The 121,896-nt window shown below is 41.5% G+C and overlaps 1 protein-coding gene across 3 annotated transcripts; it reads right to left on the reverse strand.

Moving 5' to 3' along the window:
• Positions 1-62,549: 62,549 nt before the first annotated feature.
• LOC120986537 (NXPE family member 3-like) lies at positions 62,550-121,288 on the reverse strand. 3 transcript variants are annotated; one of them, XM_040415166.1, is made up of 7 exons: positions 121,000-121,288; positions 104,318-104,827; positions 79,965-80,185; positions 75,561-75,631; positions 73,990-74,205; positions 72,893-72,957; positions 63,072-63,183 (listed from the first exon to the last, which is right to left on the reverse strand). In XM_040415166.1, the coding sequence occupies exons 1-6, from the start codon at positions 121,054-121,056 to the stop codon at positions 72,902-72,904; spliced, it is 1,131 nt and encodes a 376-aa protein (XP_040271100.1). In that variant the 5' UTR covers positions 121,057-121,288; the 3' UTR covers positions 63,072-63,183; positions 72,893-72,901. The 3 variants fall into 3 exon arrangements, with proteins under 3 accessions (XP_040271098.1, XP_040271099.1, XP_040271100.1); XM_040415164.1 differs by lacking the exon at positions 72,893-72,957 and having other exon boundaries at positions 62,550-63,183; positions 121,000-121,287; XM_040415165.1 differs by lacking the exon at positions 72,893-72,957 and having other exon boundaries at positions 62,550-63,183; positions 104,318-104,816; positions 121,000-121,079.
• Positions 121,289-121,896: the final 608 nt, after the last annotated feature.

The raw sequence follows: 121,896 nt of genomic DNA on the forward strand, positions 1-121,896 counted from the left end.
CAGATTTGGTTGAATAGAGATGTGAGGCCTGTTTTTTTTTGCGCTGTGTGACAGGTATAGGTTTAATCACAGAATCAGACTTCTATCTGCACGCTAGCGTGTGTCTTAGGTTTTTCTGAATGACACTATCAGTACCTTCAATGTAAGATATCCTTTTTGGGATAGATTTCAAGTAGGCCTTAAATACCAGAAACTAGTTATTTTGAGAATGGCAATTTTGGGAATAGTTTTTCAACCCAGAACAAAAAGTGTGCTTTTACGGTCACTGCAAATAACTTGACCAGCTAAAACAGTACAGATTTGGTTGAATAGAGATGTGAGGCCTGTTTTTTTTTTGCGCTGTGTGACAGGTATAGGTTTAATCACAGAATCAGACTTCTATCTGCACACTAGCGTGTGTCTTAGGTTTTTCTGAATGACACTATCAGTACCTTCAATGTAAGATATCCTTTTTGGGATAGATTTCAAGTAGGCCTCAAATACCAGAAACTAGTTATTTTGAGAATGGCAAATTTGGGAATAGTTTTTCAATCCAGAAAATAAAAAGTGCTTTTACGGTCACTACAAATAACTTGACCAGCTAAAACAGTACAGATTTGGTTGAATAGAGATGTGAGTCCTGTTTTTTTTTGCGCTGTGTGACAGGTATAGGTTTAATCACAGAATCAGACTTCTATCTGCACGCTAGCGTGTTTCTTAGGTTTTTCTGAATGACACTATCAGTACCTTTAATGTAAGATATCCTTTTTGGGATAGATTTCAAGTAGGCCTCAAATACCAGAAACTAGTTATTTTGAGAATGGCAAATTTGGGAATAGTTTTTCAATCCAGAAAATAAAAAGTGCTTTTACGGTCACTACAAATAACTTGACCAGCTAAAACAGTACAGATTTGGTTGAATAGAGATGTGAGGCCTGTTTTTTTTTGCGCTGTGTGACAGGTATAGGTTTAATCACAGAATCAGACTTCTATCTGCACGCTAGCGTGTGTCTTAGGTTTTTCTGAATGACACTATCAGTACCTTCAATGTAAGATATTCTTTTTGGGATAGATTTCAAGTAGGCCTTAAATACCAGAAACTAGTTATTTTGAGAATGGCAAATTTGGGAATAGTTTTTCAATCCAGAAAATAAAAAGTGCTTTTACGGTCACTACAAATAACTTGACCAGCTAAAACAGTACAGATTTGGTTGAATAGAGATGTGAGGCCTGTTTTTTTTTGCGCTGTGTGACAGGTATAGGTTTAATCACAGAATCAGACTTCTATCTGCACGCTAGCATGTGTCTTAGGTTTTTCTGAATGACACTATCAGTACCTTCAATGTAAGATATCCTTTTTGGGATAGATTTCAAGTAGGCCTCAAATACCAGAAACTAGTTATTTTGAGAATGGCAAATTTGGGAATAGTTTTTCAACCCAGAACAAAAAGTGTGCTTTTACGGTCACTACAAATAACTTGACCAGCTAAAACAGTACAGATTTGGTTGAATAGAGATGTGAGGCCTGTTTTTTTTGCGCTGTGTGACAGGTATAGGTTTAATCACAGAATCAGACTTCTATCTGCACGCTAGCGTGTGTCTTAGGTTTTTCTGAATGACACTATCAGCACCTTCAATGTAAGATATCCTTTTTGGGATAGATTTCAAGTAGGCCTCATATACCAGAAACTAGTTATTTTGAGAATGGCAAATTTGGGAATAGTTTTTCAACCCAGAACAAAAAGTGTGCTTTTACGGTCACTACAAATAACTTGACCAGCTAAAACAGTACAGATTTGGTTGAATAGAAATGTCAGGTCTATTTTTTAGGCGCTGGGTGACAGGCTCAACTTGCCCCTGATGTAGTATATGGCCAAAAAATAACCACACTGTTGATGGTTAAATGCACTTGGGTGACACAGGCTCATCCTGCACCAGATGTAGTATATGGCCAAAAAATAATCAGACTGTTGATGGTTAAATGCACTTCGGTGACACAGGCTCAGCCTGCAGCTGATGTAGTATATGGCCAAAAAATACCAGACTGTTGATGGTTAAATGCACTTCGGTGACACAGGCTCAGCCTGCAGCTGATGTAGGATATAGCACAAAATAACCACACTATTGATGGTTAAATACACTTTGTGATAGCTTGTGCTGGCGCACCACAAGTCACAAAATGGCCGCCGATCACCCCAGAAAAAAAGTGATCTAAAAACGCTCTGGGCAGCCTCAACAAAGTGAGCAAGTCAATATTAGCACTTCAATGATCCACAGCTGCAGATCGATCACAGAATGAAGTCTTTTGGAGGAGTTAATCTGCCTAATCTCGCCCTAACGTCGCAGCTGCAACCTCTCCCTATGCTTGAATCAGCAGAGTGACGTGCAGCGCTACGTGACCCAAGCTTATATAGAGGCTGGGTCACATGCTGCACTGGCCAATCACAGCCATGCCAATAGTAGGCAAGGCTGTGATGGCCTCTTGGGGCAAGTAGTATGACGCTTGTTGATTGGCTGCTTTGCAGCCTTTCAAAAAGCGCCAAGAAAGCGCCGAACACCGAACCCGAACACGGACTTTTACGAAAATGTTCGGGTTTGGGTCCGTGTCACGGACACCCCAAAATTCGGTACGAACCCGAACTATACAGTTCGGGTTCGCTCATCCCTACTAACTACCAAAGTGTCCGTCAGCAACTGCGGCGGACATATGCACTAGTGGCTCCTACTTCACCGAGGCCAGGATCCTCGGTGACACATATCTTCCATCTATTATAGTCCCTTGTGCCTTTCTACTATATATATATATATATATATATATATATATATATACACACACACCCCACCCACTAAATTAACCTCATAAACCACAAATTAAATGCTATATGAAAGGTAAGATTGTATTAAAAATGTGGCTGGGCAGACAGTATAACGATGACAGCCAAAAAAATTTATATACCCAACATAATACCATCAAATAACCCCTGTTACGTCATCCTACCTTTTAACTTAGGCCAGTTTTACCCATCTGTAACACTGGTTTTGGCATGTTATATAACACCAAAATGAGGTAAATCCACCGTGTGGATAATCAGAATCCCATGCAGATCCCTCCATATAGGAATTTTTTTTACATTTACCTTTGTTATGATTTATGAGTTGTTTGTCTAAATTCTTAACATTCTGTGATTACAGGGGTTCCAGTTCCTTCTGTGAGACACAGAAAATCTAAAAAGAAGGTTGTCGCAATGGGTGAGGAGGAAGAGTTGGAGGAGCAGGCAGAGGAGGAGCAGCCTGGACCCGATCCAGGACCATCGCAGCCAGGGGATTCCTCTCCCCCACCTCCAGAAGAGGGGGACAAGGAGGTCTACACCCCCACCAGGAAGGTAAATATGTGCACACAGCTATATAATTAAATATCCATACAATGTTTATAAGAAAAAGGGCCTAAAATGTTTTAAATTAGCGAAAAGTAGAGAAATAGAAAAAAAAAATCAAATTAAAAAAACTCTGCAATCTACATTAAAACCATAAAGTACCCAACTAATTCACATTAAACATTACATAACTATAACAAAGTAATTCTGTACTCTCATTAAGAAATACCAAATAAGAGTTGTGGCGGCTTAAAACCCTTTTAATGGCCAAAAAATAATAATTACTATGTCACATAGTGAGCTTCCAAGAACTCAACAGTCCCTTCATCTGTCATATATACAATAAGAAGGGAGACATGGCGGAATGAATGGGAAATTTGAAATATAGGATACAAACATATCAAAGACCATCATAATAAGTCCGTTATTATCTTGCAGATAAGGGGCTGAGTACGTATTATTGTCTTTAAATTGATGGCATCTCCGATACCTGGTGCCACGACTATGTCTATAGAAAACTATTTAGATCTTGTAGTGCGTCCAAAATCCCTTTTAAAAAAGTTTTGTTTTCAATTTGCATTCAAAAAATCTTATAGCTCTTTTGTATTAGAAGTTATATTTTAAGATGAGAACTTTCATGTGTTATTCATATTGACCATGGGCAACAGTGTCAAGTATTTATTTCATATAAGTTATGAAATCATAAAAATTATGATTTCATATTTTTCTGAAATATGAAAATTGAAAAATGAAAAATTTAATTGGCGGACATATAAACGTCAGTTCTTTTATTGATGAGATCGAAAGTCAATTCGTGCAGCTAATGAAACAGGGTGCAATTAATTATATAAAATATAATTTATTAAAAATACATACAGTAAAAATGGCTTACAAATTAATACAAGGACAATATCCAAATTGACCACAAGATGGTGCTCCACCGCTTACGCCAGGCTCGCTTAATTTACTACACCAAATACAATACAATGCTACTCCTTTTTTTTTTAAATCAAATTATTATCGATTAGTGTACTGGTTATCAAAACATTATAATGCAACAAAAAAACTAAAAAAACAATAGAAATGAATCTGTGGAAAGTTCCTTATGCTCAATCAAAGAATATGGCAGTAAGAGACATCTTATAAATGCGCCCGTTGGCCTAACTACGGATAATAAAATCCGATCAGAGATCCCACTTTTTCTTAGGACTGGAAGTGGTGAAAATGTTCTGTGATCTGTGACGTCCTGTGGTACCTTCCTGACGTGTGAAGTGATGATCCCTTTATCCCCAAAACTGGATCAGATATTCTAATCCTTATCTATGTCCATCCCCCCTTGGATTAGGGATTTCCAATTAGATAAGGTGGGTGTGACGTATGTTAATCATGGGGATGATGTTATTTAATTGGCATTCCTTAGAAACTTCTGCCCATCTACCACTTGATGGCACTGTTGTTTCATATATGAAATTTAAATGTTCAGGAATGCCAAATGCACACATATCTAACCTATTCACATGACTTTCTTAACCTTTTTCCAATAAATCAACCAAGGAGGTACTCTTTCTGACACTTTGCTCAGACCGACTGGCGGTATTAGAAATTTCCCTAATCCTTGAATTTATGGGTCAGATAAGAATACAATAGTCCTTAGAAAGTTTTATCCAGTTTGTGTATCTTAGCCATCCAAATGACTAATTAATTGCCGTCTAAGATAACTGAGCTCTTCTCTAAAAGAAGATCCTCTTAGTAGAAAACTAGCTTATATGCTTCTACAGAATATACTCTTATTGATACATATGTGGCATAATATATATATATATATATATATATAATCAATGAAAAAGACCGGCACTGATTCTACATTGGGACGCCATCCCATAGACTCGTGCACCGTGACCATATACAGCAGTGCCGACCTGTGATTATTATATTATATATATATATATATATATGGATATAATGATACAATATCAATAACTGGATATGAATAAGCAAACATTATATATATCATTGGATAAAATATATTAAATTACATGCAATCACACGTGAATATACACTCACCTAAAGAATTATTAGGAACACCATACTAATACGGTTTTGGACCCCCTTTTGCCTTCAGAACTGCCGTAATTCTACAGGGCATTGAATCAACAAGGTGCTGATAGCATTCTTAAGAAATGTTGGCCCATATTGATAGGATAGCATCTTGCAGTTGATGGAGATTTGAGGGATGCACATCCAGCGCACGAAGCTCCCGTTCCACCACATCCCAAAGATGCTCTATTAGGTTGAGATCTGGTGACTGTGGGGGCCATTTTAGTACAGTGAACTCATTGTCATGTTCAAGAAACCAATTTGAAATGATTCGAGCTTTGTGACATGGTGCATTATCCTGCTGGAAGTAGCCATCAGAGGATGGATACATGTTCTCATTCTGTTTACGCCAAATTCGGACTCCAGAAATCGAGACTCATCAGACCAGGCAACATTTTTCCAGTCTTCAACAGTCCAATTTTGGTGAGCTCGTGCAAATTGTAGCCTCTTTTTCCTATTTGTAGTGGAGATGAGTGGTACCCGGTGGGGTCTTCTGCTATTGTAGCCCATCCGCCTCAAGGTTGTGCGTGTTGTGGCTTCACAAATGCTTTGCTGCATACCTCGGTTGTAACGAGTGGTTATTTCAGTCAACGTTGCTCTTCTATCAGCTTGAATCAGTAGGCCCATTCTCCTCTGACCTCTAGCATCCACAAGGCATTTTTGCCCACAGGACTGCCGCATACTGGATGTTTTTCCCTTTTCACACCATTCTTTGTAAACCCTAGAAATGGTTGTGCGTGAAAATCCCAGTAACTGAGCAGATTGTGAAATACTCAGACCGGCCCGTCTGGCACCAACAACCATGCCACGCTCAAAATTGCTTAAATCACCTTTCTTTCCCATTCTGACATTCAGTTTGGAGTTCAGGAGATTGTCTTGACCAGGACCACCCCCCTAAATGCAATGAAACAACTGCCATGTGATTGGTTGACTAGATAATTGCATTAATGAGAAATAGAACAGGTGTTCCTAATAATTCTTTAGGTGAGTGTATACTTTACACTGGTGATTATATGGAATAACGCTGCATACCAGTATCTTAAGCAATAACCTCTCTTGACCCCGGTATTTAACCTCTTCAGGACACATGACTTACCGGTACGTCATGATGTCCTGGTACTTAAGGACACATGACGTACCGGTACGTCATGTGTTGTTCCGATCACTGCCGCCCGGCCGGCTGTGATCGGAACAAGGTGCCTGCTCAAATCATTGAGCAGGCACCTCGGCTAAATGCGCGGGGGGGTCCCGTGACCACCCCATGTCGGCGATCGCAACAAACCGCAGGTCAATTCAGACCTGCGGTTTGTTGCGCTTTCAGCAGTTTCTGATCCCTGCGGTCCCTGACCGCGGGGATCAGAAACTTTATATGCCTAAAATATAGTTTTATTCAACCCCCCTGCACCCCCGAATGATTTTATGGCGGCGGGAGGTGCAGGGGAGGGTTGCGGGCGGTGCGGCAGGCGGGATCGCGATTCCCGGCTTGCCTCCCCTTGAATAATAGTTGGTGTACAGTGGGTATACCAGGGTGTCAGCACATTGCTGACACCCTGGTATAAACGGCTGACATCTGTGATGCGATGTCAGCCGTTTAACCCTTTCCATACCGCAGTCCATACGGACCGCTGTATGGAAAAGGTTAACAGCTCAGGGAGCTCCCTCCCTCTCCCATCGGGGGGCTGCTGTGCCTTTGCAGCCCCCCGATGGAGAGAGCCCCCAGACAGCCCCCCTCCTTACCCTTCCCTGTCTGCGCAGTTCTGGCCACTACTGAGCAGACGGAGAAGGTTCCCATGGCAACAGGACGCCTTCTCAGGCATCCTGCTGTCCATGGTGCTGAACAGATCTGTGCTAAAGGCATAGATCTGTTCAGACAAAGTGTAAGTAAAATACAGTACAGTACACTATATATTGTACTGTACTGTATTATACAGACATGAGACCCACTGGATCTTCAAGAACCAAGTGGGTCTGGGTCCAAAAAAAGTGAAAAAAAGTGAAAAAAAAAGTAAAAGTCATAAAACACATTTAACACTGATTAAAAATGAAAAAAAAAAAAATTCCCTACACATGTTTGGTATCGCCGCGTCCGTAATAACCTGATCTATAAAACGGTCATGTTACTTTGCCCAAAAGGTGAACGCCATAAAAATAAAAAATAAAAAACTATGATGAAATTGAAATTTTGTCCACCTTACTTGCCAAAAAAGGTAATAAAAGTGATCAAAAAAGTCGCGTGTACGCCAAAATTGTAACAATCAAACCGTCATCTCATCCCACAAAAATCATACCCTACCCAAGATAATCGCCCGAAAACTGAAAAACTATGGCTCTTAGACTATGGAAACACTAAAACATGATTTTTTTTGTTTCAAAAATGAAATCATTGTGTAAAACTTACATAAATAAAAAAAAAGTATACATATTAGGTATCTCCGCATCCGTATCGACCAGCTCTATAAAAATATCACATTACCTAACCCCTCAGGTGACCACCGTAAAAAAATAAAAATAAAAACGGTGTAAAAAAAGCTATTTTTTGCCATCTTATGTCACAAAACGTGTAATAGCAAGCGATCAAAAAGTCATATGCACCCCAAAATAGTGCCAATCAAACCATCATCTTATCCCGCAAAAAATGAGACACTACTTAAGATAATCGCCCTAAAACTGAAAAAACTATGGCTCTTAGACTATGGAGACACTAAAACTTTTTTTTGTTTTAAAAATGAAATCATTGTGTAAAACTTACATAAATAAAAAAAAATTGTATACATATTAGGTATCGCCGCGTCTGTGACAACCTGCTCTATAAAAGTACCACATGATCTAACCTGTCAGATGAATGTTGTAAATAACAAAAAAAACAAACGGTGCCATAAAAGCTATTTCTTGTTACCTTGCCGCACAAAAAGTGTGATATAGAGCAACCAAAAATCATATGTACCCTAAACTAGTACCAACAAAATTGCCGCCCTATCCGTAGTTTCTAAAATGGGGTCACTTTTTTGGAGTTTCTACTCTAGGGGTGCATCAGGGGGGCTTCAAATGGGACATGGTGTCAAAAAAACAGTCCAGCAAAATCTGCCTTCCAAAAACCGTAAGGCATTCCTTTCCTTCTGCGCTCTGCCATGTGCCCGTACAGTAGTTTACAGCCACATATGGGGTGTTTCTGTAAACGGCAGAGTCAGGGCAATAAAGATACAGTCTTGATGGCTGTTAACCCTTGCTTTGTTAGTGGAAAAAATGGGTTAAAATGGAAAATTAGGCAAAAAAATGAAATTCTCTAATTTCATCCCCATTTGCCAATAACTTTTGTGCAACACCTAAAGGGTTAACGAAGTTTGTAAAATCAGTTTTGAATACCTTGAGGGGTGTAGTTTATAGAATGGGGTCATTTTTGGGTGGTTTCTATTATGTAAGCCTCGCAAAGTGACTTCAGAGCTGTAGTGGTCCCTAAAAATTGGGTTTTTGTAAATTTCTGAAAAAATTCAAGATTTGCTTCTAAACTTCTAAGCCTTGTAACATCCCCAAAAAATAAAATATCATTCCCAAAATAATTCAAACATGAAGTAGACATATGGGGAATGTAAAGTCATCACAATTTTTAGGGGTATTACTATGTATTACAGAAGTAGAGAAACTGAAACTTTGAAATTTGCAAATTTTCCAAAATTTTTGGTAAATTAGGTATTTTTTTTATGCAAAAAAAATAATTTTTTTGACTTCATTTTACCAGTGTCATGAAGTACAATATGAGATGAAAAACAATCTCAGAAATGGCCTGGATAAGTCAAAGCGTTTTATGGTTCAATAAGATTTTATTATCTTTTATAATCATAAAGGAAACATCACAAATTGCAGTATAGAAACCACACATACTATTACAGTGCGTCATAAAATCGCAAACAGCAGTATAGTGTCAGATAGTGCATAGCTACATCAAGGACATGGTATAAGCATGTAACTTTACTGCAAACAACCAACTGTCATAGTCAGAGGAATCAAAACCCAAGAGGGCTTAATAAGGCCTCAAACATATGCTATATAGGCCAATAATTCTAGACAAACAGTGACAGAAAAGGGGGGAGACAAGACGACACACACGAGGAGGGGAGGGGAGGGGAGAAAATCATAGGACATAGCAAGTGAGTAGCTAGGCACTCTTATGGAGGGGAATCAGGGAGAACCCCAAAAGCCACCCAAACCAAGAACGAGGAAGAGGCTCTAAACCTGGACCATGGCTCCCAACCCTTAAGAAACGCCGGAATCTTGTTATGTCAGAGGCACACATCTCCTCTCTGTGAATCAGCACATCCAGTGCGGAGGCCCAGGTAATCCTTCTCAAACTCTCGGTCGACTTCCAATTGCGCGGTATAATTTGTCTCATGGCCAACATAAAAAGCTGCAATGAACCCTTTTTAATATGCGAGATCCGTCCCGGGAAAATAGATAGAAGAGCGATGGAAGGGGAGGATGCTATGGTGGCCCGGAATAGAAAATTATAAAGCTTGAAGACATCTACCCACAGCGGGTTAAGCTTCGGGCATTCCCACCATATATGAGTCATGGTCCCCCTAGCACCTAGGCACCGCCAACATAGCTCAGAAACTGAGGGATAGAAACAATGCAATTTCTCCGGTGTCCGATACCATCTGGTAAGTATTTTATAATTGAGTTCTTGCAAATTACACGATATAGAAATCTTATGAGAAAGAAGCATGGAACGCCTCCATTGATCCCCAGTAAAGGTCTCACCCAATTCCGTCTCCCAATCCAACATAAACTTGAGTTTGGGGTAGGAATCTCCAGATTGGCTGTCCCCAATCACCTCGGTGTTCAGCATGGCATAAAGTAGAGAAATAGCATGGCCAGGGGCCGCCTGAGCAACACATAATTTTTCAAACTCCGTTAGAGATGTGCGGGACTGCAAACCAGGCATCCCGTAGTAACTCGTATGTTATTTTCTCACCTCGATGACCAGCTGTTGGGGCATCATGTGCATGTTGTAACATCAGACCTCGGTATGCTGCAGGTACTACCCATTGCGTGATACCATTCTTAGAGGTTCTTATCAGCAGTCCATCCTGTAATGAGAATTGGGACGTACCTTTTGTGTGGATCCTCAATGTGTGGATCCTCAATGTGCTTATAAAAAAGACCAATAATTGGATCCCCCTTTTGGCTCGCAATGAGATCCTCACCAGGGGAATCTTGGCTCCACTGTGCCACATTGGCTTCAGCTCCCTTTTGGGCCTGACTCCTTGTCATAGCATCCACTTGGATAGTTCCCATGAGGTCATCAACGTCAAAGACTTCTCCGTCAATGGCTGCTTGCTTGGCAAGGGAGTCCGCTAGGTCATTCCCCTCTTTATCCATGCCTGGATATTTTGAATGACCTCTTACCTTTTTCCAATAAATGGTAAGACTGTGGGCGGTAACCTTCTCATCAATTTTAGAAAACATCTTACCATGCTTTACTGGCTTGTTATTACTTCTCACCATGTCGGATCTTTTCCATCCGGGAAAGTACTCCACAAAGCTGTTACGGATATAATCAGAATCTGTGATGATTACAAACTCCTTAACATCATATTCGATAGCCATTTGTACGGCTTTGTACACAGCAGTAAGTTCTGCAACCTGGCTGCTTTTGGAACCAATTTTGTATCCAACGGATACATCTAAGAATGTATTATTCCACACGACTCCAATACCTGCAACCAATATACGATCCGATCCTTCATCAGCATGGAAGGAACAGCCGTCTACGTACACACATGGCAATACTCCTCTTCATAAGATTTATATGGGGATGATGATTGTTCCTCCAGGAAATCATTTTCCGTTGACTTACTTTTATGATCCGTATTGGTACAGTCATGGAGTTCTGCTAATCCTTGAGCAACTGGGTTTTTATTATTTTGTTTGTACCTGATTTTCAATGGCCATCTCATTAACCCCTTAGGGACACAGCCTTATTTCACCTTAAGGACCAGGCCATTTTTTGCAAATCTGACCAGTGTCACTTTAAGTGGTGATAACTTTAAAACACTTTGACTTATCCAGGCCATTCTGAGATTATTTTTGCATAAAAAAAATAGCTATTTTACCAAAAAATTGAAAAATTAGCAAATTTCAAAGTTTCAGTTTCTCTACTTCTGTAATACATAGTAATACCTCCAAAAATTGTGATGACTTAACATTCCCCATATGTCTACTTCATGTTTGAATTATTTTGGGAATGATATTTTATTTTTTGGGGATGTTACAAGGCTTAGAAGTTTAGAAGCAAATCTTGAAATTTTTCAGAAATTTACAAAAACCCAATTTTTAGGGACCACTACATGTCTGAAGTCACTTTGCGAGGCTTACATAATAGAAACCGCCCAAAAATGACCCCATTCTATAAACTACACACCTCAAGGTATTCAAAACTGATTTTACAAACTTCGTTAACCCTTTAGGTGTTGCACAAGAGTTATTGGCAAATGGGGATGAAATTTGAGAATATTATTTTTTTGCCTAATTTTCCATTTTAACCCATTTTTTCCACTAACAAAGCAAGGGTTAACAGCCAAACAAGACTGTATCTTTATTGCCTTGACTCTGCCGTTTACAGAAACACCCCATATGTGGCCGTACACTACTGTACGGCCACACAGCGGGGCGTAGAGTGAAAGGTGCGCCGTATGGTTTTTGGAAGCCAGATTTTGCTGGACTGTTTTTTTTGACACCATGTCCCATTTGAAGCCCCCTGATGCACCCCTAGAGTAGAAACTCCATAAAAGTGACCCCATCTAAGAAACTACACCCCTCAAGGTATTCAAAACTGATTTTACAAACTTTGTTAACCCTTTAGGTGTTGCACAAGATTTAATGGAAAATAGAGATACAATTTCAAAATTTCACTTTTTTGGCAGATTTTCCATTTTAATATTTTTTTTCCAGTTACAAAGCAAGGGTTAACAGCAAACCAAACTCATTATTTATGGCCCTGATTCTGTAGTTTACAGAAACACCCCATATGTGGTCGTAAACTGCTGTACGGGCACACGGCAGGGCGCAGAAGGAAAGGAATGCCATACGGTTTTTGGAAGGCAGATTTTGCTGGACTGGTTTTTTGACACCATGTCCCATTTGAAGCCCCCCTGATGCACCCCTAGAGTAGAAACTCCAAAAAAGTGACCCCATTTTATAAAGTACAGAATAGGGTGGCAGTATTGTTGGTACTAGTTTAGGGTACATATGATTTTTGGTTGCTTTATATTACACTTTTTTGGTGGCAAGGTAACAAGAAATAGCTTTTTTGGCACGTTTTTTTTTTTTTTTTACAACATTCATCTGACAGGTTAGATCATGTGGTAATTTTATAGAACAGGTTGTCACAGACGCGGCGATACCCAATATGTATACATTTTTTTTATTTATGTAAGTTTTATACAATAACTTCATTTTTAAAACCAAAAAAATGTTTTAGTCTCTCCATAGTCTAAGAGCCATAGTTTTTTCAGTTTTTGGGCGATTATCTTGAGTAGGGTCTCATTTTTTGCGGGATGAGATGATGGTTTGATTAGCACTATTTTGGGGTGCATATGACTTTTTGATCGATTGCTATTACACTTTTTGTGACGTAAAATAGCAAAAAATGGCTTTTTTACACCTTTTTTTATTTTTTTTTTACGGTGGTCACCTGAGGGGTTAGGTCATGTGATATTTTTATAGAGCCGGTCGATACGGATGCAGCGATACCTAATATGTATACTTTATTTTTATTTATGTAAGTTTTACACAATGATTTCATTTTTGAAACAAAAAAAAATCATGTTTTAGTGTTTCCATAGTGTAAGAGCCATAGTTTTTTCAGTTTTTGGGCGATTATCTTGAGTAGGGTCTCATTTTTTGCAGGATGAGATGACGGTTTGATTGGTACTATTTTGGCGTACATGCGACTTTTTTGATCACTTTTATTAACTTTTTTGGGAAGTAAGGTGGGCAAAATTTCAATTTTCTCATAGTTTTTATTTTTTTATTTTTATGGCGTTCACCATGCGGTGAAAGTAACATGACCATTTTATAGATCAGGTCGTTACGGACGCGGAGATACCTAATATGTGTAGTGTATTTAATTTTTTTAGTTTTTATTCAGTGATAAATGTTTTTTTTTGTTTTTTTATCTTAACTTTTTTCACTTTTTTTTTTACATTCTTTTGACCCAGACCCACTTGGTTCTTGAAGATCCAGTGGGTCTGATGTCTGTATAATACAGTACAGAACCCTATATAGGGTTCTGTAATGTATTTTACTTACACTGAACAGATCTATGCTTTTAGCATAGATCTGTTCAGCACCATGGACAGCAGGACGCCTGAGCAGGCGTCCGGTTCCATGGGAACCTTCCCCGTCTGCCACAACTTCGCAGATGGGGAAGGGTTAGTACGGGGCTTCGGGGGGCTGTCGGGGGGCTCTCTCCCTCTCCATCGGGGGGCTTCAAAGGCACAGCAGCCCCCCGATGGGAGAGGGAGGGAGCCCCTTGACCCTGACAGTTAACCTTTTCCATACTGCAGTCCGTACGGACCGCGGTATGGAAAGGGTTAAGCGGCTGACATCTGCACAGATGTCAGCCGTTTATACCAGGGTGTCAGCAATGTGCTGGCACCCCGGTATAACCCACTAGAAGCCCACGAATTTTCAAGGGGAGGCGGGCGGGGGATCGCGATCCCGCCTGCCGCACCGCCTGCCTCCCGCAACGCCCCCACCGCCTGCGACACCCCCCCTGCACCACCCGCCGACATCAAATGGTGCAGGGGGGTGCAAAATCTTGATTTTAGGCACTCTAAAGTTTCTGATCCCCGCGGATCAGAAACTGCAAAAAGCGCAGCAAACCGCAGGTCTAAATTGACCTGCGGTTTGCTGCGATCGCCGACACGGGGGGGTCACATGACCCGCCCTGGCGTTGTGACAGGATGCCGGCTGAATGATTTCAGCCGGCATCCTGTTCAGATTAACCCCTGGGGCGCCGGAATGCCTATTTAAAGTTAGGACGTACCGGTACTTCCTGTGTCCTTAAGGACTCGGGAAATAGGGCGTACCGGTACGTCCTGTGTCCTTAAGGGGTTAAGGACATTGTCCAGGCGGTTATCCTGCTGTTTGACAAGTTTCCATCTCTTATACGATCACTCTGCAAATATTGCAGTGGCTGGTGTGCGGTCTCCACAATGATCCTTTCGCATTGGATAAAACTCCTAAAATATTGCAAAGCCCACATAGTTGACAATAATGCTTTCTCACAATCATTGAATTTTACCTCAACCGGTGACAAGGACTTGCTGGCATAGGCGATGATCTTGTTTCGGTTTTCCTGTTTTTGGAAAAGAACTGCACTTATGCTTTTATCAGTGAAACCTGTTTCCACGAAGAAAGGCTTTCCGCCTTCTGGATAAGCAAGGCATGGAGCCTGGATAAGTTTGGCCTTGAGCTCGGTTACAGCTTGCTCATGACGCTCACTCCATTCCCATTTTACTCCTTTCTTTAGTAACTGCAAAAGAGGTTTTGTAATTTCGGCATAATTATCTATGAACTTACGTGAGTAGTTCATCATGCCCAGGAATGATCTCAACTCCTTGAGATTTGTAGGAGATTTTGTCTTGGTCACTGCTTCCACCTTCCTTTTCTGTGGGTTAATTCCATCCGCAGTGACTTCATGACCTAGGAAATTAACCTTGGTCCGGCACCATTGAGCCTTCTGCAAAGAAAGTTTTACACCTGCTTTCCTTATCTGGGTTAGTACATGCCTCAACTCCTGAATATGTTCCTCAAAAGTTGTACTTTTGATCAGGATGTCATCCACATAGGATAAGGTACCTCGTTCAGCGGCATCAGGCATCGTCTTATGCATGAACACTGCAAACTCATGGCCCGCATTTATGTACCCGAAGGGCAGTCGGGTCCACGCATACTGTCGTTTGCCAAAGGTAAAGGCCAGTTTGTACTGAACCCTTTCATCCACCTTAATCGTCCAATATCCTTGTGCACAGTCAAGGGCAGGGAAGATTTTGGATCCTTGAATTTGTGCAAAACATTGGTCAATATATGGCACGGGCCATCCGGACATATGAACACGTTTGTTCAACTGTCTTGGGTCCAAGCAGAGACGAAATTGACGTTAGGTTTGAGGACTCCAAGTATCGGATGATTGAATGAACTGTGTACTGGACGGATGATACCCCTCTTCTCCAAGTTCTTGACAATTTCCGATAGTGACTCGTAAGCCGCCAGCGGAAGTCGGTATTGTTTGACAAAAACAGGGGGTGCATCGGGATCTGTCTGGATTCTTGTAACGTGTAGATCTGTTTCCCCACAGTCATAAGAATCCTTGGCGAACATCTCCTGGAACTGTGTGAAGAGCTCCTTTAGCCGTTGACGCTTCGACTCGTCGGAGCATGCGTCAGCCATGGAGACTTGTTCTTCCACCCGCTCCTGAAATTCTGGGAAAATCTCAGGCTGACTTAACTAGTAAGCTTCTTCAAGCTCACTAGTTAAATCGTTCTGGGTGTAGCGTACCTTATCCTTTCCTTGCTGGTATGATTCATACTCTTTTTCATCGATCTCATGGTTGAAAACCAATGATGACTCTTCGATGTGGCATGTACCTTCTTCAGAGCTGAAGGATAAACAGAGTGGATGTTAAATAACCCCTTAGGGGTTGAGGAAAAATGTTGTTCCACTGTTTGTTCCTCTGTCAGGTATTTATCAGGAATTATTCCAATAACATCATTTTGGAATCCAAATGTGTAGTATTCCGAATCCATAGCTAAACCAATTACGGTGTCCTTTTGTAGGGATATGCTATGGGGAACCATGTTATGAATTACCATATGTAATGGATCCTGATGGATATTTATCAGGGGAGTAGGCTTTACCTTTAGGCCGAGTTGCTGTATTCTGTTGGATAAACAGATCAACACGTCTGCGTTCTTCAGCTTCTGTCCCTTCTTTAATGGGGAGAAGATATGGTTTGCATCCTTGAGGAATTTCAACTTTCTCAGCAACCATGATACTTAAGGCATAGGGCATCTATTGTCCCCATCGTAAGGCTTGTTTTACATCCTGGAATCCCTCTGGGTTTTCCGGCAATCTGGACCATAAGGTGTTATTCACCAGGTCAATCTGTACAGCAAATCGGTGCAGAAGGTCATTACCTATATACATTTGATACCGTGGTTCATTTATCACGATGAAAACGTGCTCCGTAGTTTTACTTCCTATGGAGATAGACAAAAGACATCTTGCAACCACATTATGACTCTGTGAATCTCCATCCAGATCATGAACCCATTGTTCCTCTGGAGAGAAACTTATAATAATTTTAGGATTGGGGACCTGTTTTAAGAGTCCTAAGCTTATGTAGCTGGCTTCTGATTTCAGATCCAATTTAGCTATATTGTTCACCTGTATGGGAATCAATAAATTGTCATTGACCTTTTCAATCCGTACCATGGATTGAGTATGCCTGGTCAGGTCCACGACTTCATGATTCCCCCTTTCAAGAGAAATGGTTAATATATCATCATCCAGAGTTACCGTTTTGATTTTGTCCCTCTGGATGGTAATGATGTGAGCGGCACCATTGACATCTTCCTCGGGCTTACCATTCTTCAGGATTGTGACCTCCGGTATTTGATTGTTCCTGAAATGCACTTCAATAGAGCTAGGTTTCTCTTCAATCATATGACAATTGCGTTGTGCTTGTGTGTTGCAAGAGTATTTATAGGCAATGGGTGCCTTCACCTGAGTCCATACTGCTTCATTAATGAAATCAACTATGGGACTCAATCTTTTTAATAAATCGATTCCTATGATCATCCGATCATATGGAAGATCCACAATCAATGTGGGATGTATAATTGTCTTCTTGCCAATCTTAAATGTCAACCAGGATGTTCCTTTTACCTGTAAGGCATCTCCACCTACACTTATCAAAGAGCCATCAAACGACCTTAATCGTGGCTTCTTTAATGTTAAATCCAAAACCTGTTGTCAATAAGTGTAAGATAAAATGGTGGCTTGTGATCCAGTGTCTATTAAGCCTTTGATTGGTCCGATAAGTTCATTTTGGAGATACGAATCCACAAAATATCGTCCTTCAATCTGAAATAAATCACACAAGAAATTAGAATGTTTGCTCATATGATTCCTCTGGAGGGTTTGACCTCTCTGCAGCTTCGTGACCTCTGCATTCCTGTGTCTCACAGGAGAAGTTGGAGAAGCAGCGTCAGCCCCCACCCTTGGGGAAAACTGGATTATATCACAGTTTACAGCTGGTTCATGACTAGAGGCTGGAACTATGGGATCACACAGTGGAACAAACGCATGGTTGCAGGGATCGATATGATTAGACTGCAAGACAAATAACATATTAGACACCTCCTCCCTTGTCCCAATCTCAGGGTCAGGGGTACTGCAAGGAGAAATGGTATTAGTAATCACATCAAATTCTTTCACATCCATCTTAATAGCCTTGCAGTGGCCTGGGTTCTGACCCGGCCCAATCTGCTTTATGATGTTGAGCTGGGACCTGGAGTTGCCCCTAAAAAAGGTTCAGGCCGTTTTCCTGGGGATACCTGGGACAACTTTCTCACAATGTCACTTAACTGGGCTACTTGTTCTGCCAGTTGATCAAACCTGTTTGGTTTGCGCATATTTTGGTTTTGTGGGGCGCCCTGATTATTGGTGGGTGACCTACTCCTAGGTGAATTTGAGGGTTCCTGCCCATCTTCCCTCTGTTGTCTGGGCCTGTTATTCCAGCATCTGTAACCCTGGGGATCCCTATAGTAATAGGGCCTATATCTCTGGGGACCCTTATTGTAATATGGACGGTAGTTAGACCTCCCATTACCTGAATTATTCCCCTCTGATCCATTAGTATTTTGGGGTTTGGTCTGTTTGGGCGGTCCTACCTGTTGTTGCTGGGCTTGTTGAGCAGGTCCTGTAGACTGAGGGAACCTTCGTGGCTGGCTTTCAAATCCCAAGCTAGGGTTTACTTTAGCTTCAGCTACCTTTTGCTCTGGGGATTTTTTAAACCTTTTCTCATCTGTTGCATGGCACTCACTGATATTATATTGCATGGTGGCAGCCGTCACCAACCTATCCAAGGGAGCATCAATATCCAGATCTCTGGCTAAGTTTAATTTGATCTGGGTTGGCATAGCATCATAGAATAACCGTTTGAATTCTTCAGATTCCCAATTTGGGGATCTATATACCAACCCATAGGCCTTTTTGAGGACAGAGAGGAATTCACGGAGACTCTGATTAGGTCTACACGTAAGGTTATATATATCCAGTTTTGCAGCAGTGGTGGTTCGGTATGGTCCGAATTCCAATTTAACCTCATGCAAAACACTTGGCCAATCTTGTACTCCTCTCTCCTTAACCGCCTCCGGACCGCCTAACGCAGGATTGCGTTCCGGTGGCTGTCGATTCATTCCGCGTAGACGCGCCGGCGCGTCATCTCGCGAGACTTCCTGTGAACGCGCGCACACAGGAGCGCGCGTTCACAGGAACTGCAGGTAAACAAGCTCATCTACAGCCTGCCAGCGGCAATCATTCTCTGGCAGGCTGTAGATCCGATTTTTTTAACCCCTGAATGGTATATTAGACGCTGTTTTGTTAACAGCGTCTAATATACCTGCTACCTGGTCCTCTGGTGGTCCCTTTTGCTTGGATCGACCACCAGAGGACACAGGCAGCTCTGTAAAGTAGCACCAAACACCACTACACTACACCCCCCGTCACTTATTAACCCCTTATTAACCCCTGATCACCCCATATTAGACTCCCTGATCACCCCCCTGTCATTGATCACCCCCCTGTCATTGATCACCCCCCTGTAAGGCTCCATTCAGACGTCCGTATGTGTTTTGCGGATCCACGGATCGGATCCGCGGATCCGCAAAACACATACGGACGTCTGAATGGAGCCTTACAGGGGGGTGATCAATGACAGGGGGGTGATCACCCCATATAGACTCCCTGATCACCCCCCTGTCATTGATCACCCCACTGTAAGGCTCCAGTCAGACATCCGTATGTGTTTTATGGATCCAGGGATCCGCGGATCCGCAAAACACATACGGACGTCTGAATGGAGCCTTACAGGGGGGTAATCACCCCATATAGACTCTCTGATCACCCCCCTGTCATTGATCACCCCCCTGTCATTGATCACCCCCCTGTAAGGCTCCATTCAGACGCCCGTATGTGTTTTGCGGATCCACGGATCCACAAAACTCGGACACCGCGGATCCGCAAAACACGGACACCAGCAATGTGCTTTCCGCATTTTGCAGGTCCGCACATTGCCAGAACTATATAGAAAATGTCTTTTCTTGTCCGCAATTGCGGACAAGAATAGGACATGTTCTATAGGCTATACAAAAAACGCAGTGTTCGCCCGATCAGGCCTGATCTTGTGCGCACACTTGCGTTCAGTTCGCCCCACCGCAGTGACAGAAATTATTTTTTTCTGATCACTGCAAAAACACCGTAAAATCGCTGCGGCGCTATAAAAAGATCACTTTTGAGGGGCATGGCGAGTTCATAGAAGATTTTTTTTTTGTCACAAGTTAGCGGAAATTGATTTTTTTTTATAGTTTTTTTAGTTTTTTCTTACAAAGTCTCATATTCCACTAACTTGTGACAAAAAATAAAATCTCACATGAACTCACCATACCCCTCACGGAATCCAAATGCGTCAAATTTTTTTGACATTTATATTCCAGACTTCTTCTCACGCTTTAGGGCCCCTAAAATGCCAGGGCAGTATAAATACCCCACATGTGACCCCATTTTGGAAAGAAGACACCCCAAGGTATTTCGAGAGGGGCATGGCGAGTTCATGTAAAATTTTATTTTTTGTCACCGGACAAATGCCTAAAAATGCCCTCCTAAAAGGTACTCATTGGAATTTGGGCCCCTTTGCGCACCTAGGCTGCGAAAAAGTGTCGCACATGTAGTATCGCCGTACTCAGGAGAAGTAGGGAAATGTGTTTTGGGGTGTATTTTTACATATACCCATGCTGGGTGAGATAAATATCTCTCTAAAATGACAACTTTGTATAAGAAAATGGGAAAAGTTGACTTTTACAGAGATATTTCTCTCACCCAGCATGGAAATATGTAAAAATACACCCCAAAACACATTGCCCTACTTCTTCTGAGTACGGCGATACCACATGTGTGACACTTTTTTGCAGCCTAGGTGCCCAAAGGGGCCCAAATTCTAAAGAGCACCTTTAGGACTTCACAGGGCATTTTTTAGGCATTTGGATTCCAGACTTCTTCTCACGCTTTAGGTCCCCTAAAATGCCAGGGCAGTATAACTACCCCACAAGTGACCCCATTTTGGAAAGAAGACACCCCAAGGTATTTCGTGATGGGCATAGTGAGTTCATGGAAGTTTTTATTTTTTGTCACAAGTTAGTGGAATCTGAGACTTGAATATGAGAAAATGAATCTGTGGAAAGTCCCTTATGCTCAATCAAAGAATATGGCAGTAAGAGACATCTTATAAATGCGCCCGTTGGCCTAACTACGGATAATAAAATCCGATCAGAGATCCCACTCTGATAGAAATATTACAAGAATTCTAATGATGTGCACGTTCATTAAAATTTCCCATAAAATTACTGTTTTAACACTATTGACCCACTAATAATGGGGTCTCAACTATATGCTCATCGGAGCGATTTATAATTACTGCAAATGAAATAAATTATACATTACCCCAGGCTTTGGGATAAAGAGCTTTTAGAAGGGACCCAGCTTTCCAAGATTTAGATCTGTCAGTTTCTTTTTGCGAGTCTCAGGTGTGTCCCTGGAAGAATTCCTTAGGGTGTAGGGAGCTTTTTCTTAGGACTGGAAGTGGTGAAGATGTTCTGTGATCTGTGACGTCCTGTGGTACCTTCCTGACGTGTGAAGTGATGATCCCTTTATCCCCAAAACTGGATCAGATATTCTAATCCTTATCTATGTCCATCCCCCCTTGGATTAGGGATTTCCAATTAGATAAGGTTGGTGTGACGTATGTTAATCATGGGGATGATGTTATTTAATTGGCATTCCTTAGAAACTTCTGCCCATCTACCACTTGATGGCACTGTTGTTTCATATATGAAATTTAAATGTTCAGGAATGCCAAATGCACACATATCTAACCTATTCATATGACTTTCTTAAACTTTTTCCAATAAATCAACCAAGGAAGTACTCTTTCTGACACTTTGCTCAGACCGACTAGCGGTATTAGAAGTTTCCCTAATCCTTGAATTTATGGGGCAGATAAGAATACAATAGTCCTTAGAAAGTTTTATCCAGTTTGTGTATCTTAGCCATCCAAATGACTAATTAATTGCCATCTAAGATAACTGAGCTCTTCTCTAAAAGAAGATCCTCTTAGTAGAAAACCAGCTTATATGCTTCTACAGAATATACTCTTATTGATACTAACAAATACATACAAGGCCGTCCATAACCTGTCCCCTCCCTACATCTCTGAGCTGCTTTCCCGATACACCCCCACACGCACTCTCCGATCCTCACAAGACCTCCTTCTCTCCTCTCCTCTTCAGAAAACCCACCTCTTCATACAAGCCTACAACCCGTGACCCTGCTGCCTCTATACCACCATGACCAACTTAACCCGCACCTACTGTGTCCTTCTCCCATACCATGTAGATTGTAAGCCCTCACGGGCAGGGCCCTCTCTCCTTCTGTACCAGTCTGTAACTCGTCTTGTTCCTGCTTAGTGCACTTGTCTGTATTATGTATGTGCACCCCTTATCATATGTACAGCGCTATGGAATGAATGGCGCTTTAATAATAAATAATAATAATAATAATATGTGGCATAATATATATATATATAAATGGATATAATGATACATTATCAATAACCGGATATGAATATACAAACATTATATATATCATTGAATAAAATATATAAAATTACATGTAATCACACGTGAATATATACTTTACACTGGTGATTATATGGAATAACGCTGCATACCAGTATCTTAAGCAATAACCTCTCTTGACCAAGGTATTTAAGACAGTTTATGTGAGACCCATTATATTCTTTAAGATACCACATCTGTTGGCAATAACTTTTAAAACAATATACATTGCATGCCAGTGACTTTCCGTACCAGTTAAACTTATCCTGTCCTTTTCTGGCTTATTCCAACAGAGAGCTCGGCCTCTTAAAGGTAATGTGAATCTCCATTTTGGTTCTAATATTGTCAGACCTTAATATGCAGATATAAATATGCCTGACAACAGAAATGCTTAGCAACACGAAAGTGTAGATTCTTCTTTCATCTCAAAGAAACCAACTAAATACTATTATACTGTAATGAACTTGCATTAATTAACCCACTAAATAACATTATACTATATTGAAATACTAAATAACCAACTATATAATTTTCAAAACTGTAATAAAAAAAAAAATTGTTCTGTAAATGGACAGTACTGTAACAAAAACTCCACACAAACCACTGCCTTCATCATAATTGAAAGTCATTGTAATTTTTTTTTTTATCCTAACAGTTGTTCGAAAAATGAAAAGAAGGCTCCTTGAGCATCAGAAAGCTGAAGCCAATGAAATGCTGGCTATAAAAGCCCAACAAAATAAAATCCGGCTACTTCAAGCCAGGTTACAGCCGCATCAGCGTCAGCCGGATACTGAATTCAGGAAGCTGGAGGAGCATAGAAAGATCCGGAATAAGGAGTTGCTGGACATCCAGAAAGAACTCCAAAGTTTGCCTTAGAGGCTTTTTTTTTCTGCATATTTTACATACTTTCTATTTGTAAATAAATATTTTATTACGTTTAATCGTTTGCTTTCGTATGTTTGATATTGTTATTTAATACATAAACTAGCTGTGGACCCGGCGTTGCTCGGGTATTTATTTATTGAAAATTTATATTAAATAACAGTGACTTTAGCAATGGCTGCCCCTTTAACAGTGAGTTTCACGGTGACCAGCCCTTTAACTGTGAACTCCACAGCGCCCGTCAGTTGGCAGTTAGGATTTAAGTGAAAGGCTGGAGGCAGGCTTGTATTGGCAAATGCAGGTGATATTTTGGGAATATCTCAGGAACGGTACGTCCTAGAGAGCTGAGACCCCCGCAAGATTTCTTTCCAGGTAGCAAGGGATGTGTATACCAAATTTCATTGAATTTGATGGTTGCGTTTTTGAGTTTTTGAGGAACATACACAAATACATACATACACACACACATACATCCTTTTTTATATATAGATTTAAATTTATCAGATTGCAGGAAGGCCCCTTGAATCCTAGTGCAAAGTCATACGGATCAGGACAGACAGCAGCAGCAGGTTAAGGTAACAGTGGAGGGTACGGTCTACACTAAACTCAATATGATCAGGACAGACAGAAATTATGCTAACACAGAACAATATGAAAGAATGCAGTTAGACATTAGAACAGAACCAAAAAATAATTTATTAACAAACATGCCTCTATGGCAACTTTTTAAGTTGGTTATAAACCATAAACATGTCCCTCGTTTGTTTGAGGTGCTGTGCCTTCATCTTAGCCATCAGCCTCTGCATTTCTCGCATGCTGGCAACATGTTCACGCTGAATAATAAAAAAAAAAAAAATTCAAACACAGCAGTACTGTTAGGATTAGAAAATTAAATTTAATTACTTGCAATTCAGATTACGTGGTATAGATATAGAATTATATTGCTATGTGCACATATTTACCCTCTTGGCGGGGGTTGGTTACGACATCCTCCTCATTCTTATCATCTGGAGTGGTGGGGGGTTCTTGTGGTGGCTGGGAGGGTCCACCGTCTTCCACCTCCACCTCTTCTCCCACATCAGGTGTGTCTGTCACCTGAGGCTGCAGCTCCTGGGAGGGTCCTGGCTCATCATCTTTATATGTAGCCATCATATGGCCATCAGGTGGTGGAGGGGCCGCTACATCATCTGAGGGTCCTGCCTGCTCTTCTGAATCCTCATCTGTGGTGGAGACCTCCATCACCACCACATTCAGCACAGGTTTTCTCAGTCCTCTCCTCTTTATAGATGGAACGGGAACCCCTGTAATCACAGAATGTTAAGAATTTTGACAAAGAACTCCAAAATCATAACAAAGTTAAAGATCCAGAAATTCATATACTATATGGAGGGATCTGCATGGGATTATGATAAACCACAAAGTGTATTTGCCTCTTTTTGGCGTTCTATAACATTCAAAAACCAGTGTTCTAGATGGCTAAAACTAGCCAAATTTACAAGGTAGGATGAGGCAACATGGGATTTGTTAGGAAGGTGTCCTTTACGGTATTGTGGCTGGGTTATTGACTTTTAGTGAAAACAAGCAACTGTTGGGAAATTAGATAAGGGGTTATTGGATGGTGTTATGTTCGGTATACCATTGCGCACAGAAGACGCAATGGTATCGCAAGGAGAAAATTTCTGTTCCGGTCCAGCTTTTGAGGATTACTGACGGGACTATAAAAGGATGTGATGGATTAGCGGGGGTAGAGCCACTGAGGAAGGGGAGAGAAGTCCCCGAAACGCGTCTGGCGCTATACCCCTGCATTTGTACCAAACTGGATATACCGCGGATTACCTAAGAAATAACAAAGATTGGAGCGCTCCAAAATCTCTTTTCCTCTTGAGTACTGTTCTATCTATGAAGCGGGACTGAAAGGCTACTCTCGCGATTTCCCAAAGGCAATCTCGTTAGACGCACTGGCGAGCGAGGACGCCGAGGGAAAGAGAAATAGCCGCACGGTGTGGTGAGTAGAAATTTGCTGGACGGGACTTCCAGCTGCCAGTCTTGACTTCCTACCGGTAAGATATTTAATCCCGCACTACCCACCACCCACATCGAACTGTCAGCGATACATTTGGCAAATCTTTATCTCTGATAACGGTGACTGTTCTCTGCCGGACTGAACTGCTACACGTCCAGTGTGTATAGTCTATGGAATGTTTTTCCCCTCCAGACGTACATTCAGGGATTTAGTGTGATCTTTCAAGCAGATATTATCAGGATTAAAAGGAAGTTCTTTGCATGATAATTATAAGACCCCTCCGCTACAGTGATTCAAGGGACTTTATGCATAGGGCCCTGTATTCTACTGCGACTACATTGCGTTTTTTATTGCGTTTTATATTGTGATTGATTGTCATTTTATCTGCTGCTTCCACTTCATTTCATCCACAGGCATACATTTTTCCGGAACTGTGGATGGTTAGAGTTGGCCTAAGCAGACTTATTGAGTATTTTTATAGTGTTGTTATTTAATCTTTTGCTGCAATATTAAATTGTGTTTATATGACCCACATATTGAGTGCCAGTCTTATATATATATATATATTTCCTACTTTCCATTTTTTACTGATTGTGTGATCAGTTAAGACTAGAGCATCTTTTTCATTCTGAGAAGGTGGTGAGCTATCCACGTTAACCATTTTATTTAGTAATATAATATTTTGTGTCTGCCGGCGTTACACTGTCTGCCAAGCCGCATTTTGAAGATCTGCTGCCAGCACGCCCTCCCTCCCTGTTGATTTAGTTTTCACGGTCACTTGATTATTAGACGGAGGGCTAAAGTGGCTTTTGGTCTGTACTGTATATATTGTGTGTGTGTGTGTGTATGGTATATAGAATGACCCCCAGCGGGATTCCCCCTATCACCAACACGCAGGATCTTTCATTTTCTTTATCAGACCTCCTGATCAAACAATCATCCACTGCCCAGTCCAGCTTCAGGTGGGTCTGCATCAGCTGGTTTATCAGCTGCTCCATGGCACTAGATGGACTTTGCACAGACATCATAGTGACCACCACCCAAAACATTTTTTAACAGGTCAGTCTCTTTCACTTGGGTTTCTGGCCCTTTAAATCACCTCAATAAGCATCCAGAATAGCAAGAGCAGCAGCAGAGGTCGTCTCTACCTCACCTATATAGCCCCGTTCACATATAGGGTACTGTGACAGATCCATCTGTATAGACCTATATTGCTGGTTCGTCGGTTTGCCTTCATTTCGCTGGATTGCCTGTCCGTATGCCCCTGTTCGTGTGTTTCCCCGAATACCGATTGGAACTACTATTCGGACGGCCACCCAGGAGAAGAGTGTGCTGCTAGTTAACCCAAATGGCCTCATTGTTCACAAAGGACTTAAACTAACTTGAACTCCTGGTCTAATGCGTGCCATTTTGGGATGTTAAATGTCTGTGTATTGAAAAGGGTTGTGACATTGTATGTTTAAATGGTGATGTCTGTTCTGTTGTCCCCACATGTGTATTGTGGTTACCCTCTGTCTTGAGAGATAATGGGATTACTCCTCGGGTCTCCAGGGCAGAGAGGAGGAGACCATGATGCATTGTGGGGGATGTATTGTCTCTGTAGTGCTGCATGTCTGTCCTGTGTCAGTCTCCATTCTGGTCCCCTAGGGGCGTGTCCACCAGATGGAGACCTGCATAAATACGGGTGGGTAGCCCTCAATAAAATTGATTCCTGTTTGACTTTCAAGACGGAGCTTGGTCTCGTTTGTGGAGGGAGTTATTATTGGGACAGCGCTTTCGTATATTGCTAGCTGTGGAAGGAGTTCGACTGAATTGCTGATCGGGAGTTGCCACTTCGTATGCTCCATTCGGGAGTTTGACGATCGGCTGGATTAAAAACTGCATTTCTGGAGAAAGGGGCTTATTCACTAAACGGCGGCTTCATCTACCTGGCGGTGAGTGTCGTAACAATTGGTGGCAAGCAACAGGATGAATCCCACCGCCCAGAAGGGCAGCTACAAATCCCAGGGTGGAAATGCAGTATGAGGAATTAAGGCGTGCTACCCTTAAAGATATATTGGAACGCAGAGGACGATCAGCGAGTAATCTCAAGAAGAGAGAGATTATTTCTATATTATTGGAGATGGATGCAGCACAGGGAACGGAGAGAGCTAATGTGCCTGGCATACTGGATTTAACACCCGAGGAGGTACAATTTAACCGGGCAGTCCAGATAAGGCTGGCACACTTTGGCCCCAACCCTGCAGCAGATATTGTGGTCCAGGTGCAAGCAGCAGTAGCAGCACAACAGGCGCTCCAGGGAAGAGGAGCTACAGCAGCAGAGGTACCCCATAATAATAATGGAAGGAGAAAGGTACCTTTTGCTGCATTTAGACATTTTGTGGAAACGGAGGGAGAGATTGACGGGTTCCTGGCCGATTTTGAAAGGCAGTGTGCCTTACACCAGGTACCCACAGAGGAATGGGTCACTATCCTCTCTGGGAAATTATCCGGCCGGGCCAGTGAGGCTTTTCGGGCCATCCCAGAGGAGGAACTTACAAGTTACCGGGCAGTAAAAGATGCCCTTTTGGCCAGATACGCTGTCACCCCTGAGGCGTACCGGCGGCGATTCCGGGACACTAACAAGCAGGCTGGCGATTCTTATGTGGAGTGGGCATGCAGGGTACACCGCACCGCAGCCCACTGGATGGCAGGGTGTCAAGCGGTAACTGGGGAAGAGGTGCTGCAAGTATATTTGTTGGAGCACTGCTTTGATCGGTTACCTGCAGGAGTCAGAGAGTGGGTTAGGGACCGCAAACCCGCTACCTTACCTGAAGCTGCTCGTCTGGCCGATGAATACACAGATGCACGAAGGCTAGACCAGACAGCAGCCAAGGTCCCTACCCGAGTGGAGTACAAACCGGCAGCACCTCCAACCACTACTGTGTATCACCCCCCAGCGCAACGCACCCCCACAATACCACCAGCGAACAATTATGTTCAGCCAGCTCGGTTCAACGCCCGGGATTACTCTCAGCCTATCCGGTGCTATGGGTGCAAACAGTTGGGGCACAAGAGACCGGAGTGCCCATTGAACAATACCAACCAAGCGCAGTCGTGGAGAAAACCAGCCGGCGGACATCAGCAGCCACCCCAGTCTTCTGCTCACTGTCTTGAGCAGGAGGAATTTTGGGGTATACTACATGAGGCGGATCCAGTACAAGCAGCCCAGCAGGATAACCGGCAGCAACACAGGCAGACCGTTAGACTAAATGGCAAAGTGGTCACTGGTCTGAGAGACACCGGAGCCACTATGACCCTGCTCCTAAAGAACCTTGTTTCGGAACACCAACACACTGGAAATACTGTGGCAGTGAGGGTAGCAGGAGGCGCTGTGTTCCGTCTACCTGTTGCCCGGGTTCATTTGGATTGGGGAGTGGGCTCTGGACATGTGATTGTGGGGGTTATGAAAGACTTGCCTGCTGATGTCTTGCTCGGGAATGACCTGGCCCCTTTGGTTTCTGCTTATGCTCCAATGGGACCTGCTGATGTCAACCCAGTGACTACCCGGGCCCAGACCCGTGCTGCTGGAACCAGCCCACCTGCTGCTGAGACCCAGGTAAGACCCGATTCCCCGACTGATACCCTAGGACAGACCTTTGCTAGCTGGGATTCCCCAGAGGAGTTTGGGAGGGAAACTCAGGCAGATCCGACTCTCCAGAAGTATAGAGACAGAGCAGATACTGGAGAGGTAGGAGTAGATGGGGAGCGGTATGAATGGGTGGGGGACAGGTTATATAGGATCCCTAAACCGTCCCAGAAAAGTGTTGCCCATCCGCCGAATCGACAGCTGGTGGTGCCCGCAAAATACCGGCAGGAGATTCTGCGGATAGGGCATGATGTTCCATTAGCCGGACATCTAGGGTCCCGCCGCACAGCCTATAGGATCATGCAGAACTTCTTTTGGCCAAATTTTAATCAGGCTGTGCGGATATATTGTAGTACGTGTGACACTTGTCAACGGGTAGGAAAGCGGGGGGACCACCCAAGAGCTAGGCTTATGTCTATGCCTATCATTGGGGAGCCCTTTGCCCGCATAGCCATTGACATTGTGGGTCCACTGGCCAGGGCTAGTCCATCCGGTAAGAAGTATATTCTCACCGTGGTGGACTATGCCACTCGCTATCCAGAGGCAGTAGCGCTGTCTAATATAGAGGCAGAGACAGTTGCTGATGCCCTGGTTAGAATTTTTACTAGGGTCGGGTTCCCTAAGGAGATTCTCTCTGACCAGGGAACCCAATTTACCGCTGTGCTCACCCAGCAACTGTGGAGGGTGTGCGGCATTAAACCGATATTTAGTTCCCCGTACCATCCACAGACTAACGGCCTCTGCGAGCGATTTAACGGCACCCTCAAACAGATGTTGAGGACCTTTTCTGACACTTGCAGAGACTGGGAGCGATTCCTGCCTCAACTGTTGTTTTCTTACAGAGAGGTGCCCCAGGAATCTACTGGGTTCTCCCCCTTTGAGTTGCTCTATGGGAGGAGGGTCCGCGGACCCCTAGATCTCATTAGAGGCCACTGGGAGGGGGAGACAGAGCAGGAAGGGACCCCCATAGTACCGTATGTCCTGGAAATCCGGGACCGCATGGAGAAACTGTCCCTGATGGTAAGAGAGAATCTCCAGGTGGCCCAGGGGAGACAGAAGAGGTGGTACGATCGGGGTGCCCGGCAGCGAGTCTTCCAGGTTGGGCAGAAAGTGCTAGTGCTCAAACCTGTGAAGGCGAACAAGATGCAAGCATCTTGGCAGGGCCCGTATAAGGTGGTAGCTCAGGTGTGTGATACTACCTACCTCATAGCCAGCTGTTCAGATGAAAGGATCCAGCGATCCTTTCATGTGAACATGCTAAAGGAGTATCAGGAGAGACCGGAGGATGTCGCTGCAGTATGTGCCCCTGCTGCAGACGATACAGAGAGTTTACCCTTACCCGATTTCTTAGAGAGGGACTCCCAGACTGACCTTACTAGTCTTGTACAGCTAGGGGATAGATTAAGCCCCACAGAGAAGGGACAGGCAAGACAGCTTCTGTGGGAGAAGCAGGCGACGTTCTCCCAAGAGCCTGGCTACACTACCCTAACTGTACATAAGGTAGAGACCCTTGGACAGAACCCCCTGCGACAGCCCCCTTACCGTATCCCTGAAGCAGTCCGAGAAGGAATGCGGAAGGAGATACAGGAGATGACCCAGCTTGGGGTCATGGAACACTCCGATAGTCCTTGGGCTTCGCCTGTAGTCCTGGTGCCTAAGAAAGATGGGACCACGGCGGTTCTGTGTAGACTACAGGCGGCTCAACGAGCGGACCACCACTGACGCCTACCCGATGCCCCGGGTAGACGAATTATTAGATCGTATTGCCAGGGGACGCTATCTGACTACCATAGACCTGTGTAAAGGCTATTGGCAGATTCCCCTGGCCGAGGATGCTATCCCCAAGTCGGCCTTCGTCACCCTATTTGGCTTGTACCAATTTAAGGTCATGCCATTTGGGATGAAGAATGCCCCGGCTACCTTTCAGCGTATGGTGGATAGACTTCTCGATGGATTCCAGGAATTTGCGTGTGCATACCTGGATGACATTGCGATCTACAGTGGGTCCTGGGAGGAACACCTAGTACATGTAGGGGTAGTTTTGGACGAAATTCGGGCTGCTGGCCTGACATTGAAGCCAGAGAAGTGCCATCTAGGCATGGCTGAAGTGCAATACCTGGGTCACAGAGTGGGGTGTGGGAGCCAGAGACCGGAGCCGGCTAAGATAGAGGCAGTAGCTAACTGGCCCACACCTATCACTAAGACCCAGGTGTTAGCCTTCCTAGGGACAGCAGGGTATTACAGACGCTTTGTCCCAGACTACAGCACTATTGCTAAGCCCCTGACTGACCTGACTAAGAAAAATCTCCCTAAGCAGGTCCTGTGGTCTCCGGCTTGTGAAGCTGCGTTTCAAGCACTCAAACAGGCTCTTGTAAATGCCCCTGTCCTGGCTGCCCCAGTCCCTAACAAACGTTTTCTCGTCCATACAGATGCTTCCATGTATGGACTGGGGGCTGTGCTGAGCCAGGTCGGGGAAGATGGAGGAGAGCACCCTGTCGCATATCTCAGTAGAAAGCTGTTACCCCGAGAAGTGAGTTATGCGGCAGTGGAGAAGGAATGCTTGGCCCTGGTATGGGCATTGAAAAAGTTAAGCCCTTATTTGTATGGACAGGAATTTTCCCTTGTGACGGACCACAATCCCCTTGTCTGGCTTAACCGGGTCTCAGGAGACAATGGTAGACTGCTGCGGTGGAGTTTAGCTTTACAACCGTATAACTTCACCATCAGCTACCGACCCGGTAAGCAGAATGGGAATGCAGATGGATTGTCCCGGCAAACCGACGTTCTTGCTACCTCCTAGTCCGGTCATCCCCAAGTTGACCCGCTAAAGGGAGTGTCCCACAAGGGGGGAGCCGTTTGACAGATCCATCTGTATAGACCTATATTGCTGGTTCGTCTGTTTGCCTTCATTTCGCTGGATTGCCTGTCCGTATGCCCCTGTTCGTGTGTTTCCCCAAATACCGATTGGAACTACTGAACGGACGGCCACCCAGGAGAAGAGTGTGCTGCTAGTTAACCCAAATGGCCTCATTGTTCACACAGGACTTAAACTAACTTGAACTCCTGGTCTAATGCGTGCCATTTTGGGATGTTAAATGTCTGTGTATTGAAAAGGGTTGTGACATTGTATGTTTAAATGGTGATGTCTGTTCTGTTGTCCCCACATGTGTATTGTGGTTACCCTCTGTCTTGAGAAATAATGGGATTACTCCTCGGGTCTCCAGGGCAGAGAGGAGGAGACCATGATGCATTGTGGGATGTATTGTCTCTGTAGTGCTGCATGTCTGTCCTGTGTCAGTCTCCATTCTGGTCCCCTAGGGGCGTGTCCACCAGATGGAGACCTGCATAAATACGGGTGGGTAGCCCTCAATAAAATTGATTCCTGTTTGACTTTCAAGACGGAGCTTGGTCTCGTTTGTGGAGGGAGTTATTATTGGGACAGCGCTTTCGTATATTGCTAGCTGTGGAAGGAGTTCGACTGAATTGCTGATCGGGAGTTGCCACTTCGTATGCTCCATTCGGGAGTTTGACGATCGGCTGGATTAAAAACTGCATTTCTGGAGAAAGGGGCTTATTCACTAAACGGCGGCTTCATCTACCTGGCGGTGAGTGTCGTAAGAGGTACGATCCGGCTTCTCAGCCACACAGTCCAGCAGCCTCCAGGCTGTGACTACACCAGTACCTTTGGGGGATTATGGTCCCGAAGTCCTCCCGATTCTGACCGTGCGACCCTATTTCTGCAGGCGTCGTTGGGCCCCCAAACTTCAGGCTTTCACACAGACTCGTTGCCCCTCAGCCCTCCTGGCTGAGACCACACAGAGCCTCTACAGGCTTCCTTTTCCAAATTCTCTCTCTCATACACAGAGTATTGTTTTATCCCTTCATGATTACAACAGCAGGCCTCACCTGTGATCTCCTCAGCTAAAGGGAATACATGTACTGGAAGGGTGTGGACTGGCAGATCCCACTACCAAACCTACCCACCAGTCCACATGAAATCCAGCCTAGAACAAAATCTAGACAAAACTGTCTCAGCAAACTACACTTTGCTGAACCCACTGCAGCTTTCTGGATTTCAGTTATCTCACCCAGCTGAGGTATCTGTGTGGGATATACACGCCTCCTAGCACTGTACACATTACCACATTATACACATTATACTATATGTGTTCATTTTTACATGTGATTCTCAGGGGGTTTGGGCATAGCGCACATTGGTCAAGGGTCTGGTTTTTTTGGCAGGCGCTTGACAGAGTGCTACCTGTTGGGGCCCGGCTCCATTGTGGATAACTGCATGGTGGAGCGATCTTGGAATACAACCACCCAAAACACTATGTTGCACGGTCATACACAAAGCGGTGGCATAGGAAAGTGGATTGTCACAGCTGCATTCAGGGTCTAGTGTCTAGATACTGAGCATCTAGTGCTTTCCTCCATCGTATCTCGCCTACATGGGAAAATATGTTGAGATACGGAGGAATCCCGAGTCCACTTACATAGTTACTTTGGACGATACTCACATAATCCTATATCCTATGTTCTCCTCTTGTATAATAAATATTAAGATTTTACTACAATAACTTACAAAAGTTGGAGATACACATATATTGCAATAATCACGTGACCCCTATTGTGATCATGTAATTCCAGTTACCCCGGCTAAGTTTGCGTACCAGCATGCGTCTCGCGGACAGTATGATCATGTGATCAGGACCTGTGAGTCACATTTGCGCTCCACTTAAGGATGCGGAATGCACTTCATGATGTGGGAGGAAAATTGATACGCACTCTGCACATGCGCAGTGAGCTCGTCACCACGCTGAAGATACTCTGGCACGATAGGGTCCATGCCGGTTAGTGTTCACATGGTCATTTTTTATTTGATTGTTTTTAATTCTGTACCTGAGCACACATCATTGTTACCACTACTTATGAGACTACATGGTATTATGAGATATATACTATTGGTTTTTTATTTATTTGAATGGAAATCACGTAATATACAAATGATAGGCAGATTTATGAAATATTCTGAAATGACTTTTTATGTCTAATCATGTTATTTACACATTGTTGTTAATTATGTTAACTGAGAATCTACCCGGAAGGGCCTATTTACAGTGAGGAACAGAAGTATTTGAAAACTCTGCGATTTTGCAAGTTCTCCCACTTAGAAAACATGGAGGGGTCTGAAATTCACATTGTAGGTGCTTTCCCACTCTGAGAGACAGAATAAAAAATTTTTTAAAAAAAAGGAAATCACATTTTATGATTTTTAAAGAATGTATTTCTCTTGCACTGCTGAAGCAGGTTTGCACACGCTGCAACAGGGATTTTGGCCCACTCCACACAGATCTCCTCTAGATCTGTCATGTTTCGGGGCTGTCGCTGAGCAACACAGAGTTTCAGCTCCCTCCAAAGATGTTCTATTGGATTTAGGTCTGGAGACTGGCTAGGCCACTCCAGAACCTTGATATGCTTCTTACGGAGCCACTCTTTGGTTATCCTGGCTGTGTGCTGTGTGCTTTGGGTCGTTGTCATGTTGGAAGACCCAGCCACGACACATCTTCAATGCTCTGACTGAGGGAAGGAAGTTGTTGCTCAAAATCTCACAATAAATGGCCCCATTCATCCTCTCCTTAATACAGTGCAGTCGTTCTGTCCCCTTTGCAGAAAAGCACCCCCCAAGCATGATGTTACCACCCCCAAGCTTCACAGTAGGGATAGTGTTCTTGGGATGCAACTCATCCTTTTTTTTCCTGCAAACACGACGAGTTAAGTTTAGACCAAAAAGTTCAACTTTGGTCTCATCTGACCACATGACTTTCTTCCATACCTCCTCTGGATCATCCAGATGGTAATTGGCAAACTTCAGACGGGCCTGGTCATGTGATGACTTGAGCAGGGGAACCTTCCGTGCAATGCATTATTTAAAAACCATGACGGCGTAGTGTTCTACCGACAGTGACCTTTGAAACTGTGGTCCCAGCTATCTTCATGTCATTGACCAGCAACTCCCTTGTAATTCTGGGCTGATTCCTTACCTTTCCTATCATCAGTAATACCCTACGAGGTGAGATCTTGCATGGAGCTCCAGTCCGAGGGAGATTGACAGTTGTCTTTAGCATCTTCCAACAGTTGATCTATTTTCACCAAGCTGCTTGGCAATTTCCCTGTAGCCCTTTCCAGCCTTGTGGAGGTCCACAATTTTGTCTCTTCTCTCGTGTCTTTTGACAGCTCTTTGGTCTTGCCCATGGTAGTAGTTGGCGTCTGACTGACTGTGGGGTGGACAGGGGTCTTTAAAGAGCTCAGACAGGTGCTACTAAGTTAAATTAATGAGTGGAGTGGAGGTAGACTTTTTAAAGGCACAGTAACAGGTCTTTGAAAGCCAGAATTCTTGCTGTTTCTCAGGTGTCCAAATACTTATGTTCAGCAGTGCAAGACAAATGAATTCTTTAAAAATCATACAATATGATTTCCTGAATTTAAAAAAAAAATTCTGTCTCTCAGAGTGGAAATGCACCTACAATGTGAATTTCAGACCCCTCCATGATTTCTAAGTGGCAGAACTTTTGATGTTGGATCACCTCCGCAGCCGCTGGCACCCCACCGCATTTGCATATGCCAGACATATATCTCTATATGGTAACGGTTATAGCTTGGTGGTATAGTGGTCTACCATGCATGCAGAGATCCTAGGTTCAAGTCCCAGGAGAGACTTGTGTTTTCTTTTTATATTTTTTTTTTCTTTTTTCTTTAAAAGCACATTAAAAGGCTATACGATAATAAATATATAATCATATTATAATAATAATAAGTAGTAAGAGGGTATATGTTTCGGCAAACTGCAAAGCGACAGGTACCACGCCCTCTTTTATACAAATACCCCCTCCCCTTTTACAAACCGGATTCCAAAAAAGTTGGGACACTATACAAATCGTGAATAAAAACTGAATGCAATGATGTGGAGGTGCCAACTTCTAATATTTTATTCAGAATAGAACATAAATCACGGAACAAAAGTTTAAACTGAGAAAATGTACCATTTTAAGGGGAAAATATGTTGAATCAGAATTTCATGGTGTCAACAAATCCCCAAAAAGTTGGGACAAGGCCATTTTCACCATTGTGTGGCATCTCCCCTTCTTCTTACAACACTCAACAGATGTCTGGGGACCGAGGAGACCAGTTTCTCAAGTTTAGAAATAGGAATGCTCTCCCATTCTTGTCTAATACAGGCCTCTAACTGTTCAATCGTCTTGGGCCTTCTTTGTTGCACCTTCCTCTTTATGATGCGCCAAATGTTCTCTATAGGTGAAAGATCTGGACTGCAGACTGGCCATTTCAGTACCCGGATCCTTCTCCTACGCAGCCATGATGTTGTGATTGATGCAGAATATGGTCTGGCATTATCTTGATGAAAAATGCAGGGTCTTCCCTGAAAGAGATGATGTCTGGATGGGAGCATATGTTGTTCTAGAACCTGAATATATTTTTCTGCATTGATGGTGCCTTTCCAGACATGCAAGCTGCCCATGCCACACGCACTCATGCAACCCCATACCATCAGAGATGCAGGCTTCTGAACTGATCGTTGATAACAACTTGAGTTGTCCTTGTCCTCTTTGGTCCGGATGACATGGCGTCCCAGATTTTCAAAAAGAACTTCGAATCGTGACTCGTCAGACCACAGAACAGTCTTCCATTTTGCCACATTCCATTTTAAATGATCCCTGGCCCAGTGAAAACGCCTGAGCTTGTGGATCTTGCTTAGAAATGGCTTCTTCTTTGCACTGTAGAGTTTCAGCTGGCAACGGCGGATGGCACGGTGGATTGTGTTCACTGACAATGGTTTCTGGAAGTATTCCTGAGCCCATTCTGTGATTTCCTTTACAGTAGCATTCCTGTTTGTGGTGCAGTGTCGTTTAAGGGCCCGGAGATCACGGGCATCCAGTATGGTTTTACGGCCTTGACCCTTACGCACAGAGATTGTTCCAGATTCTCTGAATCTTCGGATGATGTTATGCACAGTTGATCATGATAGATGCAAAGTCTTTGCAATTTTTCGCTGGGTAACACCTTTCTGATATTGCTCCACTATCTTTCTGCGCAACATTGTGGGAATTGGTGATCCTCTACCCATCTTGGCTTCTGAGAGACACTGCCACTCTGAGAAGCTCTTTTTATACCCAATCATGTTGCCAATTGATCTAATTAGTGTTAATTGGTCTTCCAGCTCTTCGTTATGCTCAAATTTACTTTTTCCAGCCTCTTATTGCTACTTGTCCCAACTTTTTTGGGATTTGTTGACACCGTGAAAATTGGAATCAACGTATTTTTCCTTTAAAATTATACATTTACTCGGATTAAACGTTTGATCTGTCATCTACGTTCTATTACAAATAAAATATTGACATTTGCCATCTCCACATCATTGCATTCAGTTTTTATTCACAATTTGTTTAGTGTCCCAACTTTTTTGGAATCCGGTTTGTATATTGCTTGATATTAAATTTATATTGCTTGATATTAAGTTTATATTGCTTGATATTAAATTTATAGTGTTTGATATTAAATGTATAGTGCTTGATATTAGCCTCCCAGACATCCTTCTCAGATTATTGCTAATGCCCGGCAGTTTACAAATGAAGACAAAAGCCTACTGTAAGCAGGATGTTGAGGTTTGAGAGCTTCCTTACAGCTTACTACAGATTTTGTCATCTAACCCTCGATAAACCTGATATTTGTAAACAAACGGGTTAGTTCATCATACATCCTTCTATCTATTTTTCAATTATCTTTCTATCTATAGTCTATCTATCCATCTATCTGTTATCTATCTAGCAATCCATTTTATCCAGACAACTGTCTATCTATCTATCTATCTATCTATCCATCTATCCATCTATCTGGTATCTATCCATTTATCTATCTATCCAACTATCTATCTATCCAGCTATCTGTTACCTATCTATGTATCTATACATCCATACACCCTGTACAGAATTATTAGGCAAATGAGTATTTTGACCACATCATCCACTTTATGCATGTTGTCTTACTCCAAGCTGTATAGGCTCGAAAGCCTACTACCAATTAAGCATATTAGGTGATGTGCATCTCTGTAATGAGAAGGGGTGTGGTCTAATGACATCAACACCATATATTAGGTGTGCATAATTATTAGGCAACTTCCTTTCCTTTGGCAAAATGGGTCAAAAGAAGGACTTGACAGGCTCAGAAAAGTCAAAAATAGTGAGATATCTTGCAGAGGGATGCAGCACTCTTAAAATTGCAAAGCTTCTGAAGCGTGATCATCGAACAATCAAGCGTTTCATTCAAAATAGTCAACAAGGTCGCAAGAAGCGTGTGGAAAAACCAAGGCGCAAAATAACTGCCCATGAACTGAGAAAAGTCAAGCGTGCAGCTGCCAAGATGCCACTTGCCACCAGTTTGGCCATATTTCAGAGCTGCAACATCACTGGAGTGCCCAAAAGCACAAGGTGTGCAATACTCAGAGACATGGCCAAGGTAAGAAAGGCTGAAAGACGACCACCACTGAACAAGACACACAAGCTGAAACGTCAAGACTGGGCCAAGAAATATCTCAAGACTGATTTTTCTAAGGTTTTATGGACTGATGAAATGAGAGTGAGTCTTGATGGGCCAGATGGATGGGCCCGTCGCTGGATTGGTAAAGGGCAGAGAGCTCCAGTCCGACTCAGACGCCAGCAAGGTGGAGGTGGAGTACTGGTTTGGGCTGGTATCATCAAAGATGAGCTTGTGGGGCCTTTTCGGGTTGAGGATGGAGTCAAGCTCAACTCCCAGTCCTACTGCCAGTTTCTGGAAGACACCTTCTTCAAGCAGTGGTACAGGAAGAAGTCTGCATCCTTCAAGAAAAACATGATTTTCATGCAGGACAATGCTCCATCACACGCGTCCAAGTACTCCACAGCGTGGCTGGCAAGAAAGGGTATAAAAGAAGAAAATCTAATGACATGGCCTCCTTGTTCACCTGATCTGAACCCCATTGAGAACCTGTGGTCCATCATCAAATGTGAGATTTACAAGGAGGGAAAACAGTACACCTCTCTGAACAGTGTCTGGGAGGCTGTGGTTGCTGCTGCACGCAATGTTGATGGTGAACAGATCAAAACACTGACAGAATCCATGGATGGCAGTCTTTTGAGTGTCCTTGCAAAGAAAGGTGGCTATATTGGTCACTGATTTGTTTTTGTTTTGTTTTTGAATGTCAGAAATGTATTTTTGTCAATGTTGAGATGTTATATTGGTTTCACTGGTAAAAATAAATAATTGAAATGGGTATATATTTGTTTTTTGTTAAGTTGCCTAATAATTATGCACAGTAATAGTCACCTGCACACACAGATATCCCCCTAAAATAGCTAAAACTAAAAACAAACTAAAAACTACTTCCAAAAATATTCAGCTTTGATATTAATGAGTTTTTTGGGTTCATTGAGAACATGGTTGTTGTTCAATAATAAAATTAATCCTCAAAAATACAACTTGCCTAATAATTCTGCACTCCCTGTATACCCCATCTATCTAAATTCTATCTATCCTTCTATCTATCTATTATCTATCTATCTACATATCTATAGTCTATCTATCCATCTATCTGTTTTCTATCTATCTACTTATCTATGGTCTATCTTTCCATCTATCTATCTAGCTATCTATCTTTCCATTTATCTATCTATCTATACAGTCATATACCCCATCTATCTAAATTCTATTTATCAATTTATCTACCTATCTATCCTTCTATCTATCAATTATCTATCTTTCTATCTACCTATCTATAGTCTATCTTTCCATCTATCTGTTATCTATCTATCCATTTATCTATCTATGTTTCTATACATCCATATACCCCATCTATCTAAATTCTATCAATGTATCTATCTATTTATCTATCTATATTTCTATCTACATATCTATGTATCAATTACCTATCTATCTATCTATCTATCTATCTATTCTGTCTATCTACAGACATGTCAGGACATGTCCTAATATAAAGTCTATACATATATCTATCCATCTATCTGTTATCTATCTATGTATCTATACAGCCATATACCCCATCTATCTAAAGTCTATCTATCAATTTATCTATCTATCCTTCCATCTATCATCTATCTATCTATCTATCTATCTTTCTATCTATCTACCTATCAATAGTCTATCTTTCCATCTATCTGTTATCTATCTATCTATTTATCTATTTATCTATCTATCCATTTATCTATCTATCAATCCATTTTATCCAGACAACTGTCTATCTATCTATCTATCTATCCGGCTATCTGTTATCTATCCATTTATCTATCCAACTATCTATCTATCCAGCTATCTGTTATCTATCTATGCATCCATATACCCTATCTATCTAAATTATATCTATCCTTCTATCTATCTACCTATCTATAGTCTATCTATCCATCTACCTGTTTTCTATCTATCAATTATCTATCTATCTTTCTATCTACTTATCTATAGTCTATCTTTCCAGCTATCTATATTTATAGTGCTTGATATTAAAATTTATATTGCTTGATATTAAATTTATAGTGCTTGATATTAAAATTTTATATTGCTTGATATTACATTTATATTGCTTGATATTAAATTTACAGTCAGGTCCATAAATATTGGGACATCGACACAATTCTAACATTTTTCGCTCTATACACCACCACAATGGATTTGAAATGAAACGAACAAGATGTGCTTTACCTGCAGACTGTCAGATTTAATTTGAGGGTATTTACATTGAAATCAGGTGAACGGTGTAGGAATTACAACAGTTTGCATATGTGCCTCTGACTTGTTAAGGGACCAAAATTAATGGGACAATTGGCTTCTCAGCTGTTCCATGGCCAGGTATGTGTTATTCCATCATTATCCTAATTACAATGAGCAGATAAAAGGTCCAGAGTTCATTTCAAGTGTGCTATTTGCATTTGGAATCTGTTGCTGTCAACTCTCAAGATGAGATCCAAAGAGCTGTCACTATCAGTGAAGCAAGCCATCATTAGGCGGAAAAAACAAAACAAACCCATCAGAGAGATAGCAAAAATATTAGTCGTGGCCAAAACAACTGTTTGGAACACTCTTAAAAAGAAGGAACGCATCGGTGAGCTCAGCAACACCAAAAGACCCTGAAAACCACGGAAAACAACTGTGGTGGATGACCAAAGAATTCTTTCCCTGGTGAAGAAAACACCCTTCACAACAGTTGGCCAGCTCAAGAACACTCTCCAGGAGGTAGGTGTATGTGCGGCAATGTCAACAATCAAGAGAAGACTTCACCAGAGTGAATACAGAGGGTTCACCACAAGATATAAACTATTCGTGAGCCTCAAAAACAGGAAGGCCAGATTAGAGTTTGCCAAACGACATCTAAAAAAGCCTTCACAGTTCTGGAACAACATCCTATGGACAGATGAGACCAAGATCAACTTGTACCAGAGTGATGGGAAGAGAAGAGTATGGAGAAGGAAAGGAACTGCTCATGATCCTAAGCATACCACCTCATCAGTGAGCATGGTGGTGGTAGTGTCATGGCGTGGGCATGTATAGCTGCCAATGGAACTGGTTCTCTTGTATTTATTGATGATGTGACTGCTGACAAAAGCAGCAGGATGAATTCGGAAGTGTTTCGGGCAATATTATCTGCTCATATTCAGCCAAATGCTTCAGAACGCATTGGACGGCACTTCACAGTGCAGATCGACAATGACCCAAAGCATACTGCAAAAGCAACCAAAGAGTTTTTTAAGGAAAAGCAGTGGAATGTTATGCAATGGCCAAGTCAATCCCTGGACCTGAATCCGATTGAGCAAGCATTTCACTTGCTGAAGACAAAACTGAAGGGAAAATGCCCCGAGAACAAGCAGGAACTGAAGACAGTTGCAGTAGAGGCCTGGCAGAGCATCACCAGGAATGCTACCCAGCGTCTGGTGATGTCTATGCATTCCAGACTTCAGGCTGTAATTGACTGCAAAGGATTTACAACCAAGTATTAAAAAGGGAAAGTTTGATTTATGATTATTATTCTGTCCCATTACTTTTGGTCCCTTATGAAGTGGGAGGCACATATGCAAACTGTTGTAATTCCTACACCGTTCACCTGATTTGGATGTAAATACCCTCTAATTAAAGCTGACAGTCTGCAGTGAAAGCACATCTTGTTTGTTTCATTTCAAATCAATTGTGGTGGTGTATAGAGCCAAAAATGTTAGAATTGTGTCGATGTCCCAATATTTATGGACCTGACTGTATATCCTGTTGTGCACTGTCACAGATGTCCTAAGACATATCCTACACAACCAACCCCCAACACTCTGTGTCAATACACACCTTAGTATTTCTCTGTGCCAACCATCCCCACCACTCTGTGGCAATACACACCGCAATGTTGCAAAGTTGTATTCATTTAAAATGTTTACACAATACAAATTTTCAAAAATGTTGTACAACATGCTGTAAAAATGTCAAAATGATCAATTTATCCGTATATCTATCTATCCCAATCTAACCTTTCAATAGATATCAATCTATCTAACAATTTATCCATTTATCTATCTCTCTATCTATTTCTAACCATCTAGCTACTATAACATGGCTATCTATCAAACCTATCTATTTACATTTCTATCTATCAAACATATATTTATCTTTCTATCTAACTGGCTGTCTTTCTATCTTTCTTTCTATCTATTATCTATCTTTCTATCTATCTATCCATTTTATCTAACAATTTATCCATTTATCTATCTTTCTATCAATCTTTCTATCTATCCATCTATCTAACAATTTATCCATTTTTTTGTCTAGCTACCACATATCTATTTATCTAATTATCTACCAATCTATTTTATCTATCTATTTATCTAGCTGCTAATCTATCCATTTATCTAAAAATGTATCCATTTATCTATCTATCTTTCTATCTATCTATTTCTAACCATCTAGCTACTATAACATGGCTATCTATCAAACATCTGTCTATTTATCTTTCTATCTATCAAACATCTATTTATCTTTCTATCTAACTGGCTTTCTTTCTATCTTTCTTTAGATCTATTACAAACCGGATTCCAAAAAAGTTGGGACACTAAACAAATTGTGAATAAAAACTGAATGCAATGATGTGGAGATGGCAAATGTCAATATTTTATTTGTAATAGAACGTAGATGACAGATCAAACGTTTAATCCGAGTAAATGTATCATTTTAGAGGAAAAATACGTTGATTCAAAATTTCACGGTGTCAACAAATCCCCAAAAAGTTGGGACAAGTAGCAATAAGACCCTGGAAAAAGTAAATTTGAGCATAACGAAGAGCTGGAAGACCAATTAACACTAATTAGGTCAATTGGCAACATGATTGGGTATAAAAAGAGCTTCTCATAGTGGCAGTGTCTCTCAGAAGCCAAGATGGGTAGAGGATCACCAATTCCCACAATGTTGCGCAGAAAGATAGTGGAGCAATATCAGAAAGGTGTTACCCAGCGAAAAATTGCAAAGACTTTGCATCTATCATCATCAACTGTGCATAACATCATCCGAAGATTCAGAGAATCTGGAACAATCTCTGTGCGTAAGGGTCAAGGCCGTAAAACCATACTGGATGCCCGTGATCTCCGGGCCCTTAAACGACACTGCACCACAAACAGGAATGCTACTGTAAAGGAAATCACAGAATGGGCTCAGGAATACTTCCAGAAACCATTGTCAGTGAACACAATCCACTGTGCCATCCGCCGTTGCCAGCTGAAACTCTACAGTGCAAAGAAGAAGCCATTTCTAAGCAAGATCCACAAGCTCAGGCATTTTCACTGGGCCAGGGATCATTTAAAATGGAGTGTGGCAAAATGGAAGACTGTTCTGTGGTCAGACGAGTCACGATTCAAAGTTCTTTTTGGAAATCTGGGACGCCATGTCATCCGGACCAAAGAGGACAAGGACAACCCAAGTTGTTATCAACGCTCAGTTCAGAAGCCTGCATCTCTGATGGTATGGGGTTGCATGAGTGCGTGTGGCATGGGCAGCTTGCATGTCTGGAAAGGAACCATCAATGCAGAAAAATATATTCAGGTTCTAGAACAACATATGCTCCCATCCAGACGTCATCTCTTTCAGGGAAGACCCTGCATTATTCAACAAGATAATGCCAGACCACATTCTGCATCAATCACAACATCATGGCTGCGTAGGAGAAGGATCCGGGTACTGAAATGGCCAGTCTGCAGTCCAGATCTTTCACCTATAGAGAACATTTGGCGCATCATAAAGAGGAAGGTGCAACAAAGAAGGCCCAAGACGATTGAACAGTTAGAGGCCTGTATTAGACAAGAACGGGAGAGCATTCCTATTTCTAAACTTGAGAAACTGGTCTCCTCGGTCCCCAGACGTCTGTTGAGTGTTGTAAGAAGAAGGGGAGATGCCACACAGTGGTGAAAATGGCCTTGTCCCAACTTTCTTGGGATTTGTTGACACCATGAAATTCTGATTCAACATATTTTTCCCTTAAAATGGTACATTTTCTCAGTTTAAACTTTTGTTCCGTGATTTATGTTCTATTCTGAATAAAATATTAGAAGTTGGCACCTCCACATCATTGCATTCAGTTTTTATTCACGATTTGTATAGCGTCCCAACTTTTTTGGAATCCGGTTTGTATCTATCTTTCTATCCATTTATCTAACAATTTATCCATTTATCTGTCTTTCTATCTTTCTATCTATCTATCTATCTTTCTATCATTTTTTTCTATCTATCCAGCTATCTAACAATTTATCCATTTATCTATCTATGATCAATTTATCCGTATATCAGACAAACCCCACCACTCTGTCAATACACAATTCAAAATTTCAGGTGTTGTACAATATGCTGTAAAAATGTCAAAATGATCAATTTATCCATATAGCTATCTATCTATCTTTCTATCCTTCTATCAATCTATCTATTTATCTTTCTATCAAACATCTATTTATCTTTCTATCTAACCGTCTATCTTTCCACTATCTTTCTATCTATCACATATCTATTTATCTATCAATTTATCTATCTATTTATCTATCTATCTACATATCTAGCTATCTACCTATTTGCCTATTTATCTAACAATTTATCTAGACATCTATCTATCTATCTATCAATTTATCTATGAACAATCTATCTACCAATCTATCTATTTTATCTATCTATACATTCTATCTATCTGTATTTCTATCTATCTTTCTATTATCTATCTTTCCATTATCTCTCTATCTATAACATATCTATTTATCTATCAATTTGTCAATCAACAACCTATCTATCTATACAACTATTTATCTAACTTCCAGCAGCTATCAATTTATCTATCTATCTATTTATGCATATATCTATGTATACGTATATCTATTTCTAAAGCTTCTAATATCTATCTAAGTTTATCTATTTATCTATGTATACGCATATCTATTTATCAAGCTTCTAATATCTTTCTAACAACATATCTTTCTATCTAGCGATCTATCTATAACACGGCTATCTATTAGACATCTATTTATCTTTCAATCTAACTGTCTATCTTTCCACTATCTTTCTATCTATCACATATCTATTTATCTAATAATTTATCTATCAACAATCTATCTAAATATCTGCCAATTTATTTATCTAGCTTCTAATATCTATCTAACAGCCTATCTTTCTATCAATCTATCTATATATCGACCTATCTATTTAGCTGTCTTTCTATCTATCTTTCTATTATCTATCTTTCCATTATCTTTCTATCACATATCTATTTATCTATCAATTTATCTATCCATTTATCTTTATAAAACTTGAAAAGATGAGAAGGCAGCACACTGTATGAACAAGGGGTGCACGTCCGGCAGATATGGACCAGCACCTAGGTCCAATAAGCTAGAAGTAAAAAATAGCCAGCAGCACTCCAGGACATTACTTTGTTGTTACCTGTTTCCATGACTACGCTAGTGTAGTGAGAGCTGGGCGGAACTGAGCACTTACCGGACATGCGCACATTACATGTGAGACCACTATGGCCATTTTGGTATAGGTTATTTTTTCAATCTTGGGCTATCGCGGCTATCGCGAGACTTAGCGTTCCCGCGCATGCGTAGTGTGAGAACCGGGACGCCACTGCACACGATCCATGCAACATACAGTTCCCCACCGGATAGTGAGTTTTTTTTAATTCACTTCATTAGCACGATCACCTGCACCAATTAAGTTTTCTTTCACAGTAAACAGGATATACTTATTCATGCTCTATTATTTTTTATGCACTATGTTTGCCGGATATTGGCGCCTCAATACATGTATCACTTTCAGATTATAAGATGTATATTTATACTATAATGTATTTGATTGATGTTAATAGATTGTAGATTGACATCCCTATTTAAACCATGTTTGTGTCACATGTGCACTATGCTTGACAAAGACAGCAACAAGCTGTCGAAACGTCGCTTGACTTTGGGTCTAATAAACCACCATTTATCTTTATATCTATCTATCCAGCTATTTAAAAATTTAGCTATCTATCTATCAAACTATCTATTTATCTAGTATCTATCAGTTTTATTTGAAGTACACAGTTTTCCCGAAGCTATTAAATCCCAGCAAGTTATTAAAAGCCTATGAAGCCATTAATAAAAGCCTATGAATCGCACAAATCTCTTAGAATCTTTAAAAGATCTGGCGATCATTTTGTACAAACACCTGCAAGTTTACACGTCCACAATGTATAGTCAGCCACTATCGGTTCTTATGGAGTCGTTGAACCTTATTCAGAGCAGTGCAAAAATTTGGAATAAGAAAATACGCTTTTATTAATGGCTTCATAGGCTTTTAATAACTTGTTGGGATTTAATAGCTTTGGGAAAACTGTGAACAGGGTGGGCCATTTATATGGATACACCTTAATAAAATAGGAATGGTTGGGGATATTAACTTCCTGTTTGTGGCACATTAGTATATGTGAGGGGAGAAACTTTTCAAGATGGGTGGTGACCATGGCGGCCATTTTGAAGTCGGCCATTTTGAATCCAACTTTCGTTTTTTTAATAGGAAGAGGGTCATGTGACACATCAAGTTTCACAAGTTTCTGACCACTTATAAAATGTGTTCAATGTGCTACCCATTGTGTTGGATTGTCAATGCAACCCTCTTCTCCCACTCTTCACACACTGATAGCAACACCGCAGGAGAAATGCTATCACAGGCTTCCAGTATCCGTAGTTTCAGGTGCAGCACATCTCGTATCTTCACAGCATAGACAATTGCCTTCAGATGACCCCAAAGATAAAAGTCTAAGGGGGTCAGATCGGGGGACCTTGGGGGCCATTCAACTGGCCCACGACGACCAATGCACTTTACAGGAAACTTTTCATCTAGGAATGCTCGGACCTGACACCCATAATGTGGTGGTGCACCATCTTGCTGGAAAAACTCAGGGAACGTGCCAGCTAGATGAACAGATTCCTAGAAAGTGGATTGGTCGTCGTGGGCCAGTTGAATGGCCCCCAAGATCTCCCGATCTGACTCCCTTAGACTTTTATCTTTGGGGTCATCTGAAGGCAATTGTCTATGCTGTGAAGATACGAGATGTGCAGCACCTGAAACTACGGATACTGGAAGCCTGTGATAGCATTTCTCCTGCGGTGTTGCTATCAGTGTGTGAAGAGTGGGAGAAGAGGGTTGCATTGACAATCCAACACAATGGGTAGCACATTGAACACATTTTATAAGTGGTCAGAAACTTGTAAATAACTCATGAAAGAATAAAGTTACGTTAAAACCAAGCACACCATTGTTTTTCTTGTGAAATTCCCAATAAGTTTGATTTGTCACATGACCCTCTTCCTATTGAAAAAACAAAAGTTGGATTCAAAATGGCTGACTTCAAAATGGCCGCCATGGTCACCACCCATCTGGAAAAGTTTCCCCCCTCACATATACTAATGTGCCACAAACAGGAAGTTAATATCACCAACCATTCCCATTTTATTAAGGTGTATCCATATAAATGGCCCACCCTGTACTTCAAATAAACCTGATAGATACTAGATAAATAGATAGTTTGATAGATAGATAGCTAAATTGTTAGATAGCTGGATAGATAGAAAGTGGAAAGATAGGTAGATGTATAGACAGCTTAATAGCAAGATAGATAGATATAAAGATAAATTGATAGATAGATAGATAGATAGATAGATAGATAGATAGATAGATAGATAGATAGATATGTGATAGAAAGATAATGGAAAGATAGATAATAGAAAGATAGATAGAAAGACAGCTAAATAGATAGGTCGATATATAGATAGATTGATAGAAAGATAGGCTGTTAGATAGATATTAGAAGCTAGATAAATAAATTGGCAGATATTTAGATAGATTGTTGATAAATTGTTAGATAAATAGATATGTGATAGAAAGATAGTGGAAAGATAGACAGTTAGATAGAAAGATAAATAGATGTTTGATAGATGCGTTAATTTCTTAACGATAATTTGTTTTCCCTTAGTCCTAACAGCAGCACATGTGGGGTTTATCCGCCCCAGTGAAACTGGTAGGACAGATGGAATATTTAATGAAGTAAAGTAATCAAATAAATCCACGCCCCCATTACCTCACTATAAGAGGCCAAACCCCCCATACATCAGTGTGTCATAACAAGAAACTCTCAAAAAACAAAAACAAAGGGAGGGATATTTGTGTGCTGCTGTTAGGACTAAGGGAAAACAAATTATCGTTAAGAAATTAACGCTTCCCTTACGTCCTAACCAGCAGCACATGTGGGGACTTAGCAAGAAGTTAGCCTAAAGGGTAGGGACTTCAATGCTGAATGGAACTCAAAACAGACCGCCCAAAGGCAGTGTCTTCTGAACCCCTGAGGTTGAGTCTATAATGGCTCACAAAGGTAGAATGTGAGCTCCAGGAGGCCGCGGAACAAATCTGTTCCAGTGGAATAAGAGACCTTTTGGCCCAACTAGTAGAGACTGCTCGGGTGGAGTGAGCAGTGACAAAGGCAGGAGGAGGTCTATTCTGGGAAGCGAAAGATTCTCTGATGGCCTCTCTGATCCATCTACTTAGAGTAGGCTTAGAGACCTTTTTCCCTTTATTCCTGCCAAAGAAAAGGATAAGAAGATTCTCTGACCTTCTGAACTCCTGGGATCTCTCAATGTAGATTCTCAAACATCTGGCCACATCCAGAGTATGGAGGGAACTTTCTTCTGCAGAGGAAGAAGAGGAACATAACACAGGCAAAGACACAACTTGATTAATGTTGTGCACAGAGGGCACCTTAGGCAAAAAGGTGGGTAAAAAACGTAAAAGGACTTTGTCCGGTAAAAATAAAGTGTATGGCTCATACGCCGAAAAAGCCTTAAGCTCTGAAATGCGTTTGGCCGAAGTTACGGCCAACAAAAAGGTTACCTTCCAGGATAAAAACTTAAAGTCCACTTCCTCCAAGGGTTCAAAGGGGGGACCACTCAACTCTTTAAGCACCACTGAGAGATCCCACTGCGGTATAGGTCTTGAAATGCTAGGCTTAAGACGTACGGCTCCTTTAAGGAACCTCTTAATCAGAGGGTCTTGATGTAAAGATCTGCCAAAGGCAGCTGACAGAGCAGAGATCTGTACCTTAAGTGTAGAAGGGCTGAGGCCCTTATCTAGTCCATCCTGCATGAACTGGAGAATAGCAGATACTGGAGGATCCTGAGATGGTACTTGATGAGATGCACACCATAGAAGAAAAATGCGCTTTACCCTGGCGTAGGCCTTGACAGTCGCAGGAGCTCTGGAATGAGACATTGTTCTTAAGACCGCTGCTGATAGCCCTTCAGGCTCTAGAAGGGACTCATCAATCTCCAGGCTGTCAGATTGAGTCTGGATGGATCCAGGCAGAGCTGAATGCCCCGGGACACCAGGTTCTGCATTGGGGGAAGCTTCCAATATTGCCCTCGGCTCATCTGCATGAGCAGGGTAAACCAAGACCTCCTGGGCCAGAATGGAATCATGGCTATTACTGATGCTTGGTCCTGCCGAATCTTCATCAATACCCTGGGTATCATGGCGATGGGAGGAAAGATGTAGGCCAGCCTGAACTCCCATGGAATTGACAGAGCATCTGCTGCCAAGGGATTGTCCTCCCGATACAGGGAACAGAACGTTTCCACTTTGGCATTGAATCTTGTCGCCATGAGATCTATGTCTGGGCGACCCCACCGAAGAGTGAACTGATGAAAGATCTCCTGATTCAGAGACATTTCTCCCAGAGCTGGGACTCCTCTGCTGAGCTGGTCCGCAACCACATTCAGGGACCCCCGAATGTGGACTGCTGAGAGGTGGGAAAGATTCTGCTCTGCCCAAGACAGAATTAGACATACTTCTGAGAGTAGACTCTGAGACCTGGTGCCTCCCTGTTTGTTGATGTAGGATACCGCAGTAGAATTGTCCGAGCGAACCCTTACAGCCTTGTTTCTGATAAGGGGGAAAAAATGAAAGACAGCCATCCGGATTGCTCTGAGTTCTCTCAGATTGGATGACATCAAACGCTCTTGAGGGCTCCAGGATCCTTGAACTTGAAGTTCCTCTAGATGGGCACCCCAGCCTAGAAGGGATGCATCTGTCGTCAACAGGATCCAACAAGGTTGGATCAAGGACCTCCCATCTTTGACCTGTTTCCACCACTTCAGTGAGCGGCGAGCTTGAGATGACAGGGAGCACTTTGTCTCTAGCCCTCTGGGAGTTCGATCCCATAGACTCAGAACTTCCGCTTGAAGAGGGCGAATATGCCACAAGGCCCAAGGAACCGCATCCATGGCTGCTGACATTAGGCCTAACATCCTCATCAATACTCTGATAGTTACCCGGCGGGGAACCATGAGTTGATCTGCAGTCTTGGAAATGCGTAACTTCCTTTCCGGAGAAAGGTAGAGCATCATGTTGGCAGAATCTATTATGAACCCTAGAAACCTCCTGGTAGTGGAGGGAGAAATCTCTGACTTCTGCCAATTGATAATCCAGCCCAAGCGCTGGAGGAAGGACTGAGCCTGCAGCAGATGAAGATGAAGCGTCTCTACCGAGTGGGCTTTTAGAAGCCAATCGTCCAGATATGGAATGATCTCCAGGCCTCTCAATCTGAGGGGAGCTACTACAGCTATTACCACTTTGGTGAAGATGTAGGGCGCGGTTGTGATGCCGAAGGGAAGCGCGGCAAACTGAAAATGTTTCACCGTCCCCCTGAGACTCACTGCCACTCGTAGATACTTCCTGTGGGCCTGGCACACAGGGATGTGGAGATAGGCATCCCTTAGATCCAGTGTAACCATCAGGTCCCCTGGGCTCAGGATGCTGATTACCGATTTGATGGTTTCCATCCGGAACCGCCTTTTCTTTATGAATCGGTTGAGGTAGCGGAGATCTATGATCATGCGCCAACCTCCTGTGGCCTTGGGAACAAGGAAAACTGGCGAATAAACGCCGGATCCAATCTCTTCTGGAGGAACCTCCTCCAAGGCCCCTTTCCGCCTGTATTCCAGTATAGACTCCTCCAACACCGCTTGCTTCTCGCGCGGAAGTAATCTTGTCAAAACAAATTTTTCTGGGGGAACAGATAAAAATTCTATCCTGTACCCTGTCCTTATTATATTCAGGACCCAGGGATCTGGAACAAACTCTGTCCAGGTATTTAGAAAAAAAGTTAAACGGCCTCCGACTGGGAGGTCTGAAAGAATAGGAGTCAAATTTATGACTGGATCTGACGGAAGGGGAGGGCCGTCACTGGTCGGCTTTATTGTTTTTGTTCCCACCGGAACAATATGATCCTCCCCTCCTGGACCCACGGCCTCGCTGAGGCCTGGATTGGCCCTGAAAGGGTCTGGACCCTCTACCCTGCCTACCCCTAGGGGTTTGAGGGAGGCATTTACCTTTTTTATCGGCAAGACCCTCCATAATGCGGTCCAGTTCAGCCCCAAAAAGCCTTCCTGGCTCGTAAGGGAGGCTGCATAAATTATACTTGGAGGCATTATCTGCCATCCAAGGTTTTAGCCATAGTGGCCTCCTACCCGCTGAAGAGAGGGCCATAGCCTTAGAGGCTAATTTTAACTGCTGTGGGCCGGAGTCACACAGAAATTCCACGGCCAGTAGAATGGACTTAAACTGCACCAGGATGTCATCACGGGATATGCCAGAGTTGATATCCGACTGCACCTGTCGGAGGCGTCTTTGGAGGAAGACAGCTACCTCCGTAGAGGATATAGCCACAGATGCAGCAGCAGCAGCAGTGGAGTAAGACCTTCTCAAGGTGCATTCTACCCGCCTGTCCATCGGGTCCTGTAAGTTGGAGCCGTCATCAGCCGGGACCAGAGTCCTCTTAGACAATTTTGCAATTGCCAAATCAACTTTGGGCACAGTGCCCCACTGGTCTAATTGGGATGTCACAATCGGGTACATGGATTTAAAGCGCTTTGAGATGACCGGTGCTTTCTCAGGATGCTTCCATTCTAGCTTCATTAACCGAGACAGAGTCTCGTCCACTTTGAAGGCCCTTGGCCCCCTAGAGGTGGACTCTGAAGCTTCCCAGGGATCAACATCCTGGTCCCCCGACCGGATGGATCTAAGTAACCTCTGGGTCTTCTCTACAGGAAAGAAGTACCTTACAGCCTCTTCTTCCTCCCCGCTAGACTAGGAGGAATGGACTTCGTCCACGGTATGGTAGGCTTCCTCCTGCATAGGAGTGGGTCTCAGAGGAGATCGGACACTGGGTCTTCTGGATGACACGGAATCCCTTAGGGTGTTCATTGAGGACTCCACAAAGTCCTTTACCCAGACTACTACGTCCCGTATGGTAGGCTCCGTATCGGGAGGAAGAGGAGGAGGACGGAAAGAGGGACACCTATTAAACTCATAGGAGTCTGCTAGAGGGGTGTCACAATCCCTACACGCCAAATGCTTGCGCTTGGATGACGTCTTGCGCCCAGACCGATCCCCATCACCGGCAGAGGACATTATCTGCAAAGAGAAAGTTATAATGAATGAACAAGGTCTATTCATTAGATAAACAAAGAAGCAGCAAACCTACCAGGAACAGGAAAGCTGGTAACTAAAGTAGTTTGCCTCAGTAACCAACCCAAGGCTGCAAACAGCACAGCCTGGAAGGACTGGAGGCTTAATATATTCAAATTTGGCGCCCAAAGTGACGTCAGACGCCAGGTTTAGACAAACTTTAATCATTGCTGTTCACCGACAGACCACCAGAGGGCGCTGGCACACAAGCTACCGCAGGTGAAGAGAGGAAGCCAAACAGGAAGCTGATTACAGGAGCTCCGTGCCTAGGACAGGAGTTTGTCTCACGGCAGTAACAGCTTCCATCAGATAAGCTGCAACCCTGAAAGAAAAACACAAGGTTAGCATGTAATCTAAGAGTACGGCAGCCAAATGGCTGCCCCCGTCTGTCCTGCAGTCCCAAGGACAGAAAAAAACACACTGATGTATGGGGGGTTTGGCCTCTTATAGTGAGGTAATGGGGGCGTGGATTTATTTGATTACTTTACTTCATTAAATATTCCATCTGTCCTACCAGTTTCACTGGGGCAGATAAACCCCACATTTGCTGCTGGTTAGGACGTAAGGGAAAGCCGTGTTAAAGATAGATCGCTAGATAGAAAGATATGTCGTTAGAAAGATATTAGACGCTTGATAAATAGATATACGTATACATAGATAAATAGATAAACTTAGATAGATATTAGAAGCTTTATAGATAGATATACGTATACATAGATATATGAATAAATAAATAAATAAATAGATAGATAGATAGATAGATAGATAGATAGATAAATTGATAGCTGTTGGAAGCTAGATAAATAGTTGTATAGATAGATAGGTTGTTGATTGATAAATTGATAGATAGATAAATAGATATGTTATAGATAGAAAGATAATGGAAAGATAGATAATAGATAGAAAGATAGATAGAAAGACAGATAGATAGAATGGATACATAGATAAATTAGATAGATTGGTAGATTGTTAGATTGTTCATAGATAAATTGATAGATAGATGTCTAGATAAATTGTTAGATAAATAGGCAAATAGGTAGATAGCTAGATATGTAGATAGATAGATAAATAGATAGATAAATTGATAGATAAATAGATATGTGATAGATAGAAAGAAAGTGGAAAGATAGATTGATGGAAGGATAGAAAGATAGATAGATATACGGATAAATTGATCATTTTGACATTTTTACAGCATATTGTACAACACTTTGAAATTTTGAATTGTGTATTGACAGAGTGGTGGGGTTTGTCTGATATACGGATAAATTGATCATAGATAGATAAATGGATAAATTGTTAGATAGCTGGATAGATAGAAAAAATTGATAGAAAGATAGAAAGATAGAAAGACAGATAAATGGATAAATTGTTACATAAATGGATAGATTGATAGGAAAATAGATAGAAAGATTGGACGTTAGATAGATATTAGAAGCTATATAAATAGATAGATAAAATAGATTAGTAGATAATTAGATAAATAGATATGTGGTAGCTAGACAAAAAAATTGATAAATTGTTAGATAAATGGATAGAAAGATAGAAAGATAGATAATAGATATAAAGGAAGATAGAAAGACAGCCAGTTAGATAGAAAGATAAATAGATGTTTGATAGATAGAAAGGTAAATAGACAGATGTTTGATAGATAGCCATGTTATAGTAGCTAGATGGTTAGAAATAGAAAGATATATAGCTAAATGGATAAATTGCTGGTTAGATTGATAGATTTTGATAGCTAGATGGTTAGAAATAGCTAGAAAGATAGAAAGACAGATAGATAAATGGATACATTGTTAGATAAACTGATAGATTGATAGGAAAATAGATAGAAAGATTGGACGTTAGATAGATATTAGAAGCTAGATAAATAGATAGATAAAATAGATAGAAAGACAGATAGATAATAGATAGAAAGATGGATAGATAATAGATAGAAAGAAAGATAGATAATAGATAGATAGAAAGAAAGATAGAAAGGCAGACAGTTAGATAGATAGATAGATAGAAAGATAAATAGATGTTTGATAGAAAGGTAAATATATGTTTGATAGATAGCCATGTTATAGTAGCTAGATGGTTAGAAATAGATAGAAAGATAGATAGATAAATGGATAAATTGTTAGATAAATGGATAGATTGATAGGAAAATAGATAGAAATATTGGACGTTAGATAGATATTAGCAGCTAGATAAATAGATAGATAAAATAGATTGGTAGATAATTAGATAAATAGATATGTGGTAGCTAGACAAAAAAAATGGATAAATTGTTAGATAGATGGATAGATAGAAAGATTGATAGAAAGATAAATGGATAAATTGTTAGATAAAATGGATAGATAGATAGATAGATAGATAATAGATAGAAAGAAAGATAGAAAGACAGCCAGTTAGATAGATAGAAAGATACATTTGTTAGATAAATGGATAGATAGAAAGATAGGATAAATTGTTACATAAATGGATAGATTGATAGGAAAATAGATAGAAAGATTTGACGTTAGATAGATATTAGAAGCTATATAAATAGATAGATAAAAAAGATTGGTAGATAATTAGATAAATAGATATGTGGTAGCTAGACAAAAAAAATTGATAAATTGTTAGATAGATGGTTAGATAGAAAGATTGATAGAAAGATAGATAAATGGATAAATTGATAGATAAAATGGATAGATAGATAGATAGATAGATAGATAGATAGATAGATAATAGAAAGATAGAAAGACAGCCAGTTAGATAGAAAGATAAAAAGATGTTTGATAGATAGAAATGTAAATAGGTAGATGTTTGATAGATACCCATGTTATAGTAGCTAGATGGTTAGAAAAAGATAGAAAGATAGATAGATAAATGGATAAATTGTTAGATAGATTAATAGGTAGATAGATAGATAAAATATTTATCTATTGAAACGTTAGATTGGGATAGATAGATATACGGATAAATTGATCATTTTGACATTTTTACAGCATATTGTACAACATTTTTGAAAATTTGTATTGTGTAAACATTTTAAATGAATACAACTTTGCAACAATACTAAGGTGTGTATTCACACAGAGTGTTGGGGGTTGGTTGAGTAGGATATGTCTTAGGACATCTGTGACAGTGCACAACAGTATATACATTTAATATCAAGCAATATAAATGTAATATCAAGCAATATAAAATTTTAATATCAAGCACTATAAATTTTATATCAAGCAATATAAATTTTACTATCAAGCACTATAAATATAGATAGCTGGAAAGATAGGCTATAGATAAGTAGATAGAAAGAAAGATAGATAGATAGATAGATAGATAATTGATAGATAGAAAACAGGTAGATGGATAGATAGACTATAGATAGGTAGATAAAAAGATAGATAGATAATTGATAGATAGAAGGATAGATAGATAAATTTATAGATAGACTTTAGATAGATGGGGTATATGGCTGTATAGATACATAGATAGATAACAGATAGCTGGATAGATAGATAGTTGGATAGATAAATGGATAGATAACAGATAGCTGGATAGATAGATAGATAGATAGATAGATAGATAGATAGATAGACAGTTGTCTGGATAAAATGGATTGATAGATAGATAAATGGATAGATAGATAACAGATAGATGGAAAGATAGACTATTGATAGGTAGATAGAAAGATAGATAGATAGATAATTGATAGAAGGATAGATAGGTAGATAAATTGATAGATAGACTTTAGATAGATGAGGTATATGGCTGTATAGATACATAGATAGATAAATGGAAATATAGATAGATAACAGATAGATGGAAAGATAGACTATAGATAGGTAGATAAAAAGATAGATAGAGAATAGATAGATAGATAGATAGATAGATAGATGGATAGATAGGTAGATAAATTTATAGATACATTTTAGATAGATGGGGTATATGGTTGTTTAGCTACATAGATAGATAACAGATAGATGGATAGATATATGTATAGACTTTATATTAGGACATGTCCTGACATGTCTGTAGATAGACAGAATAGATAGATAGATGGATAATTGATACATAGATATGTAGATTGAAATATACATAGATAAATAGATAGAATTTAGATAGATGGGGTATATGGATGTATAGAAACATAGATAGATAAATGGATAGATAGATAGATAGATAGATAGATAACAGATAGATGGAAAGATAGACTATAGATAGGTAGATAGAAAGATAGATAATTGATAGATAGATAGATAGATAGATAGATAGATAGAAGGATAGATAGATTTAGATAGATGGGGTATATGGATGTATAGATACATAGATAGATAGATAGATAGATAGATAGTTGGATAGATAAATGGATAGATAACAGATAGATGGATGGATGGATAGATAGATAGATAACAGATAGATGGAAACATAGACTATAGATAGGTAGATAGAAAGATAGATAGATAATTGATAGATAGATAGATGGATAGATAGAAGGATAGATAGAATTTAGATAGATGGGGTATATAGATGTATAGATAGATAGATAGATAGATAGATAGTTGGATAGATAAATGGATAGATAACAGATAGATGGATGGATAGATAGATAGATAAATTGATAGATAGAATTTAGATAGATGGGGTATATGGTTGTTTAGCTACATAGATAGATAACAGATAGATGGATAGATATATGTATAGACTTTATATTTGGACATGTCCTGACATGTCTATAGATAGATAGATAGATAGATAGATAGGTAATTGATGCATAGATATGTAGATAGAAATATAGATAGATAAATAGATAGATAAATTTATAGAATTTAGATAGATGGGGTATATGGATGTATAGAAACATAGATAGATAGATACATGGATAGATAGATAGATAGATAGATAGATAGATAGATAGATAGATAGATAGATAACAGATAGATGGAAAGATAGACAGAATAGATAGGTAGATAGATAGATAGATAGATAGGTAGATAAATTTATAGATAGAATTTAGATAGATGGGGTATATGACTGGATAGATAGATAGCTAGATAGATGTAAAGATAGACTATAGATAAGTAGATAGAAAGATAGATAGATAATAGATAGATAGAAGGATAGATAGAATTTAGATAGATGGGGTATATGGATGTATAGATACATAGATATGTAACAGATAGATGGATAGATAGATAGTTGGATAGATAAATGGATAGATACCAGATAGATCAGCGGTTCTCAACCTAGGGGTCGCGACCCCTTTGGGGGTTGATCGGCCCTTTCCGGGGGGTCGCCTGAGGCTTCCTATTGTGGGTCTCCCGCACAACGGCAGCGGCCCCTTATCCTCGCGCACAGGAAGTGATGTCCTATCACTGCCTGTGCTTGAAGGAGCCTGACATCTGGACCTCAGCCTGTCTGCTGAGGTCCGAGTTTTTTCGTTAATGACACCGCCGCTGAGCACCACTGCCACCAATGATTTAATTGAGCCTGGCTGAGCCTGGCTAATTTTATTTTAATTATTTGGCTGAGCAAGGCTTAATTTATTTGGGGGAGACCTGAAGCCCCGCTGATTTATTTATTTGGGTGACCCTGAGCACTTCTGATTTATTTATTTGGGGGAGACCTGAAGCCCCGCTGATTTATTTATTTGGGGGACCCTGAGCACCACTGATTTATTTATTTGAGGGGTACCCTGAGCACCACTGATTTTATTTTTTTATTTTTTGGGGGGGGTACTGTGAGCACCACTGAGTTATTTATTTGAGGGGTACTGTGCGCACCACTGATTTATTTTTTAGGGGGTAGTTGTTGTTTATTATTTATTTTAAAGTTATTTATTTGGTTTATAAATATTTTGTATTTATGCTAAAGTTCTGTGGTTATGAATGAATACTTGTGTATTTGAATTAACATTTGGTGTATTGGTGTCTGTGCGTGTTTTTGGTGGGTCATCCTAACAGTAGCAAAATTAGTTATGACGTAGCAAGGAAAAAAATGTAATGGTTGGGGGTCACCACAACATGAGGAACTGTATTAAGGGGTCACGGCTTTAGAAAGGTTGAGAACCACTGAGATAGATGGATAGATAGATAGATAGATAGATAGATAGACAGAGAGTTGTCTGGATAAAATGGATTGCTAGATAGATAACAGATAGATGGATAGATAGACTATAGATAGGTAGATAGAAAGATAATTGATAAATAGATAGAAGGATGTATGATGAACTAACCCGTTTGTTTACAAATATCAGGTTTATCGAGGGTTAGATGACAAAATCTGTAGTAAGCTGTCAGGAAGCTCTCAAACCTCAACATCCTGCTTACAGTAGGCTTTTGTCTTCATTTGTAAACTGCCGTTTACAATAATCTGAGAAGGATGTCTGGGAGGCTAATATCAAGCACTATACATTTAATATCAAGCAATATAAATTTTATATCAAGTAATATAAATTTAATATCAAGCACTATAAATTTTAATATCAAACACTATAAATTTAATATCAAGCAATATATACTTAATAGCAAGCAATATAAATTTAATATCAAGCAATATAAAAGGGGCGGAGTATCTGTCACTTTGCAGTTTTACGAAACATATACCCTCTTGCTACTATAATAATAAGGCCTTACTATATAGAGAATACAGTTTTTTTGCTAAACCTTATTACTGGTTTATTCACAGACACAATATATGATTAGAAAGAAACCAGAAATATTTATTAGGTTTCTAAAAAAGCTTATTCTCATTATGATAGACCAACAGCCGGATTTATCATTACACTTACATCTTACTCCACTTTTACATATGTCCAAAGTCACTTTTGGCTAAGTCAGATTTATTAATGGTCCTTTAATACTGTGATAAAGTTTGACGCAGTTTATACTTCAGTAAGCGGCTTTACAAAAGTTGCACGTCTTTACGAAAAAGTCACATGTTCTATTAAAAAGTCGCATAAGATAAGCATGGTCCTCACTAGTGTGAAATTGTACAATTTTTAGCGAATTTTTAAATTGCTGCAATAGTAAATCTGTCTAGAGATTCATTTACATAAGAAAACACGCCCACTTTCAGAAAACTGGCGAGCATAGCGATAGCGCAAAAATTTGACTTTTTCACTCCATTATTTTGACATGAGCTAATGATAAATCTGGCCCATAGACTTTTCTTATATGACAAATATAAGAATGTTAGAAAATAAATATCTGAAGAAAAAACTTCAAAGTCTTTCCTAAGATTCAAACCTAGAATCTCTACATGCAAAACCAATAGCTTAACCTCTAAGCTATAGCATTATTTCTTAGAGACTCATGGGGTTTCTGTGCTTATAAGCTAACACTTATTACTGGTGTCTTTCTAATCTTTTACTGTGCCTGTGAATAAGGCCTCCTGCACACGACCGTAGGTGTCCCGTTGTCGTATTGGGGACCGCATTTGCGGATACGTAATACATGGGCACCGTTCCGTGTGCATTCCTCATCACGGATGCGGACCCATTCACTTTAATGGGTCTGCAAATCCGGAGATGCGGAACGGAAGAACGGGACAGAGCACTACAGAGTGCTTCCGTGGGGTTTCGACCCATACTTCTGTTCCGCAAAAACATAGAACATGTCCTATTTTTTTGCGGAAATGCCAGATTGCGGACCTATTAAAGTGAATGGGTCCGAGATCTGCTGCGGCTGCACCACGGACAGTGTTCATGCATTGGGGCCCGCATTTTGCGGGCCGCAGCACGTACACAGGGTAGACACGTTCGTTTGCAGGAGGCCTAAAGCAGTGATATGTAGATCAGCTTTCTGAACAGATCTGTGTGGTGAAGCTATAGTACATAATGATATGATATTACTAGCACACAGCTCTTGGACAGGGCTCTACTCTCAGTCTGATGTCTTTCCCTGTCAATCAGGGGAGGGGGGAGTGTGCAGAGCACAGGGGGTGCTACAAAGCAGTGCTCATGCTACAAAGCAGTGCTCAAAGGATTCAGTCCCTGCTCTTGGTGCTTGAACTTCTCGTTTGCATATGAATAAAAACGCTGATTTATCTGCAGCTGTTTATCATACAGACAAAAGAAAGATAGTTTTAGTATAGTATGTCTGGTTTAATAGGGTTGATCCTGGTGACATAGCCTCTTTAATATGATGTTAGGAGGTTAAGTGGCTCTGTATGCTTCAAGACAAGACCCAACGGCATTTACCAGTTATTTACCCTACTGGTCTTGGAAGAGGTACATTAAGCAGAGTAGACAGTGGCTGCCTGACTAACGAGCAACTTTCAGCTTTGTGACAGAACTGCCTGCCCTGTTGGAGGTCCAAGACATTTCCACTTTCCAGGTCCAAGACATCTCTACTTTACATCTCCAGTTTTTTTGAGAGACACCCGGGTACTCCAGGAGAGTTGACATTGTCAGACATACGTAGTTCCCTGCATTAGAGATTGCTCCATGCGTTGTTTAGGACAATCCCACTCAAGTATCAGGTCCAGATAGCAAGTGAAGTAGGTTTTTCTGCTATTTTTGTATGTTAAGATGGCTCTATAGAGACAACATGTAGCAAATCATGAGCAACCCAAAAATGTTCACATATGATAGATCCTTCCGAAAAATGTAGTGTACAATAAATATTAAGATGTGAACATGCAGCACATGGGGTCAACGTACATGGGATCCCCTTAAGAAGTTATAAGTGTTTGTCGTGATGCCAGTTGCATTGAAGCAAGAAGGGCACAGAGCCCCTTTTAGTGATATGGTACCCAGTGTAGGGAATGCCAGAGTGGTGTAGGGTGGCCTAAATGTCCCTAATGGTGATGCATGTGTCACGGTGCTCCTACCTGGATACGCCGGAATCCCAGGCATGGTCGTGTGAAGCAAAGCAAGGGGTAGTGGAGGAAGGGGATGATGAAATAACTTGAGTTCAGACCTTATGTTGAAGTCGATAACAGATTTACTTTCAATACATTATTCTCCAAACGATTTACAAGCATTGTCTTGGTTACCAGCAGGCTTTGGCATAAATTCTAGCAGGCAAACACACTTGGCTATGCTACATCTGTTGCTCTTTGGCTCTGCTGTGCTAACAGGATTAAATAGGAATCTTTTCTTCTGAAGGATGCTGCAACTTCTTTCTTTAGTCTGACTCTAGATTTGTCCAGGGAACTTCATTCCTGGCTTCAGAGGCTTAAGGCTTCTGCCTCTGGATCCAGCTGAGCTTAAGGTGCTCCAGCTGGCTTGGCTAGGGCTCATCCAGCAGGGATGAGGACTTGCTCCTTTCCCTTCGCAGGGGTGCTCTAGAATGCTCCTCACTAACTAAACTCCTCCCTCTCTAGAGAGAACTAGAATGAAAAGAAGGGTTCCATTCTAGGAAAAATAGCTCTGCCATTTATGCCGCCATCTGCTGGTGAACCAGACAAATTACACTTAAACAGTTACAAAACAAGAAAATGGGAATACACATTTTGTAGGCCCTGGAAATTAATACAGGGGATGTCATCTGGTTAACCATAGGAGATAGTAGAGGAGTGCGAAGGTGCTAATGCACCTCTGGGGCGTTACAAACATTTTTGAGAATCCTTTCAGGTGACCATCATGTAGGCTTGTAGAAGTGTCTCTTCTCCATTAATGTGGACATATATGAGACAACATAAGGTCCACCTGGTTCTTGATAACTGGAGGTCCTGGGTGGATATTGTCAGGAAGATAGTGGCAGGATGTCATGTCCCAGGCATCCAAAATTATGACCTCCATTCCTTTGAAGACTGCCCTTAGTAAAATGTCCAGCTGAAGAGACAACCAGTCACTGCCAAATATTGACTTATAACCCGTATTGGCAGATTTAATGATCACTGTCGTCTCAGGGCTTCGAAAAAGAAGAGATGAGATTGCCTGATGGACTCTCTCCAGCCGTTCTAAGTAAACCCTCAAAGGGTAGGAGGTAAAGTGGGCCCAAAGGGTCATCACTATCACAGTGTGGGACCCCCCACCGATACCAGCCAAGTGAGCTGCTTCGTAGTGGAGGTCAGACATCATGGTCTTGGTGGTCCTTAAAGGTAATCCATGGGCACGCCATCGCATGACCAGACCGGCGTCAGCATCTACGGCTATCAGAGGACCCGACTGGTAATTAACATGCAAGTCTATCCTCTTGAGACCTATGGAGAAAAACAAACAGCTTCATAAAAATATTCACCTTCTTGGACTTTTCAAGGTTTTTCACCGTTCATGTCAAGGTAAAAACAAACCTCTACAAAGTGATCTATATACCTTTCTAGTCAAAAGAGACCTATAGACCTCAGAACTCTGTTGGTGGATTCCACTGATTTCAGCCGGAGCATCTGACAACATTCTGTCTATGAGAGATGCTTGGCTGCTATGGATCCGTTTACTTCGTTCTATACTTTCTGCTCCCCTTCCCCTGTTGTACTGAAATGAGGTTATTTGGGGATGACCAGAGATGATGTGAGTTTGAGGTCCACCTTGCAGTTCTCTGTCATCTATATGGCCTCCTTTGTGATACAAACCTTGATAAATGACTTAAAATCTTCTAATCTACATTATTGTTGTTCCTCTTGTGCTAGGTCATCTGTATGACATTATATACATACATTATATGTATCTCTTATATATATAAAAATTAGTTTCTGTCTGTCTGGACGTCGTTCTGTCTGTCTGTCAGTTCTTTATGCGCGACCAAACAACTGGACCGATCTTCACCAAATTTGGCACACAACTACATCAGGTGTCCGGAAAGGTTTTAGAGCGGGTCTCAGCTCTCTGGGACGTACCGTTCCTGAGATATTTCCAAAATATGACCTGTATTAGCCAATACAAGCCTGCAAGTCTTTCTCTTCAAATCCCAACTGCCATACACAGGGTCAGATGTCCCTTATCAGCCAATAGAAGCTCGCAGGCCCTTAGTCTCCACATACACACAGTTTTACTCCAGGTTTCCATAACAACCCAGCCATTTTTCTTCACTGCTGTAGGTCAGCTTTAGGCTAGGACTGCAGAACGACAATAAGTCGCACGACACATAGAGCACAACTACGCTGCTACATGCATCCATCTTGGATGGATTTTTTGTGACTGACGTGTCGCAGTGGCAGTGCGACACCATAGCCTATCATTATAAAAATTGTTGAGACAAAATGTCGCACGACACATGTCGTCATGTAGCCCTAGCATTAAAGGGGCAGGGCGCTGTGGAGGTCACTGTTAAAGGGGAGAGAACTGTGGAGGTCACTGTTAAAGGGAAGGAATGCTGTAGAGGTCACTAATAAAGAGGCGGGTGCTGTGGAGGTCACTTTTAAAGGGGCGGGCACTGTGGAGGTCACAGTTAAAGGGGTGGGTACTATGGAGGTCACTGTTAAAGAGGCGGGCACTGTGGAGGTCACTGTTAAAGGGGAGGACACTGTGGAGGTCACTGTTAAAGGGGTGGGAATTGTGGAGGTCACTGTTAAAGAGGCGGGCACTGTGGACGTCACTGTTAAAGAAGCGGGCACTGTCGAGGTCACTGTTAAAGGGGCGGGCACTGTGGAGGTCACTGTTAAAGTGGCGTGCACTGTTGAGGTCACCGTTAAAATGGCGGACATTGTGGAGGTCACAGCTAAGGGGGCAGGGGCCACTAATTAAGGGGCAACTGCTGTGGAAGTCAAAGTTAAGGCAGCAGGGTACTGTGGAGGTCACTGTTAAGGCAGTGGAGTACTGTGGAGGTCACTGTTAAGGGGGCGGGCCCCTAAGGAGATTACTGTCAAGGGATTAGGGTACTGTGAAACTCACTGTTAAAGGGGAGGGCTGCTGTGAAGGTCAAAGTTAAGGGGATGGGCTGCTGTGGAGGTCCCATTTTAAAGTGGCGGGTCACTGTGGGGGAGGGGTCAGTGTTAAGGGGTGGGGAACTGTGGAGTTCACTGTATAAAGGGCGGGTGCTGTAGAGGTCACTGTTATGGGGAGACTGTCGATATCTTTTAACGACACACAGAAACATTAAATGAAATAGATGAAATATACCTGTGTGAATCCGAGTCCTTCTGCTAGTCTGTTATATATATACAAATTAGTTTCTGTCTGTCTGTCTGTTTTTTGTGCGTGACCAAATGACTGGACCGATCAAATTTGGCATACAGGTACATCACGTGTCCAGGAAGGTTTTAGAGCGGGTCTCAGTTCTCTAGGACGTACCATTCCTGAGATATTCCCCAAAAAATGACCTGCATTAGCCAATACAAGCCCCCAACTGCCATGCACGTGGTCACATGTCACATATCAGCCAATAGAAGCTCAGAGGCTCGTAGTCTCCACATACACACAGTTTTACTCCAGGTTTCCATAACAACCCAGCCATTTTTCTTCACTGCTATAAGTCAGCTTTAGGCTAAGGCTACACGACAACATGCACAGACTTAGATACACAGCACACAGTATCACACATGAAAGGATTAGATACACAGCTCCACAGACAGTATCGCACATGATAGGATTAGATACACAGCTCAGCAGACAGTATCACACATAACAGGATTAGATACACAGCTTATCAGGCAGTATCACACAGGATAGTATATTAGATACACAGCTCAGCATACAGTATCACACAGGATAGGATTAGATACACAGCTCAGCAGACAGTATCACACAGGATAGGATTAGATGCACAGCTCAGCAGACAGTATCACACAGGATAGGATTAGATACACAGCTCAGCAAGGATTAGATACACAGCTCAGCAGACAGTATCACTCAGGATAGGATTAGATGCACAGCTCAGCAGACAGTATCACACAGGATAGGATTAGATACACAGCTCAGCAAGGATTAGATACACAGCTCAGCAGACAGTATCACTCAGGATAGGATTAGATGCACAGCTCAGCAGACAGTATCACACAGGATAGGATTAGATACACAGCTCAGCAGATAGTATCTCACAGGATAGGATTAGATACACAGCTCAGCAGACAGTATCACACAGGATAGGATTAGATACACAGCTCAGCAGACAGTATCACACAGGATAGGATTAGATACACAGCTCAGCAGACAGTGGGGTGTCACCTTACATCACAAACAGTGTAATAGCAAGCGATCTAAAAGTCATACATGCCCTAAAATAGTACCAATCAAACCGTCATCTCATACCGAAAAAAATTAGCCCCTACATAAGACAGTCACCCAAAAAATGAAAAAAAAACTATGGCTTTCAGAATATGGAGACACAAAAAAATATTTTTTTACAAAAATGCTTTATTATGTAAAACTGAAACAAACAACCAAAAAAGTAGTCATATTCAGTATTGTCGCATCCATAACAACCTGCTTTATAAAATTAACACATAATCTAACCTGTCAGATGAATATTGTAAATAGCAAAAAATAAAAACGGTGCTAAAACAGCTATTTTTTGTTATCTTGCCTCACAAAAAGTGTAATATAGAGCAACCAAAAATCATATGTACCCTAAAATAGTACCAACAAAACTGCCACCTTATCCCATAGTTTCCAAAATGAGGTAAATTTTAGGAGTTTCTACTCTAGGGTCTTCAAATGTGACATGGCAGCTTAAAATTATCCCAGTGAAATCTGCTTTCCAAAAACCATATGGCGTTCCTTTCCTTCTGCGCAATACCGTGTGCCCGTACAGCAGTTTACGACCACATATGTGGTGTTTCTGTAAACTACAGAATCAGGGCAATAAATATTGAGTTTTGTTTGGTTGTTAACCCTTGCTTTGTTACTGGAAAAAAAAATTGATTAAAGTGGAAAATCTGCCAAAAAAGTTAAATTCTGAAATATTATCTCCATTTTCCATTATTTCTTGTGGAACACCTAAAGGGTTAACAAAGTTTGTAAAATCAGTTTTGAATACCTTGAGGGGTGTAGTTTCTAAAATAGGGTAATTTTTTGGTGGTTTCTATTATGTAAGCCTCACAAAGTGACTTCAGACCTTGAACTGGTCCTTAAAAAGTGGGTTTTTGAAATTTTCAGAAAATTTCAAGATTTGCTTCTAAACTTCTTAGCCTTCTAACGTCCCCAAAAAAATAAAATGTCATTCACAAAATTATCTGATCATGAAGTAGACATATGGGGAATTAAAAGTAGTAATTCGTTTTGGAGTTATTACTATCTATTATAAAAGTAGAGAAATTTAAATTTGGAAATTTTTGGTAAATTTGGTATTTTTTTATAAATGAAAATGAAATTTTTTTATTCAATTTTACCACTCTCATGAAGTACAATATGTGACGAGAAAACAGTCTCAGAATGGCCTGATAAGTAAAAACATTTTAAAGTTATTACCACATAAAGTGATGCATGTCAGATTTGCTAAAATTGGCATGGGCAGAAAGGTGAAAAATGGCTTGGTCCTGAAAGGGTTAAATAAAAAAATAGATACCCATGCAAAGCCGGGTCCTTCTGCTAGTATATATATGAATATGAATTCAAATCATCTCTCTTTCACCGCCTTTCTGTTATAGTCTTAACATATTCATACAGTATAGTGAATGATGTAAGAAAGAGTATAAAAATAGCAAATTAGTGTTTTTTTTCCACTTTGTTGCCACCACATATTTACCACTAGCGGGAGCGGACTGCAAACAAATGTATACAGCTGTCATCAGTCAATACTAGCTGTATGCATTCGAACCTATGGCATGCATGCCAGAGGGGGCACTCAGAGCCCTCTCTGTGGGCACACGGCTCTGTGTGGGCCGTGCGTAGAGTTGCCACCTGTGCACTATTACTAATGAGCACTTCCATTACTGAGCGCTCATTAGTGGAGCCTTTGCCCCTCCCCCTCTTTTGTTTGTGTTAAAAAAATAAAACCGCCTCATCCATTTGTTGCGGTGAACACTCGCTACTCACTGAATGCACACAGGAAAGGACCTGCGCTCCAGTGTGAGGACGTTTGGCAGCATTGACTGGAAGCAGCAGGACAACCAAATCGATGAGGTGAGCTTTATTTTTTTATTTTTTGCACAAGAAGAGTGGTGAAGGGGGCATTAATAATTCTGTGGCCTGTAATGGGAGCATTATTAATACTGGGGGCCACTAATGGAGGAAAAATAATACCAGGAGGGCACTAATGGGGGCATTAATTTTACTAGAGGCCATTAATGGGGGCCTCATTAATACTGTGGGCCATTAATGGGACATTATTAATACTGGAGGCCACTAATGGGGCATTATTAATACTGGGGGCCACTAATGAGGCATTATTAATGGGGCATTAATAATACCGGGGGCTACTAATGGGTCATTATTAATACTGGGGGCTACTAATGGGGCATTATTAATACTGGAGGCTACTAATGGGGCATTATTAATACTGGAGGCTACTAATGGGACATTATTAATAGTGGGAGACACTAATGAGTGCTTTATTAATACTGGAGGCCACTAATGGGGCTTTATTAACACTGAAGGCACTAATAGGGGCCTTATTAATACTAGGAGCCACTTATGGGACATTATTAATACTGAAGGCCACTATTGGGGCATTATTAATAATGAGGGCCACTAATGGGTGCCTTATTAAAAGTGGGGCCTTTATCGGGGCCTTATTAATACTTGGGGGCCACTAATAGGGCCTTACTAATACTGGGGGCCACTAATGAGGCTTTATTAACACTGGTGGGCACTAATGGGGGCCTTATTAATACTAGGAGCCACTAATAGGGTATTTTTAATAATGGGGGCTACTAATGGGTGCCTTATTAATAGTGGGCCATTAATTGGGGCCTTATTAATACTTGGGGCTTACTAATAGTGCTTTATTAATACTGGGGGGCACTAATGGGAGCCTTATTAATACTGGGAGCCACTAATGGGGCATTATTAATACTGAAGGCCACTAATGGATGGGGAAAAAAACAGAAGGCCACTAATTGGGGCATTACTAATACTGAAGGTCATTAATGGGGCATTATTAATAGTGGGGGCCACTAATGGGTGCCTTATTAGTAGTGGGGGCCATTAATGGGGGCCTTATTAATCCTAGGGGCCCACTAATGGGGCCTTATTAATACTGGGAGCCACTAAAGGGGCCTTATTAATACTGGGAGCCACTAATGGGGCATTATTAATACTGAGGGCCACTAATGGAACTTTTTTAATACTGGGGGCTCGGGGTGAGCGAATCAAGCTTCGGATCCAATATCCAAAGTCGATTCGTTCAAAAACTACGTTTTAGTGCTGTACATAGACCTGTTTCTGTGGAGCATTAAAATGTATGTGCTTCGGTGAAGGAAAATTCGCTAAGTCCAAAGTCATGCAAGACTTTAGTGAATAACATTGGGCTTTACAAACATTTTAAAACAGGAACCTGAAGTTGACTGGTAACACAGTACCGAAGCGGTCCTATCAGTGATTGACAGCCTTCCCTCTAGGAAGAGATGGTCCTATCAGTGATTGAGGGCTTCCCTCTATGAGGAGACGGTCCTATCAGTGATTGACAGACTTCCCTCTATGAGTAGATGGTCCTATCAGTGATTGACAGCCTTCCCTCTATGAGGAGACGGTCCTATCAGTGATTGACAGCCTTCCCTCAATGAGGCGGCGGTCCTATCAGTGATTGACAGCCTTCCCTCTATGAGGAGATGGTCCTATCAGTGATTGACAGCCTTCCCTCTATGAGGAGGTGGTGCTATCAGTGATTGACAGCCTTCCCTCTATGAGGAGATGGTCCTATCAGTGATTGACAGCCTTCCCTCTATGAGGCGGCGGTCCTATCAGTGATTGACAGCCTTATCTCTAGGAGGAGATGGTCCTATCAGTGATTGACAGCCTTCCCTCTATGAGGAGACGGTCCTATCAGTGATTGACAGCCTTCCCTCTATGGCCCCTTTCACACAAACAAGTTTTCCGCGCGGGTGCAATGTGTGACGTGAACGCATTGCGCCCGCACTGAATCCGGACCCATTCATTTCAATGGGTCTGTGTACATGAGCGCTGTTTTTCACACATCACTTCTGCATTGCGTGAAAATCACAGCATGTTCTGTATTCTACGTTTTTCACGCAGCCCTGGCCCTATAGAAGTGAATGGGGCTGCGTGAAAATCGCAATGTATCTGCAAGCAAGTGCGGAGGCGATGTGTTATTCCCTGATGATTGCTAAGAGATGTTATTTGTAAGCCTTCAGTTTTTATCACGCGCGTGAAAAACACATCAATGCGCATTGCATCCGCAGGAAAAAAAACTGAACGCAATCGCAGAAAAAACTGAATGAGCTTGCTTGCAAAATTGCACATTTTTAACTGAACGCACCCTGAATGCATCCGGACCTAATCCGTCACGCTAATGTGAAAGAGGCCTATGAGGAGAGTGATTAACAGCTTTCCCTCTATGAGGAGGTGGTCCTATGAGTGATTGACAGCCTTCTCTCTATGAGGAGATGGTCCTATCAGTGATTGACAGCCTTCTCTCTATGAGGAGGTGGTCCTATCAGTGATTGACAGCCTTCCCTTTATGAGGAGGTGGTCCTATCAGTGATTGACAGCCTTCCCTCTATGAGGAGGCGGTCCTATCAGTGATTGACAGCATTCCTTCTATGAGGAGACGGTCCTATCAGTGATTGACAGCCTTCTCTCTATGAGGAGATGGTCCTATCAGTGATTGACAGCCTTCCCTTTATGAGGAGGTGGTCCTATCAGTGATTGACAGCCTTCCCTCTATGGCCCCTTTCACACAAGCATCAACCCTGGCGACAGCATCCGCAAAAGGCTTGTGTTTCGCATTTAATGAAGGAGTTTGTTGATTTGGGTTTAAATGTAAGTTTAAGCACGAGTGCTCCGGATGCGGGGGGAATCATGGAGCGGCGAGATGCTTTAAGGGCGGTAGACAAAAAGGGGGCGATTCTAATAGCAAAGGGGGAGACGCCGATGCGGCTGGGAAAGATGGAGTCGCATCTCGCTAGATACCTCAACAGAGAAGCTGCGGCTTTGATTCGTGAGGGTTTTCTTGTTGGTTTTAGGATTCCATTCGGGCCGGGGGGCGGTGTTGTTAAGAAGGAACTTGCGGTCGGCAAAGGAGCATCCGGATGTGGTGGCGGAGAAGCTAAACAAGGAGGTGTCGCTGGGGCGGATGGCGGGCCCATTTTGGGAGCCGCCTTTCTCTGATTTACGGGTGTCTCCGCTGGGGGTAGTCCCCAAGAAAGAAGCGAACAAGTTTCGCCTTATTCACCACCTGTCATTTCCTAAGGGATCGTCACTCAATAATGGTATAGACCCCGCACTGTGTTCGGTGGTGTATACTTCCTTTGATGCGGTGGTTACCTGGGTGAAGCGTTATGGGAGGGGTGCGTTGCTAGCAAAAACTTATATTGAAACAGCGTTTAGGTTACTGCCAGTGCATCCGGATTGTCAACATTTGTTGGGGTGTTTTTGGGATGGGGGGTTTTTCGTTGATCGTTGCTTGCCTGGGGTGTTCCCTGTCGTGTGCCTATTTCGAAACGTTCAGTTATTTTTTTTGAATGGGCAGTGGTGAACTCGTCAGGTTGTGAATCTCTGATTCATTATCTGGACGAATTTTTGTGTATAGGCCCCCCCGGGGTCGCAAGTGTGTGCAGTGTTGCTAGAAACATTGCGTTCACTTTTTGAGCTGTTTGGGGTTCCGCCGGCGGCAGAAAAGACTGTGGGTCCGGTAACGGAATTGAGTTTTTTAGGGATAGTGATTGATTCTGTGAGAATGGAGTATAGATTGCCGGAGAAAAAATTGGTAGATTTGAAAAGGGAGGTGGCGAGGGCTTTACGGGCGAAGAAGCTGCAGTTACATGAGATTCAGTAGCTACTTGGGAAACTTAATTTCACGTGCCGGATTATGCCCATGGGGAGAGTGTTCAGCAGGCGTTTGGCTGGGGCGACTGCGGGTGTGGTAGCCCCGCACCATTATATTCAGTTGGGGAAGGAATTGCAAGCGGACTTACTGGTGTGGAGCTCTTTCTTACAGAAGTATAACGGTCGCTCGCTATTCATGGGAGAGGTTATAGACTCGTTTGATGTTGAACTGTTTACTGACCCATCTGAGGTGCTGGTTTTGGGGCATTTTGTGGGGGTCAATGGTGCGCTGGATGTTGGCCGGTTGCGTGGATTGAGCAAGGCTGGGTAAAGAATTTGGCTCTGTTTGAGCTCTTTCCAATAGTGTTAGCGGTTTTGCTGTGGGGTGATTCCACTGCGATAACTTGGGGGTAGTTCAGGCGATAGACGGTTTGTCGGCTTCGTCGCCACTAGTGGTATGGCTCCTTCAACGGTTGGTGTTGGAGTGTTTGTCGCTCAATGCCTGCATGGTGGTGGTGCATGTGCCAGCGGTGGAGAACTGTGTTGCTGACGTCCTTTCTCGTTTGCAGTGGGATCGTTTCAGGAGGCTGACCCCGGAGGCAGAAGTAGTGGGATTGCAGTGTCCAGCATGCCTGTGGGACCTGTTGGAGGAACCGTAATGGGGCTCATTCAAGCATCGTTGATGCCTGGTATGTGGGCTATGTATTGGAAAGCATGGCATTGCTGGGAGGCGTGGTGTGGTGATATGGGCAGGGGGATGGCGGAGTTAGAATTTTCTTTGTTGACGTTCGTGGGCCATTGTAGGGAGGAGGGCTGGTCGGTGAGTAAGATGAATGGTTATATGGCGGGGTTGGAGTTTGGTTTTAAGTTAAGAGGGATGATCGATTTCACCAAGTCATTCTTGGTAGCCCAGTTGTAAAAGACATGATGGATGGACGTGGTACCAAAAAATGCAACCTGTCACGGGTCTCCGAATGTGGAAACACTAAAATGATTTATTTTTTTCATAAAACATGCTTTTATTCAACAAAAGCACTAAAAGGTAACAAAACAATAAAGTTGATATCATAGAATAAAATTTGAATTACCTACCAGATGTGATTATATGCACCCAAAATGATGGCAATAAAAATTACAACTCATCCTGAGCCCTTTGTCTATCAAAAATAAAGGAAAAAGGAAAATAAGATGATGGTTCTTGAGATGCTCTTCCACTGGTGGCTCGTGTCCACAGCTCCACTCACCATGTGTCTGTCCTGTGTGTGTATGTGTTAATAGGAGCCCAGTTCATTGTATCTCCACTCTGTTTCAGGGGTTACACCATCCGCTCCTTGCTCTGTGTGCTGCTTTCCAATGAACTCATTAACTCCCCTACGTATGCTGGGCTCCTTGTCCCACCCATTGCCTGATCTACAGGTTCTGTCTGGTTTTGCTAGACCTTGCTAAAAGAGCTATAATCTGTTTGTTGCTGTGTACCGACTGCTGCTGGATTCCTGGACTTTGACTCTTGCTGCCTGCCCTGACCTCGGCCTGTTTCTTGACTACAAGTATTGCCCAGGGGTGGACTGGACATAGACCCTACAAGGAAATTTCCTGGTGGGCCAATGCGCAGGGGGCCACCCGAACCCACCTCGTGCAGAACGATCAGATGTTTTTAGCATTAATTAATGCTGAGAGCATCAGGTACTTTGCACCTGGTTTGCGGCCGTAGGTGTCCTTCTGAATTCAACTCTATCGCCATGCTCACAATTGAATACTGTAGCGGGCGGCAGTATTTTTTGCTGCACTATAGTATTGCTGGCCCTGCCTACATCTCTTGTCCCTGCCTGCATGTGTCGGCCCCGCCTACTTGTGTTGCCCTACTTTCAGTCAATTTGGACCCACCCTTAACATGGTGCCACTTTTAGGTTTTTTTCCAGGGCCACTTTAAGTTCACAGTCTTCCCCTGGTATTGCCTGACCCCCTGGTGCTTCACATTGATGTCTCTTATTCCAGTGGGTCAGGAGCCAACCGCTACTGGTTGTTGGCACAGTGGATCCTCATCCACAGATCATAACAGACGAGTCAATGAAAAGGTGAGAAAAATTAATTGTTTGGTCCCAAAGGCCCAAAATAGTCCGGTCCTAGGAGTGTAATGATAAATCTGACAAATACCCTTTAAAGTCTGACATATAATGTGAAGCTCTTACTAGGTATGAACCTCTCCAGGTACTCGAACCACTGCCTCAGAGTGGAGTCCCCAAACATATGGATGTCTTTTCCTCTAAGACAGTTTAAGGCGCTTGAAGGCTCAGGAAAATGACGTCCCTTGCACGCTAATGATGTCCAAGTATCTTCATAATAGAATCCAGATGGCTGGAGAGACTCTTGACCAGGTCTACAGCTGGGGAGCTTAGAGATGAGTTCTGCAAGAGTGTGGGAGAAGTGAAGGTTAGAGATGAGGTAAGGTTTACTCAGGTTACTGTGACTCACAAGAAGAGTGAGAGTTGGTGTGGATATCATGATGCAACAACGGTCCTGTTTGGAACCTAGGGCTTTCAGATCAGTTGTCACCATAGTGTTCTTCAGTGGCCTTAGAATGGGAATGTGGCCTTAGACATGTAGCCTTGAACATGTCCTGACATCTATTACTCCTAACCCAAGTCCAAGCATGCATTTCTTCTCTGTGTGAAGACAACAAGCTTGTTTCCCATCCGAAAAAGAAGATCAGGCACACCCCCATGCACCCCCAAGATGTCTGGTCAACATTCATCTAATGTGTAGGACAACCATAAGGTGTAATTGTGATGGGTAGCCAAGTGTTCAGAGAACTAAGGGCACTGAACAGGAAGGGACCGCCTCCACAACACTTTTTTGATTGTGGCCCTGGTGGGATCAAAAATTGGACTTCTTAATCATGCAACATGCACATCACCTCAGGCATGAATCCCCTCTTCACCTATATAGTGCAGTCAGCAGTTTTGAAGGGTCAAAACTGCTGACAGGCTCCTTTTAAGGTTTGAGGTGGGAAAGAAAGGATTGATCGGCACCATTACCATTGCATCATGATGCCACTTAGCTCAGTTTGTCTCCTGATGTCCTCCTCCTTGTGACAGTGTGGCTTCACACATTGTGTAACTTTACACCCTGGGCAAATCAGCCACAAAGTCTGCACGTCTGATGCCACGTATGAATCCAGCCTTGACGTGCTAAGATAACAATTCAGCAGTCTTGATAAGCAATGCTAGTGTGAAAAATACACAATGAACTAAATACAACGTGCCAACATCAATAATAGCTGAAGTAACCAAAAGATACAGCCATTGGACTTTGTGGATCTGGTTCCCTTCATCTACTCCTCCTCCTCGCTTAATTGTTGCCCCTTACAAAGCTTCTCAAGGATTAGGAAAGCATGGATTTTTTTCTCAGAAACAGCAACACTCCTGTCCATGGGTTGTGTCTGGTATTAAAGTGAATGGACTTGCAGTACCACACTTGACCTGCAGATAGAAAGGAGCTGTTTTTTGTAGAAAGCAGCTGTGTTATTATAATCCTGGAGGACACCACTGAGAAGAATACGTTAATTTCCCATAAATGGGACAGCATGAGATCTCAGGAGGTTTTTGGAAGACAGCACTACTAAGCAGTTGACCATTTACATAATCCCGCCTACTGGACTCTTCTGTTTCATTTGCATATCTGGTGCCAAAGGCAAGGGAACACGGGTATGAACTGAGTAATTGATTGTAAAACTAGATAATATTGAGGTCTCCAACCTTACCAGAAAACGACTGATCTGATTGGACGTTGATCGGAGGAACTGAACCAGGTATAGTCTTGTCAGTGACAGAACTAAAGGAGAAAATGATAAATAATTAGAATAATGAGAAATATCATTACGAGGCCGTGTCTACCACCATCAGCCTAAGCTAACCAGTTTCCATGTGTAGGGTTATAGCTCCACATATACATCCAAATTAACCACCAATATTGTAGGACATCTACTGTATGTAATTGGATCAGTACCCTAATTCTACTTTCACACTAGCAGCAGCCTTCTCCGGCATGGTGCTGCTGCTAGTGCACGCTGAGAGGCGGCCGGAATAAAACTGCACTAACGGCAGCACAGATCCGGCAGGCTGTTCACCCACCTAAACAGCCTGCCTGAGAAGGCTGCCGCTAGTGTGAAAGTAGCCTAGCAGTTATATGAAGAACTTCAAAGCCATATTGGGCTGTACATTAGACAGAGGTTCACAGCAGTAACCTCTAATTCCAGCAGAGGGCACTAGATCCTGGGTCAGAACATCCAGGACAAGTGGGCAGGGAATATTGCTCCAGTGTGTGCACATGTGTGCAGAGACTTGGTGAGTAGCCTGATCTAGAGCCTAGGTGCCAAAGAAGCTAGGTTGAGAATTGAAGCCATGAGAAGAAAAGTTACAGCCTTGTGGTCTCATTTCAGAATATCACAAGTAAAGTGTCAAAACCAGCCAGATGTCCAGGGCAGCTAACAGCAAGTGGAGACCAGGAGTGTAGAAACCACAGCACTGCTGAAGTACACTGCTCAAAAAAATAAAGGGAACACTTAAACAACACAATGTAACTCCAAGTCAATCACACTTCTGTGAAATCAAACTGTCCTCTTAGGAAGCAACACTGAGTGACAATCAATTTCACATGATGTTGTGCAAATGGGATAGACAACAGGTGGAAATTATAGGCAATTAGCAAGACACCCCCAATAAAGGAGTGGTTCTGCAGGTGGTAACCACAGACCACTTCTCAGTTCCTATGCTTCCTGGCTGATGTTTTGGTCACTTTTGAATGCTGGTGGTGCTTTCACTCTAGTGGTAGCATGAGACGGAGTCTACAACCCACACAAGTGGCTCAGGTAGTGCAGCTTATCCAGGATGGCACATCAATGCGAGCTGTGGCAAGAAGGTTTGCTGTGTCTGTCAGCGTAGTGTCCAGAGCATGGAGGCGCTACCAGGAGACAGGCCAGAACATCAGGAGACGTGGAGGAGGCCGTAGGAGGGCAACAACCCAGCAGCAGGACCGCTACCTCCGCATTTGTGCAAGGAGGAACAGGAGGAGCACTGCCAGAGCCCTGCAAAATGACTTCCAGCAGGCCACAAATGTGCATGTGTCTGCTCAAACGGTCATAAACAGACTCCATGAGGGTGATATGAGGGCCCGACGTCCACAGGTGGGGGTTGAGCTTACAGCCCAACACCGTGCAGGACGTTTGGCATTTGCCAGAGAACACCAAGATTGGCAAATTCGCCACTGGCGCCCTGTGCTCTTCACAGATGAAAGCAGGTTCACACTGAGCACATGTGACAGACGTGACAGAGTCTGGAGACGCCGTGGAGAACGTTCTGCTGCCTGCAACATTCTCCAGCATGACCGGTTTGGCATTGGGTCAGTAATGGTGTGGGGTGGCATTTCTTTGGAGGGCCGCACAGCCCTCCATGTGCTCGCCAGAGGTAGCCTGACTGCCATTAGGTACCGAGATCAGATCCTCAGACCCCTTGTGAGACCATATGCTGGTGCGGTTGGCCCTGGGTTCCTCCTAATGCAAGACAATGCTAGACCTCATGTGGCTGGAGTGTGTCAGCAGTTCCTGCAAGACGAAGGCATTGATGCTATGGACTGGCCCGCCCGTTCCCCAGACCTGAATCCAATTGAGCACATCTGGGACATCATGTCTCGCTCTATCCACCAATGTCACGTTGCACCACAGACTGTCCAGGAGTTGGCAGATGCTTTAGTCCAGGTCTGGGAGGAGATCCCTCAGGAGACCGTCCGCCACCTCATCAGGAGCATGCACAGGCGTTGTAGGGAGGTCATACAGGCACGTGGAGGCCACACACACTACTGAGCCTCATTTTGACTTGTTTTAAGGACATTACATCAAAGTTGGATCAGCCTGTAGTGTGTTTTTCCACTTTAATTTTGAGTGTGACTCCAAATCCAGACCTCCATGGGTTGAAAAATTTGATTTCCATTTTTTTATTTTTGTGTGATTTTGTTGTCAGCACATTCAACTATGTAAAGAACAAAGTATTTCAGAAGAATATTTAATTAATTCAGATCTAGGATGTGTTATTTTTGTGTTCCCTTTATTTTTTTGAGCAGTGTATAAGATTGTGTACCCAGACAGATATCTCCAGAAAAGGCCACCTGGAGTATGTAGAGGCTGAGCACACTATTGTCCTGGGGTTGTCCTCGGTTCAGTCAGAAGTGATTACTGAGTTGCAGGGACTGTTTGGTGTGTATACATGTGCATCTATACAAGTAAGGGCTCGTTCACACTGGCGTTTTGGTTTCCGTTTGTGAGATCCGTCCAGGGCTCTCACAAGCGGTCCAAAACTGATCAATTTTGCCCTAATGCATTCTGAATGGAAAAGGATCCGCTTAGAATGCATCAGTTTGCCTCCGATCAGTCACCATTCCGCTTTGGAGGCGGACACCAAAACGCTGGCTGCAGCATGACGAAGCTGAGCCAAATAGATCCGTCCTGACACACAATGTAAGTCAATGGGGATGGATCCGTTTATTATGACACAATCTGGCACAATACAAAACGGATCCGTCCTCCATTGACTTTCAATGGTGTTCAAGACTGATCCGTCTTGGCTATGTTAAAGATAATACAAACTGATCCGTTCTGAACAGATGCAGACGGTTGTATCATCTGAACTGATCCGTCTGTGCAGATCCATGACGCATCCGCACCAAACGTGAGTGTGAAAGTAGCCTTACATGTAGCCTGCTATGCTGATCACACTTTAGATCTGTTGACAACATCCTCTTCATAGAGAGGGAGCTGATGGTGACCCAGTCTAGGGCTGTCTGTCACCTGTTCTTCTGAATCTTACAAGAAGAGTTGGTGTCAATGATGCTTGGATGGGGACCCAACTGGACCCACCGGTGGGAATGGTTCTGTGGGGTCTCCTTAGTTGTGCACATGCAATTTTCATTCCACCAGGAAGTCCAAACAACCGTTTTAAGGTAGTCACAACTGTCTCTATTTTAGGAGAAAAAAATGTCTATGGCACAATAAGTTATTAGATCCTTGACCCAAATTGAAATATTATATATTTCTCAAAGAAGGCATCTACATTAAAGGGGTTCTCCTATGATTGATGTGAAAAATGAAAATCAGATCTCACATAGGACATGACAATCTCTTTCTAACAAAGCTAGAACCAGCCCTGTACCTCACATGGATCCAGAGATCTCCCCTTTCATTGCTCTGCTAGATTTATATCAAGCTGGTAAGGAGCATGCTCAGGGATTGTGTCCTTTTACAGGGTGTGTATTTTATGATCACAGTTCATGGGGAGTTTTCTTCCTGTAGCAACTCTATCACAGAAAGGGGTGTCTTTTCTGCTGCATCTTTCCCTATCACAGCTTAGAGCTGCGTCCTTTGTGCCACAGCTTTCTCACTATCACATTTCAGGATTGTGTCTTTTTTGCTGCAGCTGTCTCTGAGATCCTCTAACAGTAGGTACAGCTGGTGGTAGTTGAAGGATGGAACTGAGCATGTGCGACCACCTCAGTGATGTTACTGCGATGGATAGAGAAATAAAAAGAACAAACAGCAGGTGGCGCTTTACAGATACATTTTATTGAAATACTTGGTGGCTATACTTGATTTTTAATTATATATGATTACAAAAATATTCAGATCCAAGAAAACTGTTAAATATTTTTCATGGGACAACCCCTTTAAATTATTGGATTAACTATGGCAAAACCCCATCTAGCAAACTTCCATAGTTTCCCGTTTTTAAAGCAAAGAATCCCAATCTATGCAGACGATGAAACCTTGTGCCCTTGAGATGTAGTGTATGCCCCCTTGCTATAGTTATGGGCCGGGTTATGTGAGGATCATTAGATGGACCTCTGTGGGAGCTTTGGTACATAGTCATTTTAAATTACCCCAAAACTGTATTTTCTGGGTACATTTTTTTTTCGTCCACCATCTATTTGATGCATTTTGTAATTCTGCTTGACCTGAGAGCAGCTGCCTGACACTGGTTGCTCAAGTTCATTTTGTCATCCACAAAAAAATCTATTTCCATGTATTTGTGTTGAGTGCCGAAGAATACCTGACCCTCAGAGACATCCACTGTGACAGACATAAAGATCTACAAAGATTCATGAAAAGGGTGTCGCTCACCCGCTCAGTAGAGAGTCCTCCAGGGCGTTGGTCACTTTGCGGTATCCTCCCATTGAGTGAAAGACCAATGAACTGCATGGCATCTTCTGAGGTCTCACACACTGCCACGTGTCACCACTAACAGGATCCGTATATTTGCAGACGTCATTTCCGGCAACCTCTAGATTGCACTCCACCACCGCGTTGCTGTCATTGTAGTGGAAATGACCATTGAAATAGACCTAGAAGTCAAAAACTGCATTTTTAAAAAACTTGCATGGACCTAGAATTGTACAGGATTGGAAAAACAAGACCGCTTTCTTCCAGAAACAGCGCCACATCTGTCCATGGGCTCAGGTTTTTTCAAGGGCATGGGGCTAAGCTGTCATACCACACACAACCTATGGACACACGTGGCAGTGTTTCTGGAAGAAAGCAGCCATGTTTTTCAGAGACCTTGCTGCATCTCGTCCTTTCCAATGGATCTGCACCAAATTATGAAGAAGGAACCTTCGAGACTGCCTTTATTTTGGATTCTAGTCGGTAAGAATATGCATGCATACAAATATGCTGGTCTGGACATGGACATATAGTGATGGACCCAAAACACGAAATTGTTCAGGCAAAAGCCTATGTCATAGCTTAAGGACAATTGGTTACAAGACATTGATGGGACTGACTTGTGCTCCAATTACTTCTTTGGCATGAAAGGGGTTGGATAAAGTCCTAGGAGAACCCAAGGTCTCATCCACGACTCTTCAGGGCAAACTGAGCACTTTCGATGCGGGTCAAAATTATTTGTATAATTCTGCTGACCAATTCATTAGAATTGGACCCGAAAAGAATTTCTAGAAATTTGTCCATCTCTAGTTCCAATGTACGGTATGTTATATTGATATTTTATTATTACAGATGGGAAGAAGATTTTTTTTTGTGCAGAGGGAGTTTAGGTGACAAGAGATGACCATTTTTTTTTATATATATATTTTTTTAAATTTATATACAAAATAGACATCCAAAATTTTTTTCATTTTTCTCCCTATTTACCCTACCTCCCCACACCCAAGCTAACCCTGAGAGAGGAGAGCGAGAAAAAAAAAAAACAATAACCATCCTAATTATTTCCCCCCTCATAATCATACATTATTATTCAGCCAACATTTCCAAAATTTATCAAAATAATCCTTCTTTCCCCAGTTATTGTATATTATCCTCTCTATCTTTATCATATTCTCCACCGACCTCTTCCAATCTGCTACCAAGGGTGGGTCCTTTTCATACCCTTTTTTAGTTATAGTAAGTCTTGCCTGGAATAGGAGTTTACAGAGTACTCTCTTACCCATTTTAGAAAACCCGAAACTGTACTGTACCTCCCAATATACAAGCCACTGGATCTCCTTTTATTTGTACTCCCATAATTTTTTTTAATTGTATCTGCTATCCCTGACCAATAACAAAATAATTTAGGACATCTCCAAACAATGATAAAGCCCAGCTTGTTCCATACCACATCTGGGACATTCATCCGAGGATTTCAGACCCATCCTTTTAAGCAGCATTGGGGAGCGGTACAATCTATGAATGAAAAAAAATTGAGAGACCCCATGAGAGGCCCTCATTGAGACCACAGCCCTCTTCCTTAATACATCTCCCCACCGTTCTTCTGATAACCCTTCAATATCTTTCTTCCATTTATCTTTAGCCAACATTTTGATCTTATCCTGTTTCATTTTCAGCAGTAGTTTGTATCTTCTTGAAATGCTCCCATTTTCTTTTCTATTATCCAGGAACGGTTTTATTTTTTCCATAGGCGCCTTTTTAGATTTTTGAATATCTGACTGTGATGAACTAATTGCATCCCTCAATTGCAAATACTTAAAAACTATTTATTCAAGATCCCAAATTCTTTCCTCAATGTTTCAAAATCTTTCAACACATCCCCTTCAAACAATAGTGACGACCAACAAACTCCATTACTTGTCCTAATTCACATAATGCTTAATTTTCTGAATTTCCCCCAAATTAATATTACTCCATATGGCTGTAACATCTATAAATCCCTTAATATCCATAATTATTTTAATTTCTCTCCAAACGTGATCCATTAAATTAAAAATAGAACTATTATTATTTGTGATCCCTAATACTCCAGACTCTAAAACCTCCATCATCTTGCATTGACCATCTTTCCAACCCCAATTCTCCACATACCAACTCAAAATAGGTGTTATATTATCTCTATTCATAAACCCAAACTGTGGCTGCCTGCAGATTGCATTGCATTTTCACAGTGACAGGTTCCCTTTAATTAAAAAATGAGCTGGCTTAGCATGTCAGGGGTTTACTCATAATTAACAGCGTGCAAAGTATAAAATCAAACTAAAGTGTGTAAATCAAAATACACAGAGTGAAGGTATCATAGATAATAGTGGTGTCCTAACCAGAATAAAGTAATTACTAGAAAGAGAACAAGGACCCTTAAAACATCATATTTTATTGAATCAGTACTAAAAACGGAACCTATAGTTGAAGGTCACCAATAGGACAACCCATATACCCAATATTTCAAAAACAGGTACGATATATATATATCTGATTCCACTAGATACAAGATCAAAGTATCGCTACCAACGAAACAAAACTAAAACAAAAAGGAAAAACCAAAAAGTGGGAGGGCTAGGGGCAGAAAGTGAAGGCAAAAATGGGTGAGGTATAGGTCTGGGGGTATTTTCCCTATACAGACGCTAGTATAGCCTCAGCCCGGAGACAACCCCTGAAGGTGGGATTACTCTGACCACATGCCTAAACCTGATAGGCCCTGGATATCCCTACCACCTTAACTCTTTAAAGATAAATCAAACCGACTTGGTGATATTTGATACAGCATTTTACATGTTACCAAAGTGGATGGAAGATACTACCTACAAAGTGAACAGAAATATATAAAAAGTTTGTCACAAAAGTAACTACTGACCCAGATGGATGGGTCACAAGATAGATTACTCACATGAAAAATGGCCCCATAGCGTCTACCGCCTGACCTGCATATGATTGTGCAGGAGAGGATAGTGCTGTCGGCTGATTTAAATACCCTTACCCGGCGACTGAGATTCGCGCCGAGTGACCTATTTCCGGTGAATGGGGTGCAAAGTCCGCCCACTTCCGGAGTGTGAAGCTAATACAGCGCTCCAAAACTGCGTCCCAAGTGCGTCCACTCATAACTTCCGGTGAATGGAACTCACCATTTACGGCCAGTGGAACGCACCTGTTGCTGCCAGCTAGAGCAAGACATATGCTCTCCGACGGTTATACCAGGGTGCACTTTAGCGGAGTGCTGCCACCATTATTCCCACAATATAGCGCATGATCGCAGCACTGAAAAGAGATTGGAGGGAAAAAGAGGGAGGCATGAGTTGCTATATATAGTGTGGGGACTTGCTCTGGTAGACAAGCTAGCGGATGCAGTATAGAGGCAACCACAAAGTCTTCAACTTAAACAGTTCAGTGTTTTATTCACACATAAGGAAAAACAAAAGGTGACATTTTGCAGTCTAGGTGTTTGTTCACACGATGAAAAGTCCATAGAACAAAGAACTTTCACCTGGTTTGCAGTTTCTCCACCTGTGGTCCACAGCAGGCTTTAGGGGCCTGTTTCTCAGCATGCGGCTCCCAGCCCTTTTGCACGGCACAAGTTTTGAGATCCCAAAACACACAGGGACTGACAGCGCTCCACTGTCAGAGAGGAGTAATCCACACACAGCTGAGACTGCTGGCTGGGTTTAATATAGGCCAGTAAAGACCTGACCTGGAGCGTGGGGAGAAGCCACCCACCCAGCACTTTGGCTACTCCAAGTAAGAGTCGGCCCAGATCAACTTACACCCATACTAAAATAGCAACATGTCAACCAGCACTAGCTGCCGCTGATACTTGAAAATACCGGCTCTTACTTCACCGAGGCCAGGAACCTCGGTGACACATGCCTTCTATCAACGACGGACCATTGCCCCTCCCTACATACCTCCCCCCTTTGTTCAACCCTGAGGGGATGAACACTTTCCAGACAGTGTACCCGGGACACGGCATCCACGTTTCTCTGTAAGTGGCCTGCCCTGTGTTCCACTGAGAACTTGAAGTTCTGTAACGACAAGAACCATCTGGTGACCCGAGCATTCCTCTCTTTGGCTTGGCTCATCCACTTGAGGGGGGAGTGGTCGGTAACCAGACGGAACTTTCTCCCCAACAGATAATAGCGGAGAGACTCGAGTGCCTATTTGATGGCCAGGCACTCTCTCTCCACTATACTGTACCTAGTCTCGGCTGGGGTAAGTTTACTGCACAGGAAAACAACAGGATATTTCTCCCCATTGATTTCCTGAGAGAGTACAGCTCCGAGGCCTACTTCAGAGGCATTGGACTGTACCACAAACTCCCTCTTGAAGTTGGGCGTCACCAAAACCAGTGACCTGCACAGGACCAACTTCAATGCGGAAAAAGCCTCTTCCACCTGGTCATTCCAGCGGACCATCACGGACTTCCGTCCCTTCAGGAGCCCTGTCAACAGAGCCGCTAAAGTGGAAAAATGGGGAACGAACCTCATATAATAGCCCACCATTCCCAGGAACGACTTTATTTGCCTAGTGGTGACAGGTTGGGGCCAATTCTGTATCGCCTCTATTTTATTTACTTGGGGTTTGATAACTCCGCATCCAATGACATACCCCAGGTACTTAGTCTCCTCTAACCCTATTGCACAATTTTTTGGGTTAGCCGTCAGTCCAGCCTTCCTAAGGGAGTCCACTACAGCCTGCACTTTTGGTAGATGACTTTCCCAGTCGGTACTATGAATGACAATATCATCCAGGTAAGACGAAGCGTACCGACTATGTGGACAAAGTACAATGTCCATGAGCCGTTAAAAAGTGGCAGAAGCACCATGCAGACCAAAGGGTAACACCTTATATTGGTATAGCCCTTCTGGTGTGATGAAGGCAGTTTAATCTTTGTTCACAGAATGGGGTGGCTCTACCAATCCGTAGGATAGAAAAGGTGCTCACTATCTAAGTGTTAACTCCAAAAACACCAAAAGATTAATAAATTGTAAAAATAATAAATAAAGATATGGCACTCAATATCTGGAGGACTGCTCAAAGCAAATTACTTTATTACTACTACTATAACAGTTCTCAATTGTTAAAAGATTTAAAATGTCATACAAGATACGTAAATTGTACAGAAATTAAATAACAAAAGGATAAAACATCACAAATGACGATAAGATAAAAATCACTTGAGGTATAAATGTGTATGTCAGACAGCTTGTAGGTGCTTTCTGAATTTCTGATTAGTCCACCACAGAAAAATTGGTTATCAGCACTATATAGGCTGTTTGTCAGTAATTCTCTGAGATTTTTGATAGTCACCAATTCTTCAGTTAGTAAAATAATAAGCGATTCTTGATGTTATAACGCAATGTTAGACTTTATGAAAGAGTCATATTATTCTTATAACACAGTTCTTAAATTTGTCAAATTGTAGAAATTCGGGAATTATTAGCTCTGGGTGGCGTCCCACCTATTATCGAGCTGCCTTATTCCCTTACCTCCAACCTCTGAGTGCGGCTTTTTCCTTTTGGTCGCCGTTCCTTCAGCGTGTTCAGCTTTTCCTTAGCTTCAATTTAGGTGAAGAGTGGAACTGTGTCATTCCAAGAAGCTATCAAGCATAAGTCTTTATGTAGGACGGATCAGTCACTTCAGAGGTTAAAACAGAGGTAGAGTTGTAAGTGTCCTTGCGTACGCCAAAATGGTGGTATTGTGGGGTCCAGATTCCTCCCAGACGCGTTTCGAAGTCCCAAAAGGTACTGACTTCTTCCTCAGTGGTGACCTGGCTCCCACTAAACCACCTTTTTATATCCTCTTTCCTAATTGGTTCCAGATGTCCCAAAAACCAGTCCTGGACTGGGATTCAAATTTCACAGTGTCCAAGATCTGGTCTGGAGTATAACAATGTGGTATAATCAATAAAATCGATAAAAAATGGAGTTAAAATGAAATTAATCAGAAAATGGCACTTCTGTTTCTTCCATAGGTATACTACATCAAAAATCTTACTATTTCTAAAAAACAAACAAAAAAAAACCAAAAAAAAACGCAGGTGCGTTTAATTTTTGGCAGCCTCCGTCAAGGGTACCTGCCAGTACCCTTTGGTAAGGTCCAAAACAGAAAAATACCAGGCTTGGCCTAACCTCTCAATAAGCTCATCCTCCCGAGGCATGGGATATGCATCAAACTTAGAGATTTTGTTTAGTTTGCGAAAAACTGTTACAGAACCGTAATGTCCCGTCCGGCTTGGGTATTAAGACTATCGGACTAGCCCATTCCCTTTTGGACTCCTCAATGACTTCTAGCTGCAGCATTAGCTGCACTTCCTCCGCAATGGCTTGTCGCCGAGCCTCGGGTACCCGGTATGGTTTTAACCGGACTTTTGCCTGAGGCTCAGTGATAATGTTATGTCGGATTATGGAAGTGCGTCCAGGGAGGTCCGAGAACACATGTGTGTTCCGACTAATGAACTCCCTGGCTTCCTGAGCCTGTTTAGAGGAGAGGCTGTCAGCAATTTTCACTGTGGCAGCAGCTTCCCTTGCCCCAGACAGAGGGGCCGAAACCGCTTTCCCTAGAAAACCTGGTCTCGGGCTGTCTTCAGTACAGGTTTCCCTATTTTTCCATTGTTTGAGCAGATTCACATGGTACACCTGCTTTGGCTTTTTCAAGTACCTTGTAGGGCCCCTGCCACCTAGCTTGGAACTTACTGTGTACGGTTAGTACCAGAACCAATATACGATCACCCGGGTTAAAGTTCCGTACCCGAGCCTGCCGATTATAGACCCTACTATGGGCTCACTGCGCTGCTTCCATATGCTCCCTAACCAGAGGTAATACTGTTTACATCCATCCTTGCATCTGGGTGACGTGCTCAACAACACTTTTGTGCGGTGTGGGTTGTTGTTCCCACGCCTCTTTGGCGACGTCCAACACGTGTCTGCCGTATAGCAGTTCAAAGGGCGAGAACCCAGTAGAGGCCTGGGGCACTTCTCAATGAAATGAAAAGAACGATTCCGGCACTTATTTTTCTTCCCATAAAATCTTCCTCGTTATTGAATCACATCATGTGCGGAGCAGTATCACAAACAAGCTGTTGTTTACGCGTTTCGGAGACCTTCTCCTTAGTCGTAACAATGTGGTCTGAGAGTTTAAAGAAATTTAAAGACCCATGTACCCTCCCCCAATGGTGGGTGGAGGTTACATGACGTCATGAATCAATCAACTCACAGACTCACACCTGGAGTATCATTCTCAGTAGACATTAGTTAAAATGGCCCCACATGATTCTCATCCCGCATCCCTGCGCTTGGACCAATGCGCATTACAACTGGAGACTTTCGCTTATCAAAAGCAAGCACAAGCGCAGGGTGTGAGAAAACGCATCACGTGAACAAGGCGGTACAAAGTATCAAAATACAAATAAAATGTAAACCTGTAGAGAACTCTACTTGCGAAAATGGATAAAGATGGATAGCAGAGGCCGCAATCATCACATCATAGTAAAAAATATAATATTTGAAAAGACGTGTTGGAATAAACCATAATGGGCGTACTTAGTATAACATGTGATGTAATGAATAGCACATGGTATAATACATAACAGATGACATCTAGAGACAAGTGCAAAACTGAATCTTAGTTACCAATAAAAAAGGGGTTATTGATAAATGTACATCAATTCTTTATTTTGATTAAGACCTGTTGGCACCCTTGTATTTAGCAGAAAAATCCTATAGACCTCTCTCAAGAGTATTTTCTTTTGGTAATCTCCTCCCTTAGTTGGTGCCATTACCTTCTCAATTGCAAATGCACGGAGGGATCCCATGCTACGACCAAGCGTGTGAATGAAGTGTTTGGCAGCACCCGAAACATTGAGGATGGATGGATTTGAAATGTAGTTCAAATGTTCGAGTATTCTATTTTTGAACTTACGTACGGTGCTGCCAACATACATCAAATCACACTCCACACATTGTACAACATAGATCACACCCGTGCTATTGCAATTGATGTATGTTTTTATGGGGAAAGTAGTTGAGTGGTCAGCATTATGAAAGCTTTTTTGAACTGATACATATTTGCATGTTTTGCAAGGATGGCTGCCACACTTGGTGAAGCCTTTGTAAGTAATCCACGCACTCTGCGGTTTTTTATTTTTTTTGGCCACAAACAGGGAAGGGGAAAGGGAGCCTGCCATGGTTACTGCTTTTCTAGCTACTATTTTGCAGCCATTTTTCAAAGCATTGTACAGAATATTATCATCAAATAAAATGGGCAAACCCCTCTGCACAATGCTTCGTATTTTGTTGAACTGCCGACTATATGTCAAAACCAGGGTAGGTGGGTCTTTTTCTGCTATCTCACATTTATTTGTCTCCTTAATTTGTGTATGATCATTATTCATGATTTCCTCATTCATTTCATTTGTTGCTTTATTTACATTTTTTACACAGTTGTTTTGCTGGTATTTTTAGTTCCAAATAATAGATCATATCTGGATTTTTTAGACATTATATTAAGTCCTCTTTCTAACATCCATCTTGGATATCCTCTGATTTTTAATCTCGTCTTAATATTTTCACATTCTTTAAGAAAAGCCACCTCTGTATTACAATTTCTGCGTGCGCGCATGAATTCACCCACAGGTATGGCCCTTATAACATGTGCCGGATGGTGGCTATTAACATGCAAAATAGAATTACCTGCAATGGTTTTTCTATGGGTCTCTGTATAGATTACTGCATCTGAGACCCCTGTTAATCTCAAATCAAGGAAAACAATGGACTCCACCTCCACGGTACACGTAAAATGCAAATTGTACGTATTGTCATTCAGATAACGCATGAAATCCGATACGGCAGACACATCGCCATCCCATATGATGAGTAGGTCGTCGATGTATCTGCCGTACCACGCCAAGCACCATCTGAACGGACAATCAACATTGTATATACATCTCTCCTCCCAATATGCCATAGTGAGGTTTGCCAAGGAGGGTGAGAATCTCGCCCCCATTGACACCCCTCGTATCTGCAAATAATACATGTTGTTAAACATGCAGTAGTTGTGCGTGAGTAGGAAAGATGTGACCTCGCATATATAATCAATAAGAGCATTCGAATGGCCATTGTACCTGTGGAGGTGGAATTCCAGAGCCATAAGGGCCACTCCGTGCGGAATCGATGGATACAAGGCTTCGACATAGAAAAACCATTGCAGGTAATTCTATTTTGCATGTTAATAGCCACCATCCGGCACATGTTATAAGGGCCATACCTGTGGGTGAATTCATGCGCGCACGCAGAAATTGTAATACATAGGTGGCTTTTCTTAAAGAATGTGAAAATATTAAGACGAGATTAAAAATCAGAGGATATCCAAGATGGATGTTAGAAAGAGGACTTAATATATTCTTAATCTATTATTTGGAACTAAAAATACCAGCAAAACAACTGTAGATCGAAAGATCAGTGTAAAAAATGTAAATAAAGCAACAAATGAAATGAATGAGGAAATCATGAATAATGATCATACACAAATTAAGGAGACAAATAAATGTGAGATAGCAGAAAAAGACCCACCTACCCTGGTTTTGACATATAGTCGGCAGTTCAACAAAATACGAAGCATTGTGCAGAGGTGTTTGCCCATTTTATTTGATGATAATATTCTGTACAATGCTTTGAAAAATGGCTGCAAAATAGTAGCTAGAAAAGCAGTAACCATGGCAGGCTCCCTTTCCCCTTCCCTGTTTGTGGCCAATAAAAATAAAAAAACGCAGAGTGCGTGGATTACTTACAAAGGCTTCACCAAGTGTGGCAGCCATCCTTGCAAAACATGCAAATATGTATCAGTTCAAAAAAGCTTTCATAATGCTGACCACTCAACTACTTTCCCCATAAAAACATACATCAATTGCAATAGCACGGGTGTGATCTATGTTGTACAATGTGTGGAGTGTGATTTGATGTATGTTGGCAGCACCGTACGTAAGTTCAAAAATAGAATACTCTAACATTTGAACTACATTTCAAATCCATCCATCCTCAATGTTTCGGGTGCTGCCAAACACTTCATTCACACGCTTGGTCGTAGCATGGGATCCCTCCGTGCATTTGCAATTGAGAAGGTAATGGCACCAACTAAGGGAGGAGATTACCAAAAGAAAATACTCTTGAGAGAGGCCTTTAGGATTTTTCTGCTAAATACAAGGGTGCCAACAGGTCTTAATCAAAATAAAGAATTGATGTACATTTATCAATAACCCCTTTTTTATTGGTAACTAAGATTCAGTTTTGCACTTGTCTCTAGATGTCATCTGTTATGTATTATACCATGTGCTATTCATTACATCACATGTTATACTAAGTACGCCCATTATGGTTTATTCCAACACGTCTTTTCATATATTATATTTTTTACTATGATGTGATGATTGCGGCCTCTGCTATCCATCTTTATCTATTTTCGCAAGTAGAGTTCTCTACAGGTTTACATTTTATTAGTATTTTGATACTTTGTACAGCCTTGTTCACGTGATGCGTTTTCTCACACCCTGCGCTTGTGCTTGCTTTTGATAAGCGAAAGTCTCCAGTTGTAATGCGCATGGTCCAAGCGCAGGGATGCGGGATGAGAATCATGTGGGGCCATTTTAACTAATGTCTACTGAGAATGATACTCCAGGTGTGAGTCTGTGAGTTGATTGATTCATGACGTCATGTAACCACCACCCACCATTGGGGGAGGGTACATGGGTCTTTAAATTTCTTTAAACTCTCAGACCACATTGTTACGACTAAGGAGAAGGTCTCCGAAACGCGTAAACAACTTTGTTTGTGATACTGCTCCGCACATGATGTGATTCAATAACGAGGAAGATTTTATGGGAAGAAAAATAAGTGCCGGAATCGTTCTTTTCTTTTAATTTCATTTTGTCTACGTCCAAGAACTTGCTGGCTTTACTCCGGGCACACGGGATACTACATGCCGACTAGGCGAGCTGGACAAACGTTTTCTGGGGCACTTCTCACACTGCGAATGTGAGATAGGGCAGAAGAAGGTCCCAGTCCCTCTTATCCTTAGACACCACTCTTTTTAGCATATTTTTTAATGTTTGATTAAACCTCTCTACCAGGCCATCCGTTTGGGGATGATACACGGACATCCGTAGCTGTTTTATGTGGAGCAACTTACAGAGTTCCCTCATGACCTTGGACATAAACGGCTCCCATGGTCAGTCAGAACCTCCTTAGGCAGACCCATTTGAGAAAACATCTCCATTAACTCTTTAGCTATAAGTTTGGCTGACGTATGACGCAGTGGCACTGCCTCCGGGTACCGAGTGGCGTAGTCGAGGGTGACCAAGATGTGTTGATGCCCTCTAGCAGACTTCTGTACCGGGCCTATGAGACCCATAGCGATTCGTTAGAACGGGACCTCGATAATCGGAAGGTGTACCAGGGGACTACAGAAATATGTCTAGGGGCTCGTTATCTGGCAGGTTGGGCAAGACTTCCAATATTCTTCTACCTCTCTGAATACACTGGGCCAGTAAAATCATTGTAGTATCTAGTCCTGTGTTTTCTGCATTCCCAGATAACCCCCGAGAACATGCTGGCGGGCTAACTCTAACACGAGTTTGCGATAAGCCTGGGGCACCACCAACTGTTCAATGGATTCACCTGTCACCGCCAGCTCTGTGAGAAGAACTGGCAGACGTTCTTCTCTACCTGTTGTATGATGATCTTTGTTTTGGTTTCACTTTCTCATCTCCTTTCCTTTTCCCAGCTGTCATCTATTTGCACTGATTGTCTCCCTTTATATTCCCTCCCATACTGCCTCACTTTGCGGTTTATACTTCTTCCTGGATTGTGTTCACTGCTGGAGGCTGCTTCTCCTGATTCCTCAGATAAGTCTGTTTCCTTTATTTGTGTTTTCTTGCTGGCTTGATTGTAGGTGACCCTGACTCCATCCGTATTAAGTGCAGGGAGCCGGTGGTCGTGTCCGCTCACTATTATAGGGTTTTTCAGGTGTCACATAGTATAAGGTACGAGGGCATGCAATCGTCTACCATAAAGATCTTTGCATGGGCATAGCAGTCAGGGAGAGCTCTAGGGGTTTTATAGGGCTCACCCATATGCTCCTTAGTTTGGGATCAAGCCAGTCGGATGTTTATTTATAAGTTCCAGCTTTCTGCAACACCATCCGTGACATCACCTCACAGCTGGTTTACCCGGTACAACATCTCCTAATGAACCACAAAACGGGGGAACACCGACTCTGCCCCTGGTTGTTGTGGTTCCCCATCTTTTATTAATACATTTTCCAAGGTTTGGAATAGGGTCGGGTCCCAGTGTTGTGCAGAACCAAAATTATCCCCAGAGACATTGAGGTCTGCCAGCTCAGGACCCGGCGGCAAGTCCTCCATGTCTCTCACCATCACACTTAGCGGGGTTGTCTCCCCTTTCTCCACTGAAGTGGCGGTCACCCCTACCGCTGGCCCTTCGGACTCAGGTTACCAGAGTTCTGGTCTCCCCCCTGAGCTGGGCCACTCTGCTAGGGTCACATCTATCTCACGGGTATCGGTAACTTTTGTATCCGGCCATAGTGCCGGGAAACTGGTGAAGTCTCTCCCAATTAGTTCATACTGTAATTTTGTGGCGACGGCCACCTCATGAGTCCACCTGCCGGCCACCATTGACAGAGAGACCAGGGCGGTGGGATAGTCCTTTAAGTCTCCATGAATGCACACAATGCCGACTTTTCGGCCAGTATACTGGTTTCCATGGGTTCACCCCAATGGGGACAGTCGTCCCTTATGTGTCCAGGCTCCTGACACGGCCATCAGACCACCGGGGCTGGGTCTGCAGGGGGTAAGTCCCAGGCGGGTTTTGCTGGCACCAGCTGCCAGGTTTGGGGTGGAGATTTCCAGGGTTTGACGGGCCCCCTCCCAAAAGAACCCCCTGTCGTTTTCTGGTGGCCGCGCAGCGCTCCACCAGGTCGACCATATGGCCGATCCAGTGCTGGAGAGGGTACGGCAATGCCCTCCAGAACACATCCGACAACAGTCGGTCCAGCATAGCAATGGGAGTCAATACGTCAGGCTGCAGCGATTTTTGCAACCAGTGTAGCAGGTCATAATATTGTGGTCTGGCGGGTTCAGCCGGGTTAAATTCCCACTGATGCACCCGCTGGGCCTAGACCAATACATTCACCCCCAGTCTTGCCAGGATCTCACCGTTTATGGTCGGGTAGTCGGCCGCTTGATCATTAGGTAGATCGAAAATCACTTGCTGGAGTCCAGATTCCAGGAATGGAGCGACGACGTCAGCCCACTAGTCTCGAGGTTACCTCTCCCTCATGGCCACCTTTTCGAAAACCCCAGATAGGTCTCGACGTCATCCGAGGGGGTCCTCTTAGGCATCGCCGCACGTACAACTTTCCAGGCATCGTGGACGGTCTGGTACGCTCCTGCCGCTTGAAACGCCATCACATGTTGTAATAGCAGCTGGTTAGTTTCCTGCTGCTGCTTGTTAGCCTCCCGCTGCTGCAAGTTAGCCTCCACAAGGGCTTTCACGACCACCTCCATTTTGACAGGGGACACGGGTCGTAACCTTGCTGGCTTAATATGAGACATACACTCGTGCCGGGGAAAAACAAATACGTTTTGGTCTTCAGGCCTGCCCTTTGCCCCCTTCCGACACCAATTGTGGGGATTTGCTCTGTCAGACAGGCTAGTGGACGTAGTATAGAGGCAACCACAAAGTCTTTAACTTAAAGAGTTCAGTGTTTTATTCACACATAAGGAAAAACAAAAAGTAGCATTTTGCAGTATAGGTGTTTGTTCACACCATGAAAAGTCCACATAACAAAAAACCTTCACCTGGTGTGCAGTTTCTCCACTTGTAGTCCACAGCAGGCTTTAGGGGCCTGTTTCTCAGCATGCGGCTTTTCAGATCCCAAAACACACAGGGAGTGACAGCGCTCCACTGTCAGAGAGGAGTAATCCACACACAGCTGAGACTGCTGGCTGGGTTTAATATAGGCCAGTAAAGACTCGGCCTGGAGCGTGGGGAGAAGCCACCCACCCAGCACTTTGGCTACTCCCAGTAAGAGCCGGCCCGGATCAACTTACAGCTATACTAAAATAGCAACGTGTCAACCAGCACTAGCTGCCGCTGACACTTGAAAATACCGGCTCTTACTTCACCGAGGCCAGGAACCTCGCTGACACATACCTTCCGTCAACGATGGACCCTTTCGCCTTCCTACAATAGACACACAATAAAGGCACCATGATCCATTGAGTGTACATACTGTACATACATACAGAAGTAGCCCTATAAATGTGAGGTGCACCAAAAAATAATAATAATAATAGCCAGACAGACCCCCAAAAGGGAAAAAGTTAATAATTTTTCCTTTCGATACCCACTTGGGGGAAGATTATATATAGTAACCCATTTTATTAGATTCCTGGGTGATGATACAACCAAGAAGTAAAAGAAAGATAAGGGTGGTAAAACGATGAATTAAACCCCCCTATGTTTCAGTAGGACATTTCACGCATCCTAGAACAAGTATGTGACAAATAATACACAAGATGCATAGAGACAGAGGTATATCATTCTGAGGGAGATTCAGCAGTTTATGTCATATAAAGCAATTGAACATTAGTCTTTCATTAAGGCCGGATGGTGTCTGGGACTTAAACCGGTAAATCCATTCTGTCTCCCTCTGCAGAATCTTTCTGTTCCAGTCCCCTCCCCTCGGAGATGGGGGTATCATTTCCAGAACAGAAAATTTAAGGACACGTGGGTCACTGGCATGTTTCTCATTTACATGGGTTACTACGGGTGTAGTCTCTTTTTTACGTATGTCATTAACATGTCCATAAACCCTTCTTCTCACTTCCCTGAATGTTTTACCTATGTAATCCATAGGAAAGGGACATTGGAAAATATATATGTACCACCCCTTTGCTCTTACAATTAATAAAATCGTGGATGGTAATTATTTAATTCGTAACAGAGTTTTTAATTATTTTTGGAGACAGAGATAAAGTTACAAGCCTTACATGAGCCACAGCGGAACATCCCTACCGGGCGCCTACTGAGCCAGGTACTTGTGGCTAGGGGTGCACCGAAATGAAAATTCTGGTCCGAAACCGAAAATTCTGGATGCCCTTGACCGAAACCGAAACTGCCTTTTTGCCCAAATACTTTTAAAATTCTTTTTTTTTTATGATTTTATTAATAATTCTTTTTCATGAATTTAATAAATCATATTATATATGGAGAGGGGGATCTGTGGGTGGCGCTCACGTGACGCACCTGCTCCGCCCACTTTATGAATGAAGGAGGCGGAGCAGGCGCGTCACGTGAGTAAGTGACGTTACGCCGCCCTCCGCTCTGCCTGCACAGTTGTTACTGGAGCTTCACGATTGTAAGGTAAAATAAAGATGCAGTGACTTAAAGTAAACCGCCCGCCCGCCCGCCCGCAGATGGTGAGCGACAAATCCCACACCCCATATTTTCGGCCGATAAGTAACAATATCGGCCGAAATGGATTAGGTACATTTTCGGCCGATATTTTCGGCTGCCGGAATTTCGGTGCACCCCTAGTAGTGACTGTGAACAAGACGATCTCTCAAACTCCTTCCCTTATGGTAAGTGATACTGGGATAGGAGGAAACAGTTTGTGTCAAATCCTGGTCCATCAATAGGATGGGCCAGTATTTATTCAAAATACCCTTAACTTCTGAATTGGCCACATCAAAAGTAGAGATAAGACGAGTAATTGGCTATCTATTCTCCAATTGTTTCTTAGGGACCAAGAGTTCTTTCCTATCTCTACCCAACGCATATTGAAATGCCCGTCTTAGGGTGATTTTAGGATAACCCCTTCCAATGAGCCTGTCATACAGTTTTTTAGATTCGATATGAAATTCCTCAGGGTTCGAACAGTACCTTTGAACCCTGAGGTATTGGCCCCTAGGGATACCCTTTTTAAGTGCAGGGGGATGATAGCTGTTTCAATGCAATATAGCATTGGTCGCAGAGGGCTTTCTAAAAATCGTGGTGACCAGTCTCTCTCTGTCTGTTTCTTGACCTTAACGTCCAAAAATTCTGCTCAGAATGCAACTCATATGTGAACCTCAGACCAATGTTGTTAATATTTATTGATTTGACAAAAGTGATGAATTCTTCCTTATTGCCGTTCCACAAAACAAAAAATTTCATCGATATATCGTGACCAAAGTGTTATTTTGTGGTTCCACCACATATCCTGATTTGGAAAAACTATGTTGTTCTCCCACCAACCCAGGAATAGATTGGCATATGTGGGAGCACACGGGCTCCCCATAGCTGTCCACCTGAGCTGGTCGTAGAATCGCCCATCAAAAAGGAAGAAATTATGAGTTAAAGTGAACTCGAGAAGTGAAATAACAAATTGATTATGCCCTCTACAGTGTGTCCCTCTAGTGCGCAGGTATTTGCCCACGGCTGTAAGTCCCTTATCGTGAGGGATACTGCTATGTAACATGTCTCTGGTGTACGATGGAAGAGATAAGACAAATTGGCTCAGGACTTGGTCCAAAAATATACCACAATTTTGTGTGATTGAGTTGACCACTGAAACGATCGGATGACCCTTCAATGGATTCATCCCCTTGTGGACTTTAGGGAGTCCATAAAAAGTGGCTATTTGAAGTACCTCAGATAACATAAAATCGTATTTAGTTTGATTGATTACCTTTGAACTAAGTCCTGACCCTAAAATAGTCTTTAGTTCTGACAAAAAGGCTTCTGTGGGGTACGCTGGTAAGACAAGGTATCCCTTTGGGTCTTCTAATAGATCCAGACACATATCCCGATATTTGTCATGGTCCATAACAACAAGAATACCGCCTTTGTCAGAAGACTTGATAATAATGGATTTATCTCTCTCCAAAGATTTGAGTGCCTCTAGCTGATTGATGGACAAATTCCTGTGATATGTGGACTTAGTGTTCACTTGTTCATTTTCGGAGGTCACAAGTTGCTGAAAAATTTCTATGTATTCATAGTTAAACGGTGGAGGTGTTTTTGTGCTTTTTGGATGTAATTTAGTAAAGGGACCTTCTCCAGGATTACGAGCTCCCTCTTTAAGTAGTTCAGTAAATAAAGCAAGATCTGGTACATCGTTTTCTTGTACCCCCAATTTTTCATATGATTGTTTGTTAGAATTGTTGAAAAATTTTCTCCATTTTAACTTTCTACAAAAAAGGATAAGGTCTTTGACCCATGTAAAAAGTTTAAAGTCCGTGGTAGGAACGAATGAGAGGCCCTTCTTCAAAACCGACAATTCCGTTTCTCCAAGCTGTTGTGAAGAAAAATTTAGGACCTGCAACTCATCATTCATATCGGCCACCGATCCTATTTGTTCTTGTCGCGCAATCGATAAGGAGTCTGCCCTTGTGCTAAAATAGAGGAGGAAGTGGTAGTAACTGTCGTAGACGTTGGTACAGAAGAGGAGGAAGAAGACAAGGGTCCATACTGTCCGGTCTTCTGTAGATGACCTGACTCTCCTCCCCATCTCTGCTATCTCTTTCCTTGTTTTTTGAAAGTATGTGCTCCTTTTTTGGGCCCACCTTTCTCACGATTAGAGGAAGTCTATTAATATCAGACGAGGAGATCTCAGAGGCCGATGAAGTGACCCCCTTCCTTTCCAGTTGGTAGGCTCTGTTTTCCCTAAAGTAACTTAGATCTCTGACAAATTGTCTGTGCTTGCGTTCCTTTATCAAATTCTGAAACTTCTCTACTGATGTTTGTAAAGATGTCTCACACGTCTTAAAGTCAGGATCAGTCTCAAATTTCAAAACTGTCTTTGTCAAGGTACTAAATTTGTCAGAGGTTTTTTGGAACAGGGCTTTCTCCTCGTCCAGTAGGATTCTCATGAAATTGAGAGAGCTACAAGTCAGCTCCTCTTCCCACCGTTTCATCAAGGTGGGGGAGCAGATCCTAGTAGCAGGAACTATAGGGATACAGAGAACTTTAGGAACAATGTTATGTTCAAGATAACTTTCAAGGGATCTGATCTCCCACCATGATGTAATATTTTCCTTAAAGCCCACATATAATTCTTGAAAAGCAAGTTTACATGTGACCGATGAAGGTAACTTTTGTTTTCGTATTGTTTCGTTGGTAGCGATACTCTGATTTGGTATCTAGTGGAATCGGATGTATATCGTACCTGTTTTCGATTGATTGGGCATATGGGTTGTCCTATTGGTGACCTTCAACTATAGGTTCCGTTTTTAGTACTGATTCAATAAAATATGATGTTTTAAGGGTCCTTGTTCTCTTTCTAGTAATTACTTTAAAGTGTGTAAATGCTTTATTATACATAGGGGGAACATGGTGATAATGAGGAGTTAATCAACATAGTTACAAAACTCATGACCAAACTGATAACATTTTTATTGCCCTTAATAGGTTACTTGCATTCATATTTGTGTTTTGATAGTGGTGTTGCTAAATTGCACTTGGCATAAAGGAATACCTGGATTTGCTTTGCTCAATTAATTATTTGCCATCTTTATCAAATATTACTATTACATAGTAACATAGTACATAAGGCCGAAAAAAGACATCCGTCCATCCAGTTCGGCCTGTCATCCTGCAAGTTGATCCAGAGGAAGGCAAAAAAAAACTGTGAGGTAGAAGCCAATTTTCCTCACTTTAGGGGAATAAAAAATTCCTTCCCGACTCCAATCAGGCAATCAGAATAACTCCCTGGATCAGCGACCCCTCTCTAGTAGCTATAGCCTGTAATATTATTACACTCCAGAAATACATCCAGGCCCCTCTTGAATTCCTTTATTGTCCTCACCATCACAACCTCCTCAGGCAGAGAGTTCCATAGTCTCACTGCTCTTACCGTAAAGAATCCTTTTCTTTGCTTGTGTACAAACCTTCTTTCCTCCAGACGCAGAGGATGTCCCCTCGTCACAGTCACAGTCCTGGGGATAAATAGATGATGGGATAGATCTCTGTACTGACCCCTGATATATTTATACATAGTAATTAGATCTCCCCTTAGTCGTCTTTTTTCTAACGTGAATAACCCTAATTTTGATAATCTTTCAGGGTACTGTAGTTGCCCCATTCCAGTTATTACTTTAGTTGCCCTCCTCTGTACCCAGCTCTGCTATGTCTGCCTTGTTCACAGGAGCCCAGAACTGTACACAGTACTCCATGTGTGGTCTGACTAATGATTTGTAAAGTAGTAGGAGTATGTTCTCATCACGGGCATCTATGCCCCTTTTGATGCAACCCATTATCTTATTGGCCGTGGCAGCAGCTGCCTGACACTGTTTTTTGCAGCTTAGTTTGCTGTTTATTAAAATTCCTAGATCCTTTTCCATGTCAGTGTTACCGAGTGTTTTACCATTTAGTATGTATGGGTGACTTGCATTATTCCTTCCCATGTGCATAACTTTACATTTGTCAGTGTTAAACCTCATCTGCCACTTATCTGCCCAAGCCTCCAGTCTATCCAGATCCCTCTGTAGTAGTATACTGTCCTCTTCAGTGTTAATTACTTTACACAGTTTAGTGTCATCTGCGAAAATTGATATTTTACTATGCAAGCCTTCTACGGGATCATTAATAAATATATTGAAGAGAATAGGGCCCAATACTGACCCCTGAGGTACCCCATTAGTGACATTGACCCAATCTGAGTATGTACCGTTAATAACCACCCTCTGTTTTCTATCATTGAGCCAGTTACTTACCCACTTACAGACGTTTTCTCCCAGTCCAAGCATTCTCATTATATATACTAACCTTTTATGTGGTACAGCGTCAAATGCTTTGGAGAAGTCCAGATACGCGACATCCATTGATTCGCCGCTGTCAAGTCTAGAACTTACCTCCTCATAGAAACTGATTAAATTAGTTTGGCATGACCGATCCCTCACGAAGCCATGCTGATATGGCGTTATTTGCTTATTTCTGTTAAGATGCTCTAACATAGCATCTCTCAGAAAACCTTCAAACAGTTTACCCACAACAGATGTTAAACTTACCGGCCTATAGTTTCCAGGCTCTGTTTTTGGACCCTTTTTGAATATTGGCACCACATTTGCCATGCGCCAATCCTGTGGGACATTTCCAGTCAGTATAGAATCTGCAAATATCAGAAATAAGGGTCTGGCTATGACATTACCTAATTCCCTTAGGATACGGGGGTGTATGCCATCCGGTCCTGGCGATTTGTCTATTTTAATCTTTTTAAGTCGCTGTTGTACTTCATCCTGGGTCAGACAGGACACTTAATGGGGAATTTATTTCAACATTCAGCATTTCATCTGACAGTTTATTTTCCTCAGTGAATACGTTGGAGAAAAAAATATTTAACAGTTTTGCTTTCTCCTCGTCGCTCTCTGCGACTCCCCCCTCATTACTCTTTAAAGGGCCGACACCTTCAGATTTATACTTTTTAACATTTATATAATTGAAGAACATTTTAGGGTTAGTTTTTCTCTCTTTGGCAATTAATCTCTCGGTCTCTAGTTTGGCCGCTTTTATTTGTTTTTTACATGTTCTATTTTTTTCCTTATAGTTTTTCAGTGCTTCCGTGCTACCCTCCTGTTTTAGCGTTTTATATGCTTTCTTTTTGTCATTTATTGCTTTCTTTACAGTTCTGTTTATCCACATTGGTTTCTTTTTGTTCCTTAACCTTTTATTCCCATACGGTATGTACCTCTCACAATGAGATTTTAGGATGCTTTTAAAGATATCCCATTTTGTGGCTGTATTTTTATTTGTGAGGACTTTATCCCATTTAGTTAGGCCTATGGCCTCTCTTAGTTGGCTAAATTTAGCTTTTTTGAAATTTGGTATTTTTGTTCCTCCCTGTAGAAACGCTCTTTTGAATGATAATTGGAAGGTTATTACTTTATGGTCACTATTTCCCAGGTGTCCCCCAACCTGCACGTCTGTTGTTCTGTCAGGTCTATTGGTTAATACTAAGTCCAGTATGGCCGTCCCTCTAGTCGGGTCCTGAACCAGTTGGGAGAAGTAATTTTCTTTGGTTATTGCCAAGAACCTGTTTCCTTTATGAGATATACAAGTTTCAGTTTCCCAGTCTATAACTGGGTAGTTGAAGTCCCCCATAATAACGACCTCATTATGATTTGCCGCCTTGTCTATCTCATTTAGTAGTAGATTTTCTGTGGACTCTGGTATATTAGGTGGTTTATAGTAAACTCCTATTAGTAATTTATTGTTGTTTTTAGCTCCATGTATCTCTACCCACAGTGACTCCTCATGTTCATGTCCCTCACTTATATCTTCACGGAGTGTGGGCTTTAGACAGGACATTACATAAAGGCAGACCCCTCCCCCTCTCCGGTTTTGACGATCCTTTCTAAACAGACTGTAACCCTGTACATTAACCGCCCAGTCATAGCTATCATCCAGCCATGTCTCAGTTATTCCCACTATGTCATAGTCCTCCTCACACATCACTAATTCCAGTTCCCCAGTTTTATTAGTCAGGCTTCTGGCATTAGTATACATACATTTGAGAGGTTTATGTATATTTTTTACCCTACACCTTTCCTTCTGAGCTGTTCTAGTCCCTCCTTCCATTCCTCCCCCAGTCCCACTACCTTGCCCCTAGTCTCTAGCTGCACTATCTTCCCCTCCTATAATGTAATTACCCTCCCCCCCCAGTCCCTAGTTTAAACACTCCTCCAACCTTCTAACCATCTTCTTCCCCAACACAGCTGCCCCTTCCCCATTGAGGTGCAGCCCGTCCCTACGATAGACTATTTTATTATGTGGTGTCAGATACTTAAAACTACTTTCCCTATTCACAACATGTACATCCAAACACCCTTCTTGATAAAGTCCTAGGAGAACCCAAAGTCTCATCCACGACTGTTCAGGGCAAATTGAGCACTTTCGATTCGGATCAAAATTATTTGTATGAATCTGCTGATCAATTCATTAGAATTGGACCCGAAAAGAATTTCTAGAAATTCGGCCATCTCTAGTTCCAATGTATGTTATATTGTTATTTTATTATTACAGATGGGAAAAAGATTTTTGTGCGGAGGGGGTTTAGGTGACAAGGGATGACCAATTAACTGTATCAATATGAAGATCCGGTACATAGATTACATTTTCCCATCAAAATAATTGCAAGTTTCATTTGGCCTGAGCATAATTCATTCCATGTGGACTTTGATCTTCTGGCATCAAATCGTTTCCTGCTCAACTTTATTATCAGGGCTACAGTCCTCTGAATGATTAATATATACCCTTATTATTTTCAGGCTGCCAATACTGCAGTTTGCTAGTTTAGCATTGAAGATGAAGTCCTCCCTGGTGACTGAGTTACCTCAAATTGTTGAATCTTAAGGTGGTGGTAAAGTCTGCTACTGCTCCTACCTTTGGATGGTGGCCTATGGTCAACCTGCTGCAGTAAGAAATGTCAAATCATGGAGAATGTTGAAAAAGCTGCTGTTGGAACTTCATAGAAGCTCATTTGTTAAAAGGGGTTTCCACTGTAGTAAGTGATGTCAAATTGATAGGATCGATTCCTGATCATGGAATAGTGGGATACCGCTGCCGGATCCTAAAGCAATGGAATAAACAGAATAACTAGAAAATGCTGGGAGTAAGCTTTTGAACAAGGCCAAGTAGTAAGAAAAACCCAACTTCTGTGAAATTAAAACTCCTAGCATTGTCTTACACAGACTACTGTGTCTCAGAGATATACTGTCTCACCATACTGAATGTTGCCTCCCCCAAAATGTACTTTGCTGCCACCCCAAAATGAATTCAGACCTCAGGCTATACTCCAAAGTAAATTTAGATACCAGACCTTAAGACTAATTCAGACAATAGATCAGACTCCAACACTAAATCAAGCCCCAAACCATACTCCAAAATTAATACAGAGCCCCTCTATTTACTTCCTGTTCCTCGCTCAAAGGTCCTCTTCACTTCCAGAAGGTGTGACACACAAGATCTTGGTGTTGAACCTTGTGTGCAGCAGCAGCCAGAGAGGAAAAGGACCTGGAAGCAAGGAACCAACTGACGATGGCTGGCACCACAGTCCACTTGAGTCTTTGAGCCTTATAGCAACTACTGTGGGTGCTATGGCGGTCGTTATGCTTCTGTGCCTGTGTTATTATTATTATTTTTTTTATAATTAGTCTTTATTATTGTTTCAAGTTCCATACATCTTCAACAATCACTTGGTTGTATTACATTGTAAGACAGCATATCACTTAATGTATTATAAAACAGGATATATACAAACATATATAATATATATATATATATATATATATATATCTTTACATATTGAACCTCCCACAAAAGACTGAATGGAAGCTTTATCTTCTTCTAGACATCTTAAGAAAAGATTCAAGAAGAATTAAAAGAAATAGAAGAAGAGGACAACCACCACCAAGATGGATGGAGGCCAGCAAATAAATCATGAAAGGAGTTGACCAGGAGTAATGATTATTATTGATTTGACCAATTGTTGGGCATATGGTAATAAAAATGGTCACTTCTCTCTAATGGAAACCTGCTCCATTGATTAGGACACTGATGACTTTCACAACATGTTTGGTATTGAAGTTTTGTTCTAATTACTTTGATGAAGCTTGGGTGGTACCTTTTCTGTAATGAAAATAGACCTTTCTAGTCTGAGAACATTTCTTAAAAAGGAAAGGTCTACATTTGCAACCTGTTTTTATCCGCACCTTGTTTTATATTTGTATCTAAAATGAAAAATAGAAAAACTTTTCAATTGTTCTAGTAGAAGTATAAACTGTTTTGTGCCCATGCAGGTCTATATGTCTCCATGATAGACTATAAACATACCCTGTACAATCTGATCCTGCAGTTGTACTCCCTTCCATCTGTCATCTAAGATCTTTTGATAACTTTAATAACACTTTAATAACACCGAATGCTGTTAACATGACTGAAGGATCAGACTACAACAGGTTTATTTGTAGTCTGTCACCATATACTGTAGATACACAGTTCTGCATAGGAGCTGTATATACAAAACTATGGGAGACGTATGCAGTGATAAACCTCTGAATAACTAAGTATGATGTTCATTCAAGAGTCTAGGGGTGCTTTTATACAACCTTAATGGTAGGTATAATGGTGGCCATATTAGTTGTCACTCAAGGGCAAGCTACATTAGTCGCACACATGCTGTAAACAGTAGAAGATTTAACCTTTATTATTCACCTTTCCGGGATCACTCTCCCTCTTCCTCTTCAGAACATCCACAGCCTCACTGGAATGAATGAGCCTGATGTGTACTTGAGCGTTCCCTGGCCACGGAAGCAAGAACATGGCTAAATAAGTACCATTGCCATGATCCGTCACCTGTCCGGTCACTCCAGCCCTCACTTTGGTGTTGTGAAGCTTGGCCTGAAAGAAGTCTCCACCATAGTTCTTTGGTTGCCGCTTATGATCCCGAGCTGTGATGAGTACTTCCAAGAATTCACCAACCCTATATGTATCTCGAGGGTTTAGCAAGCGGTAGTCACAGTTTCGGGGGTTTGTTGAGAAAAAAAAATTATTCACAGCTGATGGAGGTTCAGGCCAGTCAATGATCTTGAGAAGTTCTAACAGACTGGAGTTCAACTGAAAGACCAACTTAATGGAATGGTTGATATTGGGTTGTTGGAAGACATTGAAAGCAGTAGGTATAAATTTATCCAAATAATCCATGCTTAGGAACCTGTAGAAAAACTGATGTCACCAGTTAGTTAGGAGTAAGAATAGAAAATCTTGTAGACATTTATATAACAGGTTCAAGAGACTTATCTACATTATTTACCATCTCATAATCCTTCTAATTACATGCCCTCTGCTCTTTACAGTTCCTGGATCCAACTGCTTTTCTGTACCATCCAAGATGTCTAGTCTTAAAAATTACATTGAAAGCTTACATATTATTTACATGTTGGCTGCTCTACTTTGTAAGAACATGGCTATGATCCGTTATCCCAACTCTTATGTAGTGTCTATTGTGGTCACCAGTAATCTGAAAGTCTCCCTTAATCCCTACCCCATTTTTACACTTTAGATCTGCTTGTTCAGATAGGCTGTTGTGTGTAAGCACAAGCCCACCAATGATTCTGGAGAAACTATAGGAGGCTGTGAACAACTGGCATGGTTTGGTCTCTCTTTGGAAGACTAGACTTTTTCCCATTGAAAATTGTTTCTATGAAAAAAAATATTAAAGAAGTATCTAAAAAAACTGGGCGTAGGATTGGAGAAGTAAAGGTCATACTAGTAGTGCATTCAAAATTCATTCAAAAAGGTGGTCACACTGCCTTCCACGGACTCCAGCCTCTAAGTGTTGAAAGGAGGTGGAGTGGATATATAGGATGGATTTTCTGCAGCCCCACGGGTTAAATGTGAACTTTGATCTGAAACCCTGTTTAATTGAATAGAAGGGAGGAGGTGTCGCTGCACGAGTTGTGTGGTTACTAGTATACATGAAAAAAGCTTTCTTCGGTATAGATAAGACAATGGGGAAAACTGTGTCTCTGTATTTGGTGACTGGTACTGTATAAAACAAGTGGAAGGATTTTAGAGGGTACGTGAAGTTTGATGGTTCTATGTGAAATATTTATATTTTATTACATTTTATGGCACTTTAGTATGTATGAAAAAACTCTGTGGCAAAAAATGTGAAAAACATGTGGAAAGACTTTTTGGAATGAAATTGGATGTAAGGAGGGAGGGGTGTGCCTCCTGGCTTTTTACCTGTTTTTTACCTGTATAAGAAGACGCCCAAGGAAGGGTGGAGCATTCGCCCCTGACGAAGCTCTTTTGATGGAACCCGGGTCGGGCGGTATTGCAGACTTTTGTATTTGATGCCTGTTATTTTATTCCTTTTGTGAGTATAATAAAAGAAATAAAAAATCCCGAAAGCTGGTGGAAATTCACTATGTGCCCTGTTTGATTTATTTGTTATAACATACTATTAGTGCAGATTGTTCTGCCAGATGTTTTGGACAAAAATGTAGACTCTTATTACAGTAGCCTGACTCTTCAGCCCCTTTGTTTCCATTAACATAGTATTACAGTAGCCCGGCTCCTGATCCCTTTATTTCTCTGTAACATCTTATTACAGTAACCCGGCTCCTGATCCTCTTATTACCCCAGTAACATCTTATTACAGTTACCCAGATCCTGATGCTCGTATTACCCAAGTAACATCTTATTACAGTAACCTGGCTCCTAATCCTCCAACCCTCATTGCACACTGCTAGTAATTCAATAATAACTTCTAACAGGAATAATAAAGGAATGCTACAACATTCAGTCATAATAATAGATACTACATGGGGAATGTAAGTAGTTATGAAACCAGACATGTGAAGAGAGGTTACACTACAAAAAATGTGTGGCAATACTATTTACTTATCTTACCATGAATTACCTGTCATAGAAATGACCTATTAACATTACATAGTTACATAGTTAATACGGTTGAAAAAATACACAAGTCCATCAAGTTTAACCAAGGGATAGGTGGGGACGCGAAACATTGGGCGGCTATATCTAATCTTGATCTCAAAATCCCATTAAAAATTTACAGTAGGACAACCGTTTAAGGTGCCCATAGACCTTCAATAGCTGTGAGCCAACCACTTTCTCTCCCCAGCTCCCCCATACACATGCTTGACATCCTTTTATGTAAAGCTTCTGGGAGGTTCACACGCCTCTTTTATAAGGCCACACCACCTTATCCCATAAACCTTGCCAACTTGTGTACAGTGCTCCACCCCTTCAAGACATATTGGACATTAGGGCTGTACCTTATGACGCAGTATTCTGACACCACATGCAGTCAAAGGCCAAGATTTACCAACAGCAACAATGGCTTAAGCTTAGACAGGGTGTCTAGACCACGATTATCGCAGTGGCATGGGCTGCATGGTAAATGTGGGGCAAGGATAGACACTTTTCTCTGAGTATACAAACTATTAATTAGAAGGCCATGCCCCTTTCCCACTAAGCCTCTTAGGAGAACAAAAGTATCAGACAAAACATTCACTATGACCAGGAGAACAAAAGGATAGGACAAAACATTCAATATTACCAGGAGAACAAAAGGATAGGACAAAACATTCACTATGACCAGGAGAACAAAGGAACATACAAAACATTCAATATGACCAGGAGAACAAAATGATCGGACAAAACATTCAATATGACCAGGAGAACAAAAGGATCATACAAAAAATTTTTTATATGACCAGGAGAACAAAAGGATCGTAAAAAACATTCAATATGACCAATTATTTTCTCTGTTAGCTCCCCATACACATTAGACTGTCTTGCTAAAAACGGCAGGTTTGGACACTAATGTTTATGGGGGTCTCAAAAATGAACCTTCAATAATTACTTTATCATGTCCCTTGATAGTCTGGTTTACAACACAAAGAATGACTGATCCCACTAATCCCACTAAGGAATGTGCCTTACCTTAATCAGTTCCTCACAAAATAGTGCAATCAAGCAATAAACTGATGGCAAACAAGGCAACATAGTAATAAATAAAATGTAGAAAAAACAATTATCAGCCAAGAGAAGTTTCTAAAAACTGAATACACCCATGTAGAAGCCAGTTACTGTATACTAGAACAGAGGTAAAAGATGGCTGCCCTCGTGTATCCCATACATCAAAGAGTTCAGAAACCAGGTCCTGAAGACACAACATGTTTCCCTGTAGATGCACCTGCTATCCATTAACTAATTGCAATAACCTAATATAAATTAGCATGCAAACAGGAAAGAGTTTACTCAAGAAGGCACTGGATGAGCCCAACACAGTTAATAAATAGCACTGATATGTCCCATCACATGTAAGATCAAAGCATGAGGCAAGATGACCAACCACATGTTATACATGATTGGTGACTGCTTTGGTCGGGGGCTAATAAGCATCCATACATGGCAAGAGTTGTTAGGCCCCACTGGACATTCACAAAGGCGACAAAAACACTGAACTTCTGGAAGGCAAAATCTGATCAGCTTAGAGAGGCCCTTAACTTCATCGACTGGGACATTGTCCTCAAAAGTAAGAGTACAGACTAAAAGGGAGATTTTTAAAGGCATCCAAAATTTTGTTTATGACAGGTACATAGATTATGGTAATAAAGGAGGTAGGAACAAGAAATGTGAAGGGGGCAGTACCTAACAAAACAAAAGCATGACTAAAGCAGTAAGTAGAGAAGCACAAAAACATATTTTAAAAAAATAGATTATGTATAAGCCAGATAAACTCAGCAAAGCTGGAGACAGAGAGGATCATTGCCAAAGAGAGTAAAACTAATCCTACAATGTTCTTCAAGAATAGTAATGGTAAAAAGGTTAGCTGGGTATTCCCATCTAGGACATTGGGGTCATATCCTAGCAATATGCCTCCAATGTCCGAGATGGGAATACCCGTTAAATCTGTGTTGGCCATTTAAAGACTGATGATGGAGGAGTTGTACAGAGTGATGAGGGAGGAGTTGAAGAGGGTGATGAAGAGAAAGAAAATTTATTATTTATTTCTCCACTGTATTCAGTGAGGAAAATAAAATGTCAGATGAAATGCAGAATGTCAAAGTAAACTCCAGAATACATGTGGCCTTTTTTCAGTCAGTAAGAAGTGCAGTGGCATCTTAAAAAGATTAAAATAGACAAATCACTGGGTCCAGATGGCATACACCCCCTTCTCAGTCCTCACAGCTAACCGAGCACAGCGTCTTACATTTTATAGAGGCTGTGCTTGGTATTACAGCCCAGGCCCATTCACTTGAATGGGACTGAGAGGCACATAGACCATGTGACTGATGAATGTGACGTTACTGACCTATGAAGAGGCTTCAGCCCTCACAGAGGTGCCAGGAGTCAGAACCTGACCAATGAAATATTAATGACCTTTCCTGAAAACAGTAATGGAAAACAAAAAAAGGAGAATTGTTTGGCACTGTCCAGAATTTATTGAAACCTGAAAACATTTGGCGAGAGGATTCAGTGGTTTTACCTCGTTATATCTATTATCGGTTCCACACATGGAGTGCCTGTTGTGTTTCTATAGCTAATAGCTATACTGAGGATTAGTGATAGACGAACATCGGCCGGGACGGTTCGCGAACGCAATTAAATGTTCGCAAACCGCAAGTTCGCGGCGGGCCCCATTCACTTTAACGGCAGGCGAACCTGAAAAACCTTCAGCTCATATTTGCAGCCACCAAATACTTACTAGAAGTGCACAAATAGTCCCACAACATGGACAGTGACATACTAGAGGGGGATCAATGACAAAAATTCCAACAAAAAATATGTGTCTTAATCAGGGGACATTTTTATGCGTCTTAAAGGGAAATTCTCTTAAATGTGCCCTGTTGAGCTACATAAATGAACTATATATAAAGTGTATTATTGGTATATACCACCCCTGCTTCAATCACTTTTTTTGGGGGGCAACTGGTATATCACACCAGTAGAAATTATTTGTTCCAATAACGATTGTCCTTCTATATAACAGCGGTATCGCAGTAGAACCGCACACAACTGCCGCACAATACAAATGCACTATAATATGCTTTCTATGTTAGAAAGTATATTATAACATTGTACAAGGAAGGCAATCCATTATAATATACATAAAGATAAAACGTAACCTTTAACCCCTTCAACCCCGGGTCTGTTTTCACCTTCCTGCCCAGGCCATTTTTTGCAAATCTGACATGTGCCACGTTATGTGGTGATAACTTTAACACTTTTACTTATCCACGCCATTCTGAGATTGTTTTCTCGTCACATATCATACTTCATGACAGTGGTGAAAATGATTTAAAAAAAATCTTTTTTATTCATAAAAAAATACCAAATTTAACAAAAACTTTGAAAAAATTGCAAATTTCCATGTTTCAATTTCTCTACTTTTATAATAGATAGTAATACCTCCAAAAATAGTAATTACTTTACATTCCCCATATGTCTACTTCATGTTTGGATCATTTTGAAAATGACATTTTATTTTTTGGGGACATTAGAAGGCTTAGATGTTTGGAAGCAAATCTTGAAATGTTTCTGAAAATTTCCAAAACCCACTTTTTAAGGACCAGTTCAGGTCTGAAGTCACTTTGTGAGATTTACATAATAGAAACCACCCAAAAATGACCCCATTTTAGAAACTACACCCCTCAAGGTATATAAAACTGATTTTACAAACTTTGTTAACCCTTTAGGTGTTCCACAAGAATTAAAGGAAAATGGAGATGAAGTTTTAGAATTTAACTTTTTTGGCAGATTTTACATTTTAATCCATTTTTTCCAGTAGCAAAGCAAGGGTTAACAGCCAAATAAAACTCAATATTTATTACCCTGATTCTTTGGTTTACAGAAACACCCCACATGTGATCGTAAACTGCTGTACCGGCACACAGCAGGGTGCAGAAGGAAAGGAACGCCATATTGTTTTTGGAAGGCAAATTTAACTGGTTTTTATATGCCATATCCCATTTGAAGCCCTCCTGATGCATCCCTACAGTAGAAACTCATAAAAGTGACCACATTTTGGAAACTACGGGATAAGGTGCCAGTTTTATTGGTACTATTTTGGGGTACATATGATTTTTAATTGCTCTATATTACGTTTTTTGTGAGCAAGGTAATCAAAAAATGGATGTTTTGGCACCGTTTTTATTTTTACAGTGTTTACCTAAGGGATTAGGTCATGTGACTTGTAATATTATAAAGCAGATCGTTACGCACGTGGCAATACCTAATATGTCTACTTTTTCTTAATTATTTAAGTTTTACACAATAATAGCATTTTTGAAGCCGAAATAATGATATTTTAGTGTCTCCATAGTCTGAGAGCCATAGCTTTTCTTTATTTTTTGACCGATTCTCTTAGGTAGGGTCTCATTTTTTGCAGGATGAGGTGACGGTCTGATTGCTACTATTTTGGGGGGCATACGCCTTTTTGATCACTTGCTGTTGCAATTTTTATGATATAATGTGACAAAAATTGCTTTTTTTTACAGTTTTTTATTACAGTGTTCACCTGAGTGGTTAGGTCATGTGATATTTTTATAGAGCTGGTTGTTGCGGACGTGGTGATACCTAATATGTATATTTTTTTAATTTTTTTTCACTTTAGCACAATAATAGCAGTTTTGAAGCAAAAAATATTCATATTTTAGTGTCTCCATTGTCTGAGAGTGATAGCTTTTTTTCATTTTTTGACCGATTCTCTTAGGTAGGGTATTATATTTTGTGGGATGAGGTGACGGTCTGATTGGTACAATTTTGGGGGGCATACGCCTTTCTTGATCACATGCTATTGCAATTTTTGTGATGTAATGTGACAAAAACAATTTTTTTTTACACAGTTTTTTTTTTACGGTGTTCACCTGAGTGGTTAGGTCATGTGATATTTTTATAGAGCTGGTTGTTACGGCCGTGGCGATACCTAATATGTATATTTTTTTTATGTATTTCACTTAAGCACAATAATAGCAGTTTTGAAACAAAAAAAATGATGTTTTAGTGTCTCCATGTTCTGAGAGCTATAGTTTTTTTTATTTTTTTGGCGATTGTCTTAGGTAGGGGCTCATGAGGTGACGGTTTTATGGATACCATTTTGTGGGACATGCGCCTTTTTGATCGCTTGGTGTTGCACTTTTTGTGATATAAGGTGACAAAAATGACTTTTTTTACACCGTTTTTTTTTATTTTTATGGTGTTTATCGGAGAGGGTGGATCATGTGATATATTTATAGAGCCGGTCATTACGGATGCAGCGATACCTAATATGTGTGTTTTGTTTTTTCAGTTTTTTATTATAAAATAAGGGGAAAGGGGTGTTTTTTTTCTTTTTTACTTTAATTGTATTAAAAACACTTTTTTAACTTTTTTTTCTTTACTTTATTTATGATGTTCACTTTTGGAAGACTCGATGCGATTACTCACCCGACACAAACCCCTTCTATGTCGCGGTCAGCGCGGACCGCGGCAATGAAGGTATTAATCCGCCAGCATCGGCTTTTACAGAGATGCCGGCGGATACAGCAGGGGCCCGGCTACCACTGACCGCTCCGGTGCCCGCGCGATCACTATGACATACTATTACGTCAAATTGCGGGAACGCAGTGGTAGTAGTATGTCATAGGTCGGGAAAGGGGTTAATAATGTTACTTTTAAAAGATATCCCTCAAAATGAAAATAAATCAAATTATTAATGTTAAGCAAAAAGCATAGATGTGATAGGCATTGTAGGTATTGTAATGCATTGTAAAGGGGATCAGACCCCCAGAACTTTTGGGGGGGGGAAAGTAAAAAAAAATTTACAAAAAAGTTTTACAAAAAAATGTAAAGTTTAAAATAAAAAAATACGTCCTTTACCCAAAATAAAGTAAAAAAATTTTTTGTTATCTCCGCATCCGTATCAACCGGCTCTATAAAAATATCACATGAGCTAACCCCTCAGGTGAACACCATAAAAAAAAAAAATGTAAACTGTGCTTAAATTTTTTTTTGTCACCTTACATCACTAAAAGTGCAACACCAAGAGATCAAAAAGGCATATGCCCCCCAAAATAGTACCAATCTAACTATCACCTCATCCCGCAAAACAAAGGAGCTCCTACCTAAGACAATCGCCCAAAAAATAAAAACGCTATGGCTCTCAGATTATGGAGACACTAAAACATGATTTTTTTTGTTTCAAAAATGCTTTTATTGTGTTAAATGTAAAATAAATTTTAAAAAGTAGACATATTAGGTATCACCGCGTCCGTAAAAACCTGCTCTATAAAAATACCACAAGACCTAACCCCTCAGGTGAACACTGTAAATAAAAAAAATTAAAAAAACGGTGTCAAAAAAGACATTTTTTGTCAACTTACAATACTGAAAGTGTAATAGCAAGCGATCAAAAACTCATAAGCACCCCAAAATCATACCAATCAAACTTTAATCTCATTCCACAAAAAATAATATCTTAACTAAGACAATCGCCCAAAAAATAAAAAAAAATATGGCTCCCAGAATATGGAGACACTAAAACATGATTTTTATTGTTTCAATAATAGTTATTGTTTAAAACTTAAATAAAAAAAAGGATACATATAAAGGTATTGCCACGTCCATAAGAACCTGCTGCATAGAAATATCACATGAACTAACCCCACCATTAAAAAAATGGTGTACAAAAAGCAATTTTTTGTCACCTTACATCACAAAAGGTATAATACCAAGCGATCAAAAAGTCATATGCACCCCAAAATAGGGCCAATAAAGCCGTCATCTCATACCGAAAAAAGTAAGCCCCAAAAAATGAGATCCTACCTAAGACAATTGCCCAAAAAAATAAAAACTATGGCTGTTATTGTGTAAAACTTAAATAAATAAAAAAAGTATACATATTAGGTATTGCCGTGTCTGCAAGAACCTGCCGTATAAAAATATCACATGTGAACACCGTAAAAAAAAATTAAATTAAAAAGTGTGTCAAAAAAGGCATTTTTTGTCACTTTACATCACAAAAAGTGTAATACCAAGCAATCAAAATGTCATATGCACCCTAAAATAGTACCAATCAAACCGTCATCTCATACCGAAAAAAGTAAGCACCTACATAAGTCGCCCAAAAAAATTGGAAAAAACTATGGCTTTCAGAATATGGAGACACAAAAAAAATTATATTTGGTATTGTCGCGTCCATATCAACCTGCTCTATAAAAATACCAAATGATCTAACCTTTCATATGAACATAAATAACAAAATAAAAAACAGTGCCAAAACAGTTATTTTTTGTTACCTTGCCTCACAAAAAGTGTAATATAGAGCAACCAAAAATCATATGTACTCTAAAATAGTACCAACAAAGCTGCCACCTAATCCCGTAGTTTCCAAAATTGGGTAATTTTTTGGGAGTTTCTACTCTAGGGGTGCATCAGGGGGTCTTCAAATGTGACATGGCAGCTTAAAATTATCCCAGTGAAATCTGCCTTCCAAAAACCATATGGCGTTCCTTTCCTTCTGCGCCCTGCCGTGTGCCCATACAGCAGTTTATGACCACATATGGGGTGTTTCTGTAAACTACAGAATCAGGGAAATAAATATTAAGTTTTGTTTGGCTGTTAACCCCTGCTTTGTTACTGGAAAAAAAATTGATTAAAATGGAAAATCTGCCAAAAAAGTTAAATTCTGAAATTTCAGCTCCATTTTCCTTTAATTCTTGTGGAACACCTAAAGGGTTAAGAAAGCTTGTAAGATCAGTTTTTAATACCTTTAGATGTAGTAAGTTTATGAGTGGTTTCTATTATGTAAGCCTCACAAAGAGACTTAAAGTAAGTTTTGGAAATTTTCTGAAAAATTTCAAGATTGGCTTCTCAACTTCTAAGTCTTCCAATGTCCCCAAAAAATAAAATGACATTCACAAAATGATCCAAAAGTAGACATATGGGGAATGTAATAGTACTAACTCCAAAAATAGTTATTACTATTATAAAAGTAGAGAAATTGAAATTTGCTAATTTTTCAACATTTTTGGTAAATTTGGTATTTTTTTTTAAATGAAAAAGTGAAATTTTTTGACTCAATTTTACCACTGTCATGAAGTACAAGATGTGACGAGAAAACTGTCTCAGAATGGCCTGGATAAGTAAAAGCGTTTTAAAGTTATCACCATCAGTCCTTAAGGTAAAAATGGCTTGTTCCTGAAAGGGTTAAAATGAAAATGATAATAAATACACAATGATAATATACACATGTATTATTCAAAAAAACTACAATATTTAAAAATAATTAACAGTGTATAAAATGTTATAAAAAATAGATACAATAAATGAATATGTATAACTAAAAAAGAAAAGAGTAAAACAATTGCTTCTAGACAACAATTTAACCCCTTCACGCATTGTCACGTACATGTATGTGAGGGAATGCGGCTTCATGCCACATCCTCACGTGCATGTACATGATGTGATCAGGCGGGTGCAAGAGCTGCACCTGCCCGATCCACAGCACAGGCCTGGCTTTTACTGATAACCGGGCCCTTGCTGCATCCGCTGGCATCGATGTATTCGGTGATGCCGGCGGATTAACCCTTTTACATGCCGCGGTCAGTGCTGACTGCGGCATGTGTGTGGTTTACAAAGAGAGGGGGCTCCTTCTGACTCCATCGACCTCCCGCACTGCGCTAACAAGGGGCAGATGGTTGCCGTGGCAGCCCCAATGGCTTACATAGGGGCCTGCCAGCTACAGAAGTCCAGGAGATCCAGCCTTAGGGCTGGGTCTCCTAGGCAACTGTCAGCGTCTTACTGTGTAAGACGCTGACAGTTCAATTCAGTACAATACATAATGTATTGTACTGAATTGAAACAGGGATCAAACCCTGAAAAGGTGAAGTCTCACAGTGGGACAAATACAGTGGATATAAAAAGTCTACACACCCCTGTTTAAATGTCAGGTTTCTATGATGTAAAAAATGACAAAGATAAATCATTTCAGAACTTTTCCCACCTTTAATGTGACCTATAAACTGTACAACTCAATTGAAAAACAAACTGAAATCTTTTAGGTAGAGGGAAGAAAAAATATAAAAATAAAATAATATGGTTGCATAAGTGTGCACACCATAAACTAATACTTTGTTGAAACACCTTTTTATTTTATTACAGCACTCAGTCTTTTTGGGTATGAGTCTATCAGCATGGCACATTTTGACTTGGCAAGATTTGCCCCCTCTTCTTTGCAAAAACACTCCAAATCTGTCAGATTGCGAGGGCATCTCCTGTGCACAGCCCTCTTCAGATAACCCCACAGATTTTCAATCGGATTCAGGTCTGGGCTCTGGCTGGGCCATTCCAAAACTTTAATCTTCTTCTGGTGAAGCCATTCCTTTGTTGATTTGGATGTATGCTTTGGGTCGTTGTCATGCTGAAAGATGAAGTTCCTCTTCATGTTCAGCTTTCTAGCAAAAGCCTGAAGGTTTTGTGCCAATATTGACTAGTATTTGAAACTGTTTATAATTCCCTCTAGCTTAATTAAGTGTCACGGTGGGGAGTGGGGAAAACCCCCCACCGTATGATGACTGGGGGATAAGGAAAGCAACTAGGCCTGAACACAAGGATAAGGGAGCAGGTCACCTCCTAATGCATCCCTATACCTAGCCCTAACTCCTCACCGTATGAGCGGACCTGGATCGTAGGACGGCTCATACCCTGGATACCTGAGGCCCTGAGTCGCCCTAAGAATCCCTCACAAAGGAGCTGGGGAGAGGCGCCCTGTTCTTCCAGTGCAGCACGCCAGACCTGCAGGGTATTGCGATTGTGAGGTCACGGTTTATGGGCAAGCGAGGGTTACAGTTCTATAGGAGAACCCTGGGGAGGCATGTGGCAGTGAAGGAGAGGCTGGCACAGGAGTCCTCTGGGGCACACTCTGTATTTAGGGACCAGGCCTGGTGATGGAGGAGGTGCCCTGGATGTTGCAGGTGTTTTATGTGCCTGGGGCAAGGTCCCTTTAAGAATCGTGACGCCAGTGCCTGTAACGGTGGCACACCGATTTATAGTTATAATAAGTGAGGTACACAGATGGTATGGTGAACCAAACTTTGCTTTACTGGAACAACAGTTTAACTTTGTACAGTTCAGTTTCTTATAGCAAGTTCTCCTCACAAGCAGGCTTTACATCAAATAATGGCAGGTATATTTCTTGCAAGATACTCGGAGGGCAATAATAACACACACTCAGACCAGGTTGTACCTTCTCCTCAGATATAGTGTACACTGTTCCTTAGAACTCCTGTCTGGCTTTCATCCCAAGGCCCGGACGCCCTAATGATGGCTTTTATCCTTGGCAAAATATCTTCCTCCCGTATTTATCCTTGCTTTATATTTATGATTCCTCTGCCCTTCAGCTTACTTGTGTTTAGCTGGAACTCTGGCTCTGCTTGGCTTGTGGGAACTGCAGGTTTCTCCCAGGAGGCACATCTCTTCTACTGGGGTGACTCTTCTGAGCTAACATAGGCTCACGAAACTTCAGGCAGACTATCCTTCTCTAGCCTCCTGGTGGCAACTAGAAGCCTGGACTATCTAGCTGCATGTCAGGAGGAGGCCTTCAGCATATCTCTGGCTAAGATCTAGCTGCATGTCAGGAGGAGTCACTTCTGTCTCCACAGACTCCTGACTACAGACCAACTCCTCCCTGTCTGGGCCTGAACATTTATACTAGGGGCTTCCTATCTCCCTCTAGTGTCTAGGATGCTACACTACACCCCGATATGCCTGCTGTACATGTCACAGGGGAACAATACATATAAAAACATATAGAAAATAAATTAAAATGGACGGTTAAATATACTGCCACTGTCCCTCAGGAGTAGGAGTACCACGTGGCCCAATTGACCCTTGTGTAGTGCCCACTTTTACCTAGTGGGACACTACACCAGGACACGGAAGAACAGGAGTCTCAAAAGGCCTAGAAGCAGGGAAAGGAAAAGACCATATGCAGCAAGAGAATCGGCAGGTAAGAAAACAAAACAACACACCTACCTGCCGCTGCCACCACGACTGGAACCCGTGAATACGTATCGGAGCCCTAACACCAAACAGGACTCACTCTGGTATCCAGCACACCAGACTCCGCTAGGACCCCTATGCCGCAAGGTGTATGACAGCCCCAGGCGGCACTGCATACAGGCTAGTGGTTCAATTACAACACACCAAATCATAACCCCACACCAAACATACAACACATGTAAGGGAGGGAAGACATCATGGGAGACCTCGATGTCCCACTAGGAGGCCCTCACTCTGGGAGATGGAACATGAAGACCAGGAGCATAACTCCAACACACACCATGGCTGGAGTACCACTGACTCCTGGCCTCTAGCCACAGGTAAGATGAAGCACCTAGTGACCACACCCAACAAGGTGGTTAACCCCTCCAGCACCGGACAGAGGAGGAAACAACTGAAAGGGGAAGTGTACACACCAGCATAAAAAGCTACACGTTGCCGCAGGCAACAACATGCAAGGCAACCATGTCACGGCACACACCACAAAGGGTTGTGTAGACAGGGGTGTGTAGACTTTTTATATCAACTGTATAAAAAGCAAAAAAAGTTTTTTATAATTAAAAAAAATCTAGTTTCAAGAAAAAAAAGGCCCCCTCACCATAGTGTTTAAAAAAAAAAAGACATATTAGGTATCGCCGCATTTATAACGATGTGCTCTATAAAAATGTCACATAATCTGCCACCTCTGCCATAAACTGAATAACAAATGCAATTTTTTGTCACCTTACATCACAAAAAGTGTAATTCCAAGCGATCAAATAGACATATGTACCCCAAAATAGTACCGATCAAACCTTCATCTCTTCCCACAAAAAATGAGCCCCTACCTAAGGAAATCGCCCAAAATTTAAAAAAAAATATGGCTCTCAAACTATGGAGACACTAAAACATGATTTTTTTTGTTTCAAAAATGCTTTTATTGTGATAAATGTAAAAAAAAAATTAAAGGTAGAAATATTAAATATTGCCACGTCCGTAACAACCTGCTCTATAAAAATACCACATGACCTAACCAATGAGGTTAACAACTTAAAAAAAAAAAACATAAAAACGGTGTAAAAAAAGCAAATTCTTTTTTCACCTTACATCACAAAAAGTAGCAAGCGATCAAAAAGTCATATGCACCCCTGACCCCAAAATAGTGCCAATCAAACCGTTATTTCATCCCGCAAAAATGATACCCTACCTAAGAAAATCCCCCAAAAGATAAAAAAAACTATGGTTCTCAGACTATGGAGACACTAAAACATGATTTATTTTTGTTTCAAAAATTTTATTATTGTGTAACACTTCAATAAATTTAAGAAAGTATACATATTAGCTATTTTCACGTCCGTAATGACCTGCTCTATAAAAATATCACATGACCTAACTCCCCAGGTGAACACCGTAAAAAAAAAAAAAATGGCATATGCACCCTGAAATAGTACCAAGGAAACCGTCATCTCATACCAAAAGAAATGAGCACCTACATAAGACAGTCGCCCAAAAAAAAAAAAAAAATATATGGCTTTCAGAATATGGAGACACAAAAAATTTTTTTTTTTCAACAATGCTTTATTATGTAAAACTGAAACAAACAACCCAAAAAATTGTCATATTTGGTATTGTCGCGTCCATAACAACCTGCTCTATAAAAATACCAAATGATCTAACCTTTTTAGATGAACATTATAAATAATAAAAAATAAAAACGGTGCCAAAACCGCTATTTTTTGTTACCTTGCCTCACAAAAAGTGTAATATAGAGCAACCAAAAATCATATGTACCCTAAAATTGTACCAATAAAACTGCAACCTTATCTCGCAGTTTCCAAAATCTGGTCACTGTCTTCAAATGTGACATGGCAGCTTAAAATTATGCCAGTAAAATCTGCCCTCCAAAAACCATATGGCTTCCTTTCCTTCTGCGCCCTGCGGTGTGCCCGTACAGCAGTTTACGTCCTTATATGGGGTGTTTCTGTAAACTACAGAATCAGGGTAATAAATATTGAGTTTTGTTTGGCTGTTAATGGAAAAAAATTTATTAAAATGGAAAATCTGCTAAAAAAGTGAAATTCTGAAATTTCATCTACATTTTCCTTTAATTCTTGTGGAACACCTAAAGGGTCAACAAAGTTTGTAAGATCAGTTTTTAATACCTTGAGGGGTGTAGTTTCAAAAATGCGGCCATTTATGGGTGGTTCATATTATGTAAGCCTCAGGGCTTGTTCACACGACCGTTGCCCCTCCATGCCCATGCTGTGGACCGCAAATTGCGGTCCGCAATGCATGGGCACTGGCCGTGGGGCTGCCGCATGCAGATTGCGACTCCATTCACTTGAATGGGGTCTGCGATCTGTCCGTTCCGCAAAAGAAATAGAGCAAGTTCTATCTTTTTGCTGTGTGGAGGCACGGAACGGAACCCACGAAAGCACTCCGTAGTGCTTCCGTAGGGTTCCGTTCCGCACCGCATCTCCAAGTGAATGGGTCTGCATCCGTGATGCAGAATGCACACGGCCGGTGCCCTTGTATTGCGGACACGCTGTATGCGGGCCGCAATACGGCCACAGGGGGCAAACGGTCGTGTGCATGAGCCCTCAGAAAGTGACTTCAGACCTGAACTGGTCCTTAAAAAGTGGGTTTTGTAAATTTTCTGATAAATTTCAAGATTTGCTTCTAAACTTCTAAGCCTACAAAATGATCCAAACATGAAGTAGACATATGGAAAATGTAAAGTAATAACGATTTTAGGGGGTATCACTATCTGTTTTAAAAGCAGAGAAATTACAATTTTGAATATTGCTCATTTTATCTAATTTTTGGTAAATTTGGCATTTTTTTTTATTAATAAAAAGTAAATTTGAGTCAAAATATTTCACACTGTCATGAAGTACAATATGTGAAGAGAAAACAATCCCAGAATGGCCTGGATAAGTAAAAGCGTTTTAAAGTTATCACCAAATAAAGTGACACATGCCAGATTTGCAAAAAATGGCCGGGTCCTTAAGGTGAAAAATGGCAGGGTGCTGAAGGGGTTAAAAACAATAATATAAAAAAGTGCTTATAAATTATTTCAAAAATGCATTTCATAATTAAAAAAAAAACATACAACAATGAAAGGAAGCTAAAAGAACAAACATCATATATTATAACAAAAAAATATCTAAAAAATAAAACCTTTCTAATATTTTTTATATTTTTAATACTACAATACTACAACTCCTAGCATGCATTAAAAACTAAGTGGGGCTTTAGAAAGTTGTGAAAGTTCACCTATAACCTAGCGCAATGTATGATGACATCCCAGCCCCCGGTACACCTGGGTCCCTGGTACTTACCCCTCCGATACATCCTATACAGCAGAATAGGAGCAGCAGTTGCTTTCGGGTGCACATGCCTTACACGTCTGTGACTTCCTGATGACTGCACTACACTTACTGCACAGGGCACACCTCACTTTCCAGGCACATATAAAAACACTGCAGCCAGACAGAATTTCAAGGTAAGTCACCAGAGTTTTAGGGGGGTGAATTCTTTTCCAATGCACTGTGTATACTTGCAATGAGAAAAAAATAAAAATAAATCCTCCAGCACAGTCGTCCGCTGTTTAAATACAAGTTTTATTCGGTATACATTAAAAGTACAGGAACATGAGCCATAACAGGTTGGCGAGTGTCGACATCAAGTCTTACTCATAATAACCTAATGTTCTACTGATTCACCTTCCTCCCTCTAATCCATGTCATATAAAAAATGTCAAAAAAGAAAAGAAGACAAAAATAAACAAATGACGCTGGTCACTACATATAGCCGCCCAGTTCACACACATATCAAAAATTGTACACAGATATCTTCCTATCGTTTTTCAGGATAAGAAATTAAAAGCTATTGTAGACCACGGAATTAAAAGAGTGAGCAGAAGACGCCGACATTAGGTTCCAAACTATCTCCAAGTCTAAACTGCAGACGTGGTTAAAGACTACTGGTTGCTGTAGGTGTGGACATTCTAAGTGTAGGCTCTGTTCACACGGGAAAATCTCTAGTGTTAGGGTACTTTCACACTAGCGTCGCTGGATTCCGGCAGGCAGTTCTGTCCAGCAATCTCTATGCAAACGGAAAACATTTGTAGACGGATCCGGATGCGGATCCATTTCACAAATGCATTGCAATACCGGATCCGTCTCTCCGGTTGTCATCCGGAAAAACGGATCCAGTATTTATCTTTTTCACATTTT

Source organism: Bufo bufo, chromosome 1 (assembly GCF_905171765.1).
Source record: "Bufo bufo chromosome 1, aBufBuf1.1, whole genome shotgun sequence".
NCBI classification, from domain to species: domain Eukaryota; kingdom Metazoa; phylum Chordata; class Amphibia; order Anura; family Bufonidae; genus Bufo; species Bufo bufo.

What these genes read in the sequence shown, in the direction of transcription:
- LOC120986537 (XM_040415164.1), bottom strand. Translation starts at nt 121,056, where the DNA reads ATGTGCACCCGAAAGCAACTGCTGCTCCTATTCTGCTGTATAGGATGT. An exon ending in GGGAGAGTGATCCCGGAAAG is followed by an intron (nt 80,186 to 104,317) that starts GTGAATAATAAA and finishes TTTGACTTCTAG; the next exon opens with GTCTATTTCAATGGTCATTT. An exon ending in CCTGGAGAGGTTCATACCTA is followed by an intron (nt 63,184 to 73,989) that starts GTAAGAGCTTCA and finishes TTTTCTCCATAG; the next exon opens with GTCTCAAGAGGATAGACTTG.